Below are 144,179 nucleotides of genomic sequence, written 5' to 3'. Positions count from 1 at the left end.
CTCTGATTGGTCCAAACTTACATATTGTCCAATTCTAATAAAATTTGGTATGTAGGGATATTAGGGGACTGCAAAATCAACTGAATACATTTTGTTGCCATAGCAACCATACGGAGGCTTCTGATTGGTCGAAATTTAGATACATGTATTGTCCGATTTTGATGAATTTTAATATGTAGGTACATCATGGGACACCGGTAGGGGTATGGGTATTTGGGGACTGCAAAATCAACTGAATAGGGTTCGCTACCATAGCAACCACACAAAGCTTCTGATGATGTTTGATTTCAAGGAAATTTGGTATATAGGGATATTGAGGGATGCCGAACGTAATGGTATGACTGCGGGGGCGTTTGGGGGACTTCTGTAATGGTTATCCATTACAATTAGTACTTGTTGTATGTGTTTTTTCCCAAACAAATTCAGGTTACTAAAATTCTCATGCAGTAGCTTTACCGTCAATTCGCAATTTTTTGCCGTTCTTGCGACTTTCATAGCAGTTATTTATTCATAACTGAGGACGAATGTGTTTTTATACCCCCTGCATCGAAGTTAGGGGGGAGGGGGGGATTTTGGAATCACCTTGTCCGTCTGTCACAAAATTTGTCAGGCTATGCATTCTCTCATTGCTTTATGGATTTCACTCAAATTTGGTATATAGTAAGAAAACCATATGAACTTGTGTCCTCTGCAGAGATTTTGCGATTTAGCCCTTTTTAGCCTTTGTAATGCCCATTTTCACACAAAATGTGTCATACTTTTGTCCGGCTATGCATTCACTTAGTTTTTGATGGATTTTCTTGAAACTTTATGCAGAGTTGAAGGATGGCATGAAGTTGTGTCTCCAGTTATTGCTTCTTCCGAAAAAAATCCTTTTTACAGAGTTATGCCCCTTTATGTAAAAAACTGGTTACTAGCTTGTCCGGCTATGCATTTGCTTTGTTTTCAATAGATTTTACTAAAATTTGGTATATAGTTAGAGGACCCTATGAGACTGTGCCCTATGCAAAGATTTTGGAATTTTGGATTTATTTTCTTGAAACTTTATACGGATATGAAGGACCACATGGAATTTTACCTCCAGGAACAGCTTTTTCCTATAAAACCCTGAGTGATAACCCTTTATGTAAGAAATGGTTACACATTTGTCCCGCTATGGATTTATTTTGTTTTCAATGGATTTTCTTGAAATGTTTTACACAGTTGAAGGACTGCATGCACTTCTACCTCCAGTAAATGTTTTTTTTCCCGAAAAAAAATGTTTTTTACATAGTTTTGCCCCCTTTATTTGAAAAATGGTTATAATTTTGTCCAGATATGCATTTCATCAGTTTTCACAAAATTGGTGTATAGTTAAAAGACCGTACGGTTTTGTGATTTTCCCCAAGTAGTCTTTTTAAACAAATAATGCCACTTTTAACATGAAAAATCGGTGTGTCATCGTAAGAATTGTACCTGCTGCCCCCATTGCATGATCGTAAGAGGCGACTAAATTAGGGATCTTATCTTTTCTCTTCTTTCTAAACAACTTTCTTCTTCCTTATGTCTCCGTTGACAATACCACAATTTTGGCCTTTAGTTGAGAGTTCGCCGCTGTGAGGAAGGCTTTGGGTTTTGTCCCCTAGCCGAGACATACCAGAGTCTTTAAAAATGGTACTTGCTGCTCCTGCTTAGCGCTCAGCATATTAGGAGTGGGACGACTGGTTCGCCCGTTGTCAGTATAATGTGTCCGGGTGGGGTTTGCTTCTGAAAGTCTTCGGTAGTAAGCTTCCGTGAGGTAGCACTATAAATCGGCAAAAGTTCCTGCCAAGGAGACTTAACACGAACATACCGCAGCCTCCCAAAACACACATACGCACGGGAGGCCGTCCTTAAATGGCCTTAGCTGTTAATAAGACGTTAAACAAAATAAACCAAACTAAACCAAATCATCCAACTGAGCAAATGTTCATCTATGCGATCTGGCTATACGAATGTCGAGCAATTTTCAGTGAATCATTTGTCGTGACTTTTTGGAATGGCTGCCAGCTGAGTAGTTACTGGATACAAAATCAAACAAAATTGAAGACAATGTAAGTGAGTATGCCATAAATAGGCAGCTTTACAAAGTATCCAAACCAATCATGGAAAAGCAGGGGGTATACTTGCCACCCACTCGGTGATAGCTCTAGTTTTATCAAAATTTAGAGATGATAAAACAGGAACTAAACCAGAAATTAAAATCACACGTGTGAATTACTTTTTGTGTTAGAAGGTATATATTTAATGTTTTCAAAGACATGTTCAGACTATACGTCACTTTTGATTACTTATTCCTATCTCCATTTACCTTCGTACTGGAATCCATAGTCGAATAAACACATTTTATATACTTTCCCTCAGACAGTACACTTTTGTAGGCTTGTGGATCATTACTTTATATTTCACTTCAACTCCTCTTTTGGTTTTATATTATAACCGTGTTTCAGATATGTAAACATTATGCTTTAATAGTTTAAAGGTAAAAATGCGTGCTTTCGTGTTGTCCTCTTTCTATCCATGAACACGGCAATCCCGTGTACGTCTTTGGTGTTGAAGCATGTTTGCTCCATATTTCGCGCTACTATTTACCCCAGTGGTGCATTCAAAACTACATATTTCAGGTAGAATACGGTACTTCATCCTGAAATTTCAAAGTACAGATCCTTAGTACAGATTTTAAGGCAATGTTTTATTATTTATTCACTATTTTATATAAAAAAAGATTTTTGATATTAAATTTTTAGTAGAGAATAATGATCTTATTCTTGATATCAAAAGTTATCTTCAGATATACAAAAAAGTTAGAAAAAAAGGAAGTTAACGGCGCCTCATATTTATTGTTATATCGTCCCTCCGCAAAACACCTTAAGCCAAACCTTATGCACTTGACGTTGTAACCTTACCTTGTACGGATATCTAGTTCGGTATGCAGTAATATTCCATCATTTTTTAATTCCATAGTATTGTTCCTCGTGGGAATATGACTACTTCAGGTAGACAAACCTTCATTTACCTTCGTACTGGAATCCATAGCCGAATAAACACATTTTATATACTTTCCCTCAGACAGTACACTTTTTGTAGACGTGTGGACGAGTCTGCCTCTTCTATACTTCACTTCAACTTCTCTTTGGGTTTCAACCGTGTTTAAGATTTTTTTAACAATATGCTTTAATAGTTTAAAGATAAAAATGCGTGATTTCGTCTTGTCCTCATTCTATCGATAAACACGACAATCATGTGTACATCTTTAGTGTTGAAGCATGTTTGGTCTAATTTCTACCTACTAGTAGATCAAGTGGTGCATTCAAACAAATATTTCTCAGGTATAATAAGGTGATTCATCCTGTAATTTCTAAGGACATAACCTTTGTTCAGATTATAAGGCAATGTTTTACTATTTATTCACTATTTCAAATTAAAATCAGTTCTTTGATATTTAAAAAATGCTTTCCTGATATCCGAAATTGAATCATATCCTGATATAAAAAAAAAATGGATACAAAATTCTTAATAGAAAATAATGAACTTATTCTTGATATCAAATGTTCCTTCAGATATATAAAAAGTTCAAAAATTCATGAAGTAAACGGCACCTCATATTTATTTTTATATCGTCCCTCCGCAAAACACCTAACCCCAATCCCTAAGCGCTTGACATTGTAACCTTACCTGTACGGATATCTAGTTCTAGTATTAATAGTCTATTATTATTATTATTACAAGCTAACCGGTAATAAGTATTTATATATTAAAGAGTCTAAAAGGTAAAAATTGGAGTAATCCAGATGATTCTGCCGTAGATACATTTATTATGAGGTGTTTACAAAAGGATAAAGATATTAACGTGGCCCTGTGGTCAGGGTCAGCTGAAGGAATCAGATCAGACCTGCAGACCAGTCAATTTTAAACAAAGATGCACTGTACATGAGAAGTACAAATATTTTTAATTGAAAAATCCCGCGGATAAGAATTAGATCGACTATGGTTGAGAAGATGAATTATTTATACGACCATATCTGTAAACGGTAAAACGAAAGTATGTCTAGACCAACTAGGTAAAGCAAATGCTGCTATTTTCGCAATAACTTCGTTTCACTTGATACGATAGCTAGAACAAAATCAATGTTACATTCCTTTGTATTTTAGCACATTTGTGTCTCAAAAAATGCGAAAATAATCCAGTATAATGTTCAATGATCTTCTGTTTTTATTATCGTCGTGCATGTTTTCCGGGTCACGTTCTAATAGCATGTGGGCTTCCGGGTACGTCATCAAATTAACTTCCCGCGAATATATTGGGAAATCTAAATTACCACTTAAAATCAACCGAAGTGAAAGAAATAAAAAATCTCTAAATGAAAATAATGTGATCAGTATATAGTGCAACATTAAAGTTGTATCGTATATAATTGCTACGATTCGCTAACCTAAAGCATAAGTAATTGAAATCAAATTATTTTTAAATTCACATTTCGTTTCTATTATAATGTTAAAATTTGCATCACAAGATCGTTTAGAAACTTTGCAGTACTGACTCTTTCAAACGCACAGATGCTTTGATTTAAGCAAATATGGCGACCTAAAGCTGTGTGGCGGTTTGCATTGGAATTAAATTGCGTATATTTCGGCAAGTAGACATCGTACAATGTTCCCGTGTGGTCATATCATCTAATTTTGTCAATATGTATTCAGAACCATTGTTGTTTAGTCGCTTCGGTCATTAACATAAAAATTCGGATTATTATATAAATACTTATTTAATTATTTACAATCTAACCGGTAATAAGTATTTATATATTTAAAAAAAACAAATAACGTATCTATCCCCCGTGGTCATTGAAGAATAACACAATCTGTGTAAGATAGTTTTTTAATTCGGGGAAAATAAAGTCTCTCTTCAATAAAGCACTGGACAAAGTCCGAGTGCATATTTAGAACCCAACAAAACAGTAATGTGCATGATTTTTTTTTCTATTTATAGTAACATTAACTTTGACCTTTGACTTTCAAGCCTGAAGCTACATGTAGTATTCTAAGCAAATACTTTCTTTAGTAGCAGTGATCTTCCTGCAAGTCCCTGGAAGTGTAAATAGTTATGGCAGCACAGAGTACTGAGGTGATTTGTCCAATATCTCAAATTGACTATATCCTTAAGGTAAATGGCAACAAAGGAAAAGACTAGGTGGCTAGTGCTGAAACAATCATAAGTTTCAAAGTTTTTTTATAGTAAAAAGTGACACTATTTTGTGGCGGACCAGAGGAATTAAATGCAAGGCTAAATCTGCCAAGGTTGAATACAAAATAATCAACATTTGGTTAGAAAAGACAGTTAGATACAGAGGTTCGAAAACAAACTGTAATGTGTCTTTTCTTTTGCTGGGTGTCTTCAGCAATTTAAGGTCGCTTTAGTGAGTTAACCTTAAAGTTGGCATCAGATCCACAGTTCCACACTACCAAAAGGAGACAAATATGAACACTGCAGACTCCCCAAAACACGTATTAATAATTATATAACCAGACATTCGAACCCCAGTCTAGCTGCTACATTTTCTTCTTCTAGCCTGTAACAGTAGTTTTCCTGAGGTCCCAACTTCAAACCGTACGTATAGTGAAGGCATTGGAATATATTTAATAATACAAAACAACTTTTCACAATAGAGCTAATTGTTACCAACACCAACCCTTGTGCTGAGTGCCTTAAGCAATGTCAGTCGGAGCACAGGGCCTCGTCACAATCTTATCTTTTTGTAAACACTTGAATCATTTTTATATAAATGTTTGTTTACCCTATGACTCACAATAATCCTGCTAAACTTGATATGTCTCTTTAACCTTAAGAAACCTCATAACCTGCGTCAGGTTATGAGTCGTATGGTAAACAGACAAGTGTTCAAAACGTGAATGTAATTACGTGGACCTGTGGTCGGGGTAGTTAAAAATTCCAAACCAGACCAGTAAATTACAAAAAAATTATGACACTGTACTGTACAGAACTACAAATATTCCTACATAGAACAATGTCGCGGACAAGCATTTATATAGACAATGGTTGTGAAGATGAAGTATTTAAAAGACCATGTGCGTAAACTGTAAAACGAAAGTAGGTCTAGCGCAGCGAGCAGACACTGCTATTTCGCAATGACTTCGTTTTATTTGATACGATGGCTATGAATTAAATAAGTGTTACCTTTCGTTGTATTCTAGCACATTGGTGTCTCAACAAATACAGAAAAAATCCAGTCATATTCGATAATCTTCTGTTTTTATTATCGTCAAATTTCTGTCGTTAACAGGTGAACATTTCTTCCGGGTCACGTTCTGAAAGCATGCGCTTCCGGTTACGTCATCAAATTCATTTCCCGCGAATATATTGGGGAATCTAATTTTCCCTGTCAAATGAAATGAAATGAAAAAATAAAGATTATCTAAATAAAAGATTAAATTCCCTTTGTATATAAGTATTACGATTCGCTTACCTAAAGCATAACCAATCAAATTTAAATGATTTAAAATTTACTTTTCGTTTCTTTGATAATCTCAATTTTTTTGATCACAATATCATTTAGAAGCTTTGCAGTACTTACTGTTTCAAACGCACAGATGCTTTGATTTGAACAAAGATGGCGACCTGAAGCTGCCAGGCGGTTTGGATTGGAATTAAATTGCGTGTATTTCGGCAAGTAAGCATCGTACAATGTACCCGTGTGGTCAGATCATCTAGGTTTTTCATTACGTATTCAAAACAGTTGTTTAGTCGCTACGGTTATTAACATAAAAATTCGGATTATTATATAAATACTTATTTAACTATTGTTCATAGAAAATTACTCATTTCGTAATCATATACATATATTAATATATATTTTACGGTGTAATTGTTCCAATCATGTTTGTAATAATTTGATTAGTTTAAACCGTCTCATATAGTCTGTTTAAAGCTTTTTAAACTGGACAAATGATTTTTTTTATATAAATTATGAACCCTACTATTATGACGTATGACGTCATACAAAAATATACCGAATAAAATTAATATTCCACTGAAGAGCGGCACACTATAGTTCTTGGGAGACAGCAGATCTTTGTTTGACGTTTTATCTTATTACATATACAGGTCTCGACCATGTGTGATCAAAGTCATCCACTTATAGAACAATTCCATGAAGGGTTACTTCAGTCGCCTCTTAAAGCTTAATATATATTCAAAAATATCTTTATTCTCTATATAATGTTAATAGCTTATATGATTATCGACACGGCTCGGGTAAATATTATTATATGGTGAGTGTTATTTCTATAGCCATGGGTATTCCAATTTTAAGATGGCTATATGAAGGTGCCACAACCTAATGGCAATTAAGTACGAGAGAAAAAGTAAGTGGGTCGAAGTTACCCGACTTTCCCCGAGTATGGACAGGATTCGGAAAACCGATATGTACATACATCTTGTAACCTGTCACCTTTGTGAAAGGCGGGCGAATGACAACACTAGGAAAGATTAATAGAATCTTTCCCTACCTTGAGGGTGTGACAGAGAAATCTCAACCTGAGGGGGAGATTCTTGAATATCCAACCCGAGGCTTGCCGAGGGTTTGGACATTCAAGAATCTCCCCCGAAGGTTGAGATTTCTTTGTTACACCCTCAAGGTAGGGAATGATTATTTTTCTCCCACCTCTTTTCTTATGTGTTTTCCCATCGGCGATCTCCGTCTGTTTGTAAACAAGTACACATGGGCGTATGAATATCATCTGTCAGGCAGTGTACTTCATGCCTCAAAATATTTGCATACCAACATCTTTACGCAAGAAAAAGTAGGTCTCAAATAATTCACAGCTATTTATTTAATCAGGTACTTTCAGTTATACATTAAAATTGCATTATGTAAACAACATTAATTGTTTTGTCATTATAACAGTAGTATATGTCTCTGTAGCAAGAAACACAATTTTAAACATGTCAAAAAAAAAAAAAACGCGGGAAATATGCACACATTTCCATTCATCCATTTCACGTGGGGTGACGTCACTCACTCATCACTGTCCGACTCGGAGTAAATCACACGAGGTCGCTTTGAAATCGACTTTGTGTTGTCATTATGGCTGTGGAAATGGATGTTAAATGTTCCCCCACTGATTGTGGATCCATAAAACACCGATCTTGTGACATCGGACGGAGTTCGGCACAAGGAAATGCTGTTGTGCGATCTTTTTACTTGTGACAGTTGAACAATTTTGTCGCGATCGGTGCAGGTAGGTGCACTTGTGCTCTCAGTTTCAGTTGTAGGCCTACAGTTGGGGGATTCATTTGTATTTGAAAGAATGGCAGACATTTTTTGTTTTTGGAAACTGTTCAGTTGTCTGTAGTTGTTTAGAGACTGGGGATTTTTGTAGACCTGTATTATTGTGTACACAATTTGTTTGTTGACGTAGCAGACGACGTAATGTAAACAAAACAAAAAATACATCCGGTAGTACTTCCGGTGAAGAAAGTGAGCGCATGCAATCTGTCACCCTAGGGTATGACAGATTGCACGCGCTAAAAAAGACAGATAAATCTTGTACACTCAAAACGGGAGACAAATCAGTGAAAGATGGGAGAAACTCTGGTCAACGTCTTAGGACTACTGTCTATATTAACATAAATTACATAGTATCAGAGAGAGAAGAGAAGAGAGAAAAAATGCTGAAGCGTTTGGTTTAAAAAAGTAAAATTTTGGATACGCCGGAAAATGCCTATGTTCTCGTCTGTATATAACCTGGGGTACGTTTTCGATCTTCGTATGAAAGCATATCAAATGTGTCGATTTCGTTTTCCCGTGTAAAAAGCATGTCAAATGTGTAGATTTCGATCTCCTTTTTTAAACGCCTGTCAAAAGTTTAGATTTTGATTTCCCGTGTAAAAAGCATGTCAAAAGTGTAGATTTCAATCTCCTTTTTTAAAAGCCTGTCAAAAGTGTAGTTTCCGATTTCCCGTGTAAAAAGCATGTCAAAAGCGTAGACTTCGTATTCCGTGTCAAAAGTGTAGTTTTCGATCTCCGTAATAAAACATGTCGATAAGTTTAGTTTCCTATTTCCGTATAAAAACATGTCATAAGTGCAGATTTCGGTCTCCGTATTAAAAGCATGTCAGAAGGGTAGTTTTCGATTTTCCGTATTAAAAACATGTCAAAAATGTAGATGTCGATCCCTGTAACAAGGAATGTCAAAAGTAGTTTTCGCTTTCCGTATCAAACGCATGTCAAAAGGGTGTGGCTTTCGATTTCCATATAAAATGTGTGTCAAAAGGGAGGTTTTAAGTTAATATGCAAACCATTCATTTTTCTTATCAGTGTTTGTTTTACATAAATTTGCACAGGAAGGAAGAAAATGTCAAGAAGTTTCATGCGGCTGGCTGTCCTCATGAGCTTGGGAAATATCGACAATGTTTCGGCTAGACACAGCCAAAATGTTTTCAGGTCAAATTCAGATAAATTTCATGTGAGAATTTAGAGGTCAAATTGACTTGAAAACAGCAAAATAGTCAATGAATGTCAGGAAATTGACCTAAAACTAACATGAAAAAAATCTAGTCATATCAAGGTCGATTTCATATCAAATTTAGGACAATTGATGGTCATTTTATTAACCTGAAATTATATTTAAGGTCATTTTAGAGATTGATTCTTCGCCTCTTCACTGACTTTTGGTGAAGTTTTCTCGTCTTAATTGTAATACTTGGAAATTATTTATACCAATAGTTTCTCAAGGGAGACGTACACATGTGAAGTTAATACAGTCTAGGTCATACCGTACAGTATGTAGCGCGTCTATGTCTGCAGAATTAAACAAATATCACAAAAAAAAAAAAAAAAATTAATGTGTCAATGTTTTAATTAAAAGTCACTATATTTTACAGTCAAGTCAAGAAAATCCGTGCAATAACATTTTAAGTCTTCACGTCCATCTTACAAAATGGACAGCCCCTCATTTGTTGGGCTATATTTTCGGTTGCAACTTAAAAATGACTATCACAAATATTATTCATGAAAAGAAAGCATTGAAATTAAGATTTAGCGCTAAAGCCAATTGTAAATTGTAAGTCTTTTGACTCGTTAGCTCACCTGGTCCTAAGGACCAGGGTGAGCTTATGCCATACCGTAGCGTCCGTCGTCCGTCCGTCGTCCGTCAACAATTGACTTCTTCAAAACCACAGATGAGAATTTGACCAAATTTGATCAGAAGCATCCTTATGGGTTAAGGACTCAAAATTGTACAAATGGTGGGTCTGATCCACAGGGGTCTAAGGGACGGGACCAAAAGGGGTCAATTTGGCTCTATTAATATAAACGACTTCTTCTCTGAAACCAAGCAAAGGATATTGCCCCTTTTTGCCTGGTAGCATCACTATGGGGGTGGGGATTCACAATTGTACAAATTATAGGGCTGAGCCCCCATGGGCCTGAGGGGTGGGGCCAAATGAGGTCAATTGGGCTATATTGATATAAGCGACTTCTTCTCTGATACCGAGCAATGGATATCGTTCATATTTGTCTGGTAGCATCACTATTGGATGGGGATTCAAAATTGTACAAATGATGGGGCTGACCCCCAAGGGCATGAGGGTCGGGGCCAAATGAGGTCAATTGGACATTATTGATATAAACAACGACTTCTCTGAAACCGAGCAATGGATATTGCTCATATTTGCCTGGTTGCATCACTGTGGGGTGGGGATTCAAAATTGTACAAATGATGAGGCTGACCTCTGAGGGGCGGGGCCAAGAGGGGTCAATTTGGCTAAATTGATATGAACAACTTTTTCTCTGAAACTAAGCAATGAATATCTCTAATATTTCACTGGTAGCATTCCCTTGGGTTAAGGATTCAAAATTGTACAAATGACGGGGTTGACCCCCTACCCCACCCCAGCGGTGCAGAGGGCGGGTAAAAAAGGGGGTCAATTGGTTTAAACAACTTCTTCTCTGAAACTCAGTGATGGATATCACTCACATTTGTGTGGTAGCATCCCTATGGGTTGCGCAAAAAGTCAATTTCATTTCATGGATTAATGCATTTTTTGGCATAAAAACTCAGGTACCCATATAAAATGCCTAAAATGATATATTGACATAGCAATACCAGTGACAAATATCATCATTCTTGTTTCATATCCCATGAAATCCAGGTGAGGGATACAGGCCATCTGGGCCTCTTGTATTACATTCATTTTCGGCACTATTACCATCATCAGTGATGATACCAGCCGTTGCAAAAAGCTCAATGTTTTTATAACTTGAATATATTTTATGTTTGTTAACATATTTATCTTTTCTTTCAGGGTCAGCATTAATCATGGAACCACAAAGCAATCGAACTATGACAAGATTCAATTCTTTCTTGTTGAACACTTCATCGACATCCATCCAAGACGTAACTATGGACAACGCATCTTTGTCTAACTTAACGTCGCCAGCCAACTGGTCTGACATAACCGAGAATGATAACGACATATCATGGGTGTACTTCTACCTTATACCGATTATTTCATCGTTTGGCATTATCGGGAACACGCTGTCATTTATAGTGGTGATCAAGCTGTCCAAAACTTCCTCATTCTACCTCTATCTAGCGGTGCTGGCCCTGTCTGATAGTGTGGTGTTGACACTTTGGTCGTTCCTATATTATGTTGACACTAGTAGATTCCTGATGACATTTGACATTACACCACGTAAACCTTACTCCCCTTTATTTATATGTTGTATCATATTCTCTCAGTACTCCTCCTGGATCAAAGTGGCCCTAAGTGTCGATCGTTATATTGCCGTCTGTCATCCCTACAAAGTGACCACATATTGCACACGGAAGAGGGCGATCACCACTATGATGTGTATATTCCTGGCCATATTTACCCTCGACTTTCCATTGTTTTGTTTTGAATGGAATGATGATTACACTTGCCTTTTTCCAGCGAAGTCAACTCAATTTACTGAGGAATATTTCAATACAACCGATCTACCTACCTACACCATGGTCCCCATTACTAATATATTGGTATTCAATTTACGAATCATCAGAGGTCTCTATGTTGGTAATAAACGTAGAAATCACTTATCAAACAACATGCAATCAGGTAGAATGACGATAAAGGCGTCAACATTGAAAACAATGGTATTGCTGATGGCTGCCGTGCTGATATTCTTCATCACGTCACTTCCTGTGATTTGCGCAATGATTTATACCCTAGCTACTGACGTAGATTTGACAGGTTTTAAACATTCCCATCCGAATATCATGTATATCATTGCCATCTTCTCTGTCCTAAATCATGCTGCTAGCTTTGTGGTATATGGTATATCGGGGAAAACATTCAGGGATGAATTCTTACGATTGTTTTGTCGGTTTCGTTTCCGGAGGTGACATTTTGGATTCAGCATCAAATGTTCACACTTAAAATATTACTTTAGATTTTTTAATCGATTAATTTTTTCCCGATTTTAACAATTTAAGTATCGAGAACAAGTGTAATCAATAACTAAGGTCTACAACTACAGGTATTCTTACACTTTCAAAAATTATAAATATATCGCAACGCAAATTTAGTGCATTGAATACACAAAATAGGAAAGATAATAATGTTAGTTTTAAAAAAAATCCAAAAGCAATCCCTCTGATGCAGCATTTTGTAAATTTCACATAGTTCTGTCATGGACATTGTTCTTCAAGTAATGCAGAGTTTTGTATTACCAAATAACTAAAGAGAAATTGAAACCAAAGGGCGATACCATCAACACGTTAAGATTCTTTCATCTAAGAAGATAATTTGATTCTACTATATCTGGATCTAAAGAGTCAACTTCACCACTTTTGGAACCGCCCCTATCCCCGGGGGTCAACTAGGGTAAATATGTGCATATCATCACACTGCTATCACAGACTTATAATCATTGCCAGGTTTGAATCATTTCGCTCGAAAAATGCTAAAACTATAGTTTTATTTACCCCACCAAGCAGAGAAACACGACCCCCGGGATCAAGAATTTTAAAATTTCGGTACTTTCAACCATGAAGAATGGATGGTAGGGAGGAAGAGTGGCAAAACATTTGCCTTTGACCTAGGCGCATGGGTTCGATTTCTTGATGGGACGTGAATATATATGGCAGTCACCTGTCCGTCTATGTGTGTTACAGTTAGACCCTATGTGCGCCACCGTACAGGCCAACATGTTTAAATACGTTGGTATAAATTTTTTTCGCAATTGCTGTGAAATGGATAACGTGTGTGTGTCTTTGTGTATATATAATGTTTATAACTTGATGGGTCATATTGTACTATTGTGTATAAGGTTGGTGGTCATACTGTGGTCTTGTGTATAAGGTTGGTGGGCCATACTGTAGTGTTGTGTATAATGGTTGGTGGGTCATACTGTAGTGCTGTGTATAAGGTTGGTGGTCATACTGTAGTGTTGTGTATAAGGTTGGTGGGTCATACTGTAGTGTTGTGTATAAGGTTGGTGGGTCATACTGTAGTGTTGTGTTAATGCTTGTGATTAATACTGTGGTGTTGTGTATAATGTTGGTGGGTCATACTGTGAGTGTTGTGTATAGGTTGGTGGGTTATACTGTAGTGTGTGTATAAGGTTGGGTGGTATATGTAGTGTTGTGTATATAAAGGTTGGTGGGTGTATGTAGGTCGGTATATAAGTTGGTGGGTCATACTGTATTGTGTGTATAAGTTGGTGTCATACTGTATGTTGTGTATAATGTTGGTGTGTGATATGTAGTGTTTGTTTATATGTTGGTGTGTATAGGGGGTTTTGGTCATACTGTGTTGTGTATAAGGTTGGTGGGTCATACTGTAATGTTGTTATAAGGTTGGTGGGTCATACTGTGGTGCTGTGTATAAGGTTGGTGGTCATACTGTAGTGTTGTGTATAAGGTTGGTGGTCAGTTAGACCCTATGTGCGCCACCGTACAGGCCAACATGTTTAAATACGTTGGTATAATTTTTTTTCGCAATTGCTGTGAAATGGATAACGTGTGTGTGTCTTTGTGTATATATAATGTTTATAACTTGATGGGTCATATTGTACTATTGTGTATAAGGTTGGTGGTCATACTGTGGTCTTGTGTATAAGGTTGGTGGGCCATACTGTAGTGTTGTGTATAATGTTGGTGGGTCATACTGTAGTGCTGTGTATAAGGTTGGTGGTCATACTGTAGTGTTGTGTATAAGGTTGGTGGTCATACTGTAGTGTGGTGTATAATGTTGGTGGGTCATACTGTAGTGTTGTGTTTAATGTTTGTGAGTCATACTGTGGTGTTGTGTATAATGTTGGTGGGTCATACTGTGGTGTTGTGTATAATGTTGGTGGGTCATACTGTAGTGTTGTGTATAAGGTTTGTGGGTCATACTGTGGTGCTGTATATAAGGTTGGTGTTCATACTGTAGTGATGTGTATGAAGTTGGTGGTCATACTGTAGTGCTGTGTATAAGGTTGTTGGGTCATACTGTTGTGCTGTGTATAAGGTTGGTTGGTCATACTGTAATGTTGTGTATAAGGTTGGTGGGTCATACTGTAATGTTGTTATAAGGTTGGTGGGTCATACTGTGGTGCTGTATATAAGGATGGCGGTAATACTGTAGTGTTGTGTAGAAGGTTGGTGCCCACATTGTAGTGTTGTTTATAAAATTGATAGGTCATATTGCACAGTGCATGATATTGTCATATCATCAGTTCTTGTCTACACTAAATATTTTACTTTATATATATATATATATATCAATTGTGTGTTTTATGAGGAATAAATAAATATTTAAACTGGAGTTTTTAGTATTTTTTATAGTTCATCAACGCAAATAGATAAGAACATAATCATCATGGAAGTAGCAGAAGATACGGTTCCACAGAAAGTGTGTGATGACACAATAGTACAAGTTATCAGGGCCTGATATAAGGGCCCAGTTGCTTAAATGGTGATAAGGCTAAGTACAGTTAAACAACAATATTAATATCCTGATTAAATCCTTTCTGGTAAACAAAAAATTGTGTGAATATAAAACTTTTCGCCTCTTCATATCTGCATTTTTAGGAATACATACTTGGAAAGGGTAAGGCGGACCAAATGTTCCAGGCGAGACTTCATCAACAAGAAATTCAATCAGTCCTTCAGATCATCAACTATATTCAGCCAATCCTTCAATAGTAACTTAAAAACCCGCTCCGGTTTGCGCATGCGTGTCTGACACATGTTCAGTGGTTCATTAACATATAGAGCGGAGTCAGTAGTGTTTTTGTCTGGAATGCACTAACCTCACACCAATATCCTTGATCAAATTTCAAGGTCACAGAGTCAATTGAACTTTTGAAATGTTTTATAATCATAACACAAAGGTGTGTTTAACATACGTTTGCAATCATTACTCCCTTCTGTTAAGCTAATGTGTCAGTGACTTACATCACACTCTACCGCTTTCTCTTAAGGAAGAGAGCGTCATCTAACTACAAGCTCTATGCCGCTTTCTCTTAAGGAAGAGAACGTCATATCATAACATCACACTCTACTGTTTTCTCTAAAGGAAGAGAGCGTAGCTCCCATATCACCACTCTCGCAATAAAGAGAGCATCACTCCCATTGCACCACTCTCTACTTGTAAAGAGAGGGTCACTTCCATGACACCACTCTCTCTCAATAAAGACACTATCACTCCCATAAACAAGAGGCCCAAGCGCCTTAACGGTCATCTGACTCTAAATTAAAGACCCTTTTACTATTGTAGTATGCATTCTCTGCAGCAGGTATAGTTGCAATGTTGGCCATGGTGGCCATCTTGGAATTTGGATCAACCCGACAAATAACAAAACACTTGATCAAGACTATCTCAGGATCTTTTCTGGTAAGTTGGAGCTGAATCCCACTGGTGGAATTGGAGAAAAAGTTTTAAATATGTGTTGTTAAGGAAAACCATGATTACGCAATCATGTTACAAAATGGCCGCCGTGGCTGCCATTTCAAAGTTTTTACGAGGCCGAAAAATAACAACACTTTGTTGGCTCTCCTTCCTTAACATCCTCACCATTTTCCAGCTCAATGACACCAGTGAAACTAGAGAAGTTTAAAATGTGTTTTTTTTTTAAATGGCTGCCTTGGTGGCTATCTTGGATTTCTTACCGACCGGAAAAATAACAACACTTCCTCAGGACCATCTCGGGATCATTTCAGGCAAGTTTCAGCCCAATCTCACCAATATAACTTGAGAAGAAGTAGCGGCTGTGACGGCCATCATGGATTTCAGACTGACCCGAAAAATAACAACACTTCGTCAGGACCATCCCAGCATCATTTCAGGCAAGTTTCAGCTCAATCACACTGGTGGAACTTGAGAAGAAGTTTAAAATGTGAAAAGTTTACGGCAGACGGCGGACGGCGCACGACGACGGACGAAACATGATGACTATAGGTCAGATGACCTAAAAACCTCTTCCCATTAAGAAAGCATCACTATAATTACACCACTCTCTCCCAACATAGAGAACATCACTTTAATTACACCACTCTCAATTAAGACAGCAACACTTTAATTACACCACTCTCTCTAAATAAAGAGAACATCACTTTAATTACACCACTCACTCTAATAAGGAGAGCATCACTTTAATTACACCACTCTCTCTGAATAAAGACAGCATCACTTTAATTACACCACTCTCTCTAAATAAAGACAGCATCACTTTAATTACACCACTCTATCTCAATAAAGAAAGCATCACTTTAATTACACCACTCTATCTCAATAAAGAAAGCATCACTTTAATTACACCACTCTATCTCAATAAAGAAAGCATCACTTTAATTACACCACTCTATCTCAATAAAGAAAGCATCACTTTAATTACACAACTCACTCTAAATAAGAACATCACTTTAACTACATCATTCTCTCTAAATAAGGAGAGCATCACTTTAACTACATCACTCTCTCTAAATAAGGAGAACATCACTTTAGTTACACCACTCACTCTAAATAAGGAGAGCATCACTTAAATTACACCACTCTATCTCAATAAAGATAACATCACCTTAATTACACCACTCTATCTCAATAAAGAGAGCATCACTTTAATTACACAACTCACTCTAAATAAGAACATCATTTTAACTACATCACTTTCTCTAAATAAGGAGAACATCACTTTAACTACATCACTCTCTCTAAATAAAGAGAGCATCACTTTAATTACACCACTCACTCTAAATAAGGAGAACATCACTTTAATTACACCACTCACTCTAAATAAGGAGAACATCACTTTAATTACACCACTCTATCTCAATAAAGAAAGCATCACTTTAATTACACAACTCACTCTAAATAAGAACATCACTTTAACTACATCACTCTCTCTAGATAAAGAGAGCATCACTTTAACTACATCACTCTCTAAATAAGGAGAGCATCACTTTAATTACACCACTCTCTCTCTCTCAATAAAGAGAGCATCACTTTAATTACACCACTCTATCTCAATAAAGAAAGCATCACTTTAATTACACCACTCTCTCTAAATAAAGACAGCATCACTTTAATTACACAACTCACTCTAAATAAGAACATCACTTTAACTACATCACTCTCTAAATCAGGAGAGCATCACTTTAATTACACCATTCTCTAAATATAGAGAGCATCACTTTAATTACAAACCTCTTTTAATAAAGAGAATATCACTTTAACTACACAAATCTCTCAATAAAGAGAACATCACTTCAACTACACCACTCTCTCTCAATAAAGAGAACATCACTTTAATAACACCACTCTATCTCAATAAAGAGAACATCACATTAATTACACCACTTTCTCTCAATAAAGAAAGCATCCCTTTAATTACACCACCCTCTCAATAAAGAGAGCATCACTTTAATTACACCACTCACTTTAAAGAAGGAGAACATCACTTTAATTACACCACTCACTCTAAATAAGGAGAACATCACCTTAATTACACCACTCTATCTCAATAAAGAGAACATCACTTTAATTACACCACTCTATCTCAATAAAGAGAACATCACTTTAATTACACCACTCTATCTCAATAAAGAGAACATCACCTTAATTACACCACTCTATCTCAATAAAGAAAGCATCACTTTAATTACACCACTCTCTCTGAATAAAGACAGCATCACTTTAATTACACAACTCACTCTAAATAAGGAGGACATCACTTTAATTACACCACTCTATCTCAATAAAGAGAACATCACTTTAATTACACCACTCTATCTCAATAAAGAAAGCATCACTTTAATAACTATATTCTCTCTAAATAAAGAAAACATCACTTTAGTTACACAACTCACTCTAAATAAGGAGGACATCACTTTAATTACACCACTCTATCTCAATAAAGAGAGCATCACTTTAATTACACCACTCTATCTCAATAAAGAAAACATCACTTTAATTACACCACTCTATCTCAATAAAGAGAGCATCACTTTAATTACACCACTCTATCTCAATAAAGAAAGCATCACTTTAATAACTATATTCTCTCTAAATAAAGAAAACATCACTTTAGTTACACCACTCTCTCTCAATAAAGAGAGCATCACTTTAATAACTATATTCTCTCTAAATAAAGAAAACATCACTTTAATTACATCACTCTCTCTAAATAAAGAAATCATCACTTTAATTACACCACTCACTCTAAATAAGGAGAACATCACTTTAGTTACACCACTCTCTCTCAATAAAGAGAGCATCACTTTAATTACACCACTCTCTCTCAATTCAATAAAGAGAGCATCACTTTAATTACACCACTCTCTCTCAATAAAGAGAACATCACTTTAGTTACACCACTCTCTCTCAATAAAGAGAGCATCACTTTAATTACACCACTCTATCTCAATAAAGAGAGCATCACTTTAATTACTATATTCTGTCTAAATAAAGAAAACATCACTGTAATTACACCACTCACTCTAATAAGGAGAACATCACTTTAATTACACCACTCACTCTAAATAAGGCGAACATCACTTTAATTACACCACTCACTCTAAATAAGGCGAACATCACTTTAATTACTCAAATCCCTCTCAATAAAGAAAGCATCACTTTAATTACACCAGTCTCTCCCAACAAAGAGAGCGTCACTCCCATTACACTATTCTCTCCATAGGATGGAAACATTCGATTGGAAGTGTCGATCTTTTTTTTCATTTAACATAACTTTTGGCAACTTTCAATCTATCATCCGTTTTTGATTTTTATATTTTGAGAAAAGTAGAGAATAAAGAATAAAATGATTTCGAGTTTTTGCAGCTGATGAAAGTGGTGTCATCGATATCTTTGATTTGTCAACTGTATCTCTCTACCTGCTATAAACATCTACTAAGGTAGGTCCGGGGGTCTTCCTCGCACCCCCACCCCCATTGTACTTAGTTTCTTGGTTATATATTTTAAACTGTTGATATGCCCACCCCATAGACATATATACCATTGCTAATCATCAAGAGATAAATACAATCCTGATGTAAGCATAAGCCCTGGGGTTTCTCCCACCCATAGGGACTTACTTTTTTGTTCATATTCGTTCATGTTGTAAAGTATTCGTTGTATGTTTTTACATTTTTCATGAAATATCGCGCATTAATTTCCTATAAACAGTCGACTGGATACGGTATATATTGACGCTTGATATTTGCAATGGGACTAAGCAATTCATATGCATATCAAGTGTTGCAACGTCCTTTCATTCCTGAAAATGAAATACACGTAATTTCCGTATCAGTTGATGTAAAACGTTGACAACAATAAACACACGTCTATTCAGGAACTTGTCGATCATCACGATACATAATCAACAACTCAATAAAAATATCAGTAGCTGTTGGTAGAATGAATTCATTCCAGGTGCATAATTTTCATTACATGCTCTTGTTGGCTTCATTAACATAGGTATTGTTCTCAAATCAACTGCAGGTGTAAACAGGATATTATCTATGAAATTTTGAACTTACGGGCCAATCAGTGGCTGTCAAGTATGTAATTTTCTGTGACAATGTGTCAAAAAAACCACAATTATTTAGGAGCATTTTTATGTATCATCTCGATACGAGATTAACAACGCAATACAAAACCAAAACCTGATTAAGCTGATTGGTAGAATTAATCACATGCTGTACATCATTCTAATTATGGGTACTAATTGGCTTCATTAACATAGGTATTATTCTTATATGAACTGCACGTGTAAAACAGGGATGTTATCTATGAATAATGAATTATCAGACAATATATGTATTTTGAACTTACGGGCCAATCATTGGCTGCCAAGCATATATTTTTTGTCTCAACGTTGTTTACACATGGGCGAATTTCAAAAGTCTTTTTCTCTTGGGTTTGCTGCTCCCTATTATACTGTTTCTTTGTATTTTTGACATTTCTAAAATAAGATACATTTGTAGATATATTATCCCAATGTATATATTTACATAGTTTAAGATATATCGCGTATCATTTTTATGAAAAGTCGGCTACATATGCTTAATATTGATAATTGATATCTTTAATGAGATCAAGTCTTTGATATATTGTTTCAACTTCCTGTAATTCCTGAAAATGAAATGCACGTAAATGCCGTATTAATTGATGCATACCAATACAACAATAAGAACACATTTATTTATCTATTGATTTCCAATTCTACAGACTCGGGGTCCATTTACAGAATGGATAACAAATGCAACACAGGTATAAATATCACACAAAGTAATGCATGTAAAACAGACTTATATATACACAATATTACACGAGTGGGCAATAGTATTCTCTAGTCGTACTTTGTACATAGCAGGAGATCAATAAAACATATAGTTTGTAACGAGAAGGTAAGGCCTGTTTTCGCCACAAGTCTTTGTCATTTGCGTAAGAATGTACAGCACTTTTCGTTGTTCATGTTCAAATACCTATACGCTCTTATCTGTTTCATAATTATTGATTTTGGGTAATCTAGGACGATTTATGTTAATGTTCATGCTTCAGTTTTGGAACTTTAATGTTTCAAGAATTTAACTTTGCATATTTAAACGAACAAACGTTGATAGACGAAGGAAATGGATCCTTATCAATTCAAATGATTATTAACAAATAATTTTCAAAGACATAAGGTATCGTGTAGAAATTTTCGGTTGTACATATAAGTTTGTATAATCAACACTGTGGTAAAATAAACGTCTTTGTCGTTGTCATAGCAGCCGAGCTTAGCTGCGATCACGAATGCACTGACAAAATGAAAGTTGAAGTCGTATTCGCAAAATGCCGTTTTGTCGTAAAACTCATTCAAACCTCGTATTGACTGAGGTTCCTGTATCATATCTTATCAATTTGAACAAAGGAAAACTGACAAAAACACTAAAATGACAAAATGAAGCCTTCGTGTCAGGCAATGGAGACACAACGAAATTCAACAAAATTACGTCATCGGAATACTGAAGTTGCCAAAAAGTGCAGTAATGTATATTTTACATGAATACATGAGCAACAGAATTGGGTGCACCATTAACAAACAGGCGATTGTGAACGTTTATATGTATACGTTACAAAATGTACTATTAAATGAAATGGAATTGGAATCAATAAAGGAATAGGATTTGTTTGTACAAAGTTATGAAAAACAAGTTTAGCAAAAGCCCTCCATTAGACGGACACGATAGACTTTAAAGTCTGATAGACATGCTGGCGTATGAGAAAAATCCCACGGTAGCATATCTCGCCAACAGGTAAACACCTGTCTGCTCGTGGACGCCGTTAACAGCAAATTACATAACGCATACATTTATCAAAGACACAATACAAACACCAAATTCAAATGACATTTTATTTTTGAAAAGTTTTGGGATTATATGGCCACGGCTTCAAAAGATGTGGTTACCGACTCTAAACTGAGTCATTGTTTGCCCAATGACTCATTGGGCAAACAAGAACTGAGATAAATTGAAAATAACTTGTGCAAAATGTTTCTTAAAAACTGCAATATGGATAACAAGAGGCCCATGTGCCTTAACGGTCACCTGAGATTTGAAATATTTCAGTTAATTAAATTGACCATTTTTGGCCCCGCCCATAAGCCCCTAGGGGTCAGTCAGGGCCAACATGTGCATATTATCAAACTTGTAGCCCATGCTGAAAATGTTTACCAAGTTAGAATGAATTCTAATAGAAATCACACAAATCATTCAAAAACGTGATTTCCCTATATAAACTATAGTAAAATTTACTCCCTCCCCAGGGGTAAATGTGTGACCCCAGGGTCATGAAATTCACAATTTTAGTAAAGCGCCTTAAGACCCTTCCATCTATAAACAGTATTTGATTTTATCTTATTTTGGTCTGAAAAGAAGATTTTTGAAATTTCAGTCAATTTGACCCTTTTTAGCCCCGCCCATTAGCCCCTAGGGGTCAGTCAGGGCCAACAAGTGCATACCCTCAAACTGTCATCCCATTCTGACAACGTTTACCAAATTGGAATGAATTCCAATAGAAATAAAACAAATAAAAGTCAAAAATGTGATTTCCCTATATAAACTATAGTAAAGTTTACCCCCTCCCCAGGGGCAAACTTGAGACCCCACGGTCATAAAATTCACAATTTTAGTAAAGCACCTTAAGACCCTTCCAACTATAAAGAGTGTTTGATTCCACCTTATTTTGGTCTTGAGAAGAAGATTTTTGAAATTTCAGTTAATTTGGCCCTTTTTAGCCCCGCCCATTAGCCCCTGGGGGTCAGTCATGGCCAACATGTGCATGCCATCAAACTGTCATCCCATGCTGACAATGTTCACCAAATTAGAATGAATTCCAATACAAATCAAACAAATAAAAGTCAAAAATGTAATTTCCCTATATAAACTATAGTAAAGTTTACCCCCTCCCCAGGGGCAAACCGTGAGACCCCTGGGTCATGAAATTTACAATTTTGGTAAAGCACCTTAAGACCCTTAAATCTATGAAGAGTGTTTGATTCCACCATATCTGAGAGTAGAGAAGAAGATTTTTGAAGTTTTAGTCAATTTGACCTTTTTTAGCCCCGCCCCTCAGGCCCCTGGGGGGTGGGGACCATATAATTTACAATTTTGATTGACCTTTAGCCAAAGAAGCTTCCTGCCAAATTTCATTGAATTTGGTTTAGGGGTTTTGGAGAAGAAGTCGAAAATGTAAATTGTTTACGGACGGACGACGCATGACGCACGACGCCGGACAAAAGGGGATAAGAATAGGTCACTTGAGACTTTGTCTCAGGTGACCTAAAAATTAGGTGAACACTGGGAACAGCTGAACACCTCAATTTTTCACTTTAACCAATTACTTGACTAGAATTTAATTGGTCCAATAAGAATTAATTTGCAAATTCAATGGTACACTGGGAACAGCTGTACTCTTAAAAATCAATTATGCTATAAAATTGCAAAACACAATTTGTAACTTCAAAAGGTAAGTTCAAAATAATTTTTTCATTAAATGACAACTTGTCAATATTGTAAATATTGCACCAATGCGGTACTGGTGTTGCCTCAAAAGACCGCCACATGGCAATGCCGCCCGCTGAAAGATGGAAGGCATTGCCACCGCCACTATACTGCGAAATTAAATTGAAATTGCAATAGATAAGCAACCGACACTCTGTACTACTGAGAGGACAAGCAACCCAGTGGTAGTCCTAGATTTCGTATGCAGCCGAGCCATAGCCAAATAAACGCCACCCTTAAGGACTAAGGCCCGTTAGTTATTGGTATTGACCCAAAGAGACAACGTAGCTAACTATGTCAACTCAATATCTACAATTTGAAAGTATACCACCGCGATCTTGCTGTACATGGTACAATAAATTGTCATTATCTAAATTGGACAAATGGATTTGTCTACAAAAAAAATCAGGATTACAGTCCTGTAGTTCGGGATAAGAAATATATTTGCCACCAAAACAATTTCATTTCGCCACTCTAATCGAGGCAAAATCTGCGACCAAACAAAAATGGTGTCGGGCAACAATTGCATTAATTTATGAATAGTTTTTACAATAGCGTGACGTAGACCACAACTCACACATCGACCAATATCATTGCCCCCGCAATGAATCACCAGAATTTGGGAATGTCCTCCACGGTTAAAAGGTGTCTAATAAAAGGCTCCAATTCCCTCCAACGTAGTCCACCTTTTCCCTGTCCCCACACACTAGCATGATAGCGGCTTAGACCGAGCTGGCTCCCCTCAAAAGACCTCCTTGCATGAAGAAAGGACCTCTTTACCAAGGAGGATCCAACAATCCATATGCGATTTCGGATGTCTGAAAGACTTAAACTGGCAATCAGTTGTAGGTCAGCAGTAAACAAAACGATTATTGTAACATGAAAGTCGTTAATCAACAATGCCAAAAGTGTTCATGCTTAATACCCAGACGTATTAAACAACAAGACTCAACATAGAATATACGTCTTAAAGGCACGCGATTCCCATCTACCCAATTCCTTGACTTTGACATCAGACATACGCACAGCAGGGGCCTTAGTAGCAGCACCTATTCTAAGAGAGTCTGATTTATAATGTCCTGTAGGTACTCCAGCTGCAATGAGGGATTTTTTTCAACATGGTATTGAACTGATATTTTGTTACAGGCAAACCCCCATAATGACAACAGAATGGTCCTGGCTTATTTGCCGTACTGACAGAAACTGCTGTACCAACAAAACTGGACAAACAGGGGGCGTGGTTGACGGCAGACAAATAGTTACCCCTTTACCTAGCTGATCAGTCTTGGAACTAGACAATGATAATTGTACACTTGACGTAGTAAGGACCTAAAGCTTGGGGTAACTCAGATGCATGAGGGACTTGACCTTTATAGAAGCTTTAGGTCATTGGAAAAAGGCCCAATGTGCATGCAAAACAGTCCCACAGCCCAAGTTTGACTGACATGCGTTGTCTGTATACAACTGGAGATGGGAATCACTTAACCAGAAGGAGTCTGGGAAGTAGGAACAACCATTGAAAAATTCTAGAAATGTTAGCCAGACTCTGATGTCATCCTTTATACCCTGAGATAACCTTATATGATGACTTGGCTTTAAAGCACCAGCCATAGCATCGTAAAAACGCCTATTGAACGCTCGGGCTGAGGGGATGGCTCTGGAAAAGAAATTCAAGACTCCTACAATTGACTGAATGTGTTTTAAGGTTGTTTTCCCCATACCATGTAGCCCCATGAGCAAGGACTTAAGTTCCTCTAATTTCTACATTGGAATCCGAATGGTCAATTCTATGGTATTCAGTTCATGGCCAAGAAAAGTCATAATGTGGGAGGAACCAACGGTTTTGTTTCCTCTGCTAAAGGAACCCCCAACTCATAAGCAATACCTGAAAATTCCTGCATTAGCTTGGTACAATAGTTATTATCCTTAGCCCCACCAAACAAAAAATCATATAAATAATGTACAACAGACTCTAGTTTGGACCGATATTTAACTAGCCATTCCAAAAAGGTGGCAAATTTCTCAAATAAGGCACATGAGTAAGAGCAACCCACAGGCAGACATTTATCAACAAAAAATGAACCCTTCAACTGAAAACCAAGAAGTTCAAAATCAGCTGGGTTGACCGGCAACAGCCTGAACGCCGATTTTATATCCATTTTTGCTAGGTAAGCACCGCTACCTAATTTACCATCATATCAATAGCCTCATCTAACGATGAATACTGTACTGAGCAGGCTGATGGTTCTTTAAAATCATTCACACTAGAACCTTCTGGAAAAGATAATGATGAATTAATCTCCAACAACCCTCCTTTTTGGGTATTAACCCAATAGGAGCGACCCGAAGATTAGCCAATGGTCTGTCTTGGAAAGGGCCAGTAATTCTACCTAATGCAATCTCCTTAAATACTGTGACCAGAGCCTCGCTTTCATTATCCTTAATTGATACTAATTTTTTACAATTGGTAGCTAAACGAGGTCCATCATATTAAAGACGAAAACCATGAATGAAACCATCAACCAATTCACTGCTAACATCCTGTATTGGATAGTGCTGAATACACTTCACTAAGGCTTCAACTACAATAGGACTAGAAGCTCGCGTCTGCAGTTCTAGTTGCTCCTCGTGTAAAGCGTTTGGCTGACCGGACACGGAACCGACCGCCATTCCGGAACCCTCATGTTCTAAAGTTAGAGTTATTAGTGTACATGGCACGGTAACAATTCATGGAAGGGTGATTGCCACTACAACCTAAACATTTATGCATGTAAGGACATGGGTTCTTACTGCAGTTATTGCTATAGTTAAAATCATAGCACTTTAAGGCAGGTGACGCCACCTGTTGTGGCTGGTGGTTAATGTATAGGTAGAGGAGCCAGAGCTCCTGGTCCACCCCCACCCACCCCCACCCACCACCCACCCCCATGAGGCTGAAAGATTTCTAGCTTTCCTTAAGCGAAACTGTTCATCGTACTGCTTCCAGCCTAAACCAGATGTCCTACGGGACCCAAGCCTAACAGTATGCATGTACTTTAACATCCCTGCTATTTGAGTGGGGTGAGCAGCCCCATATAAACTAATAAATACGAAAAAGGCATCTGTCCACTTGTCAATATCCACGATCTTGATGGATTGAGTTTTAGCTGACATGCGCAGCTCGCCCCCAACGACAGTGAGTTTAACCGACTGCTCATGGGTGACAGGCTTCGCTAACAGCTGACCCAAGTCAATATATTCCCCATTAACAATCTTTTACCTTCAGGATTCTGGAACATCTGATCCCAACTCCTCCTGTATCCCCATTACCGCATTAGGTGCCTGATTAAAGCTGTCAAATTCCTGTAAATTAATTGGTTGCCCCATTGCCTCACCTGAAGGAGGGGTGTTGACGACTGGAGAAATTAATTCCTCCAACCTTGGTGTCATTTTGTTAAAAACCGAGTCAACCACTCGAGCAAGCTGGTCCTCCTTGTCCCGACCCTGGCTCCTCTCAGTTCCTGATCTGGACGCCGCAGGGGGCCTCTGCCGGGTGCCATAAGAATGATGCGCCGACAAATCCCGACAAACCCAGAAGTCAATAATTAAACTATACTCTGCACACAGCACTATACTAACAGATCAAAATGACATAATTAATAGGGAACTTGTACACCTCTACAAACCCACAACCAAGTGAAATTGAAAAATATCTTAACAGTGAAACCATTGAATCAAAATTAAGTTATGAACAACAGAAACAATGTGATGGTACTCTAACTGAACAGGAATGCTACAATGCAGTAATAAAATGAAGTTAAACAAATCACCAGGATCAGATGGACTAACAGTAGAATTTTATAGAGAATTTTGGCCACATGTAAAAGATTTATTAATTTCAGCCTTAAATGAAGGATATAAAAGTGGTTTATTATGCGAATTTCAAAGAATAGGTATTTTATTACTTATGTATAAGAAGAACGACCCATACGATTTAAGCAACTGGCACCCTCTAACATTACTCAACACAGATCATAAAATTGCAGCACATTGTCTGGAAGAACGAATAAAACCTATATACCCAAAATTATTAGTACTGATCAAAATGGCTTTGTGAAAGGACGTAATATAAGCTATAACATTCGACTTATAAAAGATATAATAGACTATTCAGAAAATCTGGAAATTGCTGGATCTATTTTGTTTTTAGACTTTGCTAAAGCTTTTGATACTATTGAATTGCAATTTATGTCTTCAACCTTACAGCGATTTGGATTCCCAGTCTCTTTCATGAAATGGGTAACTACACTATACAATAAAATAACTAGTAAAATTAGTAATAATGGTTGGCTATAAGCACCTATATCAATTAAAAGAGGTACAGACAAGGGTGTCCACTATCTGCTGTGTTATTTGTAATAACAGTAGAAATATTAGCAAATGTTATAAGACAATAGGAAAGTATACAAGGCATGATTTTTTTTTCGAAACCAAAGGCAATTCAAAATATCCCAATTAACTGATGACACAACACTTTTTCTCAAAAGTAAAACAGATCTCACAAAAACACTAAATTAAATAGAAATATATGGTTCATTATCTGGGTTAATATTAAACAGAGTAAAATCTCAAGGTATACGATTAGGGAAAAACAAAAATCTTATTGAAGACAACTTTGAAAAAATAGATTGAACATGCAACCAAATAAAAGCATTAGGGATTTTTTTTGGTTTAAATAAAGAGGAAATTCTTAACAAAAATTGTATAAACAGAACAGAAAAAAATGAAGAAGCTTGTAAGCTCCTGGAAGTTAAGAAAGATGACCATGTTAGGGGGATACAAATACAAAAGTCACTACTAATCCCACAGCTAACTTATTTGATAGCGGTGCTACCAATCTCGGACAAATTGAGAAAAGAAATTGATAGCCTGATGTTCAAATTTATTTAGGATGGAGGAGAAAAAATAAAAAGAAGCTCTTTAATCAGTAATTATGAGAAAAGAGGATTGAAGGTCTTCGATCTACAGACACATATAAGAACTATACAAGTTGGATGGATAAGAAAATTATTAGACAAAAGTGAAAATCAATGGAAAGTAATACCAAAACACTACTACTTAAATAAATATGGCAGTGATCTGTTCATATTAAAAATGAATCTAGATAATATAAAAAGCCTAAAAAATTACAAGACTATTCCTAACTTTTATCAAAATATAATAAGAAGCTGGATTGAGCTAAGCCATAACAGCGAAGTAAATAAAAGTAAAACAGCCCTTGATATTGCTTTGCAGAATATATGCGGCAATAAACAAATAAAACACCACAATAAGGTACTTATATTTAAAAACTGGATTGATAGCAAAATTTTAAGAATCATAGACTTACTTTATGAAAATGGGCATATCAGTAATGTAAAGATTTTTAACCAATTAATCTCCAAAGTAAATTGGATAGCTGAAGTAACAATAGTTAAAAAGTCTATTCCAAAAGATTGGAAAGAAAAGCTAAAAAACTAAGATGTAAACAAATATCAAATTAACTCGCAAATATCACCAAGTATCACATTTGAAAGTAAGAGTGATAAGGTGACGAATCAGATGTTGTATAAATCAATAATATATCAAAATTCACAAAAACCTACTGCTTATCTATACTGGGAAAAATCATTGATGGATTCTCATATAATGTGCAGCACACACTAGATTTTACTTTCAATAAATTACATAATACATTAAAAATTCTCCCAAATAGATTATTACTTTTTAAATGGAAAATAACACCCAATCCTCTGTTTAACAAATGTGGATTAATTGAAGATTATGATTCTTTCTTCATTAAATGTCAATTTATTGAAGGCTTCAAGGAGACCTTGAATAATATTTGTACTTCTCTCAGATTTGGTAATGACATGATCACACTGAAAAACATTGTTATTGGATACATGATATCATACAATTATGAGGCAGTAAACCTTCTGTTGACCTATATAGCTTTCACAATATACAAGGCCTATTACATAAGTGATTTAAAAACAAAAAAATGTAAATCTGCTCAACATATTAAACAAGAAGCCCATCTGGTTGGATTAGGCCAAATGTCAAAATAATGTTCATATTTAATTTTTTTTATTTGTAAATCTCTAACAATGCTATATATGGTTATAGTGTGGTAATCCGAACTGCTTTAAAGATTAATGAAGTCCAGACTCTGTAACGTCTGAAAGACCTCAAGAATTGCTTTTAAAACATGCATTCATCACTTTATGACTAGTAGCGATTTAAAGGAATTACCTTTATTTCCCCTATTGGGCCCGCCCCTTTGGCCCCTTTGGAGTCAGAGTCACCATTTATGCAAAATATGTTCCCCTTCCCCAAAACATGTTTCTGACCAAATTGGGTTCAAATCCATTCATAACTTTATGACTAGTAGCGATTCTATTGGGCCCCGCCCCTTTTCCCCCCTCCGTGGTCAGAGCCATCATTTCTACAAAATCTGTTTCCCTTTCCCGAGGGATGTTTCTGACCAAATTGGGTTCAAATCTATTCATAACTTTATGACTAGTAGCGATTCAAAGGAATTACCTTTATTTCCCATATTGGGCCCCGCCCCTTTGGCCCCTTTGGGGTCAGAGTCACCATTTATGAAAAATCTGTTTCCCTTCCCCCAAGGATGTTTCTGACCAAATTGGGTTCAAATCCCTTCATAACTTAATAACAAGTAGCGATTTAAAGGAATTACCTCTATTTCCCCTATTGGGCCCCGCTCTTTTGGCCCCTCGAGGGTCAGAGTCACCATTTATGCAAAATCTGTTCCCCTTTCCTCAAGGATGTTTCTGACCAAATTGGGTTCAAATCCATTCATAACTTTATGCCTAGTAGCGATTTAAAGGAATTACCTCTATTTTCCTTATTGGGCCCCGCTCCTTTTCCCCCCTCCGTGGTCAGAGTCATCATTTATGAAAAATCTGTTTCCCTTCCCCCAAGGATGTTTCTGACCAAATTAGGTTCAAATCCCTTCATAACTTAATAACTAGTAGCGATTTTAAGGAATAACCTCTATTTCCCCTTTTGAGCCCCGCCCCTTTTCCCCCCTCCGTGGTCAGAGCCACCATTTATGCAAAATCTGTTCCCTTTTCCCCAAGGATGTTTCTGACCAAATTGGGTTCAAATCCATTCATAATTTGATGATTAGTAGCGATTCAAAGGCATTACCTCTATTTCACATATTGGGCCCGCCCCTTTGGCCCCTTCCGCGTCAGAGCTACCATTTATGCAAAATCTGTTTCCCTTCCCCCAAGGATCTTTCTGACCAAATTGGGTTTAAATCCATCCATAACTTTATGCCTAGTAGCGATTTAAAGGAATTACCTCTATTTCCACTATTGAGCCCCGCTCTTTTGGCCCCTCGGGGGTCAGAGTCACCATTTGTGCAAAATCTGTTCCCCTTCCCCCAAGGATGTTTCTGACCAAATTGGGTTCAAATCTATTCATAACTTTATGCCTAGTAGCGATTTAAAGGAATTACCTCTATTTCCCCTATTGGGCCACGCCCCTTTGGCCCCTTCCGCGTCAGAGCTACCATTTATGCAAAATCTGTTCCCCTTCCCCCAAGGATCTTTCTGACCAAATTGGGTTTAAATCCATCCATAACTTTATGCCTAGTAGCGATTTAAAGGAATTACCTCTATTTCCCCTATTAGGCTCGCCCCTTTGGCCCCTCCGGGGTCAGAGCTACCATTTATGCAAAATCTGTTCCCCTTCCACCAAGGATGTTTCTGACCAAATTAGGTTTAAATCCATTCATAATTTGATGACTAGTAGCGATTTAAAGGAATTACCCATATTTTCCCATATTGGGCCCCGCCCTTTTGGCCCCTTTGGGGTCAGAGTCACCATTTATGCAAAATCTGTTCCCCTTCCACCAAAGATGTTTCTGACCAAATTGGGTTCAAATCCATTCAAATCTTTATGACCAGTAGCGATCTAAAGAAATTAATTCTATTTCCCCTATTTGGCCCCGCCCATTTGGCCCCTTTGAGATCAGAGTCACCATTTATGCAAAATCTGTTCTTCTTTCCCCAAGGATGTTTCTGACCAAATTGGGTTCAAATCCCTTCATAACTTAATGACTAGTAGCGATTGAAAGGAATTACCTCTATTTCTCCTATTGGGCCCCGCCCCTTTGGCCCCTCTGGGGTCAGAGATACCATTTATGCAAAATCTGTTCCCCTTCCTCCAAGGATGTTTCTGACCAAATTGGGTTCAAATCCATTCATAACTTTATGACAAGTAGCGATTTAAAGGAATTACCTCTATTTCCCCTATTGGGCCCCGCCCCTTTGGCCCCTCGGGAGTCAGAGTCACCATTTATGCAAAATCTGTTCCCCTTCCGCCAAGGATGTTTCTGGCCAAATGTGGTCAAAATCCAATAGGAACTTTTTTACTAGTAGCGATTTGAAGCAAATGTTGACGGACCGACGACGGACGGACGACGGACGCTGCGCCTTGACATAAGCTCACCGGACCTTCGGTCCAGGTGAGCTAAAACTGAAATTATTCTACATCTCTCAGTATACAAATATAGGCATTGTCAAGTCCCAAATATCCTTACACTATTGCAAAATCTTCTGTAATAAATCCTCTTCTCTAGTCTCCAGCTCCCAAGCAATTTCGCAATAAATTCCAAAATATCACTGTCTTTAATTATCTCTGCTTTGAGTTATAGCTGTCCAGTTTATTTATCACCCATAATATCTTCAGTATATCCCGCAAGGAAAAATAAATAATTAAATATAGAATCTACAAACAACGTAGGCACAACAATATGTTGTGTTTACACATATCGAAGGGTTTTCCCCATATGTTATTAATAGCAACTTCCGGCTAGATTCACAATACTATTTATGGATATACAATGCATTACCTTTTAAGTCTCTATGTTGTCCTTTATATGTTGCATTGTTTAACTATTAACTTGCTAATACTTCTCAATTCATATATATATATATATATATATACATATAAAGGCCTATAGATTTCTTTCTGACTGTTTCTCTTATACGCACTAGGCACACGAAACACGTATGATACCGATGTCTGTCGGAACAACTCGTACGATAGGGTGAGAAAGTGCATTCCGAATGTGGCGCGTTAGATTCAGAATGAAAATGTGTGTGTAAACTATTTATTTAGGCCTATAATGTACTCAAAGATGCGCAGACTTTGATTTTGCCTTGGGCATGCTGTGGATTTAGCTTGAAACTCAAAGCAGAAATAGCACAATTAATTTAAACCAAACTATCTATTATTATATTGATATGATAAAACTTATATACATAACACATCGACAATAAACAGACACTGAAAACTCCCTTCAGCCAAAAATACTAAGCTGACGAGAACGTCTAAATATCTGTTGCAGGCTGTTAACCTAATAATTATAACCTTTTATAGTTAAAAATTGTTTTAACAATTATAGTAAACCTCACACTTAACACTGCTTAAAGCTCCAAGCATTGAGAATGTTTCTTAAATATGTAATCATAAAGGTTCACTAAACCTTACACCAAAGGTTTGGTTTGGTTTATTTTGTTTAACGTCCTATTAACAGCTAAGGTCATTTAAGGACGGCCTCCCTTGCGTGCGAAATGTATGCGTGTGATGAGTGCGTATGTGTGTTTTGGGAGGCTGTGGTATGTTTGTGTTAAGTCTCCTTGTGATAGGCCGGATCTTTTGCCGATTTAGAGTGCTACCTCACTGAAGCATACTGCCGAAGACACCCAGCAGCACACCCCACCCGGTCACATTATACTGACAACGGGCCAACCAGTCGTCCCACTCCAAATATGCTGAGCGCTAAGCAGGAGTAGCAACTACCATTTTTAAAGACTCTGGTATGTCTCGGCTAGGGGACAGAACCCAAAACCTTCCTCACAGCGGCGAACGCTCATCTAAATGCCAAAAGTGAGGCATTGTCAAGGGGACATTAGGAAGAAGAAAGTTGTTCAGAAAGAAGAGAAAAGATAAGATCCCAAGTTAAGTCGCCTCTTACGATCATGCAATGGGGGCAGCAGGTACAATTCTTACGCCCTACCTGCAGGGCAGTTACACCAAAGGCCTGTCAAGAATTCGAAAATCAGTCATACTCAATATTGAATTACAATATTTTAAATTATTGTACAATTCAAACAACCAATATTAATGTCAACAGTATCATGCATATGATATATCTACACTGATAAGTTAGATTAACTTAACCAAACAGTTGGCCACATAAACAATTATTCCACAAGATGATAACTGAAAGATGTAAAACAGGAATCCTTCTATTGATTGAAAGTTATACAAATACAAAGTTACCAATACATTCATATTATAGTGAACAACCGTAAAATGATACCCAATGTATACTTAAATTGGAACGTTTGTCATCTCGTATACCATTATATATATATTGGCAGCTAACTGCCCTGAGGTTTGGTTTGGTTTATATTGTTTAACGTCCTATTAACATCTAAGGTAATTTAAGGACGGCCTCCCGTGCGTGCGACATGTATGCGTGTGGCGAGTGCGCATTGTGCGTTTTGGGAGGCTGCAGTATGTTCGTGTTGTCTCCTTGTGATAGGCCGGAACTTTTGCCGATTTAAAGTGCTGTCTCACTGAAGCATACTGCCGAAGACACCCAGCAGCACACCCCACCCGGTCACATTATACTGACAACGGGCCAACCAGTCGTCCCACTCCAAATATGCTGAGCGCTAAGCAGGAGTAGCAACTACCATTTGTAAAGACTCTGGTATGTCTCGGCCAGGGGACAGAACCCAAAACCTTCCTTTATAAAATTTTGAATCCCTACCCAAAAGGATGCTACCAGGCAAATATGAGCAATATCCCTTGCTTAGTTTCAGACAAGAAGTTCATATCAATTCAGCCAAACTGACCCCTCTTGGCCCCGCCCCTCAGGCCCCTAGGGGGAGGGGGGTCAGCCTCACCATTTGCACAATTTTGAATGCCCACCAAATAGTGATGCTACCAGGCAAATATGAGCAATATCCATTGCTTGGTTTCAGAGAAGCAGTCGCTAATATCAATTTATAGCCCAATTAACCACATTTGGCCCCGCCCCTCAGGGTCAGCTCCATCATTTGTACAATTTTTAATCCCCACCCCATAGTGATGCTTCCAGGCAAATATGAGCAATATCCATCGAATAGTTTCAGAGAAGTCGTTTATATTAAGAGAACCAAATTTACCCCTTTTGGTCACGCCCCTCAGACCCCTGGGGTGTCAGCTCCATCATTTGTGCAATTTTTAATCCCCACCCCATAGTGATGCTACAAGGCAAATATGAGCGATATCCATCGCTTGGTTTCTGAGAATTCGTTTATATTAAGAGAGCCACATTCGGCCCTGCCCCTCAGACCCTTTGGGGGTCAGCCCCATCTTTTGTTCAATTTTGAATCCCAACCCCATAGGGATGCTACCAGGCAAATATGAGTGATATCCATTGCTGAGTTTCAGAGCAGAAGTCGTTTATATCAATTCTGTAAAATTGACTCCTTTTAGCCCCACCCCTCAGACCCCAGGGGGTCAGTCGTATCATTTGTACAATTTTGAATCCGAACCCCATAGTGATGCTATAAGGCAAATATGAGTGACAGGCATTGCTCGGTTTCAGAGAAGAAGTCGTTTATATCAATATAGCCAAATTGACCACATTCGGCCCCATCCCTCAGGCCCCTGGGGGTCAGCCCCATCATTTGTACAATTTTGAATCCCCACCCCATAATGATGCTACCTGGCAAATATGAGCGATAGCCATTGCTCGGTTTCAGAGAAGAAGTCGTTTATATGAATATAGCCAAATTGACCACATTCGGCCCCACCCCTCAGGCCCCTGGGGGTCAGCCCCTCATTTGTACAATTTTGAATCCCCACCCCATAATGATGCTACCAGGCAAATGTGAGCGATAGCCATTGCTTGGTTTCAAAGAAGAAGTCGTTTATATCAATATAGCAAGATTGACCACATTTGGCCCCGCCCCTCAGGCCCCTGGGGGGGTCAGCCCCATCATTTGTACAATTTTGAATCCCCACCCCATAGTGATGCTACCAGGCAAATATGAGTGATGGACATTCCTTGGTTTCAGCGAAGAAGTCGTTTATATCAATAGCGTGGAAATGACCCCTTTTGGCCCCGACCCAGAGGCCCCCAGGGGTCAGCCCCATCATTTGTACAATTTTGAGTCCCCTACCCATAGGGATACTTCTGACCAAATTTAGTCAAATTCTGATGTGTGGTTATGAAGAAGAAGTCAATTTTTGACGGACGGACGGACGACGGACGGACGGACGGACGCAACGGTATGGCATAAGCTCACCTTGGTCCTTCGGACCAGGTGAGCTAAAAAACAATAGCTATTAGTACCGAATGTCCATTTAGAAGTTCGAAACACCGCTGGATGAATATCAATTCCCATACCTATAATCAATAGCTATAACTACACTGTGCCTACATTAAAGATAATTGTTGGACAGTTAAGGATCAATATTGAAACATGTTTTTATGATTAGATAGCGGCTAACATAATACTCATAAGTAATCTAACACGCGAAGGTGGGTGGAACTTGTTACCGATGTCGATACGGCAGTTTCAGGTTTGTTTAATATTGACATCCAATGTATCGGAGGTAGGTGTAAATGGAATACACAAACCGTTGAAGGCATCCGTTGACGTTCTTTTACATTATTTGGAGGCGATTTTAACAGCTGTCATTCCACGAAAGTAGACTGGACATGAAGGCGGCTCATTATGCAATGGTACTGAATTCAATAATTCTGTCTTCACTTGTTATTGATATTGTATCTGAAAGTTGTAAATCCTTCGAGGAATTGGTTCCATTCAACGTGACTAATCTACTGTCTTTTCAACGAATGGGACTTCAACAGTGTGAGCAAAAATGCCTTTCGGCCACCAGATGTGGCGTGATAGCATTTCACGTTAGTCTTGTGACATGCTACATCGGTATGTTTAACAGTTCAAACCAAAGTTCAGGTAGCAAAGATTTTGTTGTGAAATGGCGGTCTGACCTCCAGACCACAGATCTTGACCCTTGTGGAAAGCACCAATGTGCCACAGGTCACGTGTGTGTTACTTTATCTAGCGGTATATCTCACTGTGTTGGTGAATATTGTAGAGAACCACCCATTATTTTAAATTCAACCCGCACGTTCGACAATTTGTTGGTTGATTCAAAAACTGAATACATTTGTAACCCAGGATACTTCGCGCTTGAAGGAACATCGACAACTAGTACTTGTCAGGCAAACCTGGAATGGACAACGCCAAGTCTGAGATGCATTGAAAACTACATTAATGATGCTTCGGCCGGTCTTGTTTTTAAAGTGGTGACTTTACTAATGGTAGGTGACTCGGCGATAGATTTCTGTATATCAGAAGGGTCTAGCCTTGTGAAGATAAACACCACCGCGAAACTGACCAGTGTCAGCTCTGTCGTTGATCCGGATACAAAGTACTTAATTGACGGAAAACTCGACGGGAATAGCTGGATATACTCGGACGGTACCGCCATTGATAGAAATTCTTTCAGGGTAGTTACCAGTGACCACCAATGCGTAGGTCTGAAATCGGGCAGTATGCGCAGCCTTAAGTGTTTGAATTATTTTTATTTTATTTGTGAACGACGATAAAGAATTTCGTGACGACTTTTCACACAATTCGACAGAATGTGAAAGGAAGCTTAAAAGTCATGTTTGTAAATTATATACAAACTCATCTACGCACATAGTGGCTGATTAACTTAAAGATATTTGGCAATTAAAAACGATTCATAAAATGCGACTTTGTATGGAATATCAATAGCTGATATATGTCAACATGAAGTGTTAAGTGATGCCAATCATTGTGTCTGGGTGTTTAGTATCACTATCCGTCTTAATTCGAGAGCGCCATATTACCCGTATTTTACTGACAATGATAAAACGGGTGATGCTGACGAAGCATGTTGCATCTTGTCTTAAACCTAAAGCTAAAATGGAAGCATGGGCATCCGATATAAGAAAGCTGACGGGAAGGTGTTACGAGAGCGTCATATTACCCGTATGTTACTAACAATGATATAGCAAGTGACACTGATGACACACATACAAGAAAGCTGACGAGAGGAAGTATGTCCTGTCCCGTTCAGGCACATGAAATGAGTAAAAACCTTATTGTGATTTAAAGTCAAGCATTTTATACATTCTCTATCCATATAATGATGAAGAATTGTAGTGTGTAACACCTATGGGCAATAATTGACCTTTTCCCTATTTGAGCGGATTTGGTACACTGATCTGTTAAGGACGACTGTGTATAATCGAACGTCATTTTAACAGCTATGCAAGATACATGCGTGCAGTTGTTGATATTCTTCCACGTATATAAGTTTGCGATCGAAACGAGTAATTTTGCGGATATTTCAACACTCACGTACAAGAGATCATTAAATAAGAAAGGTAAAATTTATCGAAGCCGAAAGGAATTTTCCTCTGTTAAGTTATCACTTACTTGCATATGCATCAAAAGGTAAATAATTGGGTTTTTTTCGGAACCCAGCTAGTTTATAATGCGAGCGAGAGTACCATATGAATAATTTATTCAAATTTCATATCTTAGCCCATCGGAAATATGTTTTGAACAAATTATATCTCAACCAATAAAGGAAGCAGCAGGCCGATCATCAATGCTGATTTGGTTTTGTATTGTTTAACCCCCTATCAAGTCATCAATGCGTGTATACGCTGATGAAATTATTGACGATGTTAAAACTGGGGTAAATTTCAGGACATCATTATGCTTTGAGAAAACTATAGATGGATTTGCATTTAACAATGACAGGTGAACCAGACTGTGTAGTAATATGGACCAAACAACCGAGACAACCACTAGGACACCTAATCCGGTTACATTATACTGAATAGGGCAAACTAGTCGCCCACTCCTGAATTAGTGAGAGTTAAGTAGGAGTAGCAACTACCAATCTGTTGTTACTGAGAACACGTTGGTTTTGTATAGCACAGTAGCTTGACAGCAGTTCAATATAAGATATTTTACTGTGTCAGATCCTACTGATTCACCAATGTGTAGTTGAATGTTAATGTGTATAGTCCTTTATATTCACAATTGATTTTACGAAACATCACGTATTATGTTTTTTGTGAACAGTCGGCTTCATACGGTATATTGATCATTGATATTTTCAATGGGACCAAACTTGTCATATATATCAATTGTTTCAATGGCCTTTCATTCATGAAAATGAATTGCATGTAATTACCGTAGCAATTGATGCAAACCATTGCAACAATAAAAACACATACATTCAGGAACATGTATATCATCTCGATACAGAAGTAACACCACAATACAAATCCAATAACTGATAAAGCTGATGGTAGAATGAATTCACATAATGTACATCATTTTTATTACATGAACTAATTGTCTGTATCAACGTAGGTATTGTTGTCCTCAAATCAACCGCTGGTGTAAACAGGATATCATCTATGAATGGTTACCTGTTAGGCTAGATAGCTTTTTTGATTTTACGGGCCAATCATTGACTGCCAAGCATATAATGTTCTGTCTCAAACTTATATAAACAACTGGTTTGCTGTTTCCCAGTGAAGATGAGTTGGTTTTGCAGGGTGGTACAAATAACACCTGGTTTTGGTCATATTGGTTCTTGGACAAAATTGTATTGTTCCTGCAAAATGTTCTTTCAAGTTTTTTTTCAATTGCTTGTTGTTTCCTAGTATAATGTTCCTTTGTATTTTGACATTTTCTTAAATAAAGTACTTATGTACATATAATTTCCATTTTTTCGTGGTTTTATTTTCGTTAATGTTGTAAAAATATTTGTTGTATGTAGTTGCATATGTTACAATCTATTTAAAATCATCTAACAGCATAAGGGCTTCTGACTGAATGACCTTTGTTACCTCAATATTTCAATTTCAGGTCGAATTGGCAATTTGTGATGTCATTGATATCACCTCTTCGTCACATCATGCATCTGATGCTAACCATTTCGGTACCGCATTTATTGCTATATGCTTCCATGAAACAGATTGACAGGTTATGGAAGCCCTACACTCTTATACTACTATCTCGGACATATGAAATTCACTTCGAAGATTTTTTGAGCACTAACTTGATTGGTTAATCCAAAAATATCTACCTTACGTGATCACTTATGCGATGTATATAAGGTAGTGAAAATGACCATCTCCATTTCAATAAGATTGTATTTGTTAATTAAAAATAACGACGACCTCCCACGAGAGTCTCATGCTATGTTACACATGAAGTGGAACTGGACTGGGTCGATCATTGGAGATCAGGTAGCTTAGTGGTAGAGTGTCCATCTAGAGTTCGGAGGATCCTGGGTTCGAACCCCGGTCTGCCTGCTACATTTTCTCCTTATGTTACATAATTGGCGAGCTTTGCCCTTGTTTAAAGCATACGGAGTATGCTTAGCAAGGTGACATCCGAACTTCGGGGGCGAAGACTTAAAAAAGGAGGGAGATCATCGGCGACCAGGTAGCTAAGTGGTAGAGTGTTCGGCTAGTGACGGAGGTCCCGGGCTCGAACCCGCTACATGTTCTCTCCTGTTACACGTACATGTATGTATATAGTTTTTTATGATTCATAATAATATCGCAAAACTGTTGCGTTTAGTTTGTATTGTTTAACGTCCTATCAACATCTAAAATTAAGGGCGTTTCCTCAGTGTGAGTAATACTTGCGTGAAGTGTATGTATCTGTCAAGTGAGGCTACGGCTGGCGATAGCCGACTTCATAGTGCTGGCTCATGATCACCAAAGCATACTACCAAAGACATCCACTAGGACACCTACTGTTGTTACAGGATACTGATAACTTGCTAACTATTCGTCTCACTTAGCGTAAATACTAAGCATAACAGGGTTTGTGTAGCACGGTTTCATTGACAGCAACTCATGAATGCTATACTGCGGCAGATCTTACTGATGCCAGCAATTTGAATGTGAAATGAAATATAAATATGTGAACTCATTTATATTGACAATTGATTTCACGAAATATCTCGTATTCAATTTCTATGAACAGTCGGCTGCATACGGTATATACATGTATTGATATTTCCATGGGACCCAGCCCTTCGTGGAATGAATCAACATTAAATACATCATTTTATCGCATGTATTAATTTCCTTCATTAACATAGGTATTGTCCTCAATTGAACAGGACATTATCTATGAATGATTACCCGTGAGGCTAGATATCCATTTTTAACTAACGGACAGTCACTGCAAAGCATGTAATTTCTGTTTCAATCTTCTACATACACATGGGCAAGTTTGGGGTCTTCCTGAAATGTTAATATCACATAGAAGTTGGCCTAGTGATGCTTTTACCACTGACAGATATATTACATTGTGCGCTCAAGTGGGTTCCCTTGCCTATACAAGTAACCTAAATTAATCGATGACGCACTTGCACCAGTAACAAATAACATAAATAAATTACTAAACTAAGAACGCATATTGTCACAAATAAAAAACAATTATTTATTTTTACGAAATAGGAAATTTTGAACCATAAACTAAAAATATAAATACTACAACAATAAGTATACCGCCGATTATATATAATTTTTAAGCTTTTTGTGAAAACAAAATCAACTGAAACTTGTTTTTTTTTGTGATCAAATGACATTTTGGTTTGGTTTGGTTTATTTTGTTAAACGTCCTAATAGGGGTATTTACAATAAGACGTATACGCATACGAATAGGCATATGTATGTGGAGGGAACCGTTTATTATTCACCTATGACAACAGTTATTTCTACTTTTGTATCTAAATTAAACGAATCCCAAATGTAGCACGTGCTATAAGAATCTATTTTGTGTATAAAATCCCCCAATTCCTACTTGTTAACCTCGAACGCACGTCGGACTTATCAATATATTACTTCACAATGGGCGTACCTCGGTCAACATTTACACCACGTGTATAGGCTTAGTAGCAAAATTGTACGCTCGTACGTAATGCGGTTCAGTAAAATGACACATGTACTTGTTTTGCTATTTATTGATAATTTAATTCCCTGTTGAATAAAACAATTGTAACATAGTCTATGTAAAGTATTAGTTACAATTATAGTTTGGTCAATAAATAAAGCCATTCACTAGAGTTGGAGCTATACTTATAGACCCGCTTGTGTCGTAACCATTTGCCAACAAACTTGAGCCCGTGTGACACGTGGGACGGGTCGTGGATAGCACGCGGTACCTCTGTTATGTGTACTCGATAAATCCACAAAGTATGGATGAACATATACGCAAAACGAAGCATGCATTACGGCCATGCAAGTTCTGAATTAAGAAAAGAAACTATGTTTTAAAACAATATTTACTGTAGGAAGAACAAGTCAGCCCTTCTCCGTGCAAGGCATGCACAGAGAACAACGATCTCACTCATATCTTCTCTTCTGTGTCTATATAATGTAGAAATGACTGCCAAAATTTTAAGTTGATAAATTATATGCTCTACATACACTCTGTATCGTCTAATACGTCTATTAAAAGAACGGAGTTGGTTCTGGCGAAATAACGCTTGCCGACGAATCTGAGCGGACGTAAATGGTGTCATTATTGGATGGCGAGAAGGATCCCAGTAGGTAGCAATCAGGAGGCATGTCTAACGTCAAACCATCACCAACTGGAGTCATCAACATAAATGATTGAGCATCGTTTATATGGCCACTGAAAACGGATTCAACATCCCTAATATTTAGGTCGTTATCTTTGATAACCTGGGTATGGATACAGTGGTATCTTCTATGGCCGCTAAAATACAAATGTTGATTTTCAGAAGGCATGTAAATTTCATGTGACGTACCGTCTATACATCCTACTGCTTCCGGTATCCGATGCCACTTCCCCCTTCGTTGGCGCCATTACCGTCGCGATGGCCAAGTGATGAAACCACGGTAGTGTGTATGTAAAACACGCCAAACTCTATTAACTACATTATTTAAAGTTACGTCACTTATTTCAAATATTATTGCTAACGTATTGTGAGTAGGATATGTCCTAAGCCACATAAGTGTGATCAAAAGCATATTTCTTCTAGATAAACATCGTCGCTCTGTATTCGAATAGTGGACATAGATTTTGAACAATATTTCCATATAAGCTCAGAAGTTCCCGGTGTCTCTCCTGTAACTGTAAAATTGTGGTCTAAGTTTCTTCCGACGTAATCAGTTGGATCGTCATCTATTAAGATTATTTCTCTTGCACGCAGAAACGGCGGTTGCAATATAGTCAGTAGCAGAGGGAAAGGGATACGATTTCGACGTCGTTGCACTATTCCATTCCTAAGCAAAATGAGGAGGAATATGATCTGAAAAAGTATATATTAATATATATGTATGAATTATTGCATATATATATATATATACACCTAAGTGTGTGTATATCAGTCTTGTGATATTTCCCGAGTAGCTTTGATCTGTTGAGTAGATCAGGAGTTTCATTTTGACGTCATAATATGAATAACGACGTTACGTAACGAATGCGGAAATTGAGTCATTTCATTTTGCAGAGTTATCTGTCCATAGAAACTGATACAGTACTAGTGTATGTTATTTTGATATTGCTTTGCACAAAGTGATGACGTTACTTTTAAAAATAAATTACGTAGCAAACTGTACTATGTTTTTTTAGTGATAAAAGGCTCGTCCTTCCGTGAACTATTAACAATAAATGTTGCATTTTCCATGTAAATTGAATAAGCCCCGTATACGTTTCCATACGTATCACGTGGCCGATAAACACTCACCATGGCTCGACTCAGTAAAGATAAGTTATTTAGTTTCTTGTAAACTTTTTAGGTCACCTGAGACAAAGTCTCAAGTGACCTATTCTAATCCCCCTTTGTCCGTCGTCGTGCGTCCGTAAACAATTTACATTTTTGACTTCTTCTCCAAAACCCCTAAACCAAATTCCATGAAATTTGGCAGGAAACTTCTATGGCTAAAAGTCAACCAAAAATGTAAATTATATGGTCCCCACCCCCCAGGGGCCTGAGGGGCGGGGCTAAAAATGGTTGAATTGACTAAAACTTTAAAAATCTTCTTCTCTACTCTCAGATATGGTGGAATCAAACACTCTTCATAGATGGAAGGGTCTTAAGGTGCTTTACCAAAATTGTAAATTTCATGACCCAGGGGGTCTCACTTATGCCCCTGGGAAGGGGGTAAACTTTACAATAGTTTATACAGGGAAATCACATTTTTGACTTTTATTTGTTTTATTTCTATTGGAATTCATTCTATTATGGGCGGGGCCAAAAATGGTCAATTAAATTAACTGAAATATTTCAAATCTCATGTGACCGTTAAGGCCCATGGGCCTCTTGTTAACATACATGTATTTATTTTATAATTGCATAACTCCTGTATATATATAAATGTTTATCGGAAAATTGTAAGATAATATAACATATCATATCCCTGGTTTTCTGTACTAAATTGCTGAAAAGGTTGTTTCAATGATGACTCGTTATGCCATTGTAAGAGTGTGGTCAGCAAAGAACTGCACGTGCTTGTAGTGATTAGGTTATCTTCTGTGTATCGGGCATTGCACTACAGTTTATATTTGAGATATCACGCTACTAGTTCGAAACGTGGACAATAAACAAAAGGAAAATTTTATTTTTTAGTAGATTGTTTTTAATATTTCCAAGATAATGAAATTGTATATCTACATAAGTATTTATGTTATCTTATTCGTTTTCAATAGAGCTGCCTAAGAAGAAAGTTAGAATTCAAAAGATGGAAACATTATTAATCTTGAGGTCGTATCAGGTTCATCCAGGATGCTTTTCGGAGATCCTGGATGAGGTATTAGCAAATGTTAATTTACTATTCAAATATGTACAGAGTTTCTATGAGGGTCATTCAAAAAAGAAACTCATACAGAGGATCAGGGAAAAGATCGGCAGTCTTCTAATGGACATGTCAATAGAAAATGAAGAAATAAGGTATACGCGGAATTTAATTTAATTTATTATCGCCGTTTATAATTTAGAGAACAAAAGTCATCCCTCCCTCCCTCGTTTATAATTTAAAGAACAAAAGTCCTCCCTCCCTCCCTCCCTCCATCCATCATTTTAATTTTACTAATGTTTGAATAGCTATTTCTACTTGACACAAAAGAGGTAGAAGAAATAAAAAAGATTGAAACAAAAATGTAACCAGTACGAAAGCCACAGAACCGGATCACCCTTCTAGGAATCCAAATCCCGGAACGCGTGAGACCAGCGACTTGTCGGAGAACGATATTCGGATAGATATCGCCAAGCGATTGGGGGAAAAAGAAAAAGACAAAGAAGAGTAAAAGAGAAAAAATACGAAGGGAATTAAGAAAAGAAAAAAAAAAGTTTCAAAATAAACTTTTGAAATATTACATTGAGAAAAAAAAATTAAAAAGGGGGAAGAGGCTGAACCGCATTAAGGACCAGCGTACAGTTCTGCTCCATTATACACTGTAGTATGGCATATAGATAGCCGCGTGATGGCCGTGCGCTGATGTCGGACAGGTAGACTGTAGTGATAAATACACACCAAACGTTTATCAATAATTGTGTAAAGCACGGTTGTATTTATTTTATTTCAGTGTCACTTATTTTTGGAACATTTTCTGAATAATGATTGCTCCCCTCCAAATACGTATGCGTATACGTATTCGTATCCGTATACGTCTTATTGTAAATACCCCTATTAACAGCTAAGGTCATTTAAGGATGGCCTCCCATGGGTGCGACATGCATGCGTGTGGTGAGTGCGTATGTGTGTTTTGGGAGGCTGCGGTATGTTCATGTTAAGTCTCCTTGTGATAGGCCGGAACTTTATAGTGCTACCACACTGAAGCATACTGCCGAAGACACCCAGCAGGACAAACAATCCGGTCACATTATACTGATAACTGGCTAACCAGTCGGCCCACTCCAAGTATGCTGAACGCTAAGCAAGAGTAGCAACTACCATTTTAAAGACTTTGGTATGTCTCGGCCAGGGGACAGAACCCAAAGAATTCCGCACAGGGGCGAACGTTCAACTAAAGGCCAAAAGTGAGGCATTGTCAAGGGACACATAAGGAAGAAGAAAGTTTCTAATAAAGAAGAGAAAGGATAATATCCCAAACTTAGTCGCCTCTTACGATCATGCAATTGGGGCAGCAGGTACAATTCCTACGCCCTACCTGCAGGGCAGTTCCGGTTTAGATCGGCGAATTACGTTCTTGAAATGATTACGGAAAGAGCGATCAAAGACTTTAATTATGGCACATTGTGATTACTGCAAGGTTGCATTAAGTGTTAAAAAATGTTAGGGCATCGTTTTATTAATTTATTCACTTATTTATTATTATTTTGTTTTGTACAGAATGCCTTAAAATGTAGGTTGTACAAATATAACAATTCAGAACACCATATTATCGGACAGACAATTAACAATGCTAAGACCTCATTGAAGCTGCAGCAAGCTGTGTCCAAAAAGATTGTTCGCATGATTAACCTTATATTGTGGTTTGAAATAGTGATATTTTACAATAGGAAGCATTGACATAAACGCAAGGCTTGATTAGTGTATAGGACAAATGGTTTAATTAAAAACGTGAACAACTTTAATACCCAAAATCAACTACATGTAAATAATTAAAATTTGTATACATGAATGCATTCATGCTTAATATCTTTAAATATATATGTTTCACAGTATTTGTCTTAAAACCTAGTGATATCCACTATTCAGATATCTTTTATTAATCATTTTTGATCGAGTATGAGACAATAGATACGAACAGCATTTGGCTATTAAACAGGTAACACATTTTGTAACTATGATTAAAATAATTTTGAGTTTGATATACCTCGTTATCATAGCGTATTAATCTGTTTCATATCCGGTTGAACAGAGGCGATTCTGGCCACTTGAGGTTGTTTTTACTTATAAGTAGACCCTACTCATGTTTACAACACAATTACTGAAATTAGGGGTACGTACCTTAGAACAGATATCACATTCCGTTATTAATGATACACGTGACCACCTGATGACGTAGGTTTGTCGCTGTAACTCGAGTCTGACGAGCACTCTAACGCTTGTGTGTTCTATTTAATTTATTTCCATTGGATATCATTCGATGGAATCTTCAATACGACCGATACGTTTCTCTGTAAAAGTTAGAACAGGACATTTATGCAATAAACAAGAACAGTCAAGGAAATTGTTGACGCGAGCTGGAAAATAAGCCAAAAAGCATATCAAACCATGAAATATTTCATAAAGTCACGGTGTGTTATTTGAATTAGAAGTTCTTTCCATGACATATTTTTTCTTAACGACCATCTTTCTGTTGTTGTTCTATTTATCTTTTATATGGTTTATTAAAAAATGAATTGACAGTTTCCTTCAAATGTCTACTTGGTTTTTAGTTTAAAATAGGAAATGTTGGCATTAACAGCCAAACGTCTTGTACATATACTCCACTTGTTGTCATGTATATCTATATTACTATACTAGCTTTAAACATAAACTGATTAAATCATAGTAATACTAACCAGAGCCGGTAATGGACTTAAGCATAGGCGATTCTGGTCTACCATTGGAAGAAACTATTACTGGCTGTGGATTTGGAGCTGTTTAACGGTTGAATTATAATTTTATAGCAATATGATACATGTACAATATATAATATATTCTTTGCTAGTTTGGCTCTGTTTGGGTACACTCAAATAATTTTCCATTCGCACGGCAGGCCGTCCTTTAATGACCTTAGCTGTTGATATGACGTTAAACATAAAAAACCAAACCATAACCGCTAAAACTTTACAGTTCTGTATATATTTAAAAATACCTTTTTATGATTGTGATATGGACATCTACAGTGTATCATTGTTATGATTTAAATGTGTTATTTAATATTTGTAAACATATACATGTATATTACCTCACTTTTGTCAAAATATCACGCCCATCATATATGGTAGTTAAGGGTATGATTAACTTACAAGTTTCTTTAGAATTTTCAGAATCGGACCCAGGCCAAGAGCTTGAGGAACCAGCTGATTCCATGATGAAAGATGGGTTAATGTCTGGCAAAGCACCAAACTATTCTCCAGTGTTTCGTCCAAATCATCATCGAGTGCTTCTCCTAGCTTATCTCTCTTTCTTAAGTTTTGTCTGCCTCTCCTTTAGACTTTTAATGTTCAGTTCAGATTTAAAGGTATGACCAAGATCTGACAATTTCTATGGAACAGAATACCATTTCTTCTTAATGGCCACCTTTGAATTCTCCATTTTCCAATAGATGCCTAGTAGGGTTCATTCTTCTGGATGTGACCAAGACTCCACTGTATGAGTGTTCGTCTTTTCCACTCTGTCTTCTCCACTGTGTTTGTCTCTTCTATTGTCTGTGTATCATCAAATGTCTATAATGTATTCACTACTGGAATACATGGAGGAGTAATTACCTTCGTTATGTCTGAGGCTTCACCCTCTTCCTGTTCACTTTGCCTGGCAGTGCTGTAGAGAAGTCCTATTGTTTGAGGATCTGTGATGAAATAAACATTCCATTAATGATGTTTCTAAATTAAGCATTGAACAATTAAACAAATTTCGAAGAGGGAGTGTCTGCTAAAGTTGTCTTTTACACCAGAACAATATCAAATCCTCTTGTACAATAGATTGTGTATTGCATTCAGTAACTTTGCAGATGACTTTAAAATTGGACTTACCTAAGATGATTTAACTAACATAAAAATAAAATGTATAATTTTTGGAAATAATGTCGGAGTAGAAAAACCATGTGTTTAAAACGCCGCCGAAGATTGGAGTTGATACAGTGAGGCATATACATTTATTAATCATGTGATATGTTCTTATTATGATTAGCATATTTGCAAGTATTTCTTATTATTAAGATTGATCAAGTCCTGTGATTTTTTTGTCATATATATTAAAGCCCACTCATAACTGTATATTTGAGAATATGTATTAACTCACTAACCACGCCTTCCAACGTTGCTTTATTCACAGAGACAGCATTAAAATCTGCCAGTTCTACCTCCTGAACCTTGTATTTTCTTAAAACTTATTTAATAATATAATCAATAATTGGTCAACATGATTTTTAATATTAAAATTGTATCAATCCGTTCCCAAATCTCATTCCAAACTTGTTCACTCGATGTTATGCGTAAGAACTCATTACATATTCTTATATAGTACATAGCGTTTACATGTTATTGATATATTGTTACAAGCCCCTGTGATTGACGCCTACTGGGATAACTAAGCCCGGTTAAGATTTTCTGCACATAAAAAAGCAAATCCATTGATATTACGCTAATATTAAACACTGCACGTTGTAGACCTTATACACTACAATATCCTAAACAAAAATCATATTTTGCGACGAAATGTCGGAAAACATGCATGTCAAATATGCACTTAAACTTTGTCCCCCATCTTGAAGCTGGGTAAACCGCTCATTTCAACTCGGCTCAATCCGGAGGAAAACGACTCCGCCGGGACGATGGGCGCAACCCGGCCACCAAACAAGTGTTTGTGCCGGTCAGCCGCATCCACCAGGAGCGAACACCGGCTGCAAATCAGGTGCCTCCAATCACACTTTCACGCTAGCAAAATTACGGACATTATTTAGCAACGGTCAATCATTCAGTTCTCCACGTAATGTAGTCAGGTGATATATATAAGGAAGGTTTATCTCCCGTCAGTGAAAAGTAGAAAGCTCGAACCAAATGCATTTTTTTTTCATTTTTCATGATATGAATCCCCACGTTATTCACTGCCCATGGATACACAATTGAGCAACCTACCACACTCACATACATCTACAAACGGGCTAGGGTTATTAAATTTGCAAACATATCACGTATGTTCAGCCGATCCTACCAGTGTCTACTACCTGACTAAGTAACTACAAATGGTATCAACATGTGCTGAAGCTGCACAATAATATCGGGACTTACCTGCATCTGGCCTGTCGCTTCTGTGATTACTAGACATGGTAGTATATTTAACACTATATTGCAGATATGGCGTTCCATAGTAATGCTTAATGACTGTGTTTCTTTATTCAAATCCGGGTTTCAACGATCAACGGACCTGCGTCATCACTTGACCTCGAATTCGAAGAATATTACATAATGTAATGGGCGTCATATAAACCCAGCTTCTATACCACTTCTCCGCAGAATAAATTGCTTCTTGACGAAAGAGGAAGAACATGTTGCTCCCGGCTGGAATTCGTTTACATGTAAGTGTTGAAAACGAAGTAATCAAACATAGGTCTGTTCATCGGACGTGTATACGTTTGGCTGACTAGCTTTCCGTGTGCTGATCAGCCCAACATTTACACAAAAGTGTAAATATCCCTGTTAGGAAATCGTTTTGTCTGACTTGCTTAGATGTGTTTCTGTTAAACTTTGCCCTCACATGACAGCCATGTTAATTTGAAAATCATTTTACTGTATTACATAATATAACTTTGAACAGATATTCTTGGTTATATCACTCCTCGGTGGCGAAGTCTCAAGTTTTCTTTCCCAAAGCACCAATACACATGATCGGTCGGTTGAGATTTCTTGTGGAAGGAATGCATACTTGAAACAGATATCTAGTGTCCATGACGAAACATACGAAGGCAGAGAATGGTCGCTCAGTTGCCACCAATCTCCTCCGGACATCAGGATCAGGGACTGCTTTTGGTCAGGTAATTATAGATACATTGTAGAATTTCTTTGCAAAGTTCAACATTGATCTGCGTATATATCAACAAGACTGTTTTTGTACAAAACTCGGGCAAAGAGTAGACTGCTTATATTGATACATGTGTCAATTTCCACTGATGTAGTTATTTTTCTTAGTTCTCTGTAGTTATATGTTACGGCACTGTTAGTATTTTTCTTGGTACTCAGACGTAAATTCTTTTTTTCTTGCATTGTTGTGTATTTTTATGTAATAAAACATGAAGTGATATGTTTTGACTCTTACGGGGCATCTAAACAGCAAATCCAGTCAAACAGTGATATTTTACAAGCCTATAAATTCCTACTATGGTGCAATCTAACTGAAGTAGCATTGTGAACTTTTAGTATGTATCATTGCAAAGCGTAGGACTTGCTGTTGACATGTTATTTGTTAATTCAATTTGTAAACAAAACATGCCAAAACTGCATGTTAGCTCATTTGTGTCGCATATATTACACAAACTTGCTTTGTCGTCTTGCTAACTAGCGTCTTAAGCATATAATAGAAGCATTGGTTTGACCAGATTTGACGTTATTATACTATAAACACTGTTTTTATTTTGACATTGAAATGTAAATGAGTGTCGTGAATGATATCACTCAAATATGGCATATAAGGAAGTTTTTCAACATAAAAAATGCTCTCATTAGACAATATAAAGTATTCTAGATATGGCAAAAAGACTGCTTTAAGAAAAAAAAATTCAATAGTTGAGATTGGGGTAATATAAAACAAAAATGCCACAAACTCACCGTATGAACAATTTGACTTAAATAGGTCCTTCTTACTATGATCAGATGTCTTAAAAGTTTGATATAGGAGCATTTCCATTAATTGAAAATGTCTCAAAATATGCCATATTTGTGAAATATTATTCACAACCACCATTTGTATTTCAAGGTCAAAACAAAATAAGCGTTTATACGTACATGAAGTAAAATTAGGTAAAAAAAAGGTATCCGACCCTGTGCTATAGACACCTGCGAGCGTGACAGCTTGGCAATTACTTAGAATTATTCCATACCATATATTACCACACAGTTACTCTATAGACTGATAGCATCTAAAGTAAATTATTGGTGATTGTAAGAAGCTACATATTCTAACAAACATTTTGGTATATTACATAGGGCAGATTATTTTGAGTGAGGCACAGGAATGAATTATGAATGTCAAAATGGAGAATGTCATTAAAGTGATGTTTAAAATCCTTGTAGATGTCATAATCATCCCACCTACATTTTGTATGCAGTGTACACATGTGCATATGTTAATTTTTGGTTCACGGTTTTGTTTATTAAAAACATAGAAAATAAGGTGTGATCGTTATGGTTCTCATGAACACTCAGTTTGTTTTCATTGTATTTGCTTCTATTGTTTTTCTAACGTTTCTTCTTATTATTATTCCTATTGAAAAGGCATTTCTGGCATCTAAATATCTTAAAAGGAAGAAGACATGACCAATGTCTATAGTGTACAATAAAGGCCAACATATGATGGTGTTAAAGAAACCTTTAAAAAGTAGGTCACAAAATTTAATATGAGCGCCGTGACGTCGTATTATTTGTAGATTATCTTTGGGGCTAGCTTTTCCCCACTTATCTTTGGGGCTAACTTTTCCCATCATATGTTATCACAGATATGGTCAAATTAAAATCCTCGCTAATAGGTCAATTTTTAAGTTGGGAGACGAGATAAAACAAAAATCGCTATGAGGTCAAAAGTCACCAAATTTTGAACCTTTTTTTAAAATTTTGTTTACTGCGTTTGTCATTCTAATGGTTTTGATGCCTTCGTATTTTCAATAGCTATTCCGGTTCAGGATGTACGCCATTTTGAAAATGTTTCATGGTCTCGCAATAATTGCTTAATCTTTAAACGACAACTCAATAACCAAGAGGCCCATGGAATTAATATTTGGTCCGTATCATGCTGGGGTAAGAGCTACAAAGTTTGTTCAAATGAATAACCTTGACCTACATTCAAGGTCACAGGGTTCAAATATGCTAAATCATTTTAACGAATTCCTCTCAATAACCAAGAGGCCGAGGGACTTTATATTTCGCCTGTACCATGCTAGGGTCAAAGGCCTACTGAGTTTCTTCACATACGGACCTTGACCTATATTCATGGTCACACGGGTCATATAAGCTAAAACTTTACAACTGCGTCTTCTCAACAGCCACAAGATCCAGTGACCTGATATTTGGTTCATAGCAAGCTAGGACATAATAGGGCTACGAAGTTTGTTGAAATAAATGATCTCGACCTATATCTAAGGTCACAAGGGTCAAATAGGCTAACATCTTAAAGCAACGTATTCTCAATAACCAAGAGGCACAGGGATGATATGTTTGCTCTGTAGTATGTTTGGATGTAGGGCTAAAGTTGATAATCATATGTTGTAATTACTCTCTATTAAAGGTGCACACAGGTAAATAACCAAAAAGAAAGATATTCTTGTTGATGACAATTGACGAGGAACGTTTGCCGTTTTTTATTACATTGTGTATGTCAACTGTTTGATATGCAGACCTTTGCTTATAATGGGTCTGTCATCTCTTTAGATAACTTTTTATAATTCATGTAAGTGTTTGGAGAAGGGAGAAGGTTCTCTTCTCCACGTTAGCTGTTGTCTGTGTGCATTATATAAGCGACGTGCATCTACAACATATTAATCCTTTTTTTACCATCCAATAGTTTCTTGTTTTATGATTTTCCCTCATGAGGTGATTGATTTTCCAAATTTCCTAAAAAACTATTTCCGCCTTAATGATATATCAATTGGATATTATAACCGTAATTTATTATATGTTCTCTATTACTCTTCTTATATAGCATTTCAATGTATTACCCATAATTCGCGATAATCCTAATTTCAGGCTACGTCCATGATCATGGAGAAACATTCATCTACCTGTGTCCAGGAGATACAATCGTGAACGGTTTACGAAGTGTCTATACTAACTATAATGGAGATAGGCGTTGGAACGTCCAGTGTTGTTTGATCCGACGTAAGTATAATGAATCTTTCAAAATAACAAACATCTCAATTGACCTATTCTTATCGCTGTTTATACCGCGTCATGAGGTGTCTTTAAACTTTATATCGATAAAATGGGCGTATATGTTAACACCTGTCTTCTTCATAATGAGAGTTTAAAGACAGAAGTTTCAAAATTGCTTTACTAATATTATGAATTCACGTTACCACTGAATTTCAAATTTGTCAACTTAATATTATCAATACTGTAGCCTTTCTCAAACCAAGGGGTTCCGATGTGTAGGGTCAAATGGGATCTTTTCTTCTGCAGACCCAGAATTTATGTTCCAGCATATTTGGGTTTTGAGTATTATACATTTAAACCGATTTGACCCCTTTGAGCCTGTCTCTTGGAGCCAGTGTGGTGGAGCTACTTAATCATCTCATACTGAAATAGTCCATATGGTGGGACATACATTCTTCCTAGGCTGACAGGCTTACATGTACTAACAGATTAAATATTTGTCCATGTGGATGTAGTGATTTTTATTTTTATTTATTTATTTATTTATTATTATATTTTTTTTGGGGGGGGGGGGGGGGGGGGGAGGTTCTTTGTATTTGTTTTTGTTCCTGTCCATTCGAAATGATTAAAACAATTTGGATTTTGTTTAGCTAATTAGAGCTTTGACCAGCGCAAGGGACTAATACCAACAATCAACTTCGTAAGAATGAACCGGTAGAAAGCAAACGTTTTAGGTGCTATATTTAATATGTTTTGTGAGTTTTTTCCCAGACTGCTCTTCGCTCCTATTAATTAGGAAAAAATAGGGAATTATTTTGCTAGTGTAAGTAATAAAAAAAATATTGGGATTTCAAAGTTCGGATGACAAAGTGTATCCCTTTGATAAACGGATTGTTTTTGTTTCAAACCAAACTTGTAATTTTATAAGAATTTATCAGAACAGGATACGGATATAGGCGATGTGTTGAAATAACAACATAAAATCTATTTGGACATTCCGACCAGAATAACTTATGTATAATTTGAAATCAATGACACGTTCACCTTATTATAGCCGCATGATTCGATCAATATTTACAATCATCAATAGCATGCATATCTTACAACTGAGCTGTTTGGTAAGCGTAAACATTATATATGCCAATTGGTAATATCCCATTTCTGGATAGTCACATCCTTCTTTCCCTGCATACCGTGTAAAATGTTCCAGTTGATTTGGTAGTCAAATACCTATTCGCATTATCCCGATTGCCTTGACAAATGTATACCACTGACGACAAGGTTAACACCACAATGTTTCGAGAGATGCAGATTGGTAAAAATCATGGGAAAGCTTTATGATCGACCTGACGATTTATTTTTCCTTTTAGTCAGAAGTCAGACGTTTTCGATACTTGTTGATATATATTATGATTCCGATGTATCAATCCGGTCTAGTTCTCAAAATGTATATGATTTCTGTTTTTTCATCTAAGTAACCATATATGAAGAAACGCTACATCTTTATTATTGAACAGGTCGACGGAGAAACGATTGTTATTTCACTCAGTACATCAACGAGCTTAACAGTCCATTCGGATTTACCGTACCTCCTGGTCGGTTTATACATGGAATCCACAGTATCTATGACGCGGGGGCACGGTAAGTTATCTTAACCAAACCAAGGGGATATTTGGTTTGGTTTATTTTGTTTTACGTCCTATTAACAGCTAAGGTCATTTAAGGACGGCCTCCCGTGCGTGCGAAATGCATGCGTGTGGTGAGTGCGTGTGTGTGTTTCGTAGACTGCGGTATGTTCGTGTGAAGTCTCCTTGTTTTAGGCTGGAACTTTTGCCGATTTATAGTGCTACCTCACTGGAGCATACTGCCGAAGACACCCAGCAGGACACCCAAGGGGATAAGTTGTATAACACTCGACATAAAAATTTCCCCGACAAGAATATTAATGGTTTACGAAGGCAGACGAAGAATGTAATACTGTATAATGTGTCGTGAATATGTAGGAATATATAATGGTTCGAGGGAAATATCTTGACTAGACAATGTGCTGTGGTAGGAGACATGTATTGCATCATGCCTATACAATGTGTCGTGGTAGAGGTCATGTTTTGTATCATGACTAGACAATGTGCGTGGTAGGGGACATGTATTGTATCATGACAAGAAAATGTTTTATGGTAGGGGACATGTATAATATCATGATTAGACAATGTGTCGTGGTAGGGGACATGTAATATATCTTGACTAGACAATGTGCTGTGGTAGGAGACATGTATTGTATCATACCTATACAATGTGTCGTGGTAGAGGTCATGTTTTGTATCATGACTAGACAATGTGCGTGGTGGAGGGCATTTATTGTATCATGACAAGACAATATGTTATGGTACGAGAAATGTATTGTATCATGCCTATGCAATGTGTCGTGGTAGGGGGCATTTATTGTAGCATGTCTAGACAATGGGTTGTGGTAGAGGCGTGTATTGTATCATGCCTATACAATGTGTCGTGGTAGGGGACATGTATTGTAGCATGTCTAGACAATGTGCGTGGTAGGGGACATGTATTGTATCATGACAAGAAAATGTTTTATGGTAGGGGACATGTATAATATCATGATTAGACAATGTGTCGTGGTAGGGGACATGTAATATATCTTGACTAGACAATGTGCTGTGGTCGGTGATATGTATTGTATCATGCCTATACAATGTGTCGCGGTACGGGGCATTTATTTTATCATGACTAGACAATATGTTATGGTAGGAGAGATGTATTGTAGCATGTCTAGACAAGTGTTGTATCGGACATGTATTGTATCATGAATATACAATGTGTTATGGTAGGGGGACACGTTTTTATCATGACTTTACAATGTGTCGTGGAAGGGAACATGTATTGTTTCCTGAATAAAAACTGTGTTGTGGTATTGCATCATACCTTCTGGATTTTTTGTGGTATCAGACTTTGTGTTAAGACTGTTTCATGTTGTTCTATGTTCCTAAAGCTTGTGAATATGTTTATTCTTATATTTTGCAGTGACCGTGTTTATGCATATGATGTCTGTCAGTTTGTTTAAGAACACCAATGCGAATTCATGGAGTGTATCTAGCGGTTTGTCAGTTTTGGGAATGTACCAATCGAACTGTTTAAAATGTAGCCAACCCGGCGTCATATATTCATACCTCATTCATAATAAACTCTTAATCAGATTGTCGTATTTCTTATGTATTTCTTGTGTATTTGTAAAGCATCCTCTTTATTGCCAAGCAAGAGCTTAGGATTTTTTTTATCTTTTCATATTTGAAAATAAAGATTTGACTAAACTGATAATTGGAGATAGTTTAGGAGTATGACCGCTTCGTACAGAAATGCAGTTAATTGAAATAATGGGTCTTTGGCAGTTCCAATCCAGATTTGACATCTCTGACAGCTCCATTCAAAATTTTGACATTTCTGACAGCTCCAATCCAGATTTTGACATTTCTGACAGCTCCAATCCATATTTTTGACATTTCTGACAGCTCCAATCCAGATTTTTGACATTTCTTACAGCTCAAATCCAGATTTTGACATTTCTGACAGCTCCAATCCATATGTTTTATATTTCTTACAGCTCTAATCCAGATTTTGACATTTCTGACAGCTCCAATCCAGATTTTTTACATTTCTGACAGCTCCAATCCAGATTTTGACATTTCTGACAGCTCCATTCAAAATTTTGACATTTCTTACAGCTCCAATCCAGATATTGGCATTTCTGACGGCTCCAATCCAGATTTTGACATTTCTGAAGCTCAAATCCAGATTTTGACATTTCTGAAGCTCAAATCCAGATTTCGACATTCCTGACAGCTCCAATCCAGATTTTGACATTTCTGACAGCTCCATTCAAAATTTTGACATTTCTGACAGCTCCAATCCAGATTTTGACATTTCTGACAGCTCCAATCCAGATTTTGACATTTCTGACAACTCCAATCCAGATTTGATATCTTTGACAGCTCCATTCAAAATTTTGACATTTCCCACAGCTCCAATCCATATGTTTTATATTTCTTACAGCTCTAATCCAGATTTTGACATTTCTGACAGCTCCAATCCAGATTTTTTACATTTCTGACAGCTCCAATCCAGATTTTGACATTTCTGACAGCTCCATTCAAAATTTAGACATTTCTTACAGCTCTAATCCAGATTTTTACATTTCTGACAGCTCCAATCCAGATATTGGCATTTCTGACAGCTCCAATCCAGATTTTTTACATTTCTGACAGCTCCAATCAAAATTTTGACATTTCCCACAGCTCCAATCCAGATTTTTTACATTTCTTACAGCTCTAATCCAGATTTTGACATTTCTAACAGCTCCAATCCAGATTTTGACATTTCTGACAGCTCCAATCCAGATTTTGACATTTCTGACAGCTCTAATCCAGATTTTGACATTTCTTACAGCTCTAATCCAGATTTTGACATTTCTGACAGCTCCAATCCAGATTTTGACATTTCTTACAGCTCTAATCCAGATTTTGACATTTCTTACAGCTCCAATCCAGATTTTGACATTTCTCACAGCTCCAATCCAGATTTTGACATTTCTGTTAATCTATATCGATATCGATTCTGGTCACCTCCTAGGATCTCCTAATCGCTTTAGGCCCTTAGCTTTGCTAATGAGTCCTTGAAGGACGAAACACCTGTTTGAGTTTCGTTACATGATCTGACAGAACATTGATAGCACCGAGCTAAAATGACCAATGACTGGACACTGTATCGTATCAGTGGTCATTGAAGACGTAACACTGTTAGACAGGACAAAACAGCCTGATATCGAGCACATGAATACATCACTATCGTAAGACTTCTCTGAAACTGTATCCTATGACAAAGTAGTGCCGGTCGTTAAAAACATTAATTACATTTTCAAATCAATATTTTTCTTTACCTACTTTTTATCGGAATTTACTAATATCCATACACTTACACTTTTTCCTCAAGCTGTGTAAACATCCGTGATGTAGTTGCTCTTACCGTTTAAAGGGGAAAATGTGCTACAAAATTGATTAAAGTATTCAGTTTTTTTTCCAGAATGAAACAGATGTAAGCTTTGTCCGAGTTTCCGAGACAGCTAATCAAATTGACGTGTTTCATTTCCCTACAAAAACAGGTATCTGATAGAATAAGAGAAAACATGCCTTTCCTTACTATGGACAAAATGATTCACACTTTTACTGTCACGTGATGTCTTCACCCCAGTGTACAGACAGGGACTATAATGTTATAACAGATAATACAACCAAAGGAACCAAACCTAACGTTACCGTGAAATCTGTTGTTGGGAATTAGTCCGCCACAGGTCTGATCTGTAACAGAGGACGGCCAAATAATCCGGACGGGCAGGACAAGGTCTGATCTGTAACAGAAGGTCGCCAAATAATCCGGACGGACAGGACAAGGTCTGATCTATAACAGAGGACGGCCAAATAATCCGGACGGGCAGGACAAGGTCTGATCTGTAACAGAGGACCGCCAAATAATCCGGACGGCAGGACAAGTTCTGATCTATAACAGAGGACCGCCAAATAATCCGGATGGACAGGACAAGTTCTGATCTGTAACAGAGGACCGCCAAATAATCCGGACGGCAGGACAAGTTCTGATCTGTAACAGAGGACGGCCAAATAATCCGGACGGGCAGGACAAGGTCTGATCTGTAACAGAGGACGGCCAAATAATCCGGATGGACAGGACAAGTTCCGATCTGTAACAGAGGATGGCCAAATAATCCGGACGGGCAGGACAAGTTCTGATCTATAACAGAGGACGGCCAAATAATCCGGACGGGCAGGACAAGGTCTGATCTGTAACAGAGGACCGCCAAATAATCCGGATGGACAGGACAAGGTCTGATCTGTAACAGAGGACGGCCAAATAATCCGGATGGACAGGACAAGTTCTGATCTGTAACAGAGGACGGCCAAATAATCCGGATGGACAGGACAAGGTCTGATCTGTAACAGAGGACGGTCGAATAATCCGGACGGACAGGACAAGGTCTGATCTGTAACAGAGGACCGCCAAATAATCTGGATGGACAGGACAAGGTCTGATCTGTAACAGAGGACGGTCGAATAATCCGGACGGACAGGACAAGGTCTGATCTGTAACAGAGGACGGTCGAATAATCCGGACGGACAGGACAAGGTCTGATCTGTAACAGAGGACGGCCAAATAATCCGGACGAACAGGACAAGGTCTGATCTGTAACAGAGGACGGCCAAATAATCCGGATGGACAGGACAAGTTCTGATCTATAACAGAGGACCTCCAAATAATCCGGATGGACAGGACAAGGTCTGATCTGTAACAGAGGACGGCCAAATAATCCGGACGGACAGGACAAGGTCTGATCTGTAACAGAGGACGGCCAAATAATCCGGATGGACAGGACAAGGTCTGATCTGTAACAGAAGACGGCCAAATAATCCGGATGGACAGGACAAGTTCTTATCTATAACAGAGGACGGCCAAAGAATCCGGATGGACAGGACAAGGTCTGATCTGTAACAGAGGACGGCCAAAGAATCCGGACGGACAGGACAAGGTCTGATCTGTAACAGAGGACGGCCAAAGAATCCGGATGGACAGGACAAGTTCTGATCTGTAACAGAGGACGGCCAAATAATCCGGATGGACAGGACAAGGTTTGATCTGTAACAGAGGATCGCCAAGGAATCCGGACGGGCAGGACAAGGTCTGATCTGTAACAGAGGACCGCCAAATAATCCGGATGGACAGGACAAGTTCTGATCTGTAACAGAGGACGGCCAAATAATCCGGATGGACAGGACAAGGTCTGATCTGTAACAGAGGACGGCCAAATAATCCGGATGGACAGGACAAGTTCTGATCTGTAACAGAGGACGGCCAAATAATCCGGATGGACAGGACAAGGTCTGATCTGTAACAGAGGACGGCCAAATAATCCGGACGGACAGGACAAGTTCTGATCTGTTACAGAGGACGGCCAAATAATCCGGACGGACAGGACAAGGTCTGATCTGTAACAGAGGACGGCCAAATAATCCGGATGGACAGGACAAGGCCTTATCTGTAACAGAGGACGGCCAAATAATCCGGACGCAAATGACCAGGAATAAAAGTTTAATGTAACACTGTATTATGCAAGTTATTGTATAGTCTACTGATATGTCTTCAAAGTTATTACACAACATAAAAAAAAAGAGAAAAGTAATTATATTTTACAAAGAATCAGTACTTGTAAACCCAATCAAGGTCAAACTTTGGAGTCATTTGTTTAGCACTAACTTTTCAACGTGAATACAGAGGGGCGCCGATAAAAATACGACTCGGTGTACAAAGTTCTCAAATCTTTATAAGCGGGACATACTAATATAAATAGAGTTTCATCATCAAACTTATCTTCTATTACATAATAAACACAGTCTTGGTATCTGAGGATACCATGGTATCTACTAGCGACACTGAAAACGTGTGCTTGTATCCGAAACTTAAAAAGAATACTTTTGAATTTAAGATTTCGTTAGATACAACTGCAATTCAAATCGATCTGCAATATGCTGATATAAAAGACATTTAGAGGAATTTGCTCAACTCTTGGATAAAAATATCATGTACCCGATGAGTGTGAATAACAAAAACATGCTTTTCATTAGGACCACACTTGGTCAACAAGACGTCATATAATCGACTACTTAGATCTTGCTTTAGATAATATATTTATTTTACATCTTGGCTTCGCTATATTAAGATCTACAAATTCATTATATCACGAGTCTAAAACAAAATTATCCGCAGTGTGAGGTGAAATCCAATATTCTAAAACAGCAATCTTGCGACTAATTTGTAAAAAGAAATGACCAAGGTCAGAGTTGGCCATAGAAGAATAAGCGGTCGTTTTTTTTTAACAAGTACATTTTAAAGGACAGTAAGTGTACTTTCTCTAATTGAAAAGTAAAATAAATATTAAATATCTCCAGGAACATATGGCATAGTTAGTACATCTGGTTGTAATTTACACTTACACGTATGTTTCCACCGGTTTGTAACACGTGTCAATCAAAAGATTACATGTGAATAACACCCGACTCCTTACACTGACTCTACGTTCAAGTTCAATTTCTTTATTACTTTGAGCTAATTGGCTCATCAGTTAAGAGTACAGACGTATACATAGAATAGATTTCACAAATTCATATATACATATATACAGGTTCAACCTTGGAATGGCTAACATATCAAAATGATGGGATAGTGCATTAACATGACCGTATATTATAATTACATGAATGTAATAACATAAAAAAAATATGTGTACGCACGAAATATTTCATAGCGGTAATAATTCTTACCTTTTCTTATTTTCAAGTTAAATATATTTACCCAAACTTGTCATTCCTTTCGTGCTTATTGCAGAATGTCATTCCACTTATTTGTACACACTTGGATTGTTTGACATAATACCTTTTCAAATTTGAAAAACAAGGACACACTTATACAAAATGGAACTTGTCTTCAATATTATTTAGGTCACATAAAAGACAAACTCTGTCGTGTCGTTCAATGTTATATCTTCTTTTTTCAAATATTTAGAGTGCGTTACGATAGAATTATAGCAATTTCAAGTATTCAACCGATAACGTCTTTTTATTTGTTATAGCCTTTTGTCCGTCGTCATGCATCGTGCGTCCGTTAACAATTTACATTTTCGACTTCCTCTCCAAAACACCTAAACCAAATTCAATGAAATTTGGCATGAAGCGTCATTGGCTAAAGGTCAACCAAAAGTGTGACTTACATGGTCCATAACGCCCAGGGGACTGAGGAGCGCGGCTCACAAGGGTCTTATTGACTAAAACTTCAAAACTCTTCTTCTCTACTTTCACATATGGTGAAATCAAACACTCTTCATAGATCGAATGGTCTTAAGGTTCTTTACCAAAATTCTCACGTTTGCACCTGGGTAGGGGGTAAACTTTACAATAGTTTGAATAGGGAAATCACTTTTTTGACTTCGATTTGTTGGATTTCTATTGGAATTCATTCTAATTTGGTTAACATTATCAGCTTGGGCATTGCAGTTTGATGGTATGCACATGTTGGCCCTGACGGACCCCTAGGGGCTGATGGGCGGGACCAAAATGGGTCAATTAAATTTACTGAAATATTTTAAATCGCATGTGTCCTTTAAGGCCCATGGGCCTCTTGTTCATGTAATTCTGTAAACTGTAACACCTGTGAAAATGTTAATATATAAATCCTTTTGTAGACAACCGATTTTTTTCACACTCTTGCATATATATTTTTGCATGATTATTTGAAGATCATTGATGAATCCCACATACACCCTAAACCTATTCTATATAACTCTTTCTTACATTTTGATATTCAACATGCATCTATCATTAATTTCTATCAAGTCTCGTCATAGTAAGACTGTAAAATACAATTTGGGGAGTTTCTCAATTTCATCCGGTATTTCACAATTCTAATTTTTGTAGCACTTTTAATGGATACCTGCCTCATTCTAGATAAAACATGTCAATACATTGACTTTAACGTACACCAAGCAATCTTTGGACAGTTCATATGCATATCGTCAGCAGTGAATCAAATCATACTTCACTTCAGAAGGCAATGTTAAAATCATATTTGAATATTGAGTAATGTAAGTGTTGGGCTGAACGATGATTAATATATAATTTACCATAATGTCCTCACGTTTAGAATCTTTGAGAACACGACAATTTATATTCAATTGATTTGATGATTTTAACGTATATGCTAGGGACTTCAGGTTTCGCCAGATGGCGTGAAAAGGGAGGTAACCGCAATGTCTAAATTCGCCATGACAACTGGTCCGAACACCTGTTATTGGTAGTATAATTGAAATAAGCCTTGATGCTTAGTGTCACAGTAAGGAAGGAGGTCACCAGTTATCTATGACTTATAAGGTATTTTTTCATTTCTTAGGTTAAGTGAAATACTTGTTCTTTCATTCGTGAAACGCAATGATCGCCAATCTCGTACCCGATTTGGGATACATTCGTTCAAGCGTTTTGGAACCAAAAAATATTATTAGCAGATTAAGCGATTAATATTTTTTTTTATAAAATCACACAAACTGTTACCTTTTCCAGAAAAATGTATTTACATAAACGCTTTTGTTGAAAATTGGCATGAAGTATCAATAACAAACAACTCATGATATACAAACATATTTGAACATATTATGCTACCTAATGTAATTTGTTGACCGTAATTTTAAGACAGTTTTACAAAAAACAAACAAACAAAAAACAGTTTTATGTTTTTTGCTTTTTGTTCAGTACAAGAGAAATAGACTATACTGTAGGAGTTATTTCCCTTCCGTTACTAAACAATCTATTAAAGCTTCGCTTTTTATTTGAGTTATCCCTCTTGTTGATCGTGACCCAGTTAATTAGATTGCAAATTGTGATTAATCTAGTCAAACAATCCAAGCAAATGTGTATTGTAAATTTTGGATGCACAACTCTACGTGATATACAAATGTTTATTGGCTATATCAGTGACCTGTTTCATAGCTGTAGAAAAACAATGACAAAGACAAGATGGACAATTCGTTTTTAGTTCTCTGGGGCTATACTATAGCCAGCGGTCGAAAAATTGGCTGCTTTGCACCTTGTAAACAGATTTTAAGCCTAACTGTGCGTTCATGGCTTTATGTTGTGATGCCAGATTAAATGTATTGTGTAGTTGCTGTGTTGATAACAATCACAATATTCGATATCAACTAGAATTGTTTTAATTTAAGAAAAAATAAGTTTTAATGTCTATTTTTAGTATCAACGATGAAACACAAGCTATACCTCTCACTTGGCAACATCGTTGGACCGAGATTCAGTGCAATTTGTGTATGTTGGTGTTATCTGGACCATTGGCATGTACAGTATCAATTAATTTTGTCCAGGCAGGGTTTCAACCACTGCTCCCTTAAGATGTCCCGACACTTTATCACTAGCCCTCCACCACTGGCGTTAAACAAAAACAAACCAAAAGTGTCCAAATAAAAGAAACTTAGCTGTTGTAAAACTAGTAATTAACTTAGGATACGCATGACTGAAACTAAAACTGACTCCTCGCGGAATTTATATATCAATAAGAATATTCATGATTGTGTTAGTGAATCTAATTTATTACCAATATATCAATCGTATACTCAGTATAGTCATCTGATATTAGTTTACTAGAAGTTAACGAGAATCAATTAATTAAAATATTATAATGACCTGTGTCACATATAACGCCCTCGCTATTGACATTCTGAGACCTAGCTATAGCCTACATTATACAATCAATATGACACATTTAACAAAATGTTAAGTTTGATCAAGCTTTTTACAGAAAATATGGTTCAAAACGATACAATTGTTTTACAAGTCAAGATTCAGTAAGTAAATATGTATGCCAAGATGTTGATAATTCAAATATCAAAGCAAAGTATGATGATTTTCTGATCACCTAACAGGTGAGTTGATTTACCAGTGTTAGACTATAACTCCCTATCAACACACCTTAACTCCTGTCTAAACACCCCACCCTAACCAGAGTTGGTGTTCGGGGAAGTCTCCTGTTGTACATCAAATTTATATGGGGTGAGATAAAACATTAAAATTCTATGATATTTGATTTATTACAAAATGTCTTCAATCTTCGTTATCCGATTTTACAATCGTATGTATCTTTTGTTTTATTTTTCCGGGTTTTTTTTTAAACATATTATAATTGTATTTCAGATAGTCGACAGAGTCGAACTGGAGTTACCTCCCTTAAAAATGAAGTCAGTAGGTTTGGGAGATTTACCTCCCTTGTTTGGTTTTCCAATTTGTTTTATTATTAGAATAATAACTTCAAATACCTACAAATATGATACAGATGTATATGCTGTTAATTTACGATTGTGTATTATGTAATACCTAATCTAGAATTATATATATTAAATTAATAATATGAAACGTTATGTACTTAATTATCTTTTATATACACTGTATGCTAAATTTTTTGCACCTTGACTTCGTAATATTACAATCAGTTCATATACTATATTTTTACAATAACAACTCATACTTACCTGGTACAGGGGATACCGTGATCAGCTAGGCGGTTCCCCCAGGTCGAGGCCCTTCCATTGCACTCCGGTCGGGCTGAACCCTGCGATAATCCCAAATGCGGATTACTCGGGTACGCTATTTTTTAGTGTGGGGGTCTGCGTTCGCGCTAACCCCTGACCATAAACAATTAAAATCAGAAATATCCCACTCGAACATCTCGGTAAGACTATAAACATGGATAACTTGCTATGATAGACATGGTTATTTTGATAGCATCCCCTGTGTGCGAAATGTATGTGTGTAGTTTGTGTGTGTGTATCTTGTGAGGCTGCTGTATATTCGTGTTTGTCTCAAAAAGAAACACGTTTCAGTTCGCGACATCGAATAAACGTGCAATTTAATCTCGTACACAAGACACTCGAGTCGCGATCGTTTTTCTGAAGAATGGCATATATATGCAAAATGATAGAATTATTGAACTAAAAACAAACACATTTAAACAGATATGGTAAAGCGGTTGATTTAAGAAGAAATCTAATTACTGATAATTGAGTATTACCGCCGTATTAATAGCATTTTGGCATATGTTAAACTCAGGCCTAAAGGGTCAATTACAAGCTTGCATGAACTAGCCCGGGGGTAATGTATAATGCTGTCATAGAAACTTTAACATGTTTGCCGTTACAATCTATTTGGAGGAACGTGCAGTAGGTGTTCAGCTTGAAACTAACTAATGGCATGGGTAAGACTATTGGACTAAAGTGCAAAATGTTAAATTCTTACTCTTATTTTGAGGGAATATTAATTGATTGTTTGTTAATTGGATATATTCACATACATGACCTCGTATAAATAGTTCTGACTATATATTATTGAGGTTTGTGCCCGTAACTCCTAGACATGTGATTATAACAAAATTCACCTTTATTTTGTTGAAACAATAATATAATTTGTAAAATTAGAGGGGCCGCGGTGGCCGAGTGGTTAAGGTGTCCCGACACTTTAACACTAGCCCTCCACATCTGGGTTGCGAGTTCGAAACCTACGTGGGGCAGTTGCCAGGTACTGACCGTAGGCCGGTAGTTTTTCTCCGGGTACTCCGGCTTTCCTCCACCTCCGAAAACCTGGCACGTCCTTAAATGACCCTGGCTGTCAATAGGACGTTAAACAAAAACAAACCAAAGTAAGAATTAGATGCTTCATAATAAGGCAATATCTGATTGATATATTGAGAGATATTGTAAAGAAAAAAAAAATGTAATTTAAATTAATTTACACCTTCAAGAATCAATAATTTTTCCTTTTAAAAGTAATTACCGTATGCAATATCATTATCAATATAAGAAATAAACTGCTGTTAAGTACATAACAATAAATATCAATAAATAATTATTGTTTAAGCATTCTAAAATATTTTCTTCAATTTTAATTTTGGCAGAGTCAGCTTTGAGTTCCATGCATCAGTACACCTAATTTCCACAGGTAAACTCGGGTAATATTTCTATTGTACAGAAACAGTATACCTAATTTCCACAGGTAAACTCGGGTAATATTTCTATTGTACAGAAACAGTATACCTAATTTCCACGGGTAAACTCAGGTAATATGTCTATTATACAGAAACAGTATACCTAATTTCCACAGGTAAACTCAGGTAATATGTCTATTGTACAGAAACAGTATACCTAATTTCCACAGGTAAACTCGGGTAATATTTCTATTGTACAGAAACAGTATACCTAATTTCCACAGGTAAACTCAGGTAATATGTCTATTGTACAGAAACAGTATACCTAATTTCCACAGGTAAACTCAGGTAATATTTCTATTGTAAAAACGAGGTGTTGTCGAAGTGGGAATGTACGAACAAAACATCCCGATGTTACAATGGGGAATATAAAAATACATGAAGCTTATTTCACATAGAGATTGTTTTAGAATTCGGTGAAATTTAAGGCCAATTTTATTCCATAATTTAGTATCTGAATGCTTGTATAGTCCATCGATACTGTATACGGGTTATTGGACGATAAAAATATTCTAAATAAGACTTTTTTGGAAAATGAAGTGTTTTCTCAGTTTCGCTAAAATGAGGGTATTTTTACATTTCATAAAACCATCTGTGATATATTTTAAGCAATGTTATTGTACAAAATTGGTATTTTTTTACTCAAAGGGAAGAGATTATGACTACCAACCAAATAAAACTAGCCAAGGTCAATAGAGATACCAAAACATATATCTACTCTTTACAATTCTCACAATTAATACAATACACAATTTAACATGTTTCATGCTTCATTTTATAAACATTTTTAAAAAATTCACAAACTGGAAAGGATCAAGTGCTATAAAATTTAAGGAGAAATTTGCAACTGTCACTTGCTAATTCATAAACTTAAAAGAATTGCAATTATTTTTTCTTATAAAAGACTTGTAACGTATACATGTACAAACCAACAAGACAAATGAGTTAGTAGATTTTATGAAGGTAGTTTACACTCTGTATCTCGTTATGGGAAGTATCATAGGGGCTTGGTAAAAATCCAAACCCATTCAGCTATATATTTATACGTATTACACTGCACGTAAAACATACTGTACGTTGGAGATTTGTATTAAATCCCTGTGTCTGTATACTATATGTACTTTAGATTTTGTTGATGTGTTGATTGGTCGCTCTGAACCTTTTAATGGAGGAAAATGAAACAATTATCGCGGTTTAGGTTATAGGGATGAAGACCTCGAGCCAAATGCCTAAATCTTTTTAAAAATTAGGTTTGTTGAATTATTTTAGGATCCTCAAAAAGCATAGTTCAGATAATTCTGTGACGTAATCGGCGTATAATCGAGTGAAGTATCCCGTGTTGTTTTCTGCGTATGCTACTATAGTGTTATACACATGAAGCTTTTTCATTGGCTGTGCCAGTCAGAAATCGATGGTGACCTCATAATATAGGCGATGACGTAACGTTATTAATTATGAATGGCACAACTAAATGACTGTCTCGGTTTGATTTTGCCTTTAAAACTTGCCGAAGTGTAAGTTAAAAGTATCTTAAATTTGTTTTCATTCCATTTGAGATAAAATAATAATAAAAAAAAAACTACCAAGACTCGTATCATAAAATCTCGTATGAAATGAACTCGTTTGCGATCTTATATTGACGAAACAGTAATATACTTAAGTCGAAGTTTTGATAGAAATGGGTTGATACGCGTATCAGCTCTAGCTTGTTTCCAAATCCTTCATCGATCTATATTTTGTAATATATATTTATACTGATTGTATTCAAATAAAAGTACTGTTTAAATTAGATGTAACCATGAATGTCAAAATGGTTTTGATGATAAAATAACACGACAACATTTATAAATCATATTAAAGCTCTCGTTTATTTGACCAAACAAACATATAATTATCACAATTTATCACTCAAAGCCACACGTGTATCGAGCTCTAGTATCAAGTTCATAAAACCTATGGGAAAACCCGCCATCTGAGAGTTTTCTATGTTAACTAACCTCAATCTCATTTGAAATAGAAACAGGTACAAACACAGGCGTTTGTAACAATAAATTAAAATTGAAAGTATATGTATTATTATTTTATAAATACCTCTGCTAGATATTTCACTATTATTGAATGTATTACTACAAACGCCTGTGGTTTAAGATAAACTCTACTACATACACGAAGAATATGATATTATTACTTTCCAAATAATTCCTCATGTCTAAATTCCACAATTACAGCTGCGACATCACATATGTAATATGGAAATCTCTGACGTCATCAAATTTTGAGTGGTTCTATGATGGTAAATGGCAGAACACAATAATAAATTTACTAATTATCTATATGGCGGTGATTGAGATATGTTGCATATACATTGTATATTTAACTAAACGTGGTAGGTGAATTTGATTTGAATTGAACGTATTTTATTGTTTAGACAGAATTAGATTGGGCACAAGTTTTTAACAGCTTATAAAAAGCACTCTCCACAAATATATATTACAAAGACTGTGATAGCGACACAGTATACTTATAATGATTATAACAGAGAACAACAAAGACGAATGACAGGAAGAAAGAAAGATTTAGAGATCCAAGAGTAAGATGGATGTCGTTACACTGATTGACTTTAATCCTTTAACATACCATTACTTAGAAACATATTTGTTCGAAAGACTGCACACATGTACATTGAAATTGAGACAGTTAGATTTCACACAAATTATGACAGGAAACATATATTGTAAAAATATATATTTTATATACTGTACACATTTTCTTAACGGCAAAAGATAGCTTCAACCCTATTCTCATAAAAACGGCACACCTGCCCCACGCTATGGAAATAAATATAATTAATTGTAACAAAAACAAAAACAAAAACAAAAAAAAAAAAGATAAATAAAAATAGTAATAATAATTAATAACGATTAAATCTGATGATAATAGCATCCTAATAATGATTGCTTATAAAACCAAAAATTACATCACAAATTTGGAGACTGAGCGCGGTAGAACTCCTTATGGTACAATTTATCATCTGTTTTGAAACTTTACAGTTACAGAGCAATTCGAACCATTTCGAGTTGGTAATACCGTGAAGTAGGTAACTTTTGTTTTGTATAAAAATAAAAAAAAAACTGAATGTTATTAATAATTAACTCTTTGAGATGAAGCATCTTTAAAATTCAATACCGTCAGAAAATACATATCATACAATGTATACATGGGCTTATATCACCTTATACAGGGAGCCATCACATTAATTACATCAAATAATGAAAAAAGTTCTACACATTTAAACATATCGTGATTGTCATACATTCGGCACGCGATGAAAATATTATATAAGAAAAAGAGATCCCTTTGGGTTTTTTTTAATAATCGTTCAAAAAGATTTTTTTTAAAATTCTGATATATGGAGAGGTACAAATCTGACCGCCGGTTGTGTTATTTCTCATTGTCTAGTCTATTGTTTCACTGTAATTTTGACATAAAGAGAAATAAATCAGGTCTAGCACAGGAGGATAATAAGTTAAAAAAAGAAAATGTTTACAATAGTCAAAGGTATAGGTAGCCATCTTGGATTTATACGAAAAAAAAATTACACAAAGTTTCTACTAAAACTTAAATATCACAACTTTTATTTCCCCTATCACTTCCAACCAACCAGCCTCTATGACCTGCATACGGCTAATAACATGATTTATGAATGTACATAATTGATATTGGTTTATGGAATCAATTTCAACAAAATTCATTTCAATAAGAAAAAGGGATAAACAACAAACTCTTTTTATGTTTTTTCATAATCATTTTAAAAAGTCATTTCATAAATGATTTTTACCTTTGCGAGTTCTCGTTTAAATATCAACCCATCTTGCCTTATTTGTTGGCTAGTTTCTATTATCTGTGCTTGAATTCTCTAAAATAAGAGTTATCTCCCCTGAATATTCATGTTGATAACTTTCGTCTAGCACGATGAGGACTATTTTGGTTGATTAAGAATAATCACTGAATATGCACAAATGATGTAAATGGTCAGCCGAACTGATCAGTATCCTTGCCGTCTGGGATGGCAGCATGGACGGTCACTCCAGCAGATTAATATCGTTGTCGATTTCCCATGTGATAGAATTCTCTGGGGTGATTCTGGTCATGTGATGCTCTTGGTTGCCTTGGTGATCGATCATATGCATCCTAAAACAGATTGGAATATTTTTTAAGGTTATAACGGTTGATTAAACAGAGAGAAGAAAGTTGTTTTTTTAAACATAAGAAAAGCAATTGTGTCGGGCCCATGATATCACGGCGGTGTAGACAGATGTTCCTGTTTATACTTACATAATGTAGATACATGCATATCGCAATATAAATTTTTTTTTTTTTTACACAAACGAACATGACTTCGAAACTACAATTAATGTATTTCCATGCCATTATTTGGGATATATCGAAGCAAATTTTTTCCGCGTCTAACGTTTAAGTTAAACTTAAAAAATACGGTATGAAAAGTACAAAAATAATAGTTGTCTCCGTAGGCCACGGCAAAATAGGACGCAGGAAAACATCAATAAAAAATAAGTGTTTGAGGCGATTCCAACCTTTCTTTGTGCTGTCTGAAACTACTACAACGACAGAAGTTCATATTCTGACACCACAGGACTTCAAGGTCTTACTAACCAAATATTGGTCACGAGGTCTCCGCGCCTGTTTCTGATTCGAGTCTCTGCCTTTTGGTTGCGGTGACGTCGGCGTTACCTTGGAAACAGGTTTAAGTTTGGGGTCAAAGCTGGGGGTGTTGACACCACAGACTTTGATGAAGATAAGCATAAAAATAACAAGCGCCATGGCTATCAGCATGACAATCCACCAATTTTCCTGGAATTGAGGCGATTTAGTTTAATGTTATTTGTGTCCTATGTTGCAACCAGTTCGTTGCCTTGACGAGCAAAAACTAAAATTTCAAGGCGAGTTTCAGAAAAAGATTTTATCCCCCCCCCCCCCCCCCCCCCCCCCCCCCCCCCCACACACACACACACACACAACACACACACACACACCCACACCCACACACACACACACACACACATGACTTTCATTTTACCAGGTTTTTAAATTATAATGTTCAAGGCGGACTAAATCAAGCGGAGATATTCATGTTGTTGCGCAATGTGTACAATAAATGACGTCACGTCATTGTTCATATTATGACGTCACAGTGGAGTTCTGGCTGGCGCTAGCAGTGAGAATCGTTCCAAGGTATATCACACAGGTGACAAATGTACGCATACTAAACGGACTTATTATCTTTGATAATATGTAATAAAACAGATACATATAATATCATTTTAAAGAGTAAATCACGCACACAAAAAAAACAAAATCAAACAAAAGACAAACAAATTCAAAGCGACACGGGTAGGGGGTGCCGAACCACGGACCGCGGATCTTCACCTGAGGTCACGTGACCGGCGCTTTTACCTGATTTATCAGGGTTACAATGGAAGATGTTTGTTTGTTTTTTTGTTTAACGTCCTATTAACAGCCAGGGCCATTTAAGGACGTGCCAGGTTTTGGAGGCGGAGGAAAGCCGGAGTACCCGGAGAAAAACCACCGGCCTACGGTCAGTACCTGGCAACTGCCCCACGTAGGTTTCGAACTCGCAACCAAGAGGTGGAGGGCTAGTGTTAAAGTGTGGGGACACCTTAACCACTCGGCCACCGCGGCCCCTCAATGGAAGATGTAGATATAGTAATAATTATAGTGCTGATGTACATAACGGAATTGTTGTTACAATGCAAACTTACGACTATCCATTCCCGAATCATTGTCCAAGTCTCGTTACCAAATATGAGATTCTGTAACCTTGCCAACGGTCCATTGTTATTGACGGTCCGACACCGACTGAACACGTCACAGTAGCCCTTGAAATCGTCACATGGAGACCCTGTATAAAAACCACCAGTGTCCAATCACAATGTGATACTTAATATTGAAAATATGATGTTTTGCTACATGTATCTGAACAATTAATAAAACAAATATAAAACTAATAGCTATGTTGACGAATAAACACACTACAAGTCTTGTTCTTCATAAATCAATCAAAAATTAGTTCTCTAGTGTTATTAGCACGAGACACATTTATTGCAACTCAAATACGGCAACCTGAGCGGAGCTCCAAGTGTTAAAAGGGTGCCAGGTTCTGATGGATATTCTGTCCCGTGGACTGTCTCGTGGTTTGAGACTTTCTCAAACTTTAAAGTAAACAGATAGCGCTTTGAACGACTGTCAACTTTGTACAGCGCCATGTCTATTATAACACCTCAAGGTAAAAACCTAAGCTGTTTACTGATAAAACTGTCCAAGTTGATGACTTTGATATTGTTTTAAACTATAGGTTTTCGTGAAGCACTGGTATGGCATTTTCAGTTGTGACGACGCTACAATATTTGGAAACAGTCGTCTTGTGACCTCTACTGTTGCGAGGATTTCAATCCCAAACCACATCTAGATGTGCATGATCGAAGACCCACGGGTGACTGCACCACACTACGATACACTTAACACAAATGTGCCATCAACCGTATCAGACATGTGTAATCAAGCGTATCACATATGTGCAATCACCCGTATGCTAGATGGTATAGTCTACCACAAATAAAGAGGAACGGTGTCCTCTAGTCGAAACTAATCATGCCGACGTATCGATACTTTCAACAATAATACACAGTTGTTTCCCTCAGCCTACGGAAACAGTTCATCGGGTTGGTCCCAACACAGAGGGGGAGAGTTTTTGACTGTTTACTGATAAGACATGAAACAACTGTTTTGTAACTTGAATAATCTACAATGTTTCACAAATAGGATATTTTATTAGGATGAGGAAGGAATAAAAATTCTTCAGTAAACTGTTACAGTAATTCCTGCTTTGGTGCATATTCGAACTTCAAAGTTGACGTTCCCTTGGCCTCGCATTAGAATCTTCTTCAAACCTTTTTGACTTCAAATCAAGGCGTTGCTACATGTAGATATACTGTTAACAAATCACGATCAGAAAGACGCTTCATTGTAATACTTTGGGTGTTTGAGCGCGTGCGGATGTTCCTCGCCAGTTAACAGTCGGCCAACAGTCAAAAATACTTAATTTACATTTACATAGCGAGTTAGGTACCAAATACTCTTTATATATAATTCGAGTGAAGTTTTTACTTACCTGCTGGGAGAGGTACTTTTGAATCTGGACCTTTGATGGAGTTCACTAAATTTCTGTAATCGTCATATTTAGAACCTTGGGGTATTGAGCTGGAGCTGATGCAAGTATCTGTTGTATTATTAGTTCCATTATCTGTAGAAAGTATATAAATGAATAAATCACACAAATAGGACTTTAAAGATCTTAAAGGTTGAGATTTCTTTTCATATGCTATTTTTAGAAGTTTTTCCCTGAGCCTTGTCGAGGAAAAAAATAGATTTTCGAGACGAGTTTTATACAATCCCATATGACATGCAACCTGATATATAAGATATTTATACAAGCCTTTTTAATCACATAACTCTAAAACCTACATTACGACAGGTTTAATGTCAAAATATAGAGAACAAAATCAAACGGAAGCAGACATTTTGATGTAGTTTCAATTAATGACCTAACATCATTGTCAGTATTATGACGTCACAATCCAAGCGCAGCCAATGAAAAGCGCTCTCGTGGTATAAAACGAAAAACATGATGACGGGGTGCAATTTTGATGAGATTTTTAATCATTTATCTAACATCATTGTCAGTATTATGACGTCACAATCTAAGCGCAGCCAATCGGAAACGCTTTGATGGTATATAAGGCTAGATAAGGTAACGAGAAACCGTAAGATTTAAATAAAGTAAAAAAAAAAAGAGTGGTCTATTGTAATATTTCCACATTTGAGAAAAATGTTAAGATTTAAATTATCTGGGGAGACCACTTACATCGACAAGACAGGAAACACTGCGGGGAACTGCTCTCACATTCTACCCATGAGGATTCATGACCGTGATTTGTATAGCCGACCTTTTTACACAGCGATCCGGTACACTCCTGTGATCAGGGAGATAAAACAAAGATAATAAATAAATAATAAACATCCTGTATTATATACAAATGATAAATATCCTGTATTATATACAAACGTTAAATATACTGTATTATATACAAATAATAAATATCCTGTATTATATACAAACGTTAAATATACTGTATTATATACAAATGTTAAACATCCTGTATTATATACAAATGTTAAACATCCTGTATTATATACAAATGTTAAATATCCTGTATTATACAAATGTTAAATATCCTGTATTATATACAAATGTTAAACATCCTGTATTATATACAAATGTTAAACATCCTGTATTATATACAAATGTTAAATTTTTTGTCTTGGTGTTTTAACACTATGATATATTTTGTCTTGGTGTTTTAACACTATGATATATTTTGTCTGGATGTATTAACATTGTGGTATATTTTGTCTTTGTGTATTAACACTGTGGTATATTTTGTCTTTGTGTATTAACATTGTGGTATATTTTGTCTGGATGTATTAACACTGTGGTATATTTTGTCTGGATGTTTTAACACTGTGGTATATTTTGTCTGGATGTGTTAACACTGTGGTATATTTTGTCTGGATGTATTAACACTGTGGTATATTTTGTCTTTGTGTATTAACATTGTGGTATATTTTGTCTGGATGTATTAACACTGTGGTATATTTTGTCTGGATGTATTAACACTGTGGTATATTTTGTCTGGATGTATTAACACTGTGGTATATTTTGTCTTTGTGTGTTAACATTGTGGTATATTTTGTCTGGATGTGTTAACACTGTGGTATATTTTGTCTGGATGTGTTAACACTGTGGTATATTTTGTCTTTGTGTGTTAACATTGTGGTATATTTTGTCTGGATGTGTTAACACTGTGGTATATTTTGTCTGGATGTGTTAACACTGTGGTATATTTTGTCTGGATGTATTAACACTGTGGTATATTTTGTCTGAATGTGTTAACACTGTGGTATATTTTGTCTGGATGTATTAACACTGTGGTATATTTTGTCTGGATGTATTAACATTGTGGTATATTTTGTCTGGATGTGTTAACACTGTGGTATATTTTGTCTGGATGTATTAACACTGTGGTATATTTTTTTCTTTGTGTGTTAACACTGTGGTATATTTTGTCTGGATGAATTAACACTGTGGTATATTTTGTCTGGATGTATTAACACTGTGGTATATTTTGTCTGAATGTGTTAACACTGTGGTATATTTTGTCTGGATGTGTTAACATTGTGGTATATTTTGTCTGGATGTATTAACACTGTGGTATATTTTGTCTGGATGTATTAACACTGTGGTATATTTTGTCTGGATGTGTTAACATTGTGGTATATTTTGTCTTTGTGTATTAACACTGTGGTATATTTTGTCTGAATGTATTAACACTGTGGCATAGTTTTAAAAGTCTAACATCACTCCCAAAGGTCTTTAACCCTACTCTTACAGGCCATACCCCGTATTTATAAGCCTCACCTCACGTTCACGAGACTTACCTCACGTTGACGAGACTTGCTTCACGTTGACGAGACTTAACTCACGTTGACGAGACTTACATCACGTTGACGAGACTTACCACACGTTGACGAGACTTACCTCACGTTGACGAGACTTACATCACGTTGACGAGAATTACCTCACGTTGACGAGACTTACCTCACGTTGTCGAGACTTACGTCACGTTGTCGAGACTTAGCTCACGTTGACGAGACTTGCTTCATGTTGACGAGACTTGCTTCATGTTGACGAGACTTGCTTCATGTTGACGAGACTTGCTTCACGTTGACGAGACTTGCTTCACGTTGACGAAACTTATCTTACGTTGACGAGACTTATCTCACGTTGACGAGACTTACCTCACGTTGACGAGACTTACCTCACGTTGACGAGACTTACCTCACGTTCACGAGACTTACCTCACCTTGACGAGACTTACCTCACGTTGACGAGACTTACCTCAAGTTCACGAGACTTACCTCACGTTGACGAGACTTACCTCACGTTGACGAGACTTACCTCACGTTCACGAGACTTACCTCACCTTGACGAGACTTACGTCACGTTGACGAGACTTACCTCAAGTTCACGAGACTTACCTCACGTTCACGAGACTTACCTCACCTTGACGAGACTTACCTCACCTTGACGAGACTTACCTCACCTTGACGAGACTTACCTCAAGTTGACGAGACTTACCCACGTTGACGAGACTTACCCACGTTGACGAGACGAGACTTACCCACGTTGACGAGACTTACCCACGTTGACGAGACTTACCCCTTTCTGACAGACTGATAGTTTATCGTTACACAGTGTTTCTATGTCCGGTTTGTCCCTGGGTGACGGACATTCTGCCGAGTCGCCGCTAACCACAGTTAAGGTTAATAACAAGTCTGATGAATAACACCATGGTGATTCTTTCCGAAATTCATTTTCATGACGAAATGGGATTTAATGTGAAAACAGATTAAAATTATGCTAAACTTCATTTCAATCTATTAAAATGTCCAATAAAACAATAGTTATTAAACTTATAAGAGATCGTTCTAGTAGAAGAAGTATGAGCTGATTGTGATATGGACGAACAATAGCCCCTTTATAACAATGAGTTTAGTAAAATACTATAGGAGTATATGTCTGATAATGAATATAAATATAAAGAGCTGCATTAAAAAGCAAATAAAAGTGGAATTCATGAAGAAATATCGGGAAAATCAAAACGAGGTAGAACAAATGTACGTAAGTCCCTTAATTATTATGCATTTCTTATATTTGGGGCTTTGTATTGTTAAACATCCCCGTGTATTGTTTAAGGACGGCCTCCCCGTGTATTGTTTAAGGACGGCCGAGGAGGCCTGCGTATGGTGTGTTTAGGGAGTCGGCTTGATAAGAAAAAATAGAGAGGATAGCATGTTGATATTGCACGCCACAGGAAGACGAATCTGTTTAAACTTGATCCATTCAACGGATTGGTTAATATGAAGAATTTTGTTTAATATGTATTTAATTTGATCGTGTTGAGTTTACTGTACTAGGTATATCTACAAAGGATACGGACATCTAGAACTATAGATGCAGTCCGTCGCTGCCCGGCACGTTTTGTTAATGGACGCAGTGATGAATTCACACTCGGACGTACAACAAGGACCTTGTGACGGACTGAAACAAAATTAACAGGAACATCGTGAACAGAATATAAAGCATTCATAGACGAAATCATTGGCCGTTGCTTATGGCAACAGCAAACCCCGCCCATTTACAATATATGAGAAAAAGTCGTTTAGGATCAAACAACACCGGGGAAGGACGTTCGCAAAGAGGAACACGTCAATCTCAAACTATAACTTTCAAAGGTAAAACCAAGGTGAAACCAATGTAAAACAGGTAAAACAGGTAAAACAAGGGTAAAACAAGGGTAAAACAAGGTAAAACCAACGTAAAACAAAAGTAAAAACAAGGTAAGATAAAAGTAAAAACAAAGTAAAACAAAGATAAAACAAAGATAAAATAAAGATGAAATAAAGGTAAAACAAAGGGAAACTTATGCAAATTAGTTACAGCGAAAGATAAAACAATAAAAATCGGTCATAGCAGATGAAGCGGTGATAGGATTAGATATTTTGATTTTTATATTGTTGTACGGCCCATCGAGTCATTTAGTGCCAATAACACCTGAGACACACGTTAGAAAACAAAAATATCAAACTAGCATTACACCAACAAATAAACAGCTCCAGGGGTCTTTGACTCGCTCCTGAGGTCAGGTGTCCAAAAGGTCACGTGACCACAGGCAGAGATATAAAAGAGACACAGTTTGGTACTGAACAGGTTCCGTTTACTCAAAATGTGGAAGTTATATTGCACAGTGTGACCTCTGTGTGACCTCTGTGTGACCTCTGTATTACATATCATCTGATCAGTTACCTGCATTGATATGATGGCTTGAGTTTACAATCTGAATCTCTCTTCTTTTCGTGACGTGGGTTACAGCACTTCTCATCACAGTCATCCACATAACCACAGTCACATTCCTCTCCCTCCTCACGGATACCGTTACCACAGAAAGACCCCTCCTGGTCTGTAAAACAAAAATTGTACAGTCCGAGCAAATGAAAGAAGATCCTTTCCCCGCAGGCACGGTGATAGGATTATACCTGCTGTCCCTATTCACGATTCGTGCGAGGCGACTTAATTTAAGACTGTTTTTTTTTGTTTTTTTTCCCCTTCGTAATGTCTCCCCTGACACTGCCTCATTTTGTGCCATTAGTTCAATGTTCCCCGCTTTGGGAGCCCATGGGTGTTGTGCTCTGGTCGTGAAATATCAAATTCAATTAAAAATAGCTACTTGTTTCCTTGCTTGATGTGACGAATTCTGGTGTCGATAGTACCAGGAGAGATATACCAATGTCCCCTTGGAATCACATGTCAGACACTTAAAGACGTCCCATTCAAATTGACGCTGTTTATAAATGATATGTTTGTGCTGATGGAACGTCAAAAAATATTAAAACAAAACCCGAGTGAATTTGAACGTAAACATCCGAGATGTTCCGAAACAAACAGAAAGAGTACGATAGGAGCCGAGAAGAAGCAAAAAAAAAAAAAAACGAAGACAGACAATAAAAGAAGATCATGTCATTTAGGATGAACGAGAAAGACAACATCATGAACATGGAAAGAAGAAATAGAAAATGTGGAGATGAGAATAAACGATTGCAGGAATCGAACGATCTTGCTACGGAAGGAAAAGAAAGAATAACATTTGAGGAAACAATAGAACAAAAGATTTTGCGGCCCAGCTTTTCAGCCAGGAAACGCATGACAATGACAGTGATTTAACGTAACAATGATTTCAAAGATATATATGTATAAAATGTGCAATATACAACTATAGACTCCTGACAATGTCGATGCGTGATTTTATTAACCCGGGAAAATATATCGTCCGAGGTTGACATTCTAGTCAATGTAACGATATGTACTCATACTCACTCTGTAGACAGTTCTTCTTGAACCTCCCCTCTAGTAGAGAATGTAGCACGCGCGTCATATTGTCCTTACTACACACTGAGAACTCGTGGTTATGTGGGAGATCCCCGTGGGTAGCACTGGCATACATTATATAGTTTCCCGCCGAGGCCCCGGGATAGTGTGTATTGTAAGGCGCACATATACCGGTATCGTGCTACCAACAGACAAAAAACAATATTTCATTTTGCTGGGCTTAATTATATTTCGCAGAAATGATATTTTTTAGTATAAGAAACCTCAATAAACAGGCCCATACATCCTGATTGGATTAGAATTCAATGAAATGTTTAGATAAGCTAAGCAAAATTGTAACATTAAATACAGAAAAATTCACATACAGCATATATTACCAAGACCTGTTTTCTAAATAAACCCTGATCTTAATTCTTATGAATAAATGATGGTTGATATAGAATTTGAATATTAATTCATAAATATATTTATCATCAGATTATTTCTATCAGATATGATGCAAGGACATTAAACAAGGGAGAGAACATCATTTCCGTCCAGATTCAGATCTTATCAAGCAACATAAAACAATTGAAATTGTTGTACATCCGTAACAACATTGCAACATGCATGTTTTACAGAGAGAATTTCATAGTACCACGGATATCCGTGAAAAGGGATAGACAATATATGTATTTAATTATATACGTATTTCATCATAAATGCATCTTATCATATATGTATTTAAATATAAATATTTTTAATCATATACGTATTTAATCATAAATGCATTTTATCATATATGTATTTAAATATAAATGTTTTTAATCATATACGTATTTAATCATAAATGAATTTTATTATATATGTATTTTATTATATATGTATTTAGATATATACGTATTTGATATATAATTATGTGTATATGTAATTGATTTTACAGTCTAGTGTGATTTGGGAAGAAAGAGTATCTCATAAGTTTAACAGTACAATGAATGTAAGGGTGGGTGGGCGGACTTATTTTAAAGTTTGTAGTAAATGTATCCTTTACGAAAGTCACTTAAATTAAATTAATTTGAATTATAATTAATCAGCACTCGTTAATGACATAATTACTCCACGTCATTCCCTCAGGGTAACACTTACAGGAGATCCAAAGTTGTGTCCCACCTCGTGGGCGAAGGTGAGATGGGACACAGTTGGGGCTACACGTTTCCCGTAGTTGATGATCGTCACAATACCAGTGTTTAGACTTTTACTCACGACCTGGCCATCATCTTCCGGAAATGATTTGTACTTCTCACATATGCCTCCTGCTGAGTCTGATCAAAAAGAAGAATAATGTATTCTGTACTGTTGAAAAATCTTCCAAAAAAATGAAAAAAAGAAGGATAATAACATTTCTAGTTTGAACGAATTGTGACAGAGCGCATGATCAAAAATAATTAAATAACTTCCTCCGTTTGGGATCGAACCCGGAACCACTGACATACGAGTCTGACGCTCGACTGATCCAAGAGAAGATCTCTCTAGCCAAGCAGTATATTGCGGTTAGTATTTATCAGGGTTACATGATATGCATTACTGACCAGCACTCCGACAGGAATCGAACCCGGGTCCCTGATGTCATAATGTCCGGCTCTACCAACTGAACCAAGGTACACATGCTCGGAGAGCTGAGTGACAGTGTATACCGACAGCTCAAACCTTCTCTTCTAGAGTTCGTGGTCAGTATATTTTACATTCAGCCAATTGTGTCAAGTTTTATAGAAATAAACCTCACACTTTTTACGTCTCAATTTACACTTTGCACACACATATATCACCTACTCTTTCACAATCACCCCAAATATCAATAAATTCGCATACTCTCAGGGGATGCTACCCAAGCCAGTCCCAAAGTTCCTCCGGAAAAGTCTCGTGCTGTGAACGTGAAGGCCAGACAGAATTGGTCATGATTTTCTCGTGAAGTAAGATCGAGGAAATTACTGACGTCAATGTCCGGGTTACAGAATTGGCTGGCTTTCGTAGTGTTACAGTTCTCGGTTTGGTCCGTCATCACCTGATCAAATAGAAATGTTTCGGTGGTAGATACAAACCAAACCATCTTAAACTGCAATGGTGTCCGGTGGGAAATGATTACACATGATAACTAAAGTGGGTTGAAATCTATGATTTGTTTTCTGCATGTTTTCAATGAATGCATTTTAGCATTTATAAATGCAGCAGTAAACGGCCAAAGAGAGATATGGGAAAATGTCCAAAGTTGATAACATCGCTTGGAAATAGAAAGCAAACTTCTATTTAAATCAACACACTTGCCACATCAACCAATATTACTTTGAAGAGTGACAACCAATTCGTTAGCATAAACAGATGATATTAATTTCGAAATAATACATAATACCCTGGTGGTATGCCCGATGGTTCTGTTGTCACTACCCCGTATCTCATTTTGTGAACGTGACATTAACTAGATTTGATATAGATTTAGAGGACGCTTATTTTCCAGAACACCTGGCATTATTCACTTCGTGCTTTATCAAGAGTTTCCGTGTATATTGACTTCCTTATATGATCATAGATAGATGTTGATAGGACGTTAAACAATAAAAATCCATTCCATTTTTACCTGTATTTCGATCATATCTTGTTTTAATGAGAGTGCATGACGGAAGTAAAAGGATACGACACGGTCGGGAAATAATAAACTTGTCGTCATGGATATTGATATGAGTGATCTTGGTGCCACCATTTACTTTGTAACAATAAATAAATAAATAAATAAATTATAATAATATGCTTGTCCATCATAATTTTCTCGAAATCTGTACTTCTTGGCAAACCATGCTTTCGCACATGTAGTTATTTCTCAAAGAGATGAAAATATTCCACAATTCTCCGTAAATATTTAGTGGTCAGAGGGAGAATTCTAATCTAGCAGAGAAAATTTAACAGTAATAATTTTATTATTTGGTCATTTTTATTTCACTAAAACAGAAATTTAAACAAAAAATTATTTTGCAAAATAACTCTATTGTTAGGAATAAATCATATAAACTTTCCTGCAGTGATATGATAAATATTAGATAATTGAAACCATGACCTTATCATTGAAATAAAATAATACATCACATTATTTAGACACATTGATTTGAACACATAAAGGGGAGTTATCTCCCTTGCATATTTTATCACATAAAGGAGAGTTATTTCCCCTATATATTTTATCACATAAAGGAGAGTTATTTCCCCTATATATTTTATCACATAAAGGAGAGTTATTTCCCCTGTATATTTTATCACATAAAGGAGTTATTTCCCCTGTATATTTTATCACATAAAGGAGAGTTATCTCCCTTGTATTTTATCACATAAAGGAGAGTTATTTCCCCTATATATTTTATCACATAAAGGAGAGTTATCTCCCTTGCATATTTTATAACATAAAGGAGAGTTATCTCCCCTATATATTTTATCACATAAAGGAGAGTTATCTCCCCTATATATTTTATCACATAAAGGAGAGTTATCACCCCTATATATCTTATTATATTAAGGGAGTTACCTCCTTTATATATTTTATCACATAAAGAGTAGTTATCTCCCCTACATATTTATCACCATGCTTTGTCATGTTCATGATGTTAAAGATAACTCTTATAAACTGTATTCAAACGGAGGTCTAACGTTCAACTGGAAATCTTTTTTCTCTGGAGGTAGCATCCTTTAAGTGTTCCATACCCAATTAAGAGTTCTCTATGAGAATCATAAACCTACATGTATACTAAAAACCATAGTTCGATAATCTGGAGGATTGATATATACCCACCGATGTTCTTTGAACCCTGAACTGGACTCCAATATAGTAGTAGTCGGTCGGTTGATAGGGATACGTCGTAAAGTTGGTGGGTTTATAAATTTCGTTAATTGCAGCCACGTGATTCGCGAACATCGCCAGTATCTCATTCTTTGCCACGCTATCATCCTGTGAAAGAAAACAATTATGATTTTTAATCTGTTAATCTGAAGGAACTGAAGACCGAAAATCTACCCTAAATTAATAGTCAAGATACGAAGATAATTTTCCACAAAGAACAAGCCATGTTACGTTTCTGTTTGAAGCATTATTTATTTGTTTGCTTATTTGTTTGTAGTAGTTGATGGCTACCTCACTAAACCCGTCTGGAGTATCGAGGATACACTTCCTGTTCATGATGCTAGATATTCCTGGTATCGTGTGCAATACACGTGTTCCTTTGATGTAGTCGTCGTGACGGATGGATCGCTTTGATTTAATAGCAGACTGGTAGTAAAGGTTTCACAACGTTCTGAATTATGACAGAGATGTTTATATTGTATATACATGTACGTCTCTGGTACTTGCTTAAAAATCAAGTTTGAAAAATAACTATGAAATATTAACAGTTCCATTTTACCCCGCCTACATACATATTTCAGTTACATTGTATGTCAGTCAAACGTTCTATTCATACTGGTGTTCTCTGATTGGTCAGCCAATCAGAAACGTTTTGCCTGCTGAGCGACGCCGAGCTGTGTGAGACATCAGAGCGATTCGTATATTAGATAATATGCGGTACAGTGTATTACAGTAGATGGAACAACATCCTCAGTTAAAATTGAATATTGGGGACAGGTTTCATTATTTATCTATTTGCAGTGATCGATAAATATCATCAAGTTGGAACTATATCTTGTCTTGAAACTATTATGAAAGACCAGGGCCCAGACCATCATACGGTGGAGATAGCTTGATCATTTGATGAGTGACAAATCTCGTTTCTCCTTTTAATTCATAACCTGTGTTTGTATATTTCTTAAAATAAGCAGGTAGGAAAAGACTGATGAGTGTTATTGTTTCATACAATTTTGTCAAGTTAGTTCAACCAGAAATGAATGTACCAGAATGTTAAAATTGTTGTTAAACTGTGATTAGTCTAGCCAACCCAACAATCGGGCCCAGTGCTTTTAAATTCAATACTCGTTATAATTTTTGAAGTAGATGTCAAATTTGTTTCCTTTGTGAAATGCATTAAGGTTCATTTGAATAGTAAATCCAGTGTTATTTTACAGGCCTCTAAGTCTTTACTCCGGTGCATTGGAACAGACGTTTGGTTTGGTTTAACGTTCTATCAACATGGTTTATAAATTAAGGAAACCAAGCGTGGCCCAAAGTGACCTTGTCCTTTCCGTTGTCAGAAGTCAATTAAAAAGCTGACAGTGCAAGTTAAAAAGCATCCAATTGAGATTTTTTAAAAACGACATATACGTATTTCCAAAAATCGTTTCCGAGACATTCCCCAGTTATGGTAGTGTCGTATCTAAGGACGGGCAGACATTTTTCTTTTTTGTTATGCGTGGATACAACCAAGCCGCCGCTGCTATAAAAAGAAGGTGCTTCGTCACACTCGCATTCACTCTAACCTCAGGTTTTCACGGTGACACACCTGTATCTTCTACACCATATATATATCTGTACACCACGTGACCTACAACTGTATTCGCGAACGACACCAAACAGAAGAAGCACTTACCTGTAACCTGAGCAGAAAGATGGTCAGTGTCTCTCAATTATCTTTCAAATCTTGTTCAAAATAAAGTCTCCAAATAAATGTTGAAAAATGCATAACGAATTAATCCCAAATACTCTATCCATTTTCTCACGTGTTTTTCGTGGGTGCAGCCATTTTGATAACAAGTAAACATTCCGAGGAGTTCTGATTTTTACTCGCGTCTACACTAGCACTCGGAACTCCTCGGATGTATTCTTATTGTCTACGCTACACTAGGGCTGTTGTAGTGCAGTAGTGCGGTTTTATCACGCTTTAATTGCGTTATTACACGTGCACAAATGATACGAAGACAAGGAAAATATTTCGATGGAAACTATAATACTGTAACAGTTGTAAAGTTATTCTCGCTACATGTCCCACTCGAAAGACTCAGGTAGGAATTTACTCATGTTTACTCTGTTTATGATTTTATGAGGTGCATGTTTTGTTGTGGCCCAAATTTTTGGTATTGTCAATATTTTCTTTTATTGTTAAATAAAATATATATGTATGTATAAAATTAATTCTTCAAATTCCATATCCAAGTTCTGCAATTGCGTACAATGTAAACAAAAACCCGTTGGCGTGTGTATTTAGAACATATACTATATATAATGGAGAGATGTGTTGCTTTGCGCATGTATCGATAGACTGATACTTGAACGCACGCGCTTTTATAGCGGTTCGTATCCACGCATAACAAAAAAGAAAAATGTCTGCCCGTCCTTAGATACGACACTACCATAACCGGGGGATGTCTCGGAAACGATTTTTGGAAATCTGTATCTTAAATTTTTTAATCTCAATTGGATGCATTTTAACTTTCACTGTCAGCTTTAAGCTTCAGTATTGTCAGTTTAACGTATACAATTCTACTGACGACAATACTTAATAGTAAATTAATTGTTGTCTGTTATAATTATCCAATTATCCAGTGCTTTCTACGAGGAATCACTATTGATATTGACGTGTATATCGCGAGACGAATACGTACCATGCCCTGCTTTTTTATGTATCGCCACATGATTGGATCTGACCTCAGGTACATGTAGCACGTGTTTCGTGCCCCTAGACGATTGGTCGACTTGGATGAGGGAGCATTTCGTCTAGCCCTATGGCCTTGTCCATTCTGTAAAAAGTTTTGTGACCCCTCCCAGGTGTGGCCAGGGGTTATACCATCTTCTCCATCGTGGTGTGTGGCTCCCTGGGAGTCACTCCGGTCATTGTTAGCATATTCACTGTACTTACTGGACTGAAATATAAAACATTACATGATTAGTACTAGTACAGCCAAGTCTCGCTATCTCGAAGTCCCCTCTAATGTATATAAGACAAACTTCGAGATATCCCTCGATGTTACTGAATATACCTTATGTATAATTTGAACTGTCGGAGTTGAATTTTAACTTCGCGTTAAGTACGATTTAAAAGTTCTAGATAACAAAGTTTGCCTGTGCAGCACAGCAGGTATTGGATGTGCTCCATTATCTCATGGAGATAAGATGATAGAGTACTCTCTGAACCAAAGTATTGGATTTATACTCTGTCACCATGGAGATAAGATGATAGAATACTCCCCGAACCAAAGTATTGGATTTATACTCTGTCACCATGGAGATAAGATGACAGAGTACTCTCTGAACCAAAGTATTGGATTTATACTCTGTCACCATGGAGATAAGATGACAGAGTACTCTCTGAACCAAAGTATTGGATTTATACTCTGTCACCATGGAGATAAGATGACAGAGTACTCTCTGAACCAAAGTATTGGATTTATACTCTGTCACCATGGAGATAAGATGATAGAGTACTCTCTGAACCAAAGTATTGGATTTATACTCTGTCACCATGGAGATAAGATGACAGAGTACTCTCTGAACCAAAGCATTGGATTTATACTCTGTCACCATGGAGATAAGATGATAGAGTACTCCCTGAACTAAAGTATTGGATTTATACTCTATCACCATGGAGATAAGATGAAAGAATACTCCCCGAACCAAAGTATTGAACTTATACTCTGTCACTATGGAGATAAGATGACAGAGTACTCTCTGAACCAAAGTATTGGATTTATACTCTGTCACCAAGGAGATAAGATGATAGAATACTCCCTGAACCAAAGTATTGGATTTATACTCTGACTCCATGGAGATACGATGATAGAATACTCTCTGACCCAAAGTATTGGATTTATACTCTGTCACTATGGAGATAAGATGATAGAATACTCCCTGGACCAAAGTATTGGATTTATACTCTGTCACCATGGAGATAAGATGATAGAATACTCCCTGAACATATAAAGTATTGTATTTGTACTCTATCACCTCATGGAGGTAAGCTCATAGAGTACCCACCTAACACAATTGCGCATGTGGCATAATGTTGCATTTATAATTGAAATGAACACAAAAAATCATTTTGTCTTTAAATACATATATATTATATAAAAGGTTCATCGTCAATTTTATGTGTTTTCACAATCGGATGTCAATGTTCGGTGTTCAACGTCCTTATCTCGTTCTCGTGTTCTGGCTTGGTCACGTGACCGGCACGAAAGATAATTGGTTGGTGAATACGGCCAGAAAACCCTATTGACGTATTTCCTTACCAATAAGCATGATACAATGGTTCATTGTACTTAGAAACTGAGGGAAATGCTGTACCTTGTTTTATCTATTCGCGTACAGGTATTCAACAGCGGACTGGTATTAATTGACGAAGTGCCAATTTATTGGCTACTGTTTTAATAATTTTGATGATGTTGGACATTTTCGTAAGAATGTGAAGCACTTCTCGTTGTTCATGTAGAATTTACAGATACTTTCAATCTCCGATCTGTTTCATAAGTATTGATTTTGGGTAATTGGCTGCTCCGGGACGATTTATAGAGCAAGTGTTAACGTTTGGTATTTGAAGTCGGCATATTGAAATGAACAAACGCTGGTAGACGAATGCAATTGATCATTATTACTAATTATAATTATTAATTTTTTACAAAAAAAATTTCAATGGCTGCAAGGAGGTGCGGCGTTTTTGGCTTTGTGTATGCGGGACAAATGTCCTCGTTGTTTCCATGACAGCCGATCAAAGCTGCGATTACGAATGTACTGACAAAGTGAAAGCTGAAGTCGTATACGCAACATGGCGTTTTTAGTAATTCTAACTACACTCCTTCCTCGTATTGATTAAAACAAATAAAGCCTTCGTGTCAGGCATTGCAGACACAGCGCGGAACCTGTATATACAATGTGATGTTATCCGAATGTACAAGTTGTAACAATGTACAAAGATGTATATTTTACATGAATACATTAATGAGCAATAGAATGGGGCGCAAGATTAACGCGCATGCTGGATATACTCTGTCCCCTCATTTAGGAAAAATGTCGGAGTACTCCCCGAACCAAAGTATTGGATTTATCAGAATGACGTTTTGATGAATGTACCCTGTCACCTGATGGAGGATAGGTGACAGAGTACATCCACTAACGGGTTTAATACACCAGAGTTAACTTGAATACTTACATACTAACCAACCTGACGAAATAAAGGAAATAAATCTTATCTAGTGTACTTATAACATACTGACATCATTGAATGTCTCTGCTCTAGGCCTACTAATGTTTGATCAGTGAAATGATGACGTCATTTTAAGTTTAAATATTAATTAGTTCAGTAGTAGTATGTTAATCGTAATGGTAACGGGTCATTAAAAGGTGTACCTACGTGAACGGGGCCATATGAATGTCAATTTAAAAATGGCACGTGGGTAAGACATCTCCCCGATCCATTATAAAATAATATACTGATACAGGAATGTCATGTCACAGACACATTGGTCTGACATCTCTCTGGGTCCATTATACTGACACTGGAATGTCATGTCACAGACACATTGGTCTGACATCTCTCTGGGTCCATTATACTGTCACAGGAATGTCATGTCACAGACACATTGGTCTGACATCTCTCTGGGTCCATTATACTGTCACAGGAATGTCATGTCACAGACACATTGGTCTGACATCTCTCTGGGTCCATTATACTGTCACTGGGATGTCATGTCACAGACACATTGGCCTGACATCTCTCCGGACCATTATACTGACTCTGGGATGTCATGTCTCAGACACATTGGTCTGACAAATCTCCTTTTCCATTATACAGACAACACAATTGGCCGGGTTAGTTTCTAGAGAGACGTTTTTTACTGTAATGTTTATTTGTTTTCTCACCCCATGAACAGTCAAGATCATTTTGAGTCGGGTCTCCTTGTAGTAGTTGATGACTACTTCACTTAACAGCATATGGGAGGTCAGTCGCATGTCACACAGAGCAATTCGGATAAAGTGTCTTGCCCAATGACACAACCACTACAGCACAGACCGGCCCGTTTTCTCAGCTTCAGAAGAGCAAAACCCGACACAGGTAGGAAATGTCGAAATACGCACCAATTCAATTCAATTTATTTCCAAATGCTACATAGCATATAGGATTCCAAGATACATATATACATTGTATCATATAACAATTCATGCATACAAAATGGCGGAGAACACGGCCGAATAAACTCTGAATAATACTGATCCACATTAAAAAATACAAAATACAGGTGACATGTCTATAGCATGATAATTACACTATGACTTTGTTGGCATCATATATGTACATACCTTGCTGACTTTATTAATATTATTGACACACAGTAATTGAATAAGTTTATACATTGACGGTTTGCGCCAGTAAAATGGTTTGATGTGGGTTTTTTTCTTAAAGTATGAAAACTTTTGCATACTAGAATAAAATGATATTCATCTTCAATATCTTGACCACCACGAATCTTCACCCGAGATTACGTAACCGGTGTTTAACCGATTCCCCGTACTGTAGGGTGGATAGCAAATAAATTGTATAGGCAATATATCACGATTTGAATGTTTGTAGAAAGGCAATAATTATAAAATGAATTACAGACCAGTAATAAGGATTATTTTGTTGTTGTGATAAAATACAAAAAAAAAAATTAATTAAAAAAAAAGATAAATAAAGAAAAATAAAATAAAATAAATAAATAAATAGATAAATAAAATAAATAAATGAAATGATAATAATATCCAACGTCAGTATATTCGTAGGATTACAACTAATTTAATCAAGGTACCAAAACAAAAGGTTAGTAACGGTCAATATTTGAATAATAGCTTAATTATAAGTTTGATATACCGCTATATATAAGCAGCATAGCCGTCATAAAGCGGTTCGAAAATTATTATTTGTGGTTATTGGGCTTTTAGCAACTAGTAAATGTCTTTCTCATCTCCATTGGAAGTTTACCGCCGGAGCTGCCATTTCGACGCTAACAACTAGCACACGATATTTCTTGAACTGCCCTTCGACATACTCATTTTACAGATAGGTCATCGGAGTGAAGTACATGTATCTTGATACAACACAGCGTCTGTGCCGGGACGCGAACTAGCGGTCACGTGTCCCTGTGCCCTACCACCTGATCAGTTTTAATACGGCCTTGATGTTAGATCATGAATAACCACAATTACTCAATATACAAACGAGAAAATTGAATTTTCAACATAATCACGAAAATTGATTTATCAATTTGAATACGTATTATCGTACATTTATATGTAAATGTCTATTTTACAACAATTGCGAAACAAGCTAATGCGACTTATATTAATCACGCTTGTTGGTCCGGATGGATGTACGCGAGGGGTCTTACGGTGGGAGGAAACCGGAGTACCCGGGGAAAACCCACGTGGTCGGGCAGGTCACCCCCATACCTTTTCACGTCCGATCGGGGAATCGAACCCCGGCCGTCAAGGTGAAAGGCAAGTGCGTTACCTGATCACCCACATCGTACATTTAAATGTTCCAACCGTAATATACAATACTCTAATATATCATGTATACAAATGTCAAATAATATTACAGGAGAAAATAATGAAAAAAACCCAACACATTTTGATTAATTGAAATTCTAATAAAACCCCGACCGAGGGATAATACCTTTTGGTTGCTGTCCTCTGGGGTTGATTTCTGCTCCATCCATTGCCGATGTTTTTCCAGACCACAAGCTCCTTCGCCAGCGGCACGACGGTGTCTGATAATATGTCATTAAAAGTGAATAAAATCAAAACAACCAAAAGTTGGTAAAGTATACACCGAACAAAGATGGAGGTCACACAAAAATGAAAAAAAAATCCGTGATATCAGTGTTTAATATGAGTTTAGTAATGGGCACGAATGATAAAACAATTAGATTATATGTTTTCCATATTTTTATGTTTTTGAACTTCAAAAGAGTTTAGCTCGTAAAGCATTTGATGTATAGAGTCAGGCATACTTTATTTAAGGCGAGCACACCTGTTCATTATTTGATCGCGTCTATAAGGATAGTTTATGTATCATGGCTGAGCCGGGTTCGCAGTGACAAAAGGAGAACGCAGAGTTTATACCCAAGAGAAAACAATATACAACAAGTTTAAGTTCGAGTTCTTTATTAACTTTGAGTCTTCCGACTCATCAGTATCCTACACATACACAATATACAAAGATGGTCGTTTTCCGCCTATCCTGACCTAGGCTACATACAGCGATAGTCTGGGCTAAAAATACAGGTAAAATATCACGTGACCCCAGTGATTCCCACACTACCAAAATAGACCGTTATGGTCCACTGGCGCGCTGTACTTGGTGAACGGATTACATGTATGTACTCAATCAAAACCATATGAAATAAAGTAAAATTGACATGTTTAAGTACGAATTTTACACTACCCATCCATGTATGCCTGTTGTCGACGCTGCAGTTCATTTACATTTGACTTTTTATGATACGGGGTATATCGGTTAAGGTTTTACTCTTTTTTTTATCCAAGTGAAATTTTTTTATCACAACATTTTCATCTTTATACTAAATATGTTATAGTAGATATGCTTTTATTGTTGCAAATATCTTTCAAAATACGACAAAGAAAAAATAAATGGTATTAAGAAACATAATAAAGTATGAAAAAAATACATTTTGGTGATTCGAACTCAAAACTTTTGGATGGCTAATTATAAGCGATGGTTCTACCATATGAGCTATGCGGACTTACGGCATTGAGATGTTTATGTTATCAGATATATTCAGTCTAGTTAATGCTGAATGAAAATATTTTATCAACTACGTTTTTTTCATTTTTTCGGTGCCAGCGCATCGGAGGACCACTTTTTAAGAATAGGATTTTAGTTGTCCTTTGGTACATAGAATAAAATAAGACACTGTAAAAGTTGGTCTTCCGATGTGCTCTATGTCAAAAAATGATATAAATGCGGGAAACCCCCCTCGAAAGTTGCAAATAGCCCGATGATGCAACTTTACGGTCATTTAATGAAATATCCATTGCAATAAACAAACACATTTTTCGCAAATAAGAATATTTATATGTTATAGATTTAAGGTTTGTATTCAAAAACTCAGTTTTAAACATTTATTTTTTTTAATTTGAAAACGGTCACAGTTAGGTCGAAACAGGCCAATATGCGCCATACCTCTTTTCATAACATTGACAACATCAAGAACATAAATTCGTGCCAGAGACAATATACTCGGAGAGAATAACTGCCTTAAAGACGATGATAGATGTTTAGCAAAGTAGAAATTCAAACTTCAAAATAGTACTGTTCTGTGATAATATATTGTTTAAAAATTTTCATTCACGAAGATGTGGTTTTCAAAAAGATTAGTTAAGATTTCCTGTTTTGTTTTGCAAATATATTAATTCCATTTTTTTCGGAAGCCTTATTAAGTTTTTTTGACAATTGGATAAAATAAACAATACTGACCGGTAGGGGTCAAGGTTAACATGGTCACTTTTATATATGACGGAATGGTAAGGTACGGAATGTCCAGCTGGGAAAAATCTCCGGACATGTTCGAGGTGGTAAATAGTATCTCGATTGGTGACGATGAACCCTCGGAACACCCCTTCCAATACACTGCCGTGTACGTACGAGGCAGGGTCACCTGGAATGCAACGGTATTTATTGTTCATACATATAGAAAAGGCAATATGTGTCACAATCCCTGAAAATATACATGATATTCACTAATGAGCTTGAGAGTGGGGGAGCTATTGAATACGCCATATATTTTTAGTATCTTTCTGTTTTCGTTACAAATAAAGCTCGTTATTGAGAAAAACAGCAGCAACGAGCTATTTCTGCTTAAATACACATATAACATTTTTACTCCTTGCCGCTTTTCCATAGCTTTCAAATGTTCTTAAATTATGCAAAATAGTGCAGGAGCTACTTGTCCTTAAAAAATAGTTTGTTTTATCATAAGAAAATGTATTTAGACCCCTTTCTATACAATTCATGTAAGTTTTAAGCTAAATAGTGATATGTTTTATCATATTAATTCATTTTTTGTGGGCATTTTTTCATATAATGAATTTAGATTGCTCGTTTTGTTGTTTAGAAAGTACAGTCGCCACTAAAGGGCACTAAAAGCAGGAACTGTTGTTGAATATTCCTTGCTATGCAAAATCTCCTTGAAAAATCAAGCAGATTCTTCATGCTAACGTAGTATGTACATATTTTGTACGTCTTTTATTTTAGATTAATACCACATTATATATATATATATCTACAACCAAATGGAAGCAGCAATACCACTTCACGTTATTATCCCTTTTTATTAACGACAAATATTTAATTATTTGATCAAATTCCAACTGATCTTTTCACAATAGACTCGATTGTCATTAAGGTATGATGGTGTGTTTTATCATGTCTACCCTGTTATGTAACGTCAGTCTATAAATAAATAGGTGTCATATTTATATAAGTGCCTTCGCACTTGTTTCTGATTCCTTTTTGTAACAATAATATTATTATGCCCAATAAAGTTATTTTTATAACTATTTATCTAAGCTAAAATCCGTCCAAAAATTATGGTAAAATGGTCGCAAATTCTGAAATGAGTTAACTGTATGTGGATGCCTGACCTTTGACCTTTCCTCTGTATATAAATGATATATCTGCCGGGTACGTTGACCCATTGTTATACTGTTGTGAAAAATCAGGCGTAAATATGGAATCGTCTGGAACCAACTCTAAATCGAAGTCTCTGGAAGAGAAAAAAATCGTGAAATTAGTTATAATTCAAAATAAGTGTCATCCCAAATCATTATTATTATCTTTTTTTCATAATGCAAGTAGATTATTAAGCCAGTCTATTATTCTACAAGCAGAATGCAAACACGTATATATATATAAAAAATGTATGTCTACCATATACAACTCCTTAGTGTGGGTCATGCATGGATGACTTTGTGTTACATGTAAGGAACAAAAAAAGATTTCAATATAGTTGTCATGGTGACCATTTTGAATGCTTGTTTTTTTACATTGGTTTACGGTCTACCGACAGATGCTGCGGACACGTCAGTCTCCACGAAACAATGAAAACAGACCAAATATATATATATAGATAGTTTAGATTATACTTATTTCAATATTTATAAGAAGAATTTACCATTTAATAAGCATGCAATATGTAGTCACTTTAAACGATATCACTGGAGAGAAATTACTGATTGTGAAAAGAAATGGATGGAGAGAATTTGCAATTGAGGTTTGTCAAGATAAGGGTGAACACGACCTTAAAAGGTAAAGAAAGTTATCTCCATTTTGTAATGTTTTTATCTCGTTAATTAAAGATCTTTTGAGATAACCGGTACGGGGTACTATATGTAGAATATAGCTGTTTTTACCTGTTGAAAGCTTTGAATTTGAATACTAAATGGCGTTGTGTGTTTGATCGCCTGTAACGTAGGTGGCGCTGGTGTAATGTGTCAGTGTCATAATGAAGCCCTTCGTAGTGGGTGATATAATCATCTAGACGCTTGGTTTGGACGGCTGGAACAAAACACATTACAGAATCAGATTTCAAAATCAGCTATTGTGTGATATAAATCCAATAATGAGGAAACAATCTTCAATCAAGTCATTATATTTCACATCCTTAATTTTACCGAAACCTTTTTGATTTTGTGGTTTTTAATCATTTTATGTGAAAAGTGTAAAAAAAAATCACTAAACAAAAATTCTTTATACCCATACCTCAAACTAAACAACAAAAACATCACATCCTATATTAAACTGCTGTCATTTCATTACTTTGTCTAATTTTAACTCCTTAACTGTAATATTATCTACATTGCGTGTTTTGTGACACCTTCACCTTTCACAAACACATATATGGTTCGATTCTCCGATCGGGCATTAAAAGGTATGTCATCACCTGCCCAACCACGTGGGTATTCCCCGGATACTCCGGTTGCCTCCGGGGGCTTACATTCGGGCCAACAATAGTAATAATGCCTTCATAATATATATTTTTGACCTTACTCATGTTTAAGGAAAGTAAACAGTTTTAACTATGACCTCCCTGTTCGAAGGATGCTGAAATGATACTTTTGTTAGCCTGTATGTTTCTATTGTAAATCATCAGTATAAGTGATCTCGTTATTGTAAGTTTAAGTTTATGCATATCTCAGTTCGTACCAAGATGATTTAAGTCGTCAATATCCCCAGCGCCTCGCTAAAGAAACTACCCATAGCCTTATGGAAATGTTGCTTTTTTCTTTTTTATTTTATTATATTTTTTTTTAATTTATTTATTTTGTGTGTGTTTGTCTTTGTTTTGTTTGTTTGTTTGTTATGTTTTTTGTTTTGTCTTTTTGTTCATAAGGTGCGATGTTTGGGTTGTCAACCATTAGATTCCGTGGTAACAGAAAAATATGAGAATTACGTTGCACTCCACACCAAAAAGCACCGCTAGAGCATAGGCGTGTACTAGCTTTTGTGAAGTTATCCTAGACGGTGTTGGAGTTACGGTTCGAAAATACTCATGATTTTCCCCATTTTGTTCCATGGTCACAGGAAAGTGATGAAAATAGGAAGCACTCAATATCAAGAGGCACCACTTAGACCAATAGAGTACTTGACCAATAGAGTACTTGACCAATAGAGTACTTGACCAATAGAGCACGTGACCAATAGAGCAATGCGTGTTACAGGTTTTAAACGCTTTTGGAGTTATGCTTCAAAGACGCAAATATAAAGGTTTTTAAACACTTGTTTCCATGGTAATAGCAAGATTGTGAACATTGCAAAACACTCTTCACGGAAAGGCACCACTAGACCACTGAGCAATGTATTCATGTTCCAGGTTTTATGAAGTCATCTTCAACACAATTTGTCTGTGGCATCTCGTGAAAAGTATTACGAAGCATGCAGATTAAACTCGCACGCTTTCATCCGGTACAAACCCCTACAGGAGCGAGGACAGAAAGTGCCTGGTGTATCTCACTCACTGCATGCCGTAAGAGGCGACCATGTGGCGCCCCCTACAGGGTCGGGGGTGGTTGCTCTTTTGTCTTCCGGTCAGGAGACATTGGCCTTTTGTATCCCACTACATTGTTATAACCCTTTATCCGGGACGTCTTGTTATATTGTAACATTCACAAAACTCTTCATCTCGTGTCATTAAGTTTTTCAGCATAGCCGTATAATATTCTTTTGGCTCCGGATATGACGCGACAGGTGGCGTTACTGGTCAACATAAATTATGTGATTGGTCAATGTAGCGGTAAATGCAAAATGCAGATTTGCAGTTAAAAACGAAACAAAGTTAAGAATGCAAGCTGAATAAGTGAATGTGTCTTTTCAAATGACGCGTTAATAAAATTATATTCCTGATTCAAATGCAGTCTTATTATTACCAAAAATGATTCAAACTGATCTAATTTTGTTATCCGTGCTGAAACGCATCAGTTCGTTGATTTATTTCACCAGCAGTTTTACATTATAACCACCGGCATTAAAACTTTCCCGTTTATCTTTTTAAAAGATATTTCTTTATTCTGCTCTTCCGGAAGTCAGACTCTCGATCTCAATTACAAAAGGGACTGCTGTCCGGAATTTATAAACAGAGTACATACTAAAAGTTTAAACGGATTGGATAACTTTCCGGCATGAATTATTATTTATTTCAGCGTTCCCGACCAGTGATACCATTATATGTAACAGCATGTTGGTCGTTGAAGGCGATTAAAATATGTTCCTCTGAAGATTCGAGGATTATCTCCCGTGTCCTGTTTTAGGGAACATCGTAGAGACCAAAATAGATCTCCTGTCCCCATAGCAACCCTTAGGATATTAAATACGTCCTTTCTTTCCTCACTACTCTTTCTATGATTTGTTTTCTTACTCTCGGGGACTCTTTCACTCCCGTTCTCAGAAAACAACTTAAAAAATAAACAACGCCAGTCCGGTCCAACAAAAGTTATTAGTGTCAGTAAATTTTATAGTGACAGACTAAAAGTTTACATTACAGCAATCTTGGGTGTATATTTACTCAATACGGCCTTAAATATATCGATCATATCGTACATGTCGTATTTGACGGTGCGATCCACGGATGACGAGTCTACTGTCGGACAGGATATTCCAAGTTGATATAAACCTTCCTTCTTCATCTTTTGAAATGTGAGATGATAATTGGTGTAGTCTTGTTTACGTTTTGTTTGTTTTATGTTGTTGTGTACATGTGTGTCTTTCTTTCATATATATATTTTTTTTGGGGGGGGGGGGGGGGGGGGGGGGGGGGGCGGGGGGGGGGTTGTATATCTAATCAAAAGTTTATTGGCGCAATATGTATCATTATATATTTGGTAAAGTAATGCTATGGTCATTAAGGACGGACTCCACGGTGTGTTAGCTACATGTAAGTGGTATGTATAGCTTAGGAGATACGTAAACAGTTTATTTGAACTTCCTAGTCGACATCTACACTGATATATAGAATATACGTCAATCATAGCTTACTGACTTAAGGATCCTCGATGAATACCAAGCAACACAGACCACACATATTAAGGTCGACATAAGTTTCTCGCTATCACAAGGAGACAAGCACGATTATACTAGTCTTCCAAAACACACACCGCACGTATGTGTACCGCACACAGGGAAACGTGTCCTAAACTGACCATAGCTTTTGAGAGGACGTAAAATAATACACAGGCGAGGCCGTCCTTAAATGACCGTAGCATTTGAAAGAACGTTAAGCAATACAAAGGAGAGGCCGTCCTTAAATGACCATAGCTGTTGATAGGATGTTAAACAACACACAGGGGAGGCCGTCCTTAAATGATTATAGCTGTTAAAATGACGTTAAACAATACACAGGCGAGGCCGTCCTTAAATGACCATAGCTGTTGATAGGACGTTAAACAGTTCACAGGAGAGGCCGTTTTTAAATGACCATAGCTGTTAAAATGACGTTAAACAATACACAGGGGAGGCCGTTCTTAAATGACCATAGCTGTTGATAGGACGTTAAACAATACACAGGGGAGGCCGTCCTTAAATTACCATATCTGTTTAACAGTTCACAAGGGAATCCGTCCGTAAATGACAAAAGCGATTGATAGGACGTTATATAATGCTAAACCTGTTGGGAATTTGTGACAATTACCTGTAATTAAGCATTGTGTTTTGAATCATAGTCACGCATATATGTATATTTGTACGTATTATAATAGCGAAGTCTCTAAATTCAGGTGTAATTCCGACCAACACTAATACAGTTGTTATTTCATTGCAAAGCTTATATTATGGTCAGAATAATTTACAATATAAATATGAATGAAATAAATATGCCAATAAATAAATAGTTAAAATAAATATAAATAAAAAAGCGACATTATTTTCAAAACAGTATTTAAACACTCTTATCAAAATATATCTATTAAAGGCGTTACTGAATCAGTTAATAATTAGATAATGGTTCTGTTGGCTCCATTGAGATATTCCTTATCACATAGATGATATTTTCTATTATGTAATACACCCATTTCATAAATATCGTACGACACACGTGAAAATAGCCAAACAAACATGACGTCACACGATTGTGTCTGTTGTGATATTTTGTTTGTTTTAGTATAGATATCAACTATTTGATATGTAAATATTTATTGACATTGATATATGAATACAAAAATAGAAATCATGCCAATGTCATATTCTACTTATTTAATTAGTCAGATAGTTTGATATTTTGGGTGTCTAACAAGGAAGTCACGTGACTTGTTTTTTGTTTGTATTCTCTCGAGAATCCTATGGCCATTTGAAGAGAATGTCCACGGGTTACGGGGTCATCGACGGATACAGTTTCATCACACTAGTGACCTTTGACCCTGTAGGGTCGAATGCCGACGTTTTATAGTTGTTTAACGTCCTCGCTACAGTCAGGGTTATATGAGGACGGTTGTCAAGGAGACTCCAACAGTCAGGGTCATATGAGGACGGTTGTCAAGGAGACTCCAACAACCAGAGTCATATGAGGACGGTTGTCAAGGAGACTCCAACAGTCAGGGTCATATGCGGACGGTTGTCAAGGAGACACAAACAGCCAGGGTTATATGAGGACGGTTGTCAAGGAGACACCAACAGTCAGGGTCATATGAGGACGGTTGTCAAGGAGACACCAACAGCCAGAGTCATATGAGGACGGTTGTCAAGGAGACTCAAACAGTCAGGGTCATATGCGGACGGTTGTCAAGGAGACACCAACAGTCAGAGTTATATGAGGACTGTTGTCAAGGAGACGGCAACAGCCAAGGTTATATGAGGACGGCTGTAAAGGAGACAAAAACAGCTAAGGCCACAGAAAGACAGAGCAATAAGGAAAGAAACCTGTAAATACCTGTAAATATATTCGAAAGACCAATTAACACGTAAACAAAATAATAATTAATATCCATAACGCCTTATGATCCTGGTTAACAATCGTACAGTGCTACCCTAGGGTATGTCTTGATCAATATCATTGTTTATTTTTGTTTCCGGGTTAGACTTTACCTGATAACGCTGACCCCTCGATCCTTTATCTTGACAGAGCAATAAGGAAAGAAAGGAAACATTTGGATTTTAGTCTCTTCGAAGACACGGAAGAAAGTTCTCCAAGGTAGGGAGGGGGGGGGGGGGGGGGGGGGGGGGCATAGTTAGTTGCCTTCTACGATCAATATGAAGCCCATAGTTCGATACAGCAGGCCTTATTATTGAGCTATCAAAATGCCTCCTTATCAGAAGACAAGAGGAAAAGAAGCACCCACAATTCTGCAAGGGACGGTTTCCATGAAGAACGGGGAGAATGGAATGTATTCTTATAGTGTAATCATGCTGGAATGCCACTCCTGGATACGGTAATGCGACACACCAAACCATTTTTATATAAATGGGTTTGTCTGAGACAAGGAATAGAAGAACAAGATAAAACTGGGGCGAACGCTCAGCTAATGGGCCAAAAATGGCACATTTTCAATAGAAACATGATATAAAAATTTATTCGCCTCTTATAAATCACGCAGTCGGGGTAGTATGTGTAGTTCGTACGTATGGGTCATTGTCTGCATGAACAGGTGCGTCATGTTTCAAACGCCAAATAGAAACCCAAATATTTGACTTTTATTTAAATCTGTGTGTGAGTGTAGACACCATATGGCAAAAGACATTAGTCTGGACATTCTGTTACAGTTCTTTATTTATCTCTAACTTGTTAGGAAACGAATAAATTGGTTAAGGAATCAGAGGTTCATCATTTCCTGACAGTGGAATTACAATGTTAGCTTGTCAAAGTGAATATTATTGTTTACATTGAAAGTTTTACCTATGTAAAATCGGAGAAACATACTATCGTACTCGTGTTGATCGTTCAACAAACTCAAATATAACCAAAGGAATTCAGTCCGGTGGAAGCTAAACATAATCACCACCTCTTAATGACTTAAATAATTAATTAATCAAGGACGTATTGAAACCAGAACTGCTATAATATCGATAAACATATAACATTTTTTGACATGAAATTACGTTTTTTTAAATTACAATTTCTATTACTTCCATGAAGGCTTGTAAACTTTATATCAAATTTACCTGTAGGATCTGAACGTTACAATATACATTATCTACCTGTAGGATCTGAACAAATTATCTGTAGGATCTGAACATTACAATATATATTATTTACCTGTAGGATCTGAACGTTACAATATATATTATCTACCTGTAGGATCTGAACGTTACAATATACATTATTTACCTGTAGGATCTGAACAAATTGCCTGTAGGATCTGAACGTTACAATAGGTGTTATTTACCTGTAGGATCTGAACATTACAATATATATTAATTACCTGTAAGATCTGAACGTTACACTATATATAATTTACCTGAAGGGTCTAAACATTACAATATATATTATTTACCTGTAGGGTCTGAACGTTACAATATATATAATTTTCCTGAAGGGTCTAAACATTACAATATATATTATTTACCTGTAGGATCTAAACATTACGATACAATGTATATATTATTTATCTGTAGGGTCTGTACATTAAAATATATATTATTTACCTGTAGGATCTAAACAATGCAATGTATATCATTTACTTGTATGATCTGAACTTTACACAATCTATTATTTAAATGTAGGATGTTATCATATCGACAGTTTTTCACGTTCCTGTTATACATGAACATTGCAGTAATACATATATTTTCCCCTGTGTAGTCCCTTTCATTCCCCTCAATATTACGATATATTACATATTAATTACCTGTACAATTCACGTCCAAATTCAATCAACACAATCATGCTATATTACTTCCGAGTTCATACAGTGTAATTTTCTACTTGTTACCCTTGTATATCTAAACATTATGATATATATATAACTTAGCGGTAAATATATTCCAAAGATAAAATAACATAAAAATGAAATATCTTATAATACCCGTTATTCCTGATGATCACGTGATCAACATAGGTTCTACATTACCCCATGACTATATCTAGAGCAAACTCTCCTTTCTAAGTTGTACATATCTAAATATTATAAAAAAATAACTTACCTGTAAATATATTCGAAAGACCAATTAACACGTAAACGAAATAATAATTAATATCCATAACGCCTTATGATCCTGGTTAACAATCGTACAGTGCTACCCTAGGGTATGTCTGGATCAATATCATTGTTTATTTTTGTTTCCGGGTTAGACTTTACCTGATAACGCCGACCCCTCGATCCCTTATCTCGTTTTTGTGTGACTGTACAACAGGTATGGAGAGACGTAGGAAACATAGCCATCATACCAGTGACGTCACTGATCGTACGGAAGCCTGGTGGTGAACATATGCAACGACTATCCCTGTTTTGTGAACGTTATTTTCTTGATATCACTATACACATTGTGCATTATTGTGTATTTAATTTATACATGTCCGTACAACTTAACGACGGGACTTAATAGGCTGATCGTAACAATGCTCATTCCATGTCTTGGTTTTCTATACGCATAATGTTTATTACGAATCTAGTTATTTTGTTGAGTGTCATATTAACAGCCAGGATCATTTAAAGACGTGTCAGGATTTGGAGGTGGAGGAAAGCTGGAGTACCCATAGAAAAAACAAAAATCTAGTGTTCATTACATGTTGAAGAACTATTCCAACTGTTTTAGTTTTGGAGAAGCACCCTTACTCAATTGATGAAGTTGATGGAATATATATATATACAAGAAGTATATAGAAGTTTGAACAGTTATTCTGTCGAGGCTTCTGTATGAGTAAGACATGCCACTAAAAAGCGGCCAAACCAGTATGTACCGCTATCATGTAAGATACAGAAACAAGAAGCCGAACGGGCCTGTATCGCTTTCCTGCTTCTAGAGTAACTTTGAATTTGATCTAGGTTTTTTAACGCAGTTACTAATCTGATTACCACTTTATTCAAATAACAGAGATTTGTAACTTTGTTCCAGCATATTATTGGTCCAATATCAGGTCTCTGTGTCACCTTCTTATCGACAAATCATTTTTGAAGATTTGAAATGTTATGACCTTGAATGAAGGTTAAGGGTAACTCATTTGAACAAACATGGTAGCCCTTTACCCAAGCATGTTACAGACTCACTATCAGGTCCATGAACCTCTGGGTTTTTGAGAAGTCGTTTGAATATTCAAGTGTATTTGACCCCCTGTGACCTTGAATGTGGGTCAAGGTAATTTTGTTAATTAAATCTGTATTGTGTATATATAACTTGCAGGTAGGGCGTAAGAATTGTACCTGCTGTCACCATTACATGATCGTAAGAGGCGACTAAATTTGGGATCTTATTTTTTCTCTTCTTTCTTCTTCCTAATGTCTCCCTTGACAATGCATCGCGTTTGGCCTTTAGTTGAGCGTTCGCCTCTTTGAGGAAGGTTTTGGGTTCTGTCCCCTGGCCGAGACATACTAAAGTCTTTTAAAGTGGTAGTTGCTATTCCTGCTTAGGACTCAGCATATCAGGAGTGGGACGACTGGTTCGCCTGTTGTCAGTATAATGTGACCGGATGGGGTGTCCTGCTGGGTGTCTTCGGCAGCATGCTTCAGTGAGATAGCACTTTAAATTGGCAAAAGTTTCAGACTGTCACAAGGTGACTTAACACGAACATACCACAGCCTCCCAAAACACACATTCGCACTTACCACACGCATGTATATCGCAGGCACGGGAGGCCATCCTTAAATGACCTTAGTTGTTGATAGGACGTTAAACAAATAAAACCAAACCAAACCAAATGTATTGTGTATGTGTTTGTTCAAGGTCACTAGGCAATATGTCAAGGCAAAATTTTTAGTTCTTTCCAGTGATAGACATTTTGTAGGGACATGATAAAGCAAAGTTAGTCAGAAATATACTAGAAATCAAATGACCAAATATCTCTATGTCCTTGTCTCTTAGTTGGGGAGGTATATACGGTTAAAATAAAGCCAATCAAAGCTAATAAACGAGTTTTATACCAGTTCATTTTCTGTAGCAAATATGTAGGTCTGTGGAAACAAGAGTCATGCACATGTATAATGTATATCATGCTTCCTTTCATTCGTTAAAGCCAAAGAGTCAAACATCTACTTCATCCATATGGGTTAATGGCATTTTGATGATTATTGCCACACAACAGGACCTTTGCCAACCTGTCAGTGTTCTGGTTGCAAGGTTCAAAATGGCGCCTATTGTAGTGGCCATGGCGCCTTAAATTCACCATTGGCGACCAGTTATTGACGTATAAGGCGCCTGCATGGCTACTAAAAAAAATGTAAATTGCGATTTTGATAATCTTTCAAAAGTTGCAGCCAATTCTAAAATGACGTTCACAATCGAACAATAGAAAAAGGTTACAGAGAGATGTTATACTGTACGTACTAAGGAATTAAAAGATTTGTTTTAAAGTTAAGACAACTCGGCCGGCGACTAACTTTTCCAATTGGCACCTAGATTCTATTACTTGGTAGCCAAATAGGCCATCTGGTAAAAAATATCCACATTGAACTCTGGGTTGTAGCAACTATTATTACAAGTGTTACACACACGGCTGTGTTGTCTGTTCTCCGACCACATGTCCGAGACAGTAAGCAATATGGCGCAGTCAGCTGTTTGGCAGACGACTCACTCATGAGTTCCGTTCTCCGCTACGATCCTCATTATACATATTGACGATATCCATAACTATTAAAACTGACGGTTCCTACATACATAATACATACCTATTGATCATAAGTATGATGCAGCAGTCTGTATTTTATCGGAAAATAGCGGTATGTATATCGTAAGCACGGTGAGACTTGTTTTACGTAAACATCGCCGGGATTCAACAACATTTGCCTAACTGATGTAACAACGCTGCTGATTGGCTGACAATACCGAGAGTCAACAAGAGCGGGGAATTCAATGGATCGACGGCAGGGACAGGAACAGATGTATGACGTCACACAGTGCATTAAACAGCTGTGACAACCAGTACATCTGTCTTAACAGTAGTCCTAACTGTTTCTGAGCTGGTCCGGTTGTATATTCTTATACGTTGCAGACATATGGTAGCCGAGGTGGATACGAAGTAGGAGATTATAATACAGATGGAGAAATAATTTATGATAAGAATCCAGTGCTGAATATATCTATGTGCTCGGTAGCAACTCCACAGACATGGTCGCACCTTCAATATGATGTGTACGGTTGGTGTATTGCTGTTATGGCTACTAAGTCAATACATTTACTATTATCTCTGTATCTATTCAGTAAACCTAATATGACTGGTTTAAAGGCTAATATTGCACCTTAATAGACAATGTAGCACCATGCTGTGCTTGGTAGCACCTTCAGTATAGGTAACACCTTCAGTGTAGGTAACACATTCAGTGTAGGTAGCACCTTCAGTGTAGGTAGCACCTTCAGTGTAGGTAACACATTCAGTGTAGGTAACACCTTCAGTATAGGTAACACATTCAGTGTAGGTAACACCTTCAGTGTAGGTAACACGTTCAGTATAGGTAACACATTCAGTGTAGGTAGCACCTTCAGTGTAGGTAACACCTTCAGTTTAGGTAACACATTCGGTGTAGGTAACACCTTCGGTGTAGGTAACACCTTCAGTGTAGGTAACACATTCGGTGTAGGTTACACCTTCAGTGTAGGTAACACCTTCAGTATAGGTAACACCTTCAGTATAGGTAACACCTTCAGTGTAGGTAACACCTTCAGTGTAGGTAGCACATTCAGTGTAGGTAACACCTTCAGTGTAGGTAACACCTTCAGTGTAGGTAACACCTTCAGTGTAGGTAACACCTTCAGTATAGGTAACACCTTCAGTGTATGTAACACATTTAGTGTAGGTAGCACCTTCAGTATAGGCAACATCTTCAGTGTAGGTAGCACCTTCAGTGTAGGTAGCACCTTCAGTATAGGTAACACCTTCAGTGTAGGTAACACCTCCAGTGTAGGTAACACCTTCAGTGTATGTAACACCTTCAGTATAGGTAACACCTTCAGTATAGGTAACACCTTCAGTGTAGGTAACACCTTCAGTGTAGGTAACACCTTCAGTGTATGTAACACATTTAGTGTAGATAGCACCTTCAGTATAGGCAACATCTTCAATGTAGGTAACACCTTCAGTGTAGGTAACACCTCCAGTGTAGGTAACACCTTCAGTATAGGTAACACCTTCAGTATAGGTAACACCTTCAGTATAGGTAACACCTTCAGTGTAGGTACCACCTTCAGTGTAGGTAACACCTTCAGTGTAGGTAGCGCCTTCAGTGTAGGTAACACCTCCAGTGTAGGTAACACCTTCAGTATAGGTAACACCCCCAGTGTAGGTAACACCTCCAGTGTAGGTAACACCTTCAGTGTAGGTAACACCTTCAGTGTAGGTAACACCTTCAGTGTAGGTAGCACCTTCAGTGTAAGTAACACCTTCAGTGTAAGTAACACCTTCAGTGTAGGTAACACCTTCTAGGTAGGGAACCACCTTCAGTGCAGGTAACACCTTCAGTGTAAGTAACACCTTCAGTGTAAGTAACACCTTCAGTGTAAGTAACACCTCCAGTGTAGGTAACACCTTCAGTGTAAGTAACACCTTCAGTATAGGTAACACCTTCAGTGTAGGGTAACACCTTCAGTGTAGGTAACACCTTCAGTATAGGTAACACCTTCAGTGTAGGTAGCACCTTCAGTGTAGGTAACAACTTCAGTATAGGTAACACCTTCAGTGTAGGTAACACCTTCAGTGTACGTAACACCTTCAGTGTAGGTAACATCTTCAGTGTAGGTAACACCTTCAGTGTAGGTAACACATTTCAGTGTAGGCAACACCTTCAGTGTAGGTAACACATTCAGTATAGGTAACACATTCAGTGTAGGTAACACATTCAACTTATTGTTGTAATATTTTGCATCAAATGATACGGTAATAACGTGTATTTCATATCAGGAATACAAGGTCGTCGAGACAATTGATATTGATATGACATGCTTGATCTTATTACATATATTAAATGTCAATATATACCGTATGTAAGCGACTGCTCATAGAAAATTGATATGGGATAATATTATATCATTGATCAGTCGCCAATATAAACAGCGAAAATGTTAAAATATTAGGAATAAAAGATATGAATTATGTACTTTATTTTCGAAATTGCTCAAAAAATACAAAGGAACAGTATATTACATATAGGATAACATAACAATCTAGTATTTAAGATAAAGTACCCCTAGTCAAAAGCCTACTCTCTAAAATAAACACTGAATAAGGTACCTGATTCATGGAGTTACCTCCCCTTAAATCAATCCGTTATATTAATGTGTACATGTATACATTTGTAATCTTTAAAATCTGTTGTTACTAGGTAATATTTAGATAGGCCATGCCTGATGTATAATCCTAATGACTAAGGGGGTGTGGTCCTTAAATGACCATAGCTATAAATAGGACGTTACACAATACACCTGGGAGGCCGTCCTTAAATGATAATAGCTGTTGATAGGACGTTAGACAATACACATGGGAGGCCGTCCTTATATGATAATAGCTGTTGATAGGACGATATACAATACACAGGGGAGGCCGTCCTTAAATGACCATAGCTGTTAATAGGACGTTAAACAATACATAGGGGAGGCCGTCCTTAAATGACCATAGCTGTTGATAGGACGTTAAACAACAGTAAAACCAAAGTAAGAATATTGGTAATAAATCGTGGAAATCTGAAATGGCGGATGGACGCCAGTTATAAAATTGTCCCTCAAGTGTCCAATCATTGTGATAGTGCCAACGAAATAAAACAGTTCAGTAGTGAAAAGGTCAATTATTGTATACGAATGTTAGGAGTGCAAAAATTCATCATTTTATGGATGAAGTATTTATAAAATAATTGATTTTAAATCACAAAAAGTCTGATCTTCACATCCTGTACACATTGCATCAGCCCAAACGGTAGAGGACAGCATCCTCCCATCAGTTTTCTCAACACACAATAATCGGCATCATGCAACACTTCATATTGGCATATATCAGTTATTGACACTCCATACCATATGAATTTAATGAATCATTTTCATCGCTAAATCCCCTCGAGGTTAATCATCCGCTATGGGATTTGGCATGTGCGTAGATGAGTTGATACCATTTATAGACATTACACTTACGCTTCCTTCCACATCATGTCGAATTGTGATTCTCGAACAGGGAAGGCTGCGCATAATTCCCAAGCTAAGACATGCGCATGTTATGTTCAAAGTCAACACGAAGTTCCTTATCGCCGTTCACAAATGAAACGATACTTCCACCTCGAACAGACAACGCTGCGCATAGTACCCAATTTCAGACCTGCGCATGTGCCGTTAAATGACGTTACCGTGAAGGAATTCATATCAATGACGGTACCATCCGAGTAGATCCAGCCATTTCCGTCGAAGATTCCGTCAATACGATACCTGTTAGCAGGATCGACGACAGCGTTAACACTGGTCAGTTTCGCGGTGGTATTTATCTTAACAAGCTTAGACCCTTCTGACGCACAGAAATCAATCGCATTCTCATAAGTCATTTTAAGAGTCACCACTTTAAATACAAGACCGGCCGAAGTATCGTTAATGTAATTTGCAATGCATCTCAGACTTGGCGTTGTCCATTCAAGGTTTCCCTGGCAAGTACTAGTTGTCGATGTTCCTTCAAGCGCGAAGTATCCTGGGTTACAAATTAAATGTATTCAGTTTTTGATGCCATCAACACATTGTCGAAAGAGCGGTTTGCATTTTAAATAATGGATGGTTCGCCGCAATATTCACCAACACAGTGCCTTAAATTATTCCGCTAGATAAAGTAACACATAAATGCTCCGTGGAACATTGGTGCTTTCCACAAGGGTCAAGGCCAGTGCTCTGGAGATCAGAACGCCATTTTACAACAAAATCTTTGCTACCTGAACTTTGATTTGAACTGTTAAACATACCGATGTAGCATGTTACAAGACTAACGTGAAATGTTATCACGTCACATCTGGTGGACGAAAGACATTTTTGCTCACATTGTTGAAGTCCCATCGAATGAAAAGCCAGTAGAGTAGTCACGTCGAAAGAAACCAATTCCCCGAAGGATTTACAACTTTCAGACACAATATCAATAATCAGCGAAGTCAGAATTATTGAATTCAGTATCATTGCATAACGAACCGAATCCATGTCCAGTCTCCTTTTGTGCAATGACAGCTGGTAGTCCAAATAATGTAAAAGAACGTCAACGGATGCCTCCAATGTTTTTGTGTATTCCAGTAACGTCTTCCTCTAATGCAGGCAATGTCAGCATTAAACAAACTCAAACTGCCGTATGCAAATATGAGAGGAGTTCGGTAACAAGCTCCGCCCACCTCCGCGTGTTTACTTATTGATGATTATTACGTTAGTGACTATCTGATATCAAACGTTACGTGGCAATATCATTATCATTTCTTAGTTGTTAACAACTATATATAATGTAGGCAGTGTTGTTATAACTGCTCATACAAGGTATGGAAACGGAAATTCATCGAGCGGTGTTTCAATGTGTAAAAGGACATAGTCATTGATTTTTTCTTTTCATATTTTTTAGCCGTGATGTTATCTTCCTTTGCGTTTTCGAGCAAGTTTGCTATTTACATCACTTTCATATATATTTTTTTCATTCTTCTAGCTGTGTATAGTTTTCCTCTCTTCGTCCGTATTGTTCGTATATAACGCCACTCTACTTCAAGGTCAATGTCACAGTTGCTATTTTCAGAAAGACTTTGCTAGTGTTTTAGCGGCTTCATTCCTTGAGGAATTTTGATCAAACTTTACTCAAATAAAATGGACCCTGATATCATGTTTCAAATAGTAATGTCAAGGTCAAGTTCAAGGTCAAGATCATCATTACTTTTTTAAAGACCTTGTCAGCAATCTAGTGACTTCATTCCTGGCATGATTCACACAAATACAAAAACCATAATTGTAATATCTCGGACAATTTCGTGTTCAGGTCAACGTCAATGTCAAGGTCACTTACATATTTAAAGAAAATCCTTGTAAGCGCTCTACTGGCTTCATTCCTTAAACTTAAACAAACGATGATCACATCATTTACGCCACTAAAGGAATTGTTGAAAACGGATAATGAGTGCTGTTATTGTGATTATGATGAAGTTATCACACTTAAGGAATAAATGTTGTGAAAATCAATGTGCCATCAGTTGGAAAACAACAGACAACATCCCCGCCATAAGTACGTCTCGCATGAGTAATCGCGACAACAAAGGAAAACCCTATGGAAGATTTAAAGTTGTGATGGCCAAAACGTTATCAAACATAAGGAATAAAAGAACTGAATATAAAAATGTTGTTTTGAATGTTAGGGGAAACCAACATGCAATCGGTGGGAAAACATCATACATCATCCATTGACATCATGAGTAATCACGACAACCAAGGCATCCCCGATGGACGATGTATTTTGCAGCACATGTTTACACCCTTAATTCAAAGAGATTCAAATGAGCTATACATCAATGTGATAAAAATGGCATTTTGACTGTCCATACCTCTTCCCGAGAAGAATTTATTAAGCTGTGTACGTTTTGGATGTTCAGTTCCTCGTGAATTTCTCCTATTACTTGTTTTATTGTTAGTCTTTGTTTTTAGCGTTCGTTCCGGATCCCGCTAGATATGCCATGGGTTCGGTGTCATGACCAGAACAATCTGAAGTCCATGACCATGCGTTTAGTTTAAGAAGGGAATGCAGGAGATACAAGTTGTCCATTTTCGCTGTCAGCATAATGGAGTGAATGAGAGGACATTGTAGTATCCAGTGTTCTGAGATAAATATATCGGACGTTTGTCTAATTAGCAGGCCCTTTTAATAACAAAAGGCCCATGGGCCTTAATGGTCATCTCACTCTAAATTAAAGACCCTTATACTATTGTAGTATGCACTCCCTGTAGCGAGTAAAGTGGCACGGTTGGCCATGGTGGCCATCTTTGAATTTGGATCAACCCAAAAAATAACAACACTTGATCATGACAATCTCAGGATCATTTCTGGTAAGTAAGGGCTGAATCCCACTGGTGGAATTTGAGAAGAAGTTGAAATAGGTGTTGTTCAGGAAAACCATGATTGCACAAGCATGTTACAAAACGGCCGCCGTGGCTGCCATGTCGAAGTTTTTACGAGGCCGAAAAATAACAACCCTTTGTTGGCTCTCATTTCTTAACATCCTCACCAATTTCCAGCTCAATGGCACCAGTAGTGAAACTGGAAAAGAAGTTTAAAATGTGTTTTTCAAGATGGCTGCCATGGCGGCCATCTTGGCTTTCTGACCGACCCAATAAATAACAACACTTGGTCAGAACCATCTCAGGATCATTTCTGGTAAATTATAGCGGAATCCAACATGTGGAATTTGAGAACAAGTTTGAAATAGGTGTTGTTCAGGAAAACCATGATTGCGCAATCATGTTACAAAATGGCTGCTGTGGCTGCCATGTCAAAGTTTTTTCGAGGCAGAAAAATAATAACACTTTGTTGGCTCCCCTACCTAGACATCCTCACTAATTTCCAGCTCAATGGCATCAGTGAACTTGAGAGGAAGTTTAAAATGTGTTTTTCAAGATGGCGGCTATGGCTGCCATTTTGTATTTCAGGTCGACCCGCAAAATAACAACACTTGGTCAGGATCATCTCGGGATCATTTCAGGCAAGTTTTAGCTCAATAGCACTGGTGGAACTTGAGAAGAAGTTTAAAATGTGTTTTTCAAGATGGCGGCTATGGCTGCCATTTTGGATTTCGGATTGGCCCGAAAAATAGCAAGACTTGGTCGGGATCTTCTCAGGATCATTTCAGGCAAATTTCAGCTCAATAGCACTGGTTTAACTTGAGAAGAAGTTTAAAATGTGTTTTTCAAGATGGCGGCTATGGCTGCCATTTTGGATTTCGGATTGGCCCGAAAAATAGCAAGACTTGGTCGGGATCTTCTCAGGATCATTTCAGGCAAATTTCAGCTCATTAGCACTGGTGGAACTTGAGAAGAAGTTTTAAAAGTGTTTTTCAAGATGGCGGCTATGGCGGCCATCTTGGATTTCTGACGGACCCGAAAAATAGCAAGACTTGGTCGGGATCATCTCGGAATCATTTCAGGCAAGTTTCAGCTCAATAGCACTGGTGGAACTTGAGAAGTTTAAAATGTGTTTTTCAAGATGGTGGCTGTGGCGGCCATCTTGGATTTCTGACGGACCCGAAAAATAACAACACTTGGTCAAGAGCATCTCGGGATCATTTCAGGCAAGTTTCAGCTCAATAGCACTGGTGGAACTTGAGAAGAAGTTTAAAATGTGTTTTCAAGATGGCGGCTATGGCGGCCATCTTGGAATTTTAGATTTGCCCGAGAAATAATAACACTTAGTCGGGATCATTTCAGGATCATCTCAGGCAAGTTTCAGCTCAATATCACTGGTGGAACTTGAGAAGAAGTTTAAAATGTGTTTTCAAGATGGCGGCTGTGGCGGCCATCTTGGATTTCTGACGGACCCAAAAAATAACAACACTTGGTCAGGATCATCTCAGGATCATTTCTGGCAAGTTTCAGCTCAATAGCACTGGTGGGATTTGAGAAGAAGTTTAAAACGTGAAAAGTTTACGTACAGCGGACGGCGGACGGCGCACGGCGCACGGCGGACGACGACGGACGAAGCACGATGCGTCAGATGACCTAAAAATAAAGCTGAAATGGCTAAAACTAGTCATAAATGGATACAGGTTTGTCCCGAGGGATCCAAATTGTAAATACCAGGGTGACAACTGACAGCCAAGTAATAAAGAGTAGTATGAAAATAGGGATACCTTCTTAATTACAATGCTTGGCCGTGATACCATGAGCGTGTTCGCCAAACACGAACTTTTACAGGCACATTTCTGAACAAAGGCCCAGAACGCACCAGTTTAACAATTTGTCTTTAAAACGTCCTTCGAACAATGATCAGATGTTTTAAAAGTATAAGATATAATATCATTTCGGCGGGAACGTTTACGTCCGGGTGAATCATCCGTGCGTGGACATACGGCAGTTTTAGACCCACCTGAAATGGCATCCGTCTCTGACCATCCGAATATTCAAACCTAAAGGAGTGACCACAAGAATCAACCCGGATTTCTGAGATATCCGGAATGCAACCCGGACGGGCATAAAAACTGATGATCTGTACGGATGATGTGCGAAGTCGCGGGGGTATGCTATGCACGACTGGTAATAGCTGACGTCACAGTTTTTTGTTTGATTTTTTTCTACTTTAAATTCACCAACGTTAATGTACTCTTTGTAAAATAATAGTCCACATAGGGACTCGAACCCATGATTTCATTAAAAACGCTAAAAACATACAAGTTCACGTCATACTTTTTGAGTTTAAAATTCCTATTTCACGATCAAAACGGAGTCAAGTTTTCCCATTTTCACTCGTGACCATTCGAACCATAATATCTAGTCTCTTGATTTGTAAGCCATGATATTATTCAGCAATAACAACAATTTTTGATGTGATACAAATAGACATAAACATTAAGAATTGATATATACAGATATATATCCCTACCGTGCTGAGATCGTTATCTGTAATTCGTTCGTACGTTTCTGATGTCGTCCAACGAACTTTGCGGAGCGTATCTGTGTAAAAATGTTATTGGATGTTAACAAAAATAGACCTATATCCATACCGTGTTGTGATTGTTATCTGAATTTCGTTCATTCGATTGCAAAGGTCAGATAGTCGTACGTTTGATGTACGCGCAGAATCCAATCGAGTGTAACTGGGGATCGTATCTGAATATACATGTTTGGTGTTCACTGAACCGTAAACGGTATTCTGTGAGATCAAATATCACAACGGTTTAATTGATTGATATAGGGAAGTGAATCATTCCTTGAAAATCATCCTATCGGAATGCGCAGTATACGACTATATAGATATAGATTGAGATATATATTCTCTATATCATGGTCAATCTTTGACTGAGGAATAATGACGCCCTGCTGCAAAATATAATTTGGAAACGATTCTTCTTTGTTTGCTTGTTTTTGTTTAACGTCATATTAACAGCCAGGGTCATTTAAGGACGTGCCTGGTTTGGAGATGGAGGAAAGCCGGAGTACCCGGAGAAAAACCACCAGGCTACAGTCAGTATCTGGCAACTGCCCCATTGGGTTCGAACTCGTCACCCAGAGGTGGAGGGCTAGTGATAAAGTGTCGGGACAATGTAACCACTCGTCCGCTGCGGCCCCTTCTTTCGTACAGAATAGGGAAAGAAAAAATATAGTTGAAAAAAATTGAGGGGATGGGAAAAACGAGAGGAGTTAAAGTAGAAATTACCTGATATAGAACGATCGTCGTGAACGTGTTACAAGCGAATCAAAACATTATTTATTAAATGTAGTAGGTATTCTAATTGAAATCACAGTTTGTACGGTTTTTTTAATTGTGTATTTAGCTCCGATTTAACACTAATTTTCATAAAATAACATATGTCGCTTTTGTCAAGACGGAAACTTCATACGTATTGTTCATTTTTGTTAATATCAATAGTTTCATACATCGGAGAATGTGTTTTCTTATCTCTTTACTTTGCTAAATTAATTATACAAACAAATTATATCTGAATGGATGCTGGAAAAGAGACAATCGAAATGCAATATATATTGATAATTTCTTTTAATTAATATCAGTAGTATCGTAGTACGTGCGATCCTATATCTAATAATATTGACTTGATTATGAGTAAGTGCTTCCCGAATGGATGCTGCATTAAATAAAATACTTAGATATTTCTGTTTAATGACATGATAGCATCGGGCATGAGACACTTTTATTTAAGGTAGTACCTACTCGTCATGAAAATTCGTCTATGCGATCACACAAATGTCACCCAAAAATTTTGCAAGAAGTCAACACAGGGATCTATATGGAATGATTTCTCCCTGATCCTGAATTTTAGATATGTATGTGATATATCTATAATAAGCCAATGATTAAGTATTGAGGACTAACAATGTCCTTGTCGATTGTGTGTCTTGGTCACTCTGCAATTACATATTCCTGAATTATTTCTTGCTCAAGCAACTTGTTTTATACATTTTGGAAAATAAATTAATAAACAAATAAAACTTATATAAAAATATTATAATTGTTGATGGTTTATAATGGTTTCAGAAGAGAAGTGTACGGTGGTGTTATTAAAGTAATCTGTCCATGCTAGTTATTTTATTTACATGATATATACCTATTCCATGTTGATGTTCATCGTCTAGATAGGATGGCGACTTAGCGACTGTAAGCGTAACAGAGTTATGTACCCTTGGTTAACGTAGTTTGATGTTGTTTCCGTGTAATAACCGCCACGTATGTTATCCGATTGTCTTCAAACTTGGTAGCAAGGTTCAATGTCTTAAGGACTCAGACAAGTTCGTTTGTCGGGGTGGTCGAAATACACATGGTCCTCGATAAATAATAAAAAATGTTTTATGTCGTATCCGTGTAATAACTGGAGCTTCTTTGTATTTGTTTTCCGTTTGTAAATTGAATGGTGAAATAATGACTCAAACACACGTGTTGATGGCAGTATATGTATTTATCACGGACATGCGCAGTGTACATTAGATGACTTAAAATAAAAAGATGGTACACAATGTATTAGTTAATCGGTTTCAAAAAAGGAATATTACGAATCGATATTCGGTAAATCTATTCATAAAACAAAAAATAGTAAATGGAATGTGTTATGCATTAATTTACAAACGTTTTCAAAAACAATAATCCGTTTCAACATTCTGTCAAGCAATACAAATTTAAAAGTAAATCCACGGTTTGAGTAGTGACTTCTCTTTGTACGCCCAGCTGGTGTCGTCGGCGACATTTGTCTACTCTTACTTGGCGACGGTGGAGGTCGGTGTTGGCCGGTTTGATGCGATGGGACGTCCCGTTGATTACTTGGGGCGACGTTGGAGGTCAATAGGACTCGGTGGGAGTCTGTGGCTTCCTCCACCGTGACGACAATGAAGGTCTGTGTAATCTGGTGAGGAGCGGTGGAACGTCCCATTGATTGACAATGAGCGACGATGGAATTCAGCGTCTACTAGATATTATATGAAATGTTTGATTCCATTGATAATATTAATTGTCAATATATACCGTTTCAGCCGACTGTTCCTACAAAATTAATATGCCACATTTCGTAAAATCATTTGCCATCACATACCGCATGGTGGCTTGAAATAAAGGACAGTACTCATTTAACTTTAATTTCACATTCAAATTTCTGGAATAAATTAGATCTGTCGTGGGATATCATTTTATGAAACTTTCGTCAAGCAAGATGAAACCGTGCTACACAAAACCAACTTGTACTCAGTAACATTGAAAATGATAGTTGATACTCCTATTTAACGCCCAGAATTTAGGTGTGGGGCGACTGGTTTGCCCGTTGTCACTATAATGTGACCGAATGAGGTGTAATGCTGTATTTATGCGGTAGTTTGCTTTGGTGAGGTATAGTCAAACCAGAATGACCTGTCGCGGTGACCTTTTCGTGGAATCCACAGGTGTGTTAACAAAACATATTGATTAGGAATACTACTGTGTCCAGTAGGGTGCTGTTTTTGACCATTCGTTTTTGTTACAATTTTATTTTGACAACACAGGGATTGTATCATTTATTTTTGATGCATGGTTAACACATATGATGTCGTGTTTACACCAGCGGTTCACTTGGTGAATAGAGCTTCGTTAATGAAGGAAATTATTACATGTAATAAAAATATGTACATTATGTGAATTCATTCTACCATCAGCTTCATCAAATGTACGGGTTTTATTGCGCTGTACCGAAATGGTATACAGTATATTATTCTGAATAGATGTGTTCTTATTGTTGAAATGTTTTGCATCAATTGATACGACAATCATGTGTATTCATCTTCAGAAATGAAAGGGCGTTGAAACAATATCTATATAAAATGTTTGATCTCATTAAAATATCAATTGTCAATATACACCGTATACAGGCGACTACTCATACAAAATTAATACATTGATATATAAAAGTAATATATTTTATTAAATCAATAGTTAATATAAACAAGGAAAATTTGTGAATTATATGTACATAAGTACTTTATTTTAGAAAATGTTAATAATACAAAGGAACATTATACTAGGAAACAACCACCAATTGACTTGAAAGGGCGTCTTACAGGAACAATATCATTATGCCCTCGAACCAATATGACCAAAACCAGGTGTTATTTGTACCACCCTGCAAAACCAACTCATCTTCAGTATAAACATATATACTGTATGACACCGACTCTTTTGCTATTTTCGTGGTTGCTTTGGAACTGCAAATACACTACATAAATGTATTACAACGTTAACACGGGCGAATTTAAACAAAAATGTAAAAGTTATGATCTTAGAAACTCCCCAACCAAAAGCATGGACATTGTACGTGTATGCTTTGATGACGCAAAATATATATCTTATAGAACGGAACCATATACCAGGGAACAACAAACCTAAGAACGTAAGAACGATTGAAATTTGTTTATACAAGATGGAACCAGGGATTGAATGTTTGACATCCACTGATTAGCCAGTAAATTATGAAGTTAAAAAAAACAATCTGGCCCGATATGTTCATTGATAATGATCATATCAATTTGGTAGGTCAGATTGAGTTTTCTCAAAAAACACCGGTTTTTATAATTGATATGTGAACATTTCAGGGGTTGTAGAATTTTTACCGAGGAATTTACCAAATTTCAAAAATGTTTTCCCTGAAGGACCCCAGTGTTTTTCCAGATTAAATGTTAAATTAGAACATTTTCTGTTACAAATCATAATGGCCAAATTGTATTCAAGTGTTGATGATATACTCAAAAAGATTAACAATGACGTCTATGGGAAACAATAGTATTACTAGAAAGTCCGGTTTACTTTAAATTACCACAGTTGTTAATATAATGTACACAGGTGAGGCCGTCCTTAAATTACCATATACGTTAATAAAACGTTAAACAATGCGAAAAAAAATTAAAATATTGCTAATAAACCGAAACAAATCTAAAATTGCGGATATGTCAAATTCTATCATAGTCATCAGAGACACTGATGATAAAATGTCCCCTGCCGTAGTACCAAAGTAATGGAACAGTTCAATATACCAAATCTGCTAAATTTGCAAAGGAGAAACATAAAATCACACTTTTAGAAACAGCATTAGATAACAAAACTTCGACATTACGACAAAAACAAAATGTGCCTACAGGTAAAAAGATATGGAATGAAGTTTTCGACTCGAAAGATACAACATGGACAAGGATATTGAATACTCCTTTTAGTGTTACAAAAAAAACCCACCCAAATTCTTCAAGTTGTTTTAATTTAGAGTCAATTATCACATCTTTTTAAATCACATCTAGTAATTTCTCCTCGTTGTATTAGATACAGCTTTGAAATTGAAACTATCATACATATCTTGTGGGAAATCTGTGAAGTTCAGAACTTATTAGAATTTCTTAGAATTTTATTAGATACTCCTTTAATCCAATTTTATTTCAATGACCAATATTTTATTTTCGGACTACTATCACAAATGTTTGATAACTGTAAAGCGGATAATGAATCTATCCTTGTTATCAAACAATATATTTACAAAATGCAATGTTTTCACAAGTCTATCAATATCAATTTGCTTTATAGTGCTCTAAAACTATTCTATAAGTTACAAAACAATTACAAATATCACAGAGAAGTCTCTATAGAAAGTATGGAAAATTGAGGAAAACATTTTATAAATCGGGTCTCTTTCTTCTGCAATGCCGTTTTCAGTGCTGCTGATCCCTGTTAAATTAAGCAGTCAATACTTCAATGTGTTAGATGGTCCCATTCTTCTTTGTTCATCCCCCTCCCTCTCTCTCTCTCCCTACCACACATTGTCTCTTTCCATCTTTACTAATTAAACACAAACACATACTATCAAAGCATACTCCTTAACTCAAATTTCTAGTTAGGATTTAATTGTATTGAAACTAATTAAAGATGCATTAATTAATTAGATGTGTATAAATTAATGAAATGAGCACATTGAATTGTCTGTATATATGGATGCATACGAAATGAGATTATGACTTATTGATGAATGTCTGTCAAGTGAATAATTTGAATACAAGTTTACAGAAATGAAATTTGGTAGATATGGAATTCTGTATGAAGAGGTTATGCATGGATGATTATATAATTCCTTTGTCAAAATATGTTGACACGTTGGTATCACTATAAACAGTAGCATTTGTATGTGTTTGAAAATTCTGAATAAAATAATAATATTTAAAAAAAAAAAAAAAAAATTGAAAATAGAGAAAAGGTCAATTATTGCATACGAATGTTACATAGTACAAGCGTAAATCACTACATGGATAAAGTATGTATAACAATACTGGACTGTAAATCACAATAAGGCTGGTATTCATTTCATGTGAATATAGCGTAAGCCTAGCCGGGCGAGGACAACATTCTCTCGTAAGTTTTCTTATATTGGATGTCCATGTTTCCATCGTAGTTGAATTTAATATAAGACAAAGTCGTTTGCAGCGTTGTTCATCAGTATCCTTCCCTATATCATTGTCAGTAAAACACGTGTAATATGTCTCTCCCGGATTAAGACGGATAGTGATACTTAACACCCAGACAGATTAATTGGCATCACGTAACACTTCATGTTGACATATATCAGTTATTGACATTCAATGTTATATAAAACCATTTTCATCGCCAAATTTCTGAGAATTTATCAGTAACTATGGGAGTTGGGATGTGTGTAGATGAGTTGATATATCATTTATCAACATGACACTTAAGCTTCCTTCCACATTCTGTCGAATTGTGTTCAAGGTTATCACGACATTCTTTATCGTCGTTCACAAATGAAATGAAGCCTTGTCCCGCAGCCAACGCTGCGCAAGAGGCCCAATGTCAGACCCAGACATCTGTTGGTATTGACCATTACCGTGGAGGAATTCATATTAATTGCGGTACCGTCCGAGTAGATCCAGTCACCCCGGTCGAGTCGTCCGTCAATAAGATACTTTGTATCAGGATTGACGACGGAGTTAACACTGACCAGTTTCGTAGTGGAAGATAATTTCACAAGCTTCGAACCCTCTGAAGCACAGAAATCTATCGCCTCGTCACTAGACATTTTTAGAGTCACCACTTTAAATACAAGACCGGCCGAAGCATCATTAATGTAGTTTTCAATGCATCTCAAACTTGGCGTTGTCCATTCAAGGTTTCCCTGGCAAGTACTAGTTGTCGATGTTCCTTCAAGCGCGAAGTATCCTGGGTTACAAATGTATTCAGTTTTTGATGCAATCAACAAATTGTCGAAAGAGCGGTTTGCATTTAAAATCATGGGTGGTTCGCTACAATATTCACCAACACAGTGCCTTATTCCGCTAGATAAAGTAACACATAAATGCTCCGTGGAACATTGGTGCTTTCCACAAGGGCCAAGGCCAGTTGTCTGGAGGTCAGAACGCCATTTCACAACAAAATCTTTGCTACCTGAACTTTGATTTGAACTGTTAAACACACCGATGTAGCATGTTACAAGACTAACGTGAAATGTTATCACGTCACATCTGGTTAACGAAAGACATTTTTGCTCACATTGTTGAAGTCCAATCGGATGGAAAGCCAGTAGATTAGTCACATCGGAAGAAGCCCAATTCCCCGAAAGATTTACAACTTTCAGACACAATATCAATAATGAGCGAAAACAGAATTAGTGAATTCAGTACCATTGCATACCAAACCGCCCACATTTTCTGTCTATTTTCGTGCAACGACAGCTGTTAAACGCGACTAAGTTCGCCTGCTAATAATGTAAAATAACGTCAACGGATGCCTTCAATGCTTTTGTGCTTCATTCCTTGAGAGATTTTGTTGAAACTTCACACAAATACAAAGGACCATCACATCTTTGATGCCGCTTGTGGAAGTGTTGTAATTATAACGGATGCTGTTGTTTTGACGATGATCATGATGGTGATGTTATTGGTGCCCAATTAGTCATCAAACATAAGAAATTAAAAAAAAAAAATGGAGATAAAAATGTTGTTTTGAATGTTGGGAAAAACCAATGCGCAATCGCTGGGGAATTCAAATTCCCCGCGTTTCGGAAAATAGCGGGAAATATTTGTCCTATAGGTTCGCGTGTATACGTGTCGGTCGTATAGATCGGGGAGTACGCGCAGTTTGTATCGACCAATGGGATTGGTTCAGAAGTATGGGCCGTGGTAAGGTGGCCTTGTAAGTCATTCTAGCTTTCGGTCAGCACGGGAACGCACCCTCTAAATTTCAATATATTTAGTTCATTGTAGGATAAGTAATTATATGTGGTGCTCTTTATGTCGTATTGGGTTATTGCTAGTATGCGTGGTGATCGTGGTTGTACGCGATGTTTAGAAATCCCAGCAAAAATAAACCTTAAGCATATAGGGCTGGTGCACCTCCTGACTTGTTTCCCGAATAAGGGTTTTTCAGGTTGGGTGGCAGGCTTGGTTTTACAGGGCAATCACGGTCTGAGAGGGGGAGTTGGTTGAGTGTGGGTTCGATGTATATGCATTTGGAATTTATATTTTAAAATTTAAATGCCGACTCAGTCGTTCTAAGGCCGAACAGCTAATCGCATATATTGAGTTTGTTGTTATTATGCATATATCGAGTATATAGAGGACACAATATACACCATCCACGGAGTGCGTCTCCCAGGAGTGATCACGACAACCAAGGCATCCCCAATGGACGATGTATTTTGCGTGTACAAGGGAACTGCTTATAGACCACAGGAAAGATCAATTGACCCCTAATGACAATTCAAATCCCGTTATATATGCTTTAGATGCAGTGACAAGTTCAGAACAACAAACCAAAGTCCTTGAATGACACTTGCGCTGCTTCATGACCACGCGTTAAGCTTAAGAATTGAATGCAGAAGGAGATACAAATTGTATATTTCGCTGTCAGCATAACGGAGTGGAAGATATGTCAGCCATTTATACTGGTCATTCAGTGGACAGAGCCTTAAATAAATATATCCGACCTTTAGCAAATGGACAAGCCGTCTTGATAAAATCACAGCTGAAATGACTAGAACCAGTCATAAATGGATACAGTTTTGTCCCGAGGTATCCGAATTGTGAAGACTAGGATGACAACGGACAGCCAAGTATATAAGAGCAGTATGAAAATAATGACACCTTCTTAATCATAATGCTTGGCTGTGATATCATGTGCGCATATGTCAGACACACACTCTTAGCGAAAGTAGGATTGCATTTGTCAAATGCGCCGCCACATGACCAATAATGTTTGTCAGTCTTGATTTTCAGACAAATGAAACAGAACCCATCCCACAGTTACCTCGCGGACACGTCACATACCTACATCTATCTGGATCTTCGGGATTTTCAAAAATAAGAAACATATAGGGCACACAGGACCCCGCGGACAATTCGGTACACCGACAATACAAGTTGTCTTACAGTCGCACAATATTTTTCGAGTCTTTGAAGTACTCTTGCATCTTCCTGTCGTTGTATTAAAATTAACCCGAATATCAGACGCAAAACAGGTATATGTGGGCCTTCAGCAGGACCCTTGTCACATTCAAACATACTGTCCGAGATAAAGATAATTTTGTAACAGTTAGGACACAGATTTAAATATCTGTGGCTGTCAACATAATTTCCCTGTAACATTGTCTTCATAAAATGCAGACCTTCACTATTTATAAAAAACGCTCAGATGTTGATGTCCCTCTAGTCCCAAATTTATTTACATTCTAGAACCAGGCTCCTGACGTCTGCAGCTCTGTTTAATATCTGACGACCACAGTATTTGTAAAGATTATCTGGAGCTGAAAAGAATAAATAATTAATTTGAATTGACTTAAAATTTCAACAACAGATTCGTGTCTGGTTAAAATCAGGTTTGGTTTTGTATTGTTAACGCCCTATGAACAGCTACGGTGATTTAAGAACGGTTTTCTATGTATGCGAGTAAATCAATATGTATTCTCCTAAAGAGTGCATTTGTACCAAATATCTAGGTGTATAACATATTGAATATACAGCCCTGTAATCAGTAGACCATTTATTTAACACTATATATATACTAGTGGTATTTCATTTTCGATAGTTATTATTTTACATCATTCTTTGAAGATGTCTTCATTGTGATGGTTTCTCGATTATTTCATCATAACTGCAAACTTTTTGATATTTTTTTTTGTCTTATCACAGAAGGTGTTTGCGTGAATACTGTTAAAACAACGGTACCCTACGCCGTTTCCTGATCAATATCAGTAGCGTGGGTGCCGACCCCCATCATTTGTCGCTTCTCTTACTCCTCTTAACATTGACCCAATCAATGTGTGTATTACTCTTTGCGGGATACTTTTCCTTTCCTGAATAAGGAACCGCATGACCAACCCTAGTAACTTAGGGACTCGCCTTGTCCTGCTTCAACGTCAGTTTACGTTGATAGATAAGAGGAAGAACGTGTGGTCTCAAGACCTGATCCCAATATCTTACTGCTGAAGATAGATTACCATGGATAACCACGAGAGTTGATTTCACGGCTTGAGATATCCCTATCCATATCATAACAGGCCCTTCCCCAAATATGTCACTTTCCGTTATGCAAGCGTCAGAATATCACTCACCACCACGCCGATAGACACGTTGTCGTCCATCTGACATATAAAGCGTAAAGCGAGACTCGTCAGTGAACAACACTCCAATGGGCAAATCGAAACCGATTAGGTGCATGTGCAAGCAGCCACTGCATTCGACGTTGGCTTCGCCTCTTTCAGGTATGAAATCCTCCAATACGAGGGCTGATTGATAAGTTGTGAGCTTCATAATGAGGGATTTGAATAATGCCGGACATATCGTATTATTTTTCAACATAATCCCCTTCAGTATGTACACACTTTTGTCAGCGGTGTTTAAGGGCCTCAATGCCACTTTTATAGAACTCCTTTTCTTGGCTCCCCAGAAAGTCATCCACTGCATGTCAGGGATAGGGTTATGATTAGAGTGCCTGAAATAGCTGTTTTCAGTTTTGGAAATAGATGATAGTCTGATGGAGCGAGATCAGGTGAAGAAGGCGAATGCTCGGTCAATTTAAAGCTACAATCGTGAATGGCAGCCATGGCAATGACAGACTCTTTCACCTTCACCCTAACTGGTTTCGTCCATTTTGCAAAAGTCTCTTGTCTTGTTTACTTTAGTGCTATCTCGATGATATGTACTAACCAAATGAGACCAGTCCTTGGGTACACGGCCCTATATAGTCACAGAATAGTAGGATTTAAAAAGAACATAATTGAGTACCTCCTTCAATACAAGGCTCACAACATATCGACCAACCCTCGTAAGACACTATTGAGAACTCTGAATATAGCAAGAAGACTGTTTTATAAAAAAAAAAATGTTTAACTGCTCAATTTGAGGAAAACACGCATAAAGATTTCTTATAGTATACAAGAGGAGCATTTTATGAATGAAATGTCTCCCTATAACAATACGTGAAGTCAACCAATGAAATGCTCCTATTATGTGTGACACCAGTCAGCTGACGGCATGGCTACTTTTCATGTTTGATTATTTATGTGACTTATAATTGTTCGCTGAAGTATCCTAAAACAAAGTAAATCTACAGGAGAAACTGTCAGCATTTGCAGCAAAGTATTCATGATTTTAAGAAACAACATGTTCACATAAATATTTTGGTATATCACATGTCAAGTTTGCACGAATCTGTGGATTTGTTGGTTTTTAAAATTCAGCATTAATTTTCCTATTGCGTTGACCCTTAAAAATGAGGCAGTGTCATGACATTATAAGGAAGAGAAGATATAAGGGGGAACAGGTAAGTTTTGAATTCAAAGTGGCATGTTTGTTAGAGAGCACATCGTAAAAAGACAATAATGGTAATTAAAAGGTTTATGTTTAAAATAAACAAAGACACACTTACTTATACCAAGTTAGAAAAGCATCAATTTAAGAGTCTCCTTATCTTCAAATGTGTCCGTTATATCCGGTTGTGATGTCACATACACAATGATCGGCTTTCTGGATTTAGGTCTGCGCACGATGTGTAATCGAATCAACTGGGGTTAATCACGTGTTTCTGATGATCCAGAAAATGCGACGGTTTGCGTTCCACGGGTAAAAGGTCGCCAAAATGGCATTTAAAGTTTTGAACATGAGCATTGTATTCAGAAAATGAGAATGTCTTTAAAAAGAAAAAACAAAAGAATGACATTACTTCCAAATAGAGAGATACCTCATACATGTACCTAATCAGATACTGTAGACGAACATGTTATAGCGGTAATCTTATTTGAACGCTGGGAGTATTTTGGGTTTTGCGATAAAATTTGACTTTTACAATATGCGTTGTCAGTACAAATCATACTGTAGGTTAATCCTCTAATCTCATAGTTCTCGCGATTTTCACATATTGAAGTTTTGACAAATACGTAGCATAAAATTCTGTAATAAAAGTAATTACTCTTTGTGAGCTATGATTTACATGCTCTTAAATTTTGGGTTTGTATGATTGTATTGTGTGTTTTTATAATGTATATTTAAATATAAATGCCGAATGGAATGAACTAACTTTTCAATCCATGTTATCACAAGGAGAAAAACACGGAAATTACATAGTCTTCGAAATATTTTCACTACTCACGTTTCTCGAACACAGGAGGGATCGTCCTTAAATCATTATAGCTGTAGATAGGATGTTATATAATGAAAAACCATATCACGCAATTGCCAATCACTCCATACTTTACAGCGGAGAATTGACATAAGACAATGCTGTATCATGGTATTTCTGATATGTCTTGCATCCATAATATCAGTATAAAGTTTGTGTGCTTTACGTGGATAATTTCTTTGACCGTTTGCTAGTGTAGTTGTATGTACTTTAACATTATTTACTAAAGAAATAATTAACGATGATTCGTGTATTGTTGCAGGATATACAACGAGGACGGGGATATTTTGCAGTTAAATTAATAACGAAGGCAGCAGGCCTGAGTTATTAATTAAAATTGCAAAATATCCGAGTCCGAGTTGTATATCCTGCAACAAAATACACGAGTCAAAGTTGATTATTTCTATTCTACCATGTACTGTTTAGTTCTGAGATCGACCTCTTCCAAATAGAAAAAACGGCAAAGAAACCACGGGAAATGTGTCGCTGCATGGCTGTTTCAATTCACAAGAAACGATAAGGAACGCGTGCTAATGAATATTCAAAAGCTGACGTCGATCCCAAGTCAGTTGACGGCAATGTTACGATAACTTTTGGGGATGTCGGCCAGCAATTCATGTAGAAATGCTCTCCAAAGGTTGCCTGTGGAAATTGATCTTACAACATATTGTTTAGCAAAGTCTGCTCTGGGTTAATAGAAATTAACAATTTGGCAAATTTCTCCGTTGTAAAATACACGGTCTCCGACGTCCAAACGTTTTGGTGCCGTCATGTTTGTTTACAAATGCATGATTTTGGAAGGGAAAGATTGTAACAGCCGTGACTAACGAGCGTGTATTAATGACACGAGAGTGGATTACTGGCAAATCATACACGGTTTTAAACCAATTGTCCGTACTTTAACGTTGTTTACCCTAGTATAACGTTCGTTAGTGTTGTTGTCCGTACTTTAACGTTGTTTACCCCAGTATAACGTTTGTTAGTGTAGTTGTCTGTACTTCAACGTTGTTTACCCTAGTATAACGTTCGTTAGTGTAGTTGTACGTACTTTAACGTTGTTTACCCTAGTATAACGTTTGTTAGTGTAGTTGTATGTACTTTAACGTTGTTTACCCTAGTATAACGTCCGTTAGTGTAGTTGTCTGTACTTTAACGTTGTTTACCCTAGTATAACGTCCGTTAGTGTAGTTGTCTGTACTTCAACGTTGTTTACCCTAGTATAACGTTCTTTAGTGTAGTTGTATGTACTTTAACGTTGTTTACCCTAGTATAACGTCCGTTAGTGTAGTTGTACGTACTTTAACGTTGTTTACCCTAGTATAACGTCCGTTAGTGTAGTTGTACGTACTTTAACGTTGTTTACCCTAGTATAACGTTTGTTAGTGTAGTTGTACGTACTTTAACGTTGTTTACCCTAGTATAACGTTCGTTAGTGTAGTTGTCTATACTTTAACGTTGTTTACCCTAGTATAACGTCCGTTAGTGTAGTTGTCCGTACTTTAACGTTGTTTACCCTTGTATAACGTTCGTTAGTGTAGTTGTACGTACTTTAACTTTGTTTACCCTAGTATAACGTTTGTTAGTGTAGTTGTACGTACTTTAACGTTGTTTACCCTAGTATAACGTTTGTTAGTGTAGTTGTCTATACTTTAACGTTGTTTACCCTATTATAACGTTCGTTAGTGTAGTTGTACGTACTTTAACGTTGTTTATCCTAGTATAACGTTTGTTAGTGTAGTTGTACGTACTTTAACGTTGTTTACCCTAGTATAACGTTTGTTAGTGTAGTTGTCTGTACTTTAACGTTGTTTACCCTAGTATAACGTCCGTTAGTGTAGTTGTACGTACTTTAACGTTGTTTACCCTAGTATAACGTTCGTTAGTGTAGTTGTCTGTACTTTAACGTTGTTTACCCTAGTATAACGTCCGTTAGTGTAGTTGTACGTACTTTAACGTTGTTTACCCTAGTATAACGTTCGTTAGTGTAGTTGTCTGTACTTTAACGTTGTTTACCCTAGTATAACGTCCGTTAGTGTAGTTGTACGTACTTTTACGTTGTTTACCCTAGTATAACGTTTGTTAGTGTAGTTGTATGTACTTTAACGTTGTTTACCCTAGTATAACGTCCGTTAGTGTAGTTGTACGTACTTTAACGTTGTTTACCCTAGTATAACGTTTGTTAGTGTAGTTGTCTGTACTTTAACGTTGTTTACCCTAGTATAACGTTCCTTAGTGTAGTTGTCCGTACTTGATAACGTTTGTTAGTGTAGTTGTCTGTACTTTAACGTTGTTTACCCTAGTATAACGTTTGTTAGTGTAGTTGTCTCTACTTTAACGTTGTTTACCCTAGTATAACGTTCGTTAGTGTAGTTGTCTGTACTTTAACGTTGTTTACCCTAGTATAACGTTTGTTAGTGTAGTTGTCTGTACCTTAATGTTGTTTACCCTAGTATAACGTTTGTTAGTGTAGTTGTACGTACTTTAACGTTGTTTACCCTAGTATAACGTCCGTTAGTGTAGTTGTACGTACTTTAACGTTGTTTACGCTAGTATAACGTTTTTTAGTGTAGTTGTACGTACTTTAACGTTGTTTACCCTAGTATAACGTTCGTTAGTGTAGTTGTCTGTACTTTAACGTTGTTTACCCTAGTATAACGTTTGTTAGTGTAGTTGTACGTACTTTAACGTTGTTTACCCTAGTATAACGTTTGTTAGTGTAGTTGTACGTACTTTAACGTTGTTTACCCTAGTATAACGTTCGTTAGTGTAGTTGTCTGTACTTTAACGTTGTTTACCCTAGTATAACGTCCGTTAGTGTAGTTGTTGTACTTTAACGTTGTTTACCCTAGTATAACGTTCGTTAGTGTAGTTGTACGTACTTTAACGTTGTTTACCCTAGTATAACGTCCGTTAGTGTAGTTGTCTGTACTTTAACGTTGTTTACCCTAGTATAACGTTTGTTAGTGTAGTTGTCTGTACTTTAACGTTGTTTACCCTAGTATAACGTTTGTTAGTGTAGTTGTACGTACTTTAACGTTGTTTACCCTAGTATAACGTTTGTTAGTGTAGTTGTCTGTACTTTAACGTTGTTTACCCTAGTATAACGTCCGTTAGTGTAGTTGTACGTACTTTAACGTTGTTTACCCTAGTATAACATTTGTTAGTGTAGTTGTACGTACTTTAACGTTGTTTACCCTAGTATAACTTTCGTTAGTGTAGTTGTCTGTACTTTAACGTTGTTTACCCTAGTATAACGTCCGTTAGTGTAGTTGTCTGTACTTTAACGTTGTTTACCCTAGTATAACGTCCGTTAGTGTAGTTGTACGTACTTTAACGTTGTTTACCCTAGTATAACGTTTGTTAGTGTAGTTGTCTATACTTTAACGTTGTTTACCCTATTATAACGTTCGTTAGTGTAGTTGTACGTACTTTAACGTTGTTTACCCTAGTATAACGTTTGTTAGTGTAGTTGTCTCTACTTTAACGTTGTTTACCCTAGTATAACGTCCGTTAGTGTAGTTGTAGAGTGTGGTTTAATGAGATGATGGGTTCTCTTCGTTAATTGAAAGTGGTCGTGTGATGTAAGTTATAAAACTGTTAAAGTTTCATTTACTAGCGACGGGCTAATAACTTGAAATATCTTGATACCACTATTATTAACCCTATGAAGAGATGATTTCGGACGAAAAAATCAAAGAAAAACGACTACATCATAATTAGTATAATACTAAGTTCAAATAGTTCAGTTAAACATGAAATAAATAGATCTCCAGACAAATACGTTTTTACACCGAACGGAAGGACGGAAGGACGAACAACACCACGCGATATTACTCGAGTCAAATACGAATGGCGTATAAAACATGTCAATAAAAACAATCAAAAGTTCAATTGACTTTGTGACATTGAAAATTGATCAAAATTATTGCTGTGAGGTTGTGACATTACATAACCAAAAAGCCTACTGATTTCGCTGTATATGTAAATGAGCCGCGGAAAATAATGCATGCGCAAACCGGATTTTTCATCAATCCGGAGGGGATTTTGAAGTTATTATTTGTACATGTAGGATAAGCTTAATTAAGTTTATGATTTGAATGATTGATTGAATTTAATTATATTTCCTGTTGATGAAGACTCGTCTGGATTATTCGGTCCATTCGACCTTATAAGTGTCTACATACGAATCATTCATTGTTTCCTATTAAATAAGTCGGGGTATGTAGCAATCACTCTATGCATCCATCCGTCCATCAGTGCATGCGTGCGTCCGTATGTTATTGCCGTGTATTCAATAGCTCAGTTGTTATTGCTCAATTTGAAAGATCAAAGACAACACTTGACCATATAAAAAAAATCTGGGCCCAGTTATTCAAAAGGTGATTAGATTGATCAATTAATTAGCGAAAATATCATTTCTACTTTACTTCAAAATCTGATTTTCTATCCATGAAAAGGGAAGATAGGAAAAGATGGACAAGTTTTAAAATCTCTTCATATTATTTTTTTATTAGAAATGATTTAATAAGGATTAAAAGATTGCCGTTTAAATGTAATTAACCTTATCACCATATAAGTAACTGGGTCTTGATTGTTTAAACGGTGATCTGATTAATCACTTGATTTGTAAAAATCTCATTTCTTCTTTACTTCAAAAACTGAGCATGTATTCCCTAAGAAAAGCAGATAGGATGAGACGGAAAAGTATAATAATCTCATAAAAAATATTCAGTTAGTTATACCAGAAATGATTTAATCAGGATTTTGTTGTTTATCTGTAAATAACCTTATCGCCATTTAAGGAACTGGTCCTGATGTTCGTGGTGTTTATACGTCTGGGTTCTATATACAGCAAAAGACCAAAGTATATTGCACTATTGTGTGATCAGACACTTTCTGTGGAACCGTTTTTTCCATGATGGTTATGATGATACTTATGTTCTTATCTATTTGTGTTGATAGAAAAAATACAAAAAAAAAACTACCATTGAAATATGTTTATTCTTCATAAAATTCACAATTGATATATAATATATATGTATAAGGTAAAACTATTTGGGATACACAAAAAACTGATGTTAATATGACAATATCATGCACTGTGCAATATGACCTACCAAACTTAAAAACAATACTAGAATATGACCCATCAACCTTATACACAACACTACAGTATGACTACCAACATTATACACAACACTACAGTATGACCACCAACATTATACACAACACTACAGTATGACCCAACAACCTTATACACAACACTACACTATGACCCACCAACTTTATACACATCACTACGGTATGGCCACCAACCTTATACACAACACTACAGTATGACCCACCAACCTTATACACAGCATTACAGTATGACCCACCAACCTTATACACAACATTACAGTATGACCCACCAACTTTATACACAACACCACGGTATGACCTACAAACCTTATACGCAACACCACAGTATGACCTACACAACACTACAGTATGACCCACCAACCTTATACACAAAACTACAGTATGACCCACCAACCTTTATACAACAAACCACGGATGACCTACAAACCTTATACGCAACACCACAGTATGACCCACAACACTACAGTATGACCCACCAACCTTATACACAACATTACAGTATGACCCACTAACCGTATACACAACACTACGGTATGGCCACCAACCTTATACACAACACTACCGGTATGACCCACCAACCTTATACACAACACTACAGTATGACCCATCAACCTATACGCAACACTACGGTATGGCCACCAAACCTTATACACAACACTACCGGTATGACCCACCAACCTTATACACAACACTGCAGTATGACCACCAACCTTATACGCAACACTACGGTATGGCCACCAACCTTATACACAACACTACAGTATGACCCACCAACCTTATACACAACACTACAGTATGACCCACCAACCTTATACGCAACACTACGGTAATGCCACCAACCTTATACACAACACTACCGATATGACCCACCAAGATTATAAACATCACATCTGATACTTCTGCTACAGCGTATATGTTGTATAAATGATATTTCGGCTAAATAATAATTCTGAAATCTTTTGTAATTATTTGATATTTTACCATGTTTTTGATTTCTGTTGTTACCCGAAGTCAATCCGTAAGTAATTCACATGTTCATCTTCTCAAAATCCCTGAAACAGTTTCAATGGAAGTTGATCTTCATTGGCCAAAATTCAACCAAACTTGTAAACAAAAGCGTCTCCGACCCCGTCCTAACCTGACGGGCAGGGCCAACAATGGACAAATTGACAGAAATATCTTAATTCTAAAGACCTAGACAAATACTTTTCACTGCTTTAAGGGTGTCAAAGTGCTTTACCAATTGGCACTATGAATTGCATTGCCCCCGAGTTCCATGTTTTTCTTCTGTGGTAACTGATAAAGGAAAATTTCATATTGAGCATGGTTTGCTTCATTTTCATTCGAAATTAATCAAACTTGGTAGGAATTATTAGTACGTGAAAGCAGTTTGATAGTTTGCACATATTTTCCCTGGTTAACCCCAATAGGTAAATGGGCGGAGCCAAATGTGGTCAAATTGACTGCATTTCGAAACTCAATTTCTCTAGATCCAGATATAGTAGAATCAAACACTCTTCTTAGATGGAAATATTTTCAGGCGTTTTACAGAACTTTATTGCATTCGGTTTGATTTTTCTCTATGGGATGGGATAAACATAGAAATGTCCGCTCAATTGTATTCGAGATAATAACTAGGCTTTCTTCCAAATCTGCTGAGCAATTCTTGAAAATTTCTGTTAGTGCGTAGTAAGATACAAAACTTACAAAGGAGATTAGACAGAAATAACAGGCCTAACATGTTATTTTAGATTTCTGAATCTCAATCTACAAAGCTATTTTTTCTACTAGTAAACTATTAATGATATTCCACATTAAATTGCCTTTCACCGCAAATTCAACATGGCGCAGAGCAATGCTCGTGACAGAACTTTGTGAAGTTCATTACACGCTGCATAATAGGGATTACTTTTGGATGTTTTGTTTTTAAAACTAGCCAGATTATCTCTTTTGTTTTGAGAATGAAATGCATTGAATTGGTATTGTGATTTCGTATCTAAACAGGTTTTTTGAAACTTTAGTGTACGCGGTGACCTCATTTATTGATTAGGCTCGTTTTCGATACTTCGGTTGACACCAGGAATATTTGAAAAGATGAAAAGAATTATGCAACTTATTAAGTGTGACCAGTTGGAAATGAAAGCTCTTATCAACCTCCGGAAAGGGCACCGACAAAACATTTTTAGCAATTCATCCCTAAATGTTTTCCCCGACAGACCATAAATTACAAAGCTAGCAGCATGATTTAGGACAGCGAATAAGTCAATGATACACATGATATTCGGATGGGACTGTATAAAAACTGCACCAACTACGTCAGCAGCAAGAGTATAGATCATTACGCAAATCACAGGAAGTGACGTCATGAAGAATATCAGCACGGCAGCCGTCAGCAATACCATTGTTTTCAATGTTGAAGCCTTTATCTTCATTCTACCTGATTGCATGTTGTTTGATCGTTGATGACTACGTTTATTAGCAACATAGAGACCTCTGATGGTTCGTAAACTTAATACCAATATAACAGTAATGGGGACCATGGCGTAGGTAGGTAGATCGGTTGTATTGAAATATTCCTCAGTAAATTGAATTGACTTCGCTGGAAAAAGGCAAGTGTAATCATCATTCCATTCAAAACAAAACAATGGAAAGTCGAGGATAAATATGGCCAGGAATATACACATCATAGTGGTGATCGCCCTCTTCCGTGTGCAATATGTGGTCACTTTGTAGGGATGACAGACGGCAATATAACGATCGACACTTAGGGCCACTATGATCCAGGAGGAATACTGAGAGAAAATGATATAACATATATATAAAGGGGAGTAAGGATTACGTGGTGTAAGGTCAAATGTCGTCAGGAATCTACTAGTGTCAACATAATATAGGAACAACCAAAGTGTCAACACCACACTATCAGACAGGGCCAGCGCAGCTAGATAGAGGTAGAATGAGGAAGTTTTGGACAGCTTGATCACCACTATAAATGACAGCGTGTTCCCGATAAGACCAAACGAGGAAATAATCGGGATAAGGTAGAAGTACACCCATGATATTTCGTAATCATTCTCGGTTATGTCAGACCAGTTGGCTGGCGACGTAAAGTTACACAGAGATGTGTTGTCAATAGTTACGTCTTGGATGGATGTCGATGAGGAGTTCCACATGAAAGAATTGCATTTGGTCATACTTCGAATGCCTTGTAATAACGTAGTATTTTCCATTATTAAAGTTGACCCTGAAAGAAAAAAAACAATATGTTCACCTTCATATGTTCAACTTTGTGATAAGAACTTCGTATTACACTTTGAATTAATATGAAACAAAGACTGCACCAATGTTGATATGTTGATAGTTATGAGGCAACAGAAATGTTCGCACACAACAAATGTAGTTCTCATGTATTGGTCATTTTATGGAGTCATCCTACCGCTGTAACGAACTATCAACCTCCGCAAATGGAATTCATATTAGGATGTATATTGTCTATATGTAATAACCGAGTCAGGGTTAATATCTTCCAAATAAGATTAATGAATAATCATATTTGTATTCTGAAATTTCATATATGGATAAGTATCTTTCAATAGTGTAAAAAATTAAATCCGGATTTCTATCTGGTTTAACAATGTGATTTATTAAGCAACTTCCCTAACTAACTTCTAAGTGTTTAATACATTGCGATCCGGGTATTCATATCGAGCAGTTGTGTTGCCAGTATCACTGTGGTAAATGTGACAATCGTACCATACTGTACCCACATCCCCAGATGGCGACAAACTCGAACACTTCGTATGTTTACACCTCGATTTCAAGGTCAACAGCGTTGATACTGGTTACTGTGGAAACGGAATATTTGGATGTTCGTGCAAGCTAATTTTGATATCTTGTATGGCAACAATTGTTTCCTATAGAATTCACACAGAAATAATAATAATATTACATATTGCCATCGCATTCGCAATGGAAATGTCAATGATGCTTGTATCTGGTGTTCTAGATGTGTTATCATAATTTAAAATTGGATGCTCGTATTGTTAAGTTTCCCTAATTCTTGTTCTTTGTTATAAGAAGGATTAAATTATTCTTCTGTTTCCCGTGACTTAACTACCCGGACACGATCTATGATTGCGTGATGTTCAAACGAATTTAATGAATTTACTTCCAAGATATTCGATTGTGATGTATTAATTGTTGGGTTGATGTTTTTCTGATAGCACGTCACTGGTTTATATGATCACTTTTGAAATGAAGCTTTCGTGGTAGGCAGGACTTGTACACAATGTGACGTCATCTAAATGCAATAAAGTGAGAGTGTTTTTAGTTGTACCGTCGGCGTCAACGTTTGTTTCCAAATGTGAATTTTTGGTGCAAGTGTTCATCAGAAAATTGTAATAATTGTACTAGATATTTGATATGTGGTTTCAGGATCGCTTTATTGGGTTAGTCTAATTTTTTGGGGAAAGTGTGTGTTTATAGAAACATATTTGACTGTTAAGGATTTAGTGTGAGTGTACGGCATCCGTAAACTCCCTTATGATTGTACAATAGTTATAATATTTAGTTTAAGTATTGCTATATGGTTTCACTATTATTCTGTGCGGTCAAATATGTTGGATTACAATGATAATTTCCGCTATGTCTATTTTATCTTTAATTATATATTTATATATCATTCTTATATAGATATTATTATTATTTCTTAATATTGGTTTACAGGTATTGTATTATATATTTTTATATACCCTCTTATTTAAGTATGCAGTATATCAATACGCAATGTGAGGCGAACTTTGTACCGATAACAGTACTCTTGTTTATGTTTAACTTATAAGGACCGGCTTCAGTATTCAAAATAGCAATACTGTTTTATATAAGTCTATTGTACTTCAGATATATTGAGACAACCGCACTTAACATGAAATGTTCAGGTCGGAAATATTAGTGGGTATGGAATTTACATAGACGGCAACGCTTATTGTAGGGATGGTATGGAAAGCTATCTTCTCAATCGAATTATTTAAATTTTCTCGCTGTTTTAATCAAAACGAAACTGATTTGTGGGCTGTCTGAATTCATTATTTGATGGCCCCGGCAAAATGCTTCTTGCTCTATGTCTGTCGCCATTTTTAGTTGTTATTTTTCTTGTCAACTTATTTCAAATCAAGGGAGGAAACTCGTGTAAATATCTATTTCGCGACATGATTACACGGGCCCCATTGCTACACTTGGGATCATAAATTTCTTGCCTTTTTCATCACTACACTGTCTGTATGTGTTGTTTTCTTACTCGTCCGTCTTCATATGACCCTGGCTACTATGAGGACGTTAAACCCCTGAAAATAAATTATTACACGCTCACCGCACACATGTATTTCTCACACAAAGATATCATTTTAGACTTTTGAACCTTAATAGCAAGCCTAAATAACTATTGAGAAATGAATGTGACTTCCCCTCTCTTCATCTGATGTTAAACTCGGTTGTCATGAACCCTTTGAAAACCGGATACGATATCTGGATACCTGACGTCAAGCTAAGATCATTAAAATTATACTCACACAAGGTATTGTACTTTAGTCTATGAAAGGTCAACTTCGAACAAACACATTTCCTCCGAAAGGAAATACAACACAGGTAAATACACCTGTCTTCACCTTAAGGTCATGTCCTGTCAGTCGTTAATAAGATAAGTGCGCTGCTTCTTTGTCATACTTATTCCAACCTTAATAAATGCTAGCTAAGATAACACAAAGACCACTACCGTACCATTGTGCTAATAATTGGTAAAGGGAATTAAGCGACCTCAAATAATTTCTGTGCAGAAATCGCTCTTCTTCTTAGCTACGTATTGATTAGCCCGGTACTTTTAATGACGACATCTTAAACTTCGGTACTTGATTTTATAGAACATGAGAAGATATGAGTTGAAAAATATGGTTAATTCAGTTGCAAGTATCCTCGGGATTACAAAATAAGTTTTACCCACGATATTCCTCCCTCGGGATAGCAAAATAAGTTTAATCCAGGATATTCCTCTCTCTGGATTACAAAATAAGTTTAACCCAGGATATTCTTCCCTCTGGAATACAAAATATAGTTTAACCTGGGATATTCTTCCGTCTGGAATAAAAAATATAGTTTAACCCGGGATATTCTTCCCTCTGGAATACAAAATGTAGATTAACCCGGGATATTCTTCCCTCTGGAATACAAAATAAGTTTAACCCAGGATATTCTTCCCTCTGGAATACAAATAAGTTTAACCCAGGATATTCTTCCCTCTGGAATACAAAATATAGTTTAACCCGGGATATTTTCCCCTCGGGATTACAACATATAGTTACATCCGGGACATTCCTCCTAGGGTCATAAAATGTTGTTAAACCCGGGATATTCCACCTTCGGGATAACAAAATATTAAACCCGGGATATTCCACCTTCGGGATAACAAAATATGGTAAAACCCGGGATATTCTTCCCGAGTGTCATAAGATATGGTTGAACCCGATAATTCCACCTTCGGGATCACAAAATATGGTTAAACATGGGATATTCCACCCTCGAGATAATAAAATATGGTTAAACCCGGGTATTCCTCCGTCGGGATTACAAAATATTGTAACATCCGGGATATTCCTCCAAGGGTCATAAAATGTGGTTAAAGTCGCGATATTCCACCCTCGGGGTCACAAATGTGGTTAAACACGGGATATTCCACAGTTACAGTAGGCCTGTGCAGTAACGGAGTGATATTTTCATTCAAATTGAATATTTAATCTTTAACATTGTAGTCCTATCGGTTTATTCTATGTACGATCATGTATATACTGAATACATCAGTCTATTCTTTACTTAAGTCAAGCTTTCTAAGCATGCCACTGAAAAACGAAGACGACGCTGTAAGATTTGCTCCCTTGAACGCAGATAGATTACTTCTCGCGCGTAAAAAAAGCTTTGTAAGATAGATATTTCTTACATCGGCACACTCCCTCCAATATGGTGTGATATAAGAGAAAGACATTTACATAGCTACGTTTCATGGACGCACTTGCGGAAGAAAAATAGTCAGTCCTATTTTTACACAGACCCACGTTAACAGTACTATATTTACCTGTCCACATCCCAGGATGTAGACACAATGACGACATTAAAAGGATATCACAGAAGCTAATTGTCGTTTTGGGTGGAAATGATCAACACTTTCCTAGCGACGAAGACAATAGAATTTTCAACCCTAGGGTAAGATTTTAAGAAGTGGAGCCTCAGTCTCTACTGCTGAGAATTGATTGATTCGATCAGTTTCCGGCCCCGTCGGGGAAGTAGGCATATGTACATAACCATATGTGCGTACTTACACAATACTAATTACCAACAGATAATATAGAGCTGTGTTTGTACTATGTACTATGTATTTTTATTATTCGCCATCTGATGTACATAAAGTGTTTTAATCAACAGATCGATTTGTAAATCATAGACATGGTATCAAAATTATCATTTAATTTTCACAGCTACGAACAGGAAGGCAGACTGGCAGAATACGTTTATCATGTTTGTGGTAGGAACATCCAATCTGAAATTATCAATTCCAGTAAATGCATCTAAAAATCTAGGTACAAACATCATTGACATTTTATTTTGATTGGAATGCGGTGTAAATACGTGATATCTTTATTTATGTGATCATTTCATAGCGCACAACCGTTCCCAAACAAATTATCATATTTAAACGCTAACATATTAAGCTTTCGAGTCATTCATATGTCGCCATATTGAGGCTTTGCAAACAATATGGTACGATCATCAACTAAAATGCAGACAAAAACTCTCTTCAAAATTTGTATTTCTCTTTCGTCAGTCCCATATCCGCTATAATACGGTGATATCGTTTGGGATAACTGAAGTATCCAACAGTCTCAATCTCCTGAGCATATTCAGCTCAAATCTCCAAGAATGATGACAGGGGGTACCAACCTTAAAAGTCATGCTAAACCAGATGAGGAAAGTTGGCTGTACAGTCACATTTCAGACGCAAAGTAAAGAAAACAGTACAGTGACACAAGATGATCGAATGAGATTTGGCCTCACTCTACTTCACCATCTACTTCCACAACGCAGAGTCGACACTCACCAGTTTAACATGTATTGCTAATAATCCAGCTAATGCATTTTGCAAAACTAACTGCTTTGAGGAAACTTTCTCCTTCTTCTTTAAATCTTGGAATTCACTACTCAAGATATTAAAAAGAACCCCTACATAAGTAACCTGAAAAATTACCTTCACTGACACTCACTTACATAAATTACCTCCACTGACACTCACTTCCATAAATTAGTGCCTTTATCATAATCATGGGAAACGTCTGGCCAAGAGTCGTCATGCCAGGAAGATGAAGTTCATCTCCTTTAATGCCCCTCTATTTAAACGTAATCTTAGTCCTCAATGCACATGTAGAGTAGTACTGAACATTTTCTTTATTCTCGTTAAAATTTTTGTCACAAAATACTGATATAGGAAATGAATGGTTTGCAAAATATACCAAAAATAACACTTTAGACATGCTTTTATACGGAGATCAACATTTATCTATTAACGGGATCAAAGACGTTTTACATTGTATTAAGAAATAATTCTGAAACCGAAAGCCTCATAAAGTAACAGTGCTGTTACATAAGTCCCAGCAAATCTCAAGTCGTCTGATCGACAAATTAATACATGAAATATTCACTTTACTGATAATTTTTAGGGAATGTGTTTCGTATAAGTTGGAAAAGCTGTTTCCTACTGGCTTATATTACATTGATACAAATAAAATATGTTTAAATTAAATCATTCGGAGACAAATCAGCTAGAACTGTCTATAACCTGCAATATTAAAAATCTCTAAATTGACAGTTATCTACTTTCAAATCCCGAAGAAATGTTTAATGATGCTTCTATAAATCATCGAAAAAGAGTTATGGCGCATATTGGCCTGTTTCAACCTAACGGTCAAAATACTTAAAATTAAAATTTAAAATGTCTTATTCTGTACGTTGTAGCAAAAGACAACTTAAATCCTGCTGTTAAAAGGTTTTCCTACGATGTGCTGGAATCGCAGAATTAAAAACGTAGTTGATAAAATAGTCAAAAATAGCATTATCTCGACTGACTGTAACTTATAACATAAACTTCACATTTCGAAAACCACCACTTAGCAACCCGAAGGTTCGGAGATTGAATCACGAAGATGCATTTTTTCATATGTTATAATGCTTCTTAATACCGTGAACTTTTCTACGAGGATTTGAAAGCTAATCCTGTTCTTAAAAGGTTGTCCTACGATCCGATGGACATCAAAAGCAAATTTATCATAAATGTTGAGAAAGAAAATTTTCGATTAGATAAAAAAAGAATAAATATAAAAAATAAATAAAAACACTCACCGTCATTAATGTTAAACAACGAGAAAAGAGAACGCTTTAGGAGATTTTTGGCTGCTCAATACTGTATTTTTTCCGTCTTCTAATTAGCCACTTCTCGAATCGTCCACAAGGAGAAATAATACATGCTGTACCTAGCAACGACTGTCATTTAAATATGTAAATGTCACGTGATTGATTTTGTTACATATTGATTATTTTCTGTATTACCTTCACATATTGTTAATTGTGTATCTTTGAATAATGCTGATAATGTCAATTATACAAATACATGGCGAGGACAACGGAGACAGTCTTTAATTGGTTATAAAGAATTATATTCTCTCCAATACAGCATTTCTTTTTCACCGAAACCATACAACAGGGGCTTAGCTGGGCCATTGTTGATGTGTAAGTACATGCTAGGCACAATCGTCGGAGAATGTTTATATTAAATTCTTAAGAATTAAACAATCTTGGATTAGTTCATAATGTTAGCATCTGAGATGAGAAATGATAGGATTGGGTAGGATATATTTTGTGGGATATGTGGTATGATATCAACTATCAGGTATATGTTTGTATTATTGATGTAAAACCATTTATGAAACTAATTAGATATATTGGACTTTGATATACATGTATATGTAATATGTTTGTATTATTTATGTAATACCATTTATAAATTAATTAGACATATTGAAATGTGATATATATGTGTATTATGCAACGATGTACACCATTTATATTTTTGTTTTGATGTTAAACGATAAGATGTTCAGTTTAATTAAATAGTCCTGAATGACTGTTGTGTGGTTATACAAATTACAAAATGGACCACACAGAAAATGTTTTACTCTCATGTTATGGGAAACCAAAGCATATTATATGTAAACGTATCGCAATCGTCATTTAGCGGTTTACATGTATATTGCAATAATATGTTTATTTTCTACGACGACATACATGTACGCTGATAAGTCAACAACACTCGCTGATATGTCAACCACATACGTTGATATGTCAACAACATACGCTGATATGTCAACAACATACGCTGATATGTCAACAACATACGCTGATATGTCAACAACACTCGCTGATATTTCAACAACATACGCTGATATGTCAACAACATACGCTGATATGTCAACAACATACGCTGATATGTCAACAACATACGCTGATATGTCAACAACATACGCTGATATGTCAACAATATACGCTGATATGTCAACAACATACGCTGATATGTCAACAACATACGCTGATATGTCAACAATATACGCTGATATGTCAACAACATACGCTGATATGTCAACAATATACGCTGATATGTCAACAACATACGCTGATATGTCAACAACATACGCTGATATGTCATTCTAATGACTGAGATAATACCTGTTATATATTGCTGCTGTATGTAACATCGTTTTCCGTTGTAATCGAAAATGATAATAGTGAACATTCAACATTTCCCTTCTTTTTTCTTGCATTTACTTATCTTGTTCATTCTAATACAGATTTTGAAACAAGCAAATACGATAATATTGTATACAATTACTTAAACTTCACACGTACTGTCAATTAAGTATGATGATTTAAAAAACGACGTCTTCTGAACAAATATCGAATGTTATTTTTGTATTGTTTACTTTACTCAAATACTTAGGAAATTACGTGTTCACATAGGTAGGGGCCGAGGTGGCCGAGTGGTTAAGTTTTACCGACACTTTAACACTAGCCCTCCACCACTGGTTTGCGTGGTCGAAACCTACGTTGGGCAGTTGCCAGGTACTGACCGTAGGCCGGTGGTTTTTCTCCGGGTACTCCGGCTTTCCTCCACCTCCAAAACCGGGCACGTCCTTAAATGACCCTGGCTGTTAATAGGACATTAAACAAAAACAGACCAAACCAAAGTTCACATAGGTTCAAGAATCAGAGTAACTATATTAGTCCCGCATACGTCATATATTGTTATACACTGTTGTGCTATGGGGAGGGACAATACAGGTCATCTCATATCTTTATCATTGCTCAATACACGCTAAATGTTATATAGAGTTATTAATGTGCAATCGTGACCGGCAGAGGGACGGGTGTACTGTTGTAACGTCCGCTCTCCATAAACACGGGACGTGAAAGTTCTTTTAGGGATGGATGTGGTGTGGTAAACATAATTCAACACAGGATATAAAGTTTACTTATACATGTATTTATTAATCCACAGAAAAATCCCAAGGTACAATACAATCCAATGAAGTTTCATCCATCTTCCACACTATCGCCGGCGCATTCACACTTAACCGTTCACACACGTTTTAACAAATCTAAGTCTACATATTAACATCCTAAATATGTACATCCAAACGGCACTAAGTCCGTTTAGACTGAAAACTACTGGAGAACTGCGTATGCAAAACGCGCAAGTCTTTTTTATATCCCCTAAGGGTTAATTGATTTGTATAAATTGACGATGTGGACAATTGACCAATCCTGACCTTTGCCCCGAAATATGGGCGTCACTAAGCCCCTATAACATCATTTCTAATTAAAGCCCTAGGCACTGACCACTGGTCCCACGGACCGTGTGCAACATATCCATGACTGACTTTCAGGTGCTACCGGTTGGTTATTTGACATAGATAACAAATGAAGGCCGTTAATCTTAAACAGGTTAATTAACAACTAATCTAAGGGAAGCAACTCGCATAGATTTGGCTGACTATAGCGTATAGCTTTTACTACTCTAGGTAACTTTGAACACATAACATATAAAACTTATCTATTTCCTAGTTCACTACACAGGTTGTCGGAAGACTTAAAGCTACATAGTTTCAAAGTAATATGTACAAACGTTTGAAAGTTGAAAAGTGTTGAAGATCTCCAGATGATAGAAACACAACTACATATAATGTATATCCACGGGTGATCTGGATGTGCTGAATGATATAAAATATACCACAATGAGGAAATAATGTGAGAATCAAAACTGTTGTGTTTTCTTCAAAATTGCAACAGGGAAACTACCCACCGATTTCTATATGTAAAT

The 144,179-nt window shown here is 36.8% G+C and overlaps 2 protein-coding genes and 1 non-coding gene across 4 annotated transcripts; 2 read left to right on the top strand and 1 right to left on the bottom strand.

The window, feature by feature from the left end:
• Positions 1-49,809: 49,809 nt before the first annotated feature.
• LOC117314952 (dermatopontin-like) lies at positions 49,810-56,637 on the top strand. The gene is made up of 5 exons (XM_033869059.1): positions 49,810-49,922; positions 50,162-50,378; positions 53,299-53,430; positions 54,942-55,065; positions 56,464-56,637. The coding sequence occupies exons 1-5, from the start codon at positions 49,893-49,895 to the stop codon at positions 56,501-56,503; spliced, it is 543 nt and encodes a 180-aa protein (XP_033724950.1). The 5' UTR covers positions 49,810-49,892; the 3' UTR covers positions 56,504-56,637.
• An 8,936-nt stretch (positions 56,638-65,573) lies between these two features.
• LOC117316032 lies at positions 65,574-65,737 on the top strand. The gene has a single exon (XR_004529810.1). It is a non-coding gene; the product is annotated as a U1 spliceosomal RNA (small nuclear RNA).
• A 5,194-nt stretch (positions 65,738-70,931) lies between these two features.
• Positions 70,932-102,828, bottom strand: LOC117315663 (disintegrin and metalloproteinase domain-containing protein 10-like). 2 transcript variants are annotated; one of them, XM_033869959.1, is made up of 18 exons: positions 102,754-102,828; positions 95,541-95,685; positions 94,773-94,894; positions 93,607-93,787; positions 91,783-91,876; positions 86,741-86,998; positions 84,006-84,161; positions 82,043-82,235; positions 81,320-81,495; positions 80,183-80,375; positions 79,115-79,268; positions 78,245-78,349; positions 77,468-77,555; positions 75,053-75,161; positions 74,300-74,431; positions 72,891-73,030; positions 71,764-71,961; positions 70,932-71,280 (listed from the first exon to the last, which is right to left on the bottom strand). In XM_033869959.1, exons 1-18 carry the CDS (start codon positions 102,809-102,811, stop codon positions 71,185-71,187), a joined length of 2,598 nt encoding a protein of 865 aa, XP_033725850.1. In that variant the 5' UTR covers positions 102,812-102,828; the 3' UTR covers positions 70,932-71,184. The 2 variants fall into 2 exon arrangements, with proteins under 2 accessions (XP_033725850.1, XP_033725849.1); XM_033869958.1 differs by lacking the exon at positions 102,754-102,828 and adding an exon at positions 100,544-100,663.
• Between the last annotated feature and the right edge of the window lie 41,351 nt (positions 102,829-144,179).

Source organism: Pecten maximus, chromosome 17 (genome assembly GCF_902652985.1).
Source record: "Pecten maximus chromosome 17, xPecMax1.1, whole genome shotgun sequence".
Taxonomy (NCBI): Eukaryota; Metazoa; Mollusca; class Bivalvia; order Pectinida; family Pectinidae; genus Pecten; species Pecten maximus.
The sequence above is the reverse complement of the archived record's forward strand: the minus strand, read 5'-3'. Positions and strand labels throughout refer to the sequence as shown.

Coding starts and splice junctions, on each gene's coding strand:
- LOC117315663 (XM_033869959.1), bottom strand. CDS start 102,811: ATGGATATTAATTATTATTTCGTTTACGTGTTAATTGGTCTTTCGAAT. Junction 78,350..79,114: donor AAGCCATCATATCAATGCAG/GTAACTGATCAG, acceptor ATTTTGTTTCAG/TCCGTCACAAGGTCCTTGTT. Junction 71,281..71,763: donor GACCTCGTGACCAATATTTG/GTTAGTAAGACC, acceptor AATCTGTTTTAG/GATGCATATGATCGATCACC.
- LOC117314952 (XM_033869059.1), top strand. CDS start 49,893: ATGTTGCTCCCGGCTGGAATTCGTTTACAT. Junction 49,923..50,161: donor CGGCTGGAATTCGTTTACAT/GTAAGTGTTGAA, acceptor AACTTTGAACAG/ATATTCTTGGTTATATCACT. Junction 53,431..54,941: donor CCAGTGTTGTTTGATCCGAC/GTAAGTATAATG, acceptor ATTATTGAACAG/GTCGACGGAGAAACGATTGT.